This window comes from Micropterus salmoides, unplaced genomic scaffold (genome assembly GCF_014851395.1).
Source record: "Micropterus salmoides isolate LMB-PRFRI ecotype aquatic unplaced genomic scaffold, ASM1485139v1 Ms_hic_scaffold_19, whole genome shotgun sequence".
Taxonomy (NCBI): Eukaryota; Metazoa; Chordata; class Actinopteri; order Centrarchiformes; family Centrarchidae; genus Micropterus; species Micropterus salmoides.
The window spans coordinates 3,640,802-3,784,980 of record NW_024041039.1 but is presented as its reverse complement, the minus strand read 5'-3'; the positions used below and the strand labels follow the sequence as shown (position 1 = coordinate 3,784,980).

Below are 144,179 nucleotides of genomic sequence, written 5' to 3'. Positions count from 1 at the left end.
ACGCTGTAATGATGTGGATGCAGCTACATTTGTTTTACTTTATTACTGAATTCATCCTCATCCACACCATGTAAAATTGTTGTATTTCTGTATATCCTTTTATCATTTTTGGATATACCATTTGTGCTTTGCATGTAGCATAAAGGGAAGTACAAACTTCATCTCATTTGCATAACCCTGTGCTGTAAAATGACAAATAAATACCTTGTACCTTTGCTAGAATGGGGTCTGTAGAAGAAGATCTTAACTAAAGCAGCTTTTAAGTGCTGCAACCCCTGAAAACCCTGCAGTTTGTCTGCCATTTTATTGATTATTGATTTTTTATTGATTATTGATTTTACCTTATTAGGTAAAAAAACGCAGCTTTATCAGTCATCCCTTATAAGATAATGTTTTGGCAACTCTCAGAGCTCTTTTCCTGTTACAAAAAAATACACTGAAGAAAAAGAAATATATGCATGAAACTAATATTACCTTTATATTTTTAAATCTTGATCTGAATATTCTGATATTTAAATATTGACTCATATTTTTCTAACTTTGTTTATTCTGTTTTGCTGAAGTGTCTTTAATTAAACAAGGATATAAGATAATTAGTGTTTCTTTCCAAAGGACTTTTATATTCATTCTTCTCTGTTAGTATTGCGACCAAGTGTCACATTGCACAGATTGGTGAATTGATTACTGAAAAGTGGAGATTTTATAATCATATCTTTGGTGACGAGGGAACTAAATCTTTACTACTGCTGTGAACTAACTGTACACTGCTGTGTTTTAGATTTGCTTATTATTATGCTTACTGGGATTATATATACACAGGGTGACAAAATAATAAAAACAGCTGATACCTAAAACAATAAAGAATAAAGTGATTTACTTAAATGTATGCGTTTGTTTCTTTATGATGGAAATTCTTTGACTGTTGTTTCATGGTCATCCTCGTCATGAGGCAAGGCTGCATGTTTAGCACACAAGAGTAAGGTACTGAACTCATATATAGGCAATATTGTGCATAAAAAGTGTTGGGTGTGTTTGAAAGAATCAGATATTCCAAACAGAATATTTCATAATGTTTGAGACTTCAGAAAAATAGGACTACAGCAGCTTGAGTGCTGCAAGGAAAGAAAAGAAAATAGAATTCACCAAATATAATACAATGAAGGTGATGAAGTAAAGAAAATAAACTGAGAAAGGTGTAGTGTGGAAAAAACAGACAAGCATGTAAAATATCTTGTGTTGTTAAGTTTGGTTAATTGAGATATGTAGATTCCAAGATATTATTTATCTTGACTCTGTTTCATATTTTAGTATAATCTTAGTTGAAAAGCTCATTTGATTTGATCTTCCTCAATTTTAAATTCTTTGTTTCCCTTTGTAGATATAATCTGCAGTATGAACTGATAACATTTATATTGGGGATCGACCGATATGTTTTTTTCCCCCAGGCCGATAATGATTATTAGCAATAAGACAGATGACCGGTATGTGGAACCAACATACATATGCTGTGAAAAAAAATTATCTTGGTGTCAAAATTTAGAATAACACAAACTCAAACACAAAACTTTGTTAAAAATAACAAGATTAAAGTTATTTGTCACGTTTAATCTTTATAGTAAATTCAATGAATTAGAGATCCAGTCCGTGGCAGTCTTCCTCCTCCTCCTGGGAGCTGGTTTCTCTCAACAAGCAGCTGAGTTTGCAAGGAGTTGCTCAATTTTAAGGTACGTAGCATCTCAGCTATAAAGGCTACAGACATTAGCTGAGCTAGCAAATGTGCTTGTGTAAAACCAAAACACAGCTGCGGTGGATGAGACAGAGCAGACTAAATATCGCTTGGTGAACGTTCCTGCTTGTTGTACTGATGCAGTAACAGCCTTTTACTAGTACTGCTGGCTTTGTTGCACTTACTTACAGTAAGTTCTGTAGTTGTGTAATCTACACTGATACAAACTACCCTCAAACAAACAATGTTGACTGTCAACATTTCATGCATAGCGCAGGTGGGTGCTTGTTATATTATTCCTCTAACTCCCCTGGCCTGTCTGCTGGGTGAACCCCCTTCATCAACCAAAAAGGACAACATTACTGACCACCAGTACAGCAGAACAAATTAACCAACACTAAAGATTTTAGGCAAAATACAGATAACAGCTCCATAATGTTCACGTGGAACATACGTGTAAGTAGAGTTTATTTAAATGAGGTGTATGAGTTTCTTATCAATGTGAAGCTCGCAGTGTGTAATTAGAGAGCAATGTGTGGAATGTGGAATTGCCAGAAGCATGTGACACAAACCTGGAATACAACTGCTCTGTCCTGTTAGAAACACAAAGGGACATGTTGTGTGATTTAAGTTCAAAACAAAACTGAAAGCTTCTCATAACTGCAGGAGGACAGCTACCAGAGCGAACAGCAGACAGACGGGGAATACAGGAATACTCCAACTTCAACCAGCTGCTGACTACAGGAGATTTAGAACAAGACTGGATATGCTGAGACGTTTCTAGAGGAGGGAACTGAGCTGCTACATTTCCTCATCGCCAACAAGAACTTAGGCTGTGTCGGGAACTATTGTGCATCTGTAAGGCACGTTGAGACACTGTACGTGAAACTGGCTGTAAGCAGACATTTGACTTGAGAGTGGAAGAGTGACTGACTCAAGCTGTTTGAGCTGCCTGCTGCTGTTTAGTGTAACTTAAAGATCATGGCTTGTCGGTCAGAGAATCTCTCCTGTCCTGTCTGCCATGACATCTATAAACAGCCCGTCATCCTGCCACAGTTTCTGTAAAGCCTGTTGGCAGCGTTGGTGCAGAGAGAAAGGAACTCGTGAGTGCCCAGTCTGCAGGACAATATCTGTATTATATGATCCACCTCTAAACTTGGCACTGAAGAACATGTGTGAAGATTTTCTACTGGACAGAACTGAGAGACGTTCAACAGGGTCTGCAGATCTCTGCAGTCAACATGCAGAGAGACTCAAACTCTTCTGTGTGGATGATCTGCAGCCAATTTGTCTCATCTGTTTGCTTTCGCATTCACACACCAGCCACAGGTTCAGACCCATCGATGAAGCAGCTCTGGATTACAAAAAGGTTCTTCAGGAACTCCTGAAACATCTAGAGAAGAAACTGGAGCTCTTCAATGACATTATAGGAAACTTTGATCAAACAGCTAAAGACATGAACTCCAGGCTCAAGACACAGAGAGGCAGATTAATAACGTGTTCTTGATGCTCCAGAAGTTTCTCCAAGAGGAGAAGGAGGCCAGGATGGCTGCACTGAGGAAGGAGAAGGAGCAGAAGGTTCAGATGATGATGAAGAAGAAGAGTGAGGTTCTAAGTAAAGATATAGCACCTCTTTCAGACACAGTCAGAGCCACAGAGGAGGTGCTGAGAGCTGAAGATCTCTCATTCCTGCAGAGATACAAGACTGCAGCTGAAAGAGTCCAGATTCCCCTGCCGAAGGTACCAGAGCCGATCCCACAAGCTCTGATTGACATGAGCAAACACCTGAACAACCTGTCGCTCAAAATCTTGGACAGTGTGAAGGTGAAGGTGAAGACCTCCACAACAACAAAAATCTCTAAAGAAGTCCAGGGTATATGTTTCTTGATGTTGTTGTGTAGTGCTTTCTTTTCGTATTTGACGTTTCTCAGTCCTGAACTTGCTGTAGTGTTATTTGTGTTTGTTTTTATCGGTGTGAATGAACTTCACTAATTTACCCGCTCTGCCCTCGTGTCTGCAATGGGACCAAGATCCCTTCACAATCACAGACGGGAACAGAAGAAGAACAAAGGGATCAGAACCATCTATCTGCTTCAAAAGACCCCTTCAGTTGGACAGTAAACTGTCACGCAGCAACCAGCAGCTCTTGAAATTTCACGTCGGATTATGATAATATATGACAGAAATACACTTTTAAAAGGAAGAGCAGGGACGATCACTACTCAGGGAAAACGGACCAAACGTCACCCCAGGTGGAGTGATCGTAGACCCTGTGTTGTAAAATGACAAATATTATATCTACCATGTACCTTAGCATAGAGCATGGCGTCTGAAAAAGAAGATTTGGACTAAAGCAGTTTTCAAATACTGCAAAAAAGAAAACAGCACAGGCTAAAAAAAATTAAATGAATGAAACTTATATAACAAATATACTTGCCCGTCAGATCCACAGACCCTGGAATGCTGAGTTCACTTAACAACTGCCTTTGTGAAGTTAAAAAATGGATGTCAAATAATTTCCTCCAGCTGAACTCAGACAAAACAGAAATCCTGGTCATCGGGTCCCAGCAGATGGCAAATCAAATACTGCCATCTGCTGGTTCCCTAGTAAATCACATTAAGCCTGTGGCAAAGAACCTTGGTGTTTGGTTTGATAGTAATTTAAATTTCGAGCAGCACACCACAAAGCTTGTTCAATCATGTTTTTATCAACTTAGAAATATAGCTAAAATTCGATCTATGTTAACTTTTAAGGACACCGAGACCATTTTACACGCCTTCATCTCATCACGCCTGGATTATTGCAACAGCCTTTTCACCTGTTTAACCCAAAAATCTATTGATCGACTCCAGACTGTCCAGAACTCAGCTGCCAGGCTTTTAACCAGAACAAAGAAATATGACCACATTACTCCTATTTTAGCTTCATTACACTGGCTCCCAGTATGTTTTAGAATTGACTTTAAAATTCTATTGATCACTTTTAAAGCTCTTCATGGCCTCTCGCCTTGTTATATTTCTGACCTTTTAGTCCCATACGCACCAGCACGTACCTTGAGATCCTGTCTGTTCCAGAGTCTCGACTGAAAACTAAAGGGGACAGAGCGTTTGCTGTCAGGGCCCCGAGGCTCTGGAACAGCCTGCCCGAGGAAATCAGGTCGGCTGAGTCAGCGAACTCTTTTAAGTCCCTTCTTAAAACAGACTTTTATAGGAGAGCTTTTCCCGATCTTATTTGACTTTATTTTATCCCTTTTATTTTATTGTATTTTACTAATTTTATATTAAATTTTCATGCTCTTATCTTTTTTTTGTATTATTCTTTACACTTGTTAAAGCACTTTGTAACTTGTTTTTGAAAAGTGCTCTACAAATAAGGATTATTATTATTATTATTATAAACTGTATATGTTTTAAAAGATGTCCTGAATATAAGACATTTAAATATTGAGTCATATCAGTCTAACTTGGTTTATTCACTTCTGCTAAAGTGTATTGATCAGGGATTTAAGATAATTAGTGTTTCTTTCCAAAGGATTTTTTATAGTCAATGTGACCAGATGTCACATTCCACAGATTGGTGGATTCATTTTTTAAAAGTGGAGATTTTAGATTTCGACTTGATATTTTTTGTGATGAGGGAACTAAATCTTTACTACTGTTGTGAACTAACTGTACACCGCTGTGTTAGACATGTATTATTATTATTATGCTTACTGGGATTATATATATACACAGGGTGACAAGGTAGAAAAAAAATAATAAAAACACCTGATAATACAATCAATAAAGAATAAAGTGATTTACTTAAATTTATGTGCACGTTTCTTTATGATAGAAATTAACTGACTGTTTCATTGTCATCATCATCATGAGGCAAAGTGTGTAAGGTACTGAACTCATACCGTTTAGACAATATCAGTGTTTCCCGTCCATTATTCCACAATATCAACAGCACATATTGATTTTAGATTTTCAGTCCAACACAACGCTGTCAATGTCGGAGACCCACCTTAAAAAGAATTATTAGCAAGCATGTAAGGAGCCCAGCTGATAAGGAGAGCTATTTTATTGTTAGAATACAGCTGGGTAGTCGAGGTTAACACGCCGTACATAGCGCCCCCGCGCCCCTCCATGCGCCACAGTTACGCTGTCATTATGTGGGAAACACTGAACATTGTGCGCAAGAAGTGTTGGTTTTCATTGAAAGAATGATATTTTAATTAATTAGTGAGGAAAACTGTATTTCTGTTAAAAAAGAGAAACTCTGAGTAGCAGAATGGTTTTGTGTTTTAATGACCGATGTGTTTTTAAAAGTTTAGACAGTGGAGCTCTATGGCTTATATACACACATTATACTTGTTAGTAGATGTATTCATAGTTTGTTGGAGTCTTCACATGAGTTTCACGTCACATGATTTGTTGCCAAGAAGAAAAGTTTTGAATATCATTCTATATAATATCACATCAGGTCAAAATTTGTCCTGAACACTCCCTTCAGCCCCAGCTGCACTTTGACTTTGTGCTAATTAGCAAATGTTAGCATGCTTACACTAAATTAAGATGGTAAACATTATAATTGCTCAGCCCATTAGCATGCTGGCATGCGGACTGTAGGTCAAAGCACCGATGTGCCTAAGCTCAGCTGCTGGCATGACTCCAAGAATTCAGAAGGAAGTCACAAAGTCCTCAAAGAGGTTCTCACAAAATAAAAATGCTAAAACATAAAGAAACCCCTTAAGTCTCCATCTTCATTCAAAGACATAATATTCCCATACTTTAGAACCAGATGGAGTCATATAGGCTGTTGCATAGGTGGTAAATCAAACATGTGGTCGGATGACAACAATCGTTTATCTCCTCCACTCGTCCGTCTGTCTGCATGGAGACAAACCCTTTCCCTTCTTTTTTTGTCTAACCACTTTGTTTTCTCACACTTTCTCTCTCTCTCCACTGTTATTCTCTGTCTCTCTCTCTCAGACATGCAGGCTGTCACAGCATGGCACTGCGCACACACACTGTCGATGTGTCTCCTCCCCTTCATCTCAGCTGTAGCTTTAAATCCTATTAAGCACCACCAGACGCAGCGAACAGACAAAATGTTTTATTCATATCCTCTTTTCTCTGAAAACAATGTGCATCCAGCTCATCCAGTTCAGCCTGTCTGCAGGTTTCAGCATGAATTTCATACCAACATAAAGACATAACAGAGAGAGGGAGCACAAAATAATACTACAAAGAGAAATTTTGAATTAAAACAAATTAAATTAAAAAGGCTGCAGCTTCAAATCAGGAATAAACTAATGAATATAATGTGGCGCGAATACACAATAAAAAATAAGCACTTATAAATTCTTCAGTTACTATAATTTTGTTAAATAAAGTATAATGATTATTTACCAAACATATATAAATAATTAATACCTTTTAGTTAAACATTTTCCAAATAAATGGCCCCTGGTAAACTGGAACCAGGACACTTTTCTATTTACATATTAAAAGTTGGAGTTGTTCACTATAGTTACTCTAAAGTTAGAATATAAATCAAATTTCAAAAACCTGATTATAGTCAGTATGTGTTTGCAGTCTGGCCAGCAGAGCAAATCAAAGATCTAATATTTACTAAAAGAAAAGAACAAGTAAAGTATCGGTAGTCTCTGATTTAAAGGTGAAACTATCAATAACCTATAAAAGAGCTGTGTTAACGTCAAAGTTCAATGACAACACAAGAAAAGTGCTGGCTGTTTTCTTTCAGCAAAGTTTTAGCTGTATGAGATCTATCTCACACACACACACAGAGTGACCCTGTAACCAGCAGACTGTTGCAGTGCGGGGGGGTGACTCAGGCTCTGTATTGATCAGCATTAGCAGCAGAGGCAGCGGGCGAAGCAGAGAAACGATGTCAGTAGAGCAGCGGAACAAAAACCAGTCAGTGATAAACTCAACCTGCCTGAACAGGATTAATGACCTTAACCCAGTTCAGCCCGGTTCAGCTGAGGACGGGCGGTGAGGCTGTAACTATTGTGGTTTGATAGAGTGAAGCATGAACACGCTGTCGACGATCGAGACAATAAAGATCAAGAAGGCCATTCACATCCAGCGCCAGAGTTTCAATCCCCCAACATATGACTACCCACTATCATGTGACTTACAGTGGGTACGGAAAGTATTCAGACCCCTTTAAATTTTTCACTCTTTGTTTCATTGCAGCCATTTTCCAAAAATCAAAAAAGTTCATTTTATTTCTCAGTAATGTACACTCAACCCCCCCATCTTGACAGAAAAAAACAGAAATGTAGAAATTTTTGCAAATTTATTAAAAAAGAAAAACTGAAATATCACATGGTCATAAGTATTCAGACCCTTTGCCGTGACACTCATATTTAACTCAGGTGCTGTCTATTTCTTCTGATCATCCTTGAGATGGTTCTACACCTTCATTTGAGTCCAGCTGTGTTTGATTATACTGATTGGACTTGATTAGGAAAGCCACACACCTGTCTATATAAGACCTTACAGCTCACAGTGCATGTCAGAGCAAATGAGAATCATGAGGTCAAAGGAACTGCCTGAAGAGCTCAGAGACAGAATTGTGGCAAGGCACAGATCTGGCCAAGGTTACAAAAAAATTCTGCTGCACTTAAGGTTCCTAAGAGCGCAGTGGCCTCCATAATCCTCAAATGGAAGACGTTTGGGACGACCAGAACCCTTCCTAGAGCTGGCCGTCCGGCCAAACTGAGCTATCGGGGGAGAAGAGCCTTGGTGAGAGAGGTAAAGAAGAACCCAAAGGTCACTGTGGCTGAGCTCCAGAGATGCAGTCGGGAGATGGGAGAAAGTTGTAGTAAGTCAACCATCACTGCAGCAATCCACCAGTCGGGGCTTTATGGCAGAGTGGCCCGACGGAAGCCTCTCCTCAGTGCAAGACACATGAAAGCCCCATGGAGTTTGCTAAAAAACACCTGAAGGACTCCAAGATGGTGATAAATAAGATCCTCTGGTCTGATGAGACCAAGATAGAACAGAGTGCTCTGGACCTCAGACTGGGCCGAAGGTTTACCTTCCAACAAGACAATGACCCTAAGCACACCGCTAAAATAACGAAGGAGTGGCTTCACAACAACTCCGTGGCTGTTCTTGAATGGCCCAGCCAGAGCCCTGACTTAAACCCAATTGAGCATCTCTGGAGAGACCTGAAAATGGCTGTCCACCAACGTTTACCATCCAACCTGACAGAACTGGAGAGGATCTGCAAGGAGGAATGGCAGAGGATACCCAAATCCAGATGTGAAAAACTTGTTGCATCTTTCCCAAAACGACTCATGGCTGTATTAGATCAAAAGGGTGCTTCTACTAAATACTGAGCAAAGGGTCTGAATACTTATGACCATGTGATATTTCAGTTTTTCTTTTTTAATAAATTTGCAAAATTTCTACATTTCTGTTTTTTTTCTGTCAAGATGGGGTGCTGAGTGTACATTACTGAGAAATAAAATGAACTTTTTTGATTTTTGGAAAATGGCTGCAATGAAACAAAGAGTGACAAATTTAAAGGGGTCTGAATACTTTCCGTACCCACTGTAAGTTTCACACCTTGGTCACATGATGACACCTGAACCAACTATATTAACTCATTTTATTTAGGAACTTTTTTTAGCCCCCTATCCCGATCCTTTAAAGGGCTACACATAGTTTATTAATGAAATTCCCAATCCATTAATCGTTTGTGAACGGTCATTACGCTGCGAGCTGCATGTGAAGAAACTGGGTCGGATTTTCAGCATGCGCGTTCCCGAACCTCTTGACCCCAGATTCTGAACTGCACACACAGCGACAACCCCGCAGCTAACAACATGGAGTCTGATAACACCAAAAATTACCCGCTCCCAGCACAACACAATCCAGCACAGACTCCACGTAAGGATAAAAACCGAAAAAATAACTTTTATGTTCTGCAGCTGGTCAGGCCAAACGAGAATCTGATCAACGACGTGAGAAAACACGGTCAACATCTGAGTCACTGAGAGACCACTGCTTTGTTTTGGAACCGACAAAACTGACACGGAGGCGGCCGTACGGCTGTGATCAGCAGCGATCGATCTGCGGTCGCCAGTCGTTATGTGTGAACTACTCAACCTCGCATCAAACCGGCTCCCCGACACATTTCTGACACATCGCCAACGTCTCCCAGATATCTAGCATGAAATATCTGGAGGAGTCGGCCGACTCAACATCCACATCCGGCCAATGAGAGCAGGCAGCTGGCAGAGCAGGCAAAAAACTTTTCACTCACCTCCAGCTCTCAGTTATAATAACAAACAGCTGTTTCGTGTGTAGGTTCGCGTCATTTCCTGTTTCACATTTCACGTGTGTTTTCTTGACAAAACGTGGTTTGGAGACCAGCGTCGGGTGACACAGCCGCTGTCAGCTGTTGTAGCGTGTGACCCCCTGTCACCGATCAGTCACGTAGTGTGAACGCCACAACGACTTCAAGACTCCCATCACAAGACGGCAAGTTGTGTAGTGTGAACAGCACGGCGATCGTAGTCTGCACGAGCCTTAACCTAACTGTTTGCAAAGCATGTGAAATTGATTTGTGCTTTCGTTGGCTCAAGTTAGATAGCGTTAGCTCGCCGGCTAACGCAAAATACTACAGTTGTCTGGCTTTCCAAAGTACTTCACCTTTACTTCACCATTACTTGACCCATATTACTATCCTGTGTACCACCGGTATTATGTCAAAGTGTGAATTTTAGCCTGCAAGAAATGATGTTTGATGAAGAAGTGAACGGTAACCGATCCAAATCAAACATTGCCCCAACTTTGTGTCACTGCTTTCATGCTTTTAAAATGCTTTCTACTGTGCTTTGTTCATATATCTATTGTTTTGGGATGTTTGAGTATTTATTTGTGTATTTATTACTGTCTTTTTTTTATTCAGGCACAGTAACTTTTGTTGCACATAAACTTCTGCACATGACAATAATTCTATTTTGCAGAGACACTGGATTAAAATGTGCCCAGATCGGCTCCAGTACCGATTCGTAGTATTGGCTTGAGACATCGCTACTTTGACCTTTGAGTATTTATACAAGTCCCAAAGCACTTAATCTTAAAGCTGCGAGACCCTGAGCTATAACGAGACTCCTCGGCTGTTCAGACACCATCATTAATGATCATAAACTCTGGGCTGAGCTGCTCCTTGATGTTCAATGTCAGCAAACTGCTCAGGCTTAAAACATTTTTAATATCTTATTACCTAATGTTATTGATAATATCTCACTTGAATAGGCTAATCATTTTTTTCATTTTCTTATCAACCTTTTAAAACTACCCTTCTCTTTATAGAAATAAACTAAATGTGTCTATAAAGCTACAAACATCTCTCCTCTCTCCTTCCCTTAAAAAAAAAAAAAAAACACTTCCTGTCTGTGAGGCGTGTCCGGATGAGGTCATTGGGCAGAAACAGACATGACATCATCAGCCTTAGGGTGGCGGTGGTGAGGAGAGTGTAGAGGAGGAAGAAGAAAGAAGTGAGGAAGGACGAGAGATGAGGAGGCGATGATGACGCTGATTATAATCATGATAACTATGACAGCAGTTATGATCACGTGACTCAGATGATTAATTCTGGCGATGACGACTCACTGATGAATCATTACTGTAGTTTAACAGTAGTTTGAAGTCCCTGTGAGTCGGACATACTTTATCTTTTAAATCACCTTGTAGTTTTATCTTTCTGTATTTCTGTCTGATAAACACTGCTGCTGTTCTAGTGTTCTGAAAAAGGTGCTTTTTAAATATTTCCACATCACTTGAGAAGGATTTTGTCTGCAGAGCTGCAACCGGGTTGCATTTATTTCCTTGCTGTAACCAAGTCTGACTTTCTTGCATGTTTAGCTGATGTGCTGTGCACTGATTAGAAGACTTACTTGGAATGAATTAATAGGGAGTGTACCAACTGTTTCCATTTTACCTATAACTAGCACCAAAGTAAATAGTGCATCCCTGGAACAGTCCTATTTACAGTTACACTTCCTTTATAGGAAATTCTAGGAAAATAAGGGGCTTTTAAAATACAACGTTACCAAGATACTTTACTGTTGCTTAAAGTAAAAACTTAACTTATATAGAACCTTTCAAAACAAAGTTATACAGTTGCTGAAGAGCCTTAAACCTGCATTCTTTCTAACGGCCAGCAGGGGGCGACTCCACTGGCTGCAGAAAGAAGCGTGATTGTTTAGAAGTATGGCTGTGTCCGAAATCCCCACTCATTCACTACTTCGTACCCCTATGTAGGGAGTTGTATGTAGAAGACTATATAGTGAGCTCACTCGCATTATTAAAACAACACTTTCAGACACTAACCTGATTGTTGTTTCGGCGGCGTTAATTACGTCATTGCTGTTGGGCAATCAGTTTTTTCTATCAGCACAATGCATGATGGTATGTAGGGCTTGGTTAGTGTCCATCGGTTGTCCGATGCTGGGATACATTGAGATGACTATATAGGGTATAATAATTATCACTATACATTCGGACAGCCCTACAATATGGCGAGCTCACTATGAGTAGTGGTTGATTTCGGACACGGCTTATGCGAAAATGTTGCTGCTTCTCAGCTGATTTATTACCTCAGAGCTGCTCGAGGTGCCAACATTAATTACAAACAATGAACAGATTACAATATTGTAAAGACTTCAGCCATCTTAACAATCCTGTCTGAGGATATTTATCTTATTAATGTACTGCGATTCACTAAGTGTCCAAATTAGTTTTTGTTCACTCCTCTATCGATGTCAACAACCATCACGCTGTTATTCAAGCCACATGCAATATTTTCTGCACAGAGCCAGTCGGTCTGTATTGAAACAAAATAAAGATAATCTCGACCTTGGGTTACTTAGCAAATATATAACAGCGCATCATTATCAAGACAGCTGCATCAGTCAGTCGACCAATTTTATTAATTTTATTTTGCAGCACAGACGCAAATAAAAATATATAAAATATACCCTGTATGAATTATGCAGGAGGGGTAAGATACCCTCAAGGGCTTATAGTGAAACCTCCCCTCTGGATTTTCAATTGATATTATACAAAATTATTATAGAAAAAATTATGACAATAATAATAATAAACGGTTGAATAAAACATGTACAACACACATACTGAAATTTAGCCAAGTATTTTTTCATGCTTGACTTAAATACTGACAATGACAGAGTAGTTTTGAGGGGAATAGTACTCCAAAGTGATGGTCCTCTGTATTTTATGGAATATTGTCCAAGAGTTTGATAATAAGGGAGATGAATACTCTTTGCTTTGTTGGATATGAAAGGACATCACAGTTATGAAATACTTTTGGTAGGTTATGATTTTCAACCATACATTTATTGTTACATAAAGATGTTTAATAGATATTGATGTTGAAAATGGATAAAATATTTAATTTCTTGAACAGAGGAGCTGATGGTTCATACCGATTTGATGCAGTTGCCAATCTTAAAAACTTTTTTTTAATCAAATAAGCTATAATAAAAAGTTAAAAGACAGGATTGATTTACCAATCAACAAACTTTTCTGTAATGATTTTTCCGCACACAGTCAATGTGGTTTTTCCAAGATACCATACCTTACAATATGCAACACATACAATACCTTTTATTTTTTATTACTGAAAATGAGTTTTTTCTATATTTGATGAAAGTTTGTTCTTCTGGAAACACTTTGCAGTATATAGTAGAACATCATTAGCTTCTCTCATCAAGGAATTGAAGTTTGCATGTGTGAGAACATTAGTATCATCATGGCAATGACCAAGCAGACTGAGAGGAGAGACAGAGTCTGACCTATATTTTTGGAGAGTCTCTGGCTGTCGCCTTTGTCCAACTTCTCGGTTTGTGTTCATACATATAGTTAGGCACAATCTTCTGGTCTTAAAATTAGGGCTGCAATGATTAGTCGATGTTAATCGATGACGTCGACTATAAAAATTCGTCCATGTGAAATTTCATTGTCGTTACAGAGATGCTGTTTAAGGGAGAGATAGCAATCTTCTTATTAAGATCATTTCTGGTTGTTCATTTCTAACTACAATGCACTACAGGAAGTGCTAGGGGTGAAGAAGAAGCATTCATGCGAGAAGCGGAAAGCAAACGGAGAAAAACAGAACGTTTTTTTTTGTTTTTACAGGTTTTGTATGCTATTTAATCACTAAAAAAACACTTTTGAGCGGTTTTGAGGTGAGAAATCAACTGTGTAGAAGTGGAATATTGGCAGGTTGAGAAGCCCGACAAGTGCCCACGAGGTTAGTGGTGGCAGCTGGCCAACCAGTCGGGCCCACAGCGCGCCCTGGTCCCAGTTACTCAGACCACTGCAGCTGCAACAACAGAGCAGCAGAGGCAAGGCCACAACTGTAAGATGGTTTCAATCTGAGAAAGGGTTTAAAGTAAATCACCATCAATGTACCCTACAGAACATTCTCTGCTTATAAAACTTATAAGCACTTTGGAACTAAATAGACATTACATTGTTAGTGTACAGTTGTGGTTATAGTACTTTCTTTAAATTTGCTTTTATTTTATATAGTTCCAAAAGCAAAAAAATCTTTGTTAAACGTTTAAAAGTTTGTATAAATCAGTGAATTTTAGGAGTATTCAACGCTGTCTTGTCTTCTTCCCTGGTTTCCCCCTGGCGTTGATACTGGTGTTCATTCTGAATAGTTGACCTTGTTCACTTAATGGTAAAATTAGCTGGTTAGGTGTGTTGGAGATCAGTAATTCACTTGAAAGATATTTAATTAGTTAAATGGTTTAATTAGGGTTAGGGGGAGACAAAACTAATCGTGACTAGTTAACTAATCGAATACATAATCAACTGATTTGTCGACTACGAAAATAGTCATTAGTTGCAGCCCTAATAAATAGCACTTTAAACTGCCTAATTTAATAAATTGGACAGATTTACTCCAATGACTCGCTCATGCTCAGTATACCGAAGCTTAAGGACTGTCTTGGATATTGAGGTTTATTGTATTATTCTTTCTATTGTTTTCCTTTTGGTGTATTTGACCTCCCTGCCCAGGGACTACAGATGAAAAAAATGAGAAAAATCTGGCATTTTTAGATGGATGCAAAAGCTAAAGGGGTTCATTATGGTGCTTTGTCCCCTTTTAAATAAATTAATAAATAATGTAAAATAGTAGAAATGAGATAAAAATGAAAACTACAAAAAGGTACAGAATAAAAACCTACTGAACAATATTATTATTAATAATAATAATGTTAATAAAGTTAAAAGAGTACATATAATGTATAAAATCTAGTCAAATACAAAGTGCTAAACAAGTTTCTTGAAAGTCAAAGCTAGTTTAAAGCTAAAGAAAAAAAAGTGACCAAACTGCCACTAACTACATTGCATTTTGGAGGGAAATGCAAACATCTAAATACACAACACAACAAGCTGCTTCAGCTAAACTGAAACTGCTGCTGCTTCAGTCATTATTCACAGTTATTATTCTATCAGCTAGTTCCCGATTAAAATTTAAATTTTTTACTATTTTCATTCAGTAAAGTTGTTGTACCGCTGAGTTCAAACTAAACTTCCTCCTTAGTTAAGACTCTTACTATTTGATCTTTGTTGTTCCATGGTTTAGTAATCAGAAGCATACACACTCACTAACACAAACATATAGTCCTTAAATCTGTGAGCTCAGTTTCAGGACGTGCGCACGTAACAGAAAACATCTTGTTAAACATCCTCTCTGCCGTCTAATCCTCACTGATCTCATGATTCAAAGCTCGCCGGCTGTTTGTGAATCAGCAGTCTGGAGTCTGACAGGAGACTGTTTTCACGGGAGCTGATTCATCTGTCTTTCGTGAGATTAAAGCCGAGATTAAAGCCACACCGTGGAAAGATTTTTATGTAACGCAGCAGCTGTTTTATCAGAGTGAGGCTGACGCAGAGAAAAGGGTTTCTTCCACTTTAATAAGATGCTGCTAACTGAAGCTTCAGTCGGTGATGTTCCCACCAGAGACTGATTTAGCGGCAAATGTTTCATTTAATATTATTATTTTAACCTTTGTTTAACCAAGAAAAGACTCATTGAGATCAAAACTCTCCTTTATATGAGTATTTCAGCCAAGACAGGCTGCAGACATAGAAAACTATTTACAATGACAATAAATAAAAAACATAATCGGGTCATTAAAATGTCAAATTTATGATTAAAAGTATTAAAGTGTACCCTAATATTGTACAAATCAAATGTAGAAACATGTAGGCCTACTCATGCTGACTAACTTATGTCACCTGCCTGTTGCTGTAACATCACTAATGTGAATAGTGAAATCTAACCTCTAACGTCGCTGAACAAAAATGCCAAACTGCTTTTTAGAACTCTGTCTCCTAAAATCTGTGTTTATCTACCAGATATCATATCATATCTCAAGCATATGGCTCTTTTAAATAAGGCGGGGCACATTTAGGAGGTAACAGCTGTTATTTCAAAGTGTTAGATACATATTTAACCAACACGTAAATATAATATTCAGATCAGTCTCGGTATATCGATCAGGATTGGGTCAAAAATCATTAAGACATCTCTAACATTTACCAGTGATGAGACTTCTTGAGCTGAGGCTGGTCAGATTGATTATCGGCCCACAATGATCATAATCTTAAGGTTGGCGAACTGTTTTACTCTATGGACTAAAAACACAGGTTGGATGTTTGTATTTACACAAACAACAGATGAATTTCTGTGATACGTTTAGATTTTTCAAAAAGGTTAAACTGCACTTCCTCCATGACTGTATATCACATCCTCCTCTGTCCTCTCCACCGGCCGCACCCCCAGCACATGGTCCACACCCACAGACAGAGGATTCAGCTCTCAACCCCGGCTTACTGTTATAAATCATTTACAACAAAACCAAACGTTGTGTGTTGCTGTTTAAAGTCAGAAGGAGGGTGTGTCGCTGTGACTTAAAATAAACGGTGGAGAGATCGATATGGAGAAAGAAAATACAGCCACGAGAAACACTGCAGTCACAGAGGAACAACAGGGTGTGTGTGTGTGTGTGTGCGTGTGTGTGTGTTTGTGTGGTTTGTGTGTCCCGGGGGTCTTCCAGCCCAGCCCCAGTATGAATAATATATCACAGGGGAGGAAGATGTGTTGGAGGATCTTCTGTTCCTGGTTGTTAATCTTTCCTTTTCTCTCTCTCTCTCTCTCTCTGTATCATGTTTCTGAACAAGAAGCAGCAAAAGGTACAAAAATAAATAAATAAAATCAAACTCAGTCGCGTGTTGAGGTCGTAGCAGCAGCATGAATCCTGCGTGCACCGCCGAGAGTGATGCAAAAGATTTAATTCAATTATGCTGAAAAAATTAAGCACTTAGAACACAGAGAATTATCTACTAAGAATTAACCGTTAATATAAAATGAAATCAGAGCACTGCAGCCCGATTTAAAGGGTCAAGATCAAATATAGAAACTCTGCAGTCTAATTTGTTGTCAAAAGGCTTTTAAAAGAGATCGACTGAAAGCAATCAAGTATGTTTAAAGATAATTTCCACTGAAAAGATGATATATACCCACTTTATAAAATCTTATTTTTGTGTCCACGAGACTTTAATAAGACGCTGCAGATTCTACAAATGTTTCTTAATTGAAGCTTCAGTCGGTGATGTTCCCACCTGAGACTGATTTAGTGGCAAATGTTTCATTTAATATTATTATTTTAACCTTTGTTTAACCAGGAAAAGACTCATTGAGATCAAAACTCTCCTTTTATGAGTATTTCCGCCAAGACAGGCTGCAGACATAGAAAACTATTTACAATGACAATAAATAAAAATAATAACAGGGTCATAAAATGTCAAACTTATGATTAAAAGTGTTAAAGTGTAATATTGTACAAATCAAATGTAGAAACTTGTAGGCCTACTCATGCTGACTAACTTATGTCACCTGCCCTGTTGCTGTAACATCACTAATGTGAATAGTGAAACCTCTAACGGCGCTGAACAAAAATGCCAAACTGCTTTTTAGAACTCTGTCTCCTCTCCACAGTTTAAGTTTGATTTACACACTAAATCTCTTTAAACAGTGTGTCCTCTTCCTGTACAGCCATCAAAACCCATGTCAGAGAAGATATGAGTCAACAAAAGTATTGATATACTCATCTGATATACTCAGATTTATGAGCAATGCTACGGTAGAAAATTGATTTTGCCTATATGCATGGTGATAATTATACTTATATATATATATCTCTACTGTGTACTCCATTCAGCTAATTTGCTATTATATTGTTCACTCTATCACACCAGTGTTTATGTGGAATTGTTTTGCCTCGTCTCCGCTCATTCACGTGTGAATCTCAATTTCAAGGTTGAGAAATTCTGCTCTGTAGACAACACAAATATGCCGCTGTCTTAAATGTTTATGTATCCCTTCGCTCTGGGCCAGATGCTCTAAGCCGCCCAGTGTGGAAGACAGACCTGCAAGAGAGAAGCTGTTTTTCAGCAGAGCCCAATCATCGCTTTGATCCTGAGAAAAGAACTTGCATATTGAAATTAAACAGAGTGGAGGAGGTAGAGTCGACTATCTCGAGTACAGACTTCAGTGGACCTTTAGACGCTGTATGATACAGCAAGAAAACTAATGAGAGATTAAATGGGGAAGTGTCAGAGTAAAGCAAAGACTGAGTGGGAAACGGCTCCTAAAATCCTTTCGCCAGTCGTGAAATTCATGACTGAAAAAGATGAAGCATCAATGAGACAATTTGATAAGTGGGTTGAAATGGGGTTTCCGGCAAATGGAAGCTTTAGTCTGAGAACATTGGACCAGTTCAAGACCATGTTGGAGAGAAAGGAAAGGAGAGATGCAGAAGAGCACGCAGGCTTGTCCAAAAAACAGCAGAGGAATAACCTTCCATTCAAAGCAGACTGGAACGCATATAGTGCTTGGAGAGTGGAGGCCGAACTGAGGGAAAGGAAAAGACTCAGAGGAGAAAGACGCAATAGAGAAAAACTGGATAAGAAGGAGAGAAAAAAAGAAAGACATTAGATCACCAGAACAAACTAACACACTTTATCCTCCTTTGCCCGAGGCATGCAAATCACAGAGTCTGTTCTGGCTGGATCCCGACCTGGCCTCCGCTCCGCCTCCTCCTTATGCTCCAGATCCAGTCCGGGTACCAGTCCAGGATTTAATCCAAGCTCCAGAGCCAAAGAAGATAAAGTCCTTGCTGCTGCCGAGCCTGCTGCCTTAGGGCAGGAGCCGTCCCGTGAGAGCGCTGACCAGGGCCCAGACCCCGCTGTGAGACCCGCGTCTTCCATGAACTCGTACAGAAGAAGCCCTCCGCCGTCAGAACGAGATCAATACGAACTGAGACAAGGTAAAGCCGATATCCTAAAGAATGAAAGCGCAGAGACTGCAGGGACGGGAGGGCCGACGCTGGATTTCCGACCGTGGTCGGAAGAGGACATTGATGAAGCAATGGCTTACGTGACCAGCCCGACTGAAGACTTGGAGAGCTTCACAAAGCAGCTGGAGCAGTTTGCTAAAGAATACAGGCCCACAATGACTGAGCTGAGGCGACTGATGAGCAAAGTGCTCAAACACGACTTTCACAAAGTATCGGCATACTTCACTCCAGATATACAAGGCTGCAGACTGAAGCACGCCGAGTACAGCAATGGCGACAATGCCCAGTACAGACTGGCTATCACCGGCCTCGTTATTGCCTGCCAATCTGCTTTCCCAGTCCAAGTAAATCTATCCAACATCACCACTTTGGCGCAGGGCTCAACAGAAACCTGTAGGGCTTTCCTAGCACGCCTGACTGAAGTCTTTGATCTCTATAGCGGTCTAAAACGAGGACAGATGGGGGTAACTCCGATGCTCCCTTATGAAGTGTATCTGAAAGAATATTTTCTGGGCCGGATAAAGCTAGACATCGCTGCTGAAGTGAAGAGAAGTTGTATTTCATGGAAAACAGAGTCACTTCAAAGGATACTGGAACACGCTATACATGCAGAAGATCAATTAGAGGCTAGAGAACAAAGAAAGAAAATCCGTCAGCAGAAGAAACTGGAGAACGCACTACTGACAACGCATAGATCCCTCACAGGCCAAAGACACGAGCCTCAGCGGGGACGAGGTGGACAGCGAGGCCATTACGATCCATGTGTTTGCCACTGCTGTGGGAAAACTGGACATTGGCGGGTGGATTGTCCGAAGTGGAAAGGGAGCATATTCAAAGGCGGACTAAGAGCGGGGAGAGGAGGCGGGACGGACCAGCCTGTCACACACACACCAATGGGTGAGTCTCCAGCTACAATATGACAAAATAATGAATGCTATAACACACATTAAAGCTTAAAGTGACATTAGTAAACCTGATCATGTGATATTTGTAATGTACACAGACGAAAATTATGCATGTAGAAAGCTGCCAGAGGCCACTGTGTACTTATATTGAGCTTTTTTGCTATTATAGTGTTCACTGTACCAAGTCAGTGTTTATGTTGGAGTGAATAGCTGTGGAATTGTTCTGCCTCGTCTCTGCTCGTTCACGTGTAAATCTGAGTTTAAAGGCTGAGAAAGGCTGTAGACAACACAAATATGCCGCCGTCTTAAATGTTTATTCTCTTGTCTGGATCTAAAGCTCTAATCCTTTTTTTTTTTAACACTCCTTTGTTCATTTCTCATTTTAATCAATTCAAAGTCATAATATATTTCATCATACTGTGTCACAGTTAAACGTGACTTTGGTTGTTTCCCATGTGTTCCCCCCTTTCCTGCGATCTCTTTGTATGTGTTTCTGCAGGTGGCACCTGGCTCTCCTCCACACCTGATCCAAATCACCTCTGCTCTTGAAATACTCCCGGTCTCCTGTCACTCATCTGCAGATTGTTTTTGCCTCCTCGTGGTAACGTACTCTCAGCCCAGAAACCTAGCTTTGGTGTTGTAGTCAAGACCGCACAAACCAAGTCAAGGCCAATACCAGAGTTTATCGAGACCGAGACAAGACCAAAACTTTTAAGGGCTGAGACCGAGTCGAGACCAAGACCGAGGGAGGGCAAGACCGAGTCGAGACCAAGACCAGTTCCCCACGTTACATGACACAACATAAAGTGTGGAAATCAACTAAAGCATCTTTATTCAACACTCCTTTTCCATGATGACCATCACCTTCACACTAGAGCTGTGGTGGATCAACTATTATGCATGAGTTAAATTAAGTAAAATCTTTTTCTGTCCATTTTCCTCAGTAAAATAGATATCTTAATAGAAAAGTTAAGTGCTAATTAATTTGTGATTCAAATCAAACATTAATTAAACAGTTGGAGTGCGTGTGAAGGGGGGGGGGCAGTTGTTAACGGGAACACCACATTTTTAATCAGGGTTACTGGTTGCATTTGAAGCAATAAGTTTTACATCCAATCAAAGTTAGGATGTTAAAAATAAATCAGACAATGCAAAAGCAATTTATTGATATTCCAAAAGTTATAGTCTTGACTGGTCTTGAAATAAAGTCCCGAGTCCTCAATGTTCGACACCGAGACAAGACCGAGTACAAATGCGGTCGAGTCCGAAACGAGACCATAAAAAAGTGGTTTTAAGACCGGTCTCGAGTACTACAACACTGCTAGTTGTTGATGTTTTGTACTCTCTTTTGTTCTTTGTTGATTCGCTGTTTGCTTATATGAACTTTTGTTTTCTTTGCTTCAGAGCCTCGTCTCCAGTGCCTCCCTGTGCTGTACTCCTCAAACCACTACCAGCCCACTACGCCTCTTCAGCCTGCCTGCCATCGTCGGCCTCGATCCCTCCTCCACTACCCCGGCTTCTTTTTGTGTTGTTCATTAAAATACCGTTTTACTTTGCAACGAGTCTGTGTCAGCTCCCGGGTCCACTTCACTGACTAAAAATATATTCTATAACAGTTAATATTTTTTTAAAGTATGATTTTAGTAAAAGTTTTAATTGTAAGGAATTTGATACCAAAACAACACTTATTATTTAAATTTAACATTATTTTTAATGGATAAATAATTTCAATTATATAAAAATGTTTAGCCTCAAAAATCTATATCTTTTTCTTCTTTTACTTAAAGCGCTTTCCTGTTTATTTTGTTGTAATATTTTCTATTTTCGTTTGATATTTAGATGAATATGTTTACATTAAATAGGATGCAGGAAGTCTTAACAGACATGAGGATTCAAAATTTGATAGTTTTGAAAATTTGATTACTTTCTAATTGAATCTTTCCCTACAAGGCTTTTACATGTATTGATTAATTAAATAATATAATTTATTACGACATGTAAAACATGGTTGAGACACTTTATGAACACACCTTTAAATAATTACTAGCATTCTATCCATTCCTGTGCAGCAGTTTATCTCTACATTACATTAGATTACATTAGCACTCTTCACTTTCCAGCTTGGATTCCCATCGGAACCAAAACAAACCATTAGTGGGTGGAGGCCGTGTTTTTTTTCCCTGTGTAATTATGGGTAATATTACTGCACAGTATTTCCTCACAGACTACTGACGCTATCAGCTGCACATATTCTGCAGAACAATTTCAATCACCTGATGCGTTCAGTGATGATTAATGTTCCAAGTCGCTCTATCGGAGCTGATAAACGCTTCACTCTGTGTTTTCTCCAGAAACTGACTGAGATGATAAAAAGAACTAATACAGACAGAGAGAGAGAGAGAGAGACGAGGTGAAACCGAAGGACATTCTCTCATTAAGACTGATTATTTTGTGAGAGAAATGCGTAAAATCTAAACTCTCGTGGTGTTTTTTAGCGCTGTGTGAGTCATTTTTTTACATTTCATTTGAGGTAATATTTTTTCCACTGATATCTCAAAATTGCTTATTAAAGCAGTTTGACATAAATAGGATTTTACATAGATCTGAATTAATTTTGCCAACAAAAACTTAGATTAAAAATGTTTGAAGAGAGCTAAAGTCTCAAAATGTTTGTCACCGATTAAAAAATAAAAGATGAATGTGACAGATTAACTACTTAACTGTGTCACAGACTGGCTCAGGGAATGTGAAAGATTTTAATTTAATAAACTAAAGTTAACAAAAATTAAGACCGAGGTGTGCAAAGCAGCAATGGCAGCAATGCATGGATGTGTGGCATTTGTGCTGTGTAGGCATTCCTGTGCAAAAAAAGGTAAAGGAAGGGAGAGACTGGACTGAATACTGAATACCCAGGTGAGCTCAATCAGCTGACGACCGTCCAAGCCAAGGGGTAAAAACAGTTTCAGACTTTGAAAACCGCTGATCCAAAGTATTATTTTACAACCTGCAAGCATCTGAATAATCACCTATTGTGGCTAATTGCTCACAACTATCCTCTACAGAAGATGATTTAGCTGCTCGGTCTGTTGCACTAATAATCACCATTAATATGACAGTTTTGCCTTTAATATTAGTTAATGTTCACGCTTCAGATCACAGATTTGTGGGCTAAATTTATCTATAATCCTACTAAAAGTTAGACAATAAGCAGCAACAAGATAGCTGGAACAAACAACAAGCACGCTGGCAGGCCGACATTTACAAAAAGGTACGTTTAATGTAATTGTAATTATCAAGAACTTATGTAACATTAAAATTACTTCTAACTGACCTAAGTGCAGGATTTGTGTAGGCTGTCAGAGATCAAAAATGTTATCACGGTAAAAAGTTCTTATCTTTCAATATAGATAATTATCACGATAAATATCAAATTGTTATTTCTTTCGAGTTTAAAGGCAGATTTTTGCTTCTCAGTGAGTAAGTTGAAGAAACCTGATGGTTAATTGTGGTTTAAACTCTTCTTTATGGGCAACACTTGATGCCAAACAGTGGATCACTTCACAAATCTGAGGTAGAACATTCAAAACAATTATGATAAAATCTTTGTCAACAAATATGCATTAGTAAACATAAGTAAAAAAACATAAGTAGAAGCTTTTTTCAGTCCTTTTTCCTCAACAAAATAAACATCTTAACAAAAGAATTGTCCTAATTCGTGTATGTTTCAAGTGAATAAAATCCAACATTTATTGAATATTTATTGAACATTTGTTATATTGTTATTGAAAAAAATACATCGCGACAATTATTGTTTTATTGTCCAGCCCTATTGCCACTATGTGTGGACATAAGGGCTCAGATTAGGGGTGGGATGATACATTTGGGTCATGAGACGTGACAATGCATCAGAAAAAGACAAGAAGATTTCTAGCACTATTTAGATTAAATATGTGATGCAGAAATATATGTGAGGGGGTTCTGGGGGGCCTCCCCCAGAAGATTTTGATCATTAAACTGGTAATTTCCTACATGCTGGAGACATTTTCTGCTCCAATTTACGGTGGAAATGTCTGTTTTTACATGAGGGCAAACTATATTGCATTTCATGTTTTCTTATTGTGCAAATAAACTTTATCTCAAAGCATTTTCATTTCTTAGTTAACATTTCTTGGTGCAAGCCATTCCAAAATGTGGTGGGGACATGTCCCCAGCGTCCCCAGTGTAAATGACAGCTATGCATGTAACTTACATATCAGCTGCTCCTTTCAACCTAAATGCAGAGACTATATACTGTATGTCCACAGTATGTACACTGTGACTTACACAAAGAATCACATCAAATACTGCCTGAACTAGTGGACACTGGTTGTCTTTATCGCTGAGAGACACGGGTAACTTTGCCACTGTCATATTTCAGATGTCGGAGCGTCTTTGAACGCACCAACTGTAAGAGTTTTTAAATCGTTCAGTGCTTTAGGCTACTGCATGTCGACAAACGCAAACTGCCATGTAAGAGTGGTGAAATGTTAAGATGATATGTTACCGTGTATACGTCAAACACGGACCTGCTTATCCTCTTCGGAGAAAAATAGGAGGTAACCACAGACTGTATATAAAAAGGTGGTAACTTGAGGTGAATTTAGTTTAACTTGAAGAAACACGAGGAGAATCATGCAGAATCTGTGCATGAGTGTGTTGATGCAAACACACTCTGCTCTCACACACAGTTTCAGAGGACATGAAGGTTGTTTATTTAACCTGGACAACTCTCATATGATGGTGGAGGATTAGAACGGTTTTCTGTGGGAAACGCTGATAAATGCTAGTGGTGTGCCAAAATCAGCCCATCATATCGATACATAATCTTTTTTTAAAGCGCTTTGACGATTAGCTCAATGCTAACACATAATGGGAATCTCCATTAATGTGCTAACAGATATTAGCATTGCGATCGCGAAAATATAATCTTAACATAAACTACACATTACTGCTCACTTCACTGTCTTGGTCTGCTACTCTGCTGTTTCAGCACTCCACACTAACCAGTTATAGCAACCCCAAAGGGTCAAAATTTAAACCCAAAATTGTCAGTGGCCTAAAAATACAGCTTCCACTAGGTGGAGAAAGGGCAGCGCAATGCTGTGTAGCTGAATAGTTATCAGTAAAATGTGACGTACATATTGGACTTGTATCGTGATATTATCGTTATCGTGAGCCATGTATCGTGTAGGGAAAATCAAGGGAAAACCCTCAAACTCATTAACTGATTCAAATCCCTCCCTGTTCCTTTACATTACCGAAGGTCTCTGTTGTCCAACTATCCAACATCTTCACTCTGTTTGCATCACAACCGCACATTTTACCTTTTTAAATTCACTTTCTTCAATTTAAATGAGATCTGATTGTGTCTTAGTGGCTAAATTTAGTCAATAACTCACTGACTGATATGATTTTAGTTGATTCAACCCTTCTTGTAATTCAATTAACTTCATTAAAACATGGCAGACAGGACAGAACCACAGATAGATTACATATATTACAAAATGATACAAAGCAAAATAAGACAAACAAGAAGAGAGAGGTCAAAGTGAGATGTTAAACTGCAGATTGGGAAAAGTAGCTTCCAATAATTTTATGTATTTTCCTTCTGAGTCTGGAGCACTGCCAATATGATCTGTCTCAAGACTTAAAAACCTCGTTCTCCAGATAATCAGGAAATTATGTTTTGCAAGAAGAAGAAATTTCTGTGACTGAATGATAAAAAATAATTGCAGTTTCTGTAGTGCATATGTTGTCAAAGGTATGAAAAGAAATATATTTTATGGTACAGATGTTCTTGTTTTGGTCAATTTCTACAAAGACTTTACTTAACATTTAAACATCTTAGGCTGAACAGGTATTTATTCTTGAAACAAATGCACTTGTTCACCTCATCCCTACTTTGCCATGATGGCGGCCGAACGTCAGAGTATTGTTGTCAAACTACAAGTTATGTTCATCTAACAAAAACAACAACAACAGGGAGAGATCAGAGTACCGTACTGTGTCACACGGGTCACAAAAGTCTTAAGGAAGTCCGGAGGAAAACAGGGTGATTTATAGGTACAGAGTAAAGCCACAGCTGAACCCGCTGCCCTGGAATCAGCACTCAGGATCTTGATATGTGCTGCTGGCTGAGGAGCCTGCTGCATTTTGTCTGGTTGATTTGTGTGTGTGTGTGTGTGTGTGTGTGTGTGTGTGTGTTTTCAATAATTTATTTTCCAGATAATGGCCTCTCTGCCTCTCTGTGACAGAAACTGTCAGACTGAACCAACTTGAGTGTGTTGCTGGGAGTGAAAAATGTTTAAATTTTGACTTTGCAGATTTAATAAACCACTACACACAAAACTTCAATATTTAAGATCTCTCTCTATCCTAAAGTTCTCACAGTAGCATGTGCAATAGTGAAATTTCATTTGGTTTTAGATTAGGGAGCCGCATGGACAGTTTGACTCCCTGTTCACCACAACCACTGGCAGCGCTGGAGCTGGGTAATTTGAGCAAATATTGAGGAGCCTGACTAACTTTAATATTCACAGTGAGAGTCATAGTGAAACGTTTTCCAACCCCTGCCTCGTTTCTGGTGTCTTTAAATTAGTGTATTTTTTATTGCAATTCAAATTAATTAATAAAAAATAAATGGTTTAATTTAGTTTCTTACATTTATTCAGTCACCCCCACAGTTTATTTCTGTGTCGTTGACTAAATTGCTTGTCTGAGTACACAAGATGCTGTGGCTCTCCGCTTTGTGCAGAGCGACTGTCAGAAATCCAGGTCTGAGTGTTCACTGCCACACCCCGAGGTCTCAGCAGATGTTATCGATACAGCGAGAGACGAGGAGGAGGAGGAGGAGGAGGAGGAGGCGGCGGCGTTGAAACAAGGCTAGCTGCCAGGAGAGGAAAATAAATGAGAGAAAATGCAGAGGATAAGAGTAGAGATGGACGACAAGAAGAGGAAATGAGGGGGACACAAAGAGAAATGGGAGGAGAAAAGGAAGATGTGAGTTGAGAAGAGCGGATGTTAGGACACGAGAGGAAAGGAGACAGAGCAGAGGACAGTCACGACGGACTGGAGGAAAAGTGAAGGACAGAGATAACGGAAGAAAGGGGGAGTCTGAAAAAGAAAAGAACAACTCGATCTTTCCTCTCTGCAACAGTAATGGTAACAGGAAGTGGAGAAGAAAATAAAATATTTAATATTTCAAACATGCAGAGGAAAATTATCCTCCCAGATCATTAACACCAACACAACCTGAGAATCTACACTCATAATAAAGTACTACTTAATTTAATAAATTCTTGAATTAAATCCACATTTTGCGTTTTCCAACCAGGACATGTAATTTACCAGGTTGGCCTTAACACAGACAACAGGCTAACAACATGTGCTAACATCGAGCTAAGCTAACAAACAATAACAAGCTAGACTGGAAGAGCGAGACTGGATAACAGCTGAAACCTACAAAGACAAACATAAAGACTGTGTTTTTAGTCTCTGGCAGTCAGGAAAGAGCATAAACTTTATGACAAACTTAAATACACTAAACAAAACACTGAGCGACTGCCTGGTCAGTGACGCCACCCCAAATCCTGTGAGAACGCCAACCAGCAGCTTGCACTTTTATATGCAGCGATATTTAAAGCCAAAATAGGAGGAATAAAAGCACAGAGTTTGCTGAGATCCTGGATGGAGAGGCGGTTAAGACACGCCATTCAATCACATCCGCAATACAACTCTAAGGGGAAAGCCCGTAACGGCAAAGATGGCGGTCATCCCGCCTGTCCCACTGGAAAGCCAATCGTCTGCTTTTCACAGCCAAAGCGCGAAACATTTTTCTGCCAATCGTGTGGATTCACTGACGTAAGGGTCTGTTTTACTTTGACTGAGCTTGCGTGGAAGTGGTGACGCATGCGTAGTAGTATAAGTATAACCAGTCAGGAAAAAACACTTTTTAAACCTTATTTTGGGGCAAAGTCGTCAAACTCTCTCTCTTTTTATCTTACTGTTTTTATTAGACTTTACTAGTGATTCTAGTCGTGTAGTTTTTATGTCCCGGTGACCAGTGAAAGTGCAGTTCTGGCACTCTCCCCATTCATTCAGATAGGAGGATGGCTGCCGAGTGGCATGACGTCCACTAAGATTAAACACTAACAGCAAGCTAGGCTAACAAATAGGTCCTGTCCAGCCCCATATGTAACCTGAGCAAAGTGTGGAAGTGAAAGCCACTGAGGGTTGCACAGACCGCCATCTAAGTGACGTGCTCGCCACACCACCAAAGCCTATTAGTGTCTAATAAAATAACAAAGTGAAGATTTACTGTTCATTGTTAATAGTCTTCTGATCAATGCAATAATCCATAACATAGTGCAAAACAAATGTCTCTTCGTGGACAATAAACTCTCCAGAATCACATACACTGATTAAACTACGTATTCTAAATTTGTCTGCAAGCCGTTTGTTTGTAGTTTTAGTCGGCATGTCGTAAATGATAAAACTAGAGGGGACACGTAAATAAACGTGAGCTGAACAAGAATCTAATACGGCTTCCTGCCAGACAAAGTTGCAGGTCCTCGTTGTAAACAGTCATGTAGTAGCATGTTTGCATTGAACAGCAGGTCACTGTAGCAATGTTACTGTAGACGGCATGATTTAGACAGATGGTGGTTGAGAAATGGTTACTCGTAGCTTTGGTTAGAATAAAAAATGTGCTGGTTAAGGGATGAACAAGATGTGAATATGCTGCATTGAAATTACCGCAGATTATGTGTAAAGTGAAATCCACATGCTTATTCTCTCTCTGTTGACAGATTGCTGAATTAGTTGCACCGTCCAGCAGAAAATGTTTATTGATGTGCAACTCCTTACATGTTCACTTGAAACTGTAATCTATTTCATTAACATAATCCATTTAGGAAAAGGTATAATAGCCCACATACAGCTTTCAATATCGGCCTGTTCGAGGTGTAGTTTATACAGGAAAGAGCTCTACTATCCAAATCATTCTCAAAATCTAAATATCAACTCATAAAACGGCTCTTTTTCACTATAAACCCATATCGGTCGGGCTCTTAAAATATCGTTTTCGATCTGTGTTACCTGCTGCAGATTTGAGAGAAAGTGTGAGATGAATACAAATGCAGCAGACCACACCATCCCCCATATTCTGCGTATTATAGTGGTCTATTCTCCAGAGAGGAGCTGGATAACCCGGGACCTTGAACTTCATCATGTGCTTCCAACCTCACACACACACGGGGGGGGGGGGGGGGGGGGGGGGGGGATGGTCGGTGGTTACACACACAGCTGACTGAGTTCTCAGCACTATTGTGTCATGAAGCAGGATGGAGGGGCCCCTCAGGTCTCCTGTTGAATCGCGGGTCTCTCTCTGAGCGATCATACAGAAATCTTCAGTAACGTGTCACGCTGGGTTGTCACTATTACAAGGACAAATTGTTTTGCAGTTTAGCTCATCTCAGCTCGCATTCAAACAGTTATTAAATGTTCTATTGAGTGACTGGTGATTTTTACTTTGCAAAAGAGATATTTTCTAAATGTCTAATTTGATTTAAGGATGAATTTCATCTTTATTGCCCAATTTAATTTTAGGACCTGTGATCCACGATTAGCCAAAACTTTACGTGCATTAATGCTTATTCTCTAGCTTATGAACAGACAGCAGAATTATATTATACTGTATTTATATTATATTCCCAGCAACCCTACAACGAATGTTCCCATCTTTTTAAAAAGTGTTTGCTTATGTCAGGGTTAAACAGGGGTGACCACACGTTTCAGCAGTAGTAATAGTTGTGACACAGCTTTTCCATCCTGGCAGAGGAGGAGATACTTTAATTTGATTATTGCAATCACAAGCATTTTATATTGATTATTTCTGCCAGAGTAATTAGATTATGTAGTGTAATTTATTACAAAGGAACCTACACTTTGAATTGCAGCCCCTTTACAACATGTGTTAAATCAGTAAACTATGATAGAGTCTGTGCTGAATAAAGAGTGTGGCCAACAGATGTTAAAACAGGAGGGTGTGATGACGAGGTGAACCTCCTGCTGTGTCATCCTAAAGCAGCAGCAGCAGCAGATACCTCTCTACCTCACTGTCCCCGCTGGGGATGCAGGGCGTCAGCTCTGCAGGGAGAAAGTGTGGAGACAGAGGCCCGATCCCAGCCTCCACCTCCACCGTGAACCCTCACAGTCTTTAGCTGACGTCACCTGATAAGTGCTTGAGTGCGAGAGGCTGCAAGGACCCCAAAATGCACTCAGCGACATATCACGTTACCTTGATGACGCCAAAACAAGTTACCTACATTTGCAGTGTTCCCCACAGGATTTTGTGAGACTACGGTGGGGGGGGGGACACGAGGACACAGCCAAGATCTATGGAGAACATTGCACTCTTGTAAACAAGTTGATCATAAACACATTGAATAGATATTAATTGTGATGACAAAGCGAAAGAAGTCAACAAATTTATTATTTATTTATTATAAAATATATTTAATATATATTTTTATAGAAACCCCAAATCAAAGAAAGTCATTTCCCTAACATCTTATTGGGGTTTGATTTTACTTTAAATGGACGCATATACTTCCTGTGAATATAATCCATTTAATCTTATTTCCATATTTTTTATATTTATTTATTTATTAAGACTTCATAGCCTCTATTTAATTAAGACTTAAGACTGAAACACCTGTCTGTGAGAAAAGGACAGAATAAAGTCGGTAAACACAGTTAGATGTCTTTACTGTAGGGCTGGGCAATAATAATGATAATTATTGCAATATAATTTTCCTCAATATCAATATAATAAATGTTCAATATATTGTCAATAAATAATTGGTCTAATTGAATCATGAACAAATTTGCACTTAAATTTTCTATTAAAATATTTATTTTGTTGAGGAAAAGGGACTGAAAAAATATTTACTACTACAAGATCATATTCGTAAATTTTTTTTTATCATAATAGTTTTGAATGTTCTCCCTCAGATTTCTTAAGTGATCCACTGTTTGGAATCAAGTGTTTGTCCCATTCTGACCATAAAGAAATGTTGAACCACACAATTAATCATCTGGTTTCTTCAATTTTCAGTCTTTAAACTTGAAAGAAATAACGATTTGACATTTATCGTGATAATTATCGATATCGAATGATATGAAATGTTTTTATTGTGGTAACTTTTTAGACCATATTGCCCAGCCCTGCTTTACTGGTATTATGAGAAGTGTAGAAATATTTTCAGCTCACTTTGAAGCTATGGCGGAACAAATAAGACTGTGGCGGGCCACCACCTTGCTTCATGTTAAGAGGACCGACTGATTTGAACATATTTGGAACATATTTGGACGAGAGGTCATTTTCAAATAATCAACAAAACAGCATCTTACACCAACATGTAAACTTCCACTTTTTTAAACACCTGCAGGCTGACGATGTGACGTTAAACACAATGCTATGAATTCTGGGTTATTCCCTCAAGCAAAGTCTGCAGAGATGCGGACTTATGTAAAGTGTGCATAAAAGGGCTCAGAAAGTCTGCAAAAGAGCCCTCGTACACTTGACGATTTGAAAGTGGGACAGCCCCAAGTGGAGATTCAGATTCAGCCCAGTCTGTGAGTTCTGTCAGAAGGTGGCTGTAATGCACGCTGTATGCCAATCACACAAAAGAAAAGAAAACATGTTAAAAAGTTTGCTAAAGAAGAGCTGCTTGTATATTAAGCGAAATGATAGTCAGTATAATCTATAAGCTACTTAGTGGCTGCAAAAAATAAAGGCTAGTAACATGTTGAGATATAAACAGCTTCTGACAGAAAAAAAAAACGATTATCTTGCAGAAAACTTTTATTACGTAATTATGACGCATTTTTTGTCTTAAACACCTCCAGGTGTGTTGATAATGAACTTGACCTGAATTGACTTCAGTAAACACAAGCAGCTCCTGGCTAATTACAGATGATCCTGAGGGAGTCTGTCCATCTGCACTGGGAGATCCAGTCTCACTCATTAGCCATCTCAAATATATGACTGTGTTAGTGTTATAAACCTGCAGGCAGGAGAACAGGGAATAAACGCTGGAGGTTAAAGATTAAGGCCAGGGGCTAATGGCTGGAGGGTGGCTGAATCTAAGTCAGCAAGAAAGTCTTTCTACATAGTGATGTTCTGCAGTGGTAGAAGTAAGACCTGAGGGTTTATATCTACTTCTAACCAAGTGATGCACACAAGTTTAGAGTGAATATCCTGCATTAATGCCACTCACCCTTTCCTAACCAAAGCAGTGTGTGTCAACAAACAGCAGGAGACCTTTCACTCTGCTCAAAATAACAGCCATTCTCTGCGTTTGACCTCAGCCAAAACCTTCAAACTGTTCCATTAGCTGAAATAACACCTGGTCAGATGCATCCAGATTAGTTTCTAAATCAACATGGATAGCAGACAGACACCACAACATACCAGACAAACTGGTGCCACAAGGACACCATACTTATGCTACCAACACCAACGTGAAGATAGGTGGTGGTGAAGCTGGGTCAACAACCAACAAAAACAATAACACCAGAATGTCATCCCGTTTCATCCTAGGGGCAGCTAGAAAGCCATGATGCCACCCAGAGGATGATGCACAAAGCAACACTGATCGACATAAGATACCGAGGGGATCACATGAAGCCAAGAGAGCGCCACAAAAACAGAAGTAGGAGCAGAGATAGCAGCAGAAGCAGTCCAACAGCCAGTCCAGCACAAGTGAGGGAAGAGGAAGAGGTCTTTCATGATCACCTATTCAGAAAAAGTCTGGCCAGGTAATTAGCCCCAGCCGGGGCAGATACAAATACAGTCGGCGAAAATAAAGTCTTGTCCCCTGATTTACTGAGGCGCGTGCAAAGCAAAGCAGCACGATGCCGGCTAAACACTGTAATGTATGTCAGCCATCGAAGATGATGACGACATGGTCCATCGGCCCAACCCTACTAGAAACAGACCTGAACACCACGCTACACACACGATATCACACCAATATAAAAAAAATCACAGAAGTAATAAACAAATAAAATGTTAGTACTCTATATTTTAAAACCTCCCCGATAAAAGCAATATTTACCAATATTTAAGTGTAGCTGAAACCTACAGACTGTCAGCACACAACAACTTTTTCTATTCAATTCAATCAAGCGTGTATTACTCGATGTGTCAGCAATACACCAGTAGATTGGTAAAATATTTTGCTAGGAGAGCTAACATAGCATGGAGGGAGCTGAAAACAAGGGGTCAGCAGTTTGGACGTATTTCACACTTGATCAAGCCTGATGTTGCATAAAATGATTCCCAGCCACCCTTCCTCACAGTGAGGAATGCAGCTGGTTAATTTTACACTGGTTTCACATCGGTAGTCTGCATCAGCTGATACCCAAAGCCCAGGTATTTGTATTTGTGCACCCTTATCCTAAATAATCCTAATTTCAATAACGGAAGGAGACTAAATCAGAAGACAAACGCTTCCTTCGACACCACACACTGGATGATTTTTATCTCCTCAAGTGTCACAACCCAACAGGAACAAGTTGGAACTAGGGATGCAGCAATTACCAGATTTCACCGGATTAACCGCGCTTTAAAACGTAACGGTTCCACTACGCCGAGTGTTTCTGTTTCACAAAACGAAAACAAAGTTACAGGAGGAGTGCACCCGCTTATAGTTTAGCCAGTGTATATGTACACTGGCTAAACTATGGCAGAGGGACCAAACTGTGAAGCACCAAGTCTGACCAGGGCGTTACTGAAGATGACGGATCACCTGTTCAAAAACTTAAGTTAAAAGGTTCCTGCTAAAGGAGCGAATAATTACATTAAACTTGATGCAGCACCTGCGGGATCACCACCCAGCTTTGCACGCCCACGTAAAGGTAGGCTATACTATATTAAATAACAGTAGCAAGTTGGTCGGGACTTAAATGTGAACGTGTCACTTACAATCGATGCTGTAGCGATGAGAGTCGAGCTTTCAGTGCAACGTGAACAAACAAAGCAGGTGTAACCTTTCAGGCCCATTACTTTCAATAGCTTGCGCCGCGCCAGGGTGGTTTGTTGCTGCAACGTGCACCGCACGGCGAGCTCATGCGCACGCCGCGGTTAAAGCAGTTGAACTTTAGCGCTGAGCAGCTTCCACGCAGTGCAAATTGTTCTTTTCTGAAAGGGCCCTCATGGAAGACAGAACGTAGTCCTCTCAAGACCTTCAGTCACTGAACATTTAACGTTACATCCTGTTGTCTCCTCCTGTTTGTGTTGAGCAAATGTTGCCAGCTGTAAAAACACTAACAAACATCAGGAGCTTATAGACTTTCAGGACTACAGGCTACCAATTAACTGCGTTTCAGTTAACACTGCACTCAATTTCTTTCTATCATTTTCACTAAAACATACGTACGGATGAGAGTTGATGACAGTAACAGTTCAGTTTATTCCCCTCCTTCATGGCGGTTAAAAGTTAATATTCCTCTTATATTAATAATACTTATATTACTTACTTATTATATTACTTATATATTATAGAAATATAATGTTAATGTAATTAAATATTAAAAATCAACTTAAGCCATTACTAGTGTTGTGAAATTAATTAATGCATAATAATCGTAATAATCGTGAAACCGTGAGTATTTCTCAGATAATAATCGCACCAACAAAATCTGTAATCGTTGCATCCAACCATATCCAAACACATCCACCAAATTACAATCACACATCGTCTTCTGCGTCCTTACCTTGACACTAAAATGTGGATGACTCCATGTCCCCCGTACAACATTCACATCGCATCACTTGCATGTTATAACGACCTCGTGGAAGCTGTATTTGTACTGTATATATACACTGTAGATTAAAACATGAACAGATATGCTCAATATGACTGATTTAAGAAACCCTCTATAAGAAAAATACAGGGGTTAGCTTGACTGATGATCTATCAGCAGCATCATGTCCATTGAACCAGCTACACCTCACTGAATGTCCTGTATAGTCGGGAGCCGTGTGCTTCCTTCTTTGTTTCAGTGTGGATTTAATCCCATAAACCATCTGTAACAGGAGAAGCCTACACCCACTTTAACCTTCTACACCTTTCCTCTGACATCAACGCCTCTGTGCTTCTCTGCAGCCGCTCAGTTTAACAGCCCCGAGATAGCTGCATCATGTCCTGTGAGGTGGAAATGGCAGACAGTGAGCAGGGCTGCACTGACCACTCACAACTTCCTGCTCTTCATAATCTAAATGATCTCTCAACAAACCGCTGTCCTCTCCTCACCTGCATCCTTCTTTTGCTTCCCTGCGTTCTCTTCTTCTTTGTTAAGATGGAAGCTGTTTTTTTTTTTCCTTTAACAGTCTGTCAAAAACTGGAGGAAGCAATTTAGGAAACATCCTTTTATGCAGCTTTGTCTGCAGGCAGGATGTTTAATTGATGCCACGTCACAGAGACATTTATCAGGTCGACTGTGTTCGCAAAACCTGCCCCACCCAGTGTTTGATCAGCAACAACAGACACATGAACAGTAACTCACCAGCTTCCTCCACATGTCCCTCTTTATATTAAATATAATATAATAAATATTTCAACCTGGCGTTTATTTAAACTGTGGCATAAATGTGTCTATTCTGACATGCTAACTTTGCACTCGCCTCCTTTGCTGTAGAGATTTAGATAAATTAGGATTCATGCTGCGCGAGCCTCCTACAGCTTTCCAAATAAAGACGATTTTTACATGAATCATTTCAAACGATTATCTCTGAGTCTGGCCGAAAGTAAACACAGAAAGTAGCCGGCTATAAATGCCATTCACTTCTTTCCTCACTTCCTTTCCTTCCTTCCTGGAGAATGGGAAACGAGGAGGGGAGGAAAGACGAAACACGAAAAAATGGGAGGATATATGTAAGAAAATATAATTTAACTCCTCACACTTTCCTGAAGAATTTGGACAATTTGGAGAAACAACAAAACTCAAGTAAAGTCAGAAATATTCACGTGTAAACACTGAGCTGTACAACACAAGGCTTTACAACCTTGTAAGGAATACTTGAAGGATATAAGATAAACACTTTCAGAAGAGAAAAGCAGGCAGTATAGTGCGGTAAAGCTGTATTACTCAGCAGTGGCCACATATTTAATGAGTGAGGCAACTGTTCATGCCGTCATCCGATGACTAAATAGGTAACTTAATGGATCAAGAGATGAGATAATTATCAGAGCAGCATGTCACAAAACAAAAATGAAAACCAAACGGCTTTTACAAGTTCAGACGAGTCTTGACAAACGGCTCGGTCGGTCACAATCAGGTGGAGATTTGTGGGAAGAAAAGAGTCTTACACCTGCACGAACCAACATGTCAGGGGCGCTCACTTTCAGTTTTACTTCCAAATAAAATGATTTCATCTGGATAAAATGCTGATTTGTTTCCAACCTGTCTGATCGTCTGACTGCTCGTGTTTCTTCCTCTTTTTAGCGACATCACCGTGTTTCCAGAACTCGGCAATTATCAGGAATGAGTCCTAAGGCTGGACCATATGGCCAAAAATGTTATCACGATAAAAAGTTTCATATCTTTCGATATCGATAACTATCACGGTAAGTATTAAATTGTTACTTCTTTCAAGTTTAAAGGCTGATTTTTGCTCCTGAATGAAAGTTGAAGAAACCTGATGGTTAATTCACAAATCTGAGGCAGAACATTCAAAACAATTGTAAAATTAATTGTAAAATTAAGTAAAAGCTTTTCTTTTTTTTTTCAGCCCTTTTTCCTCAACAAAATAAACATCTTAATAAAACAATTAAGTCCTAATTTGTGTGTGATTCGAGTGAATAAAATCAAACATTTATTGAATATTTATTGAACATTTGTTATATTGTTATTGAAAATTATTTTCATTGTTTTATTGTCCAAATGAGTACAATGTTAAAAGGCATCACATTGCTTGAACTGCAATCCTTTTTCACATCATCTTACAGCATCTCTAACCGTCAACTTTCTGAAAACTGACAATCCAAACAATCACGCCCACTTTAAGCTGCAAAATACCTTTTTTAACACCAGATGATAACTCTGCTTTTCCTACCATGACAAGTCAAGGTTAAAAACTTGAACTTCTCTCTGCAGCTATCTTTGTTCACGCTAGGGATTTCACAAGAACCAATACTCCGGTACCAAGTAGAAAATTCTGAAAACATGTTGGTTCGACTCGGCAAATAGAAAAGAGTATGGAAACCAGAATTAAGTGAGTTTCGCGGCTGTTACCTTCAACACAGTTGGAGAGCTAATTTAGGCAGATGTTTCACATTTTGATCACCGGAAAATCACCCAAGATGACGATGCAGTTTGCAGCACTAAGAACTGAATGTCTGTCCGACTCGGTTGTTAGTGTAGACGGAGTTAGGAACCATCTCGAAAGAGCAATACGATCCATTTCAATCATCAATAACTGTTTTGTTTTTCTATATAAAAATGTCAGATAACTGCCAATACAGATAGTGACCACCCTTAAAACATTTTACACCTGTGCGATGGGGACGTGATGGAGCAGTGGATAAAACACATGCCTTTGGTGTGAGAGACCCGGGTTCGAATCCACTGTGAGACACCAATGTCTCTGAGCAAGACACCTAACCCCTCGTTGCTCCAGAGGCGTGCGACCTCTGACACATATTGTAAGTTGCTTTGGATAAAAGCGTCAGCTAAATGGGTAAAGGAGAAATTAGTTTAATGATTAAATTTGCACTGTGCAAGGTTATAATTTGAATACCTGAATTGCTCATTTATAAATATATTGACATCAAATCTTATCTGTGCTGGACATCCTCTCACCACTTTCACAGCTGTTGTATGTATGATGAAGTGCATGATGGGATTTATTGTTATTTACGAGAATCGTGGAGTTTTACTGTTATCAGTATCGACTACTAAATTTCTGGTATCGTGACGTGCTTCACACAACTACTTCCGTCACTTTGTTCGATGTGTTTGTGCTGCATCTATAACAGCGAAAATCTCGCCCCGCCTTCAAACGTGGCCAGTTTAAACACTTTTTCCTTTAAAAAGATTGTCGCACGACACGTCATATAAAAATACCAAAAAAGTCAAAACTTCACTCATCCATGTTTTCTCAAAATCTGAACTTTGGGATCGGATCAGAAACACTGATCAGAAACCAGCATGTTAGAAAGTAGGGTTTCCCTTACATGTAGGTTTTTAACCCAGTGCAAGAGACTTAAACCAGTATGATGCAGGGCAGCAGACTGGGAACAGAGAAGAGAGGTGTTGGCCTCTTTCTGTATGCAGCAGGCAGAGCGAGCTCTTCTGCAGAGCAGGCCTCCATAACAAAAGCTCAGAGAGAGAGAGAGAGACACTGGGAGTCACCTCCCTCTGCTTCTGTCTCTCTTTATCTTCTCCTCTTTTTCTTTCCTTGCATCATTCTGCTAGCATTAGCATCAGCTGGCTGATTAAATCAACATACCATGAAGGATTAGGCTTAACACACACACTAATTATTTCATAAGTACAAAACAAGGGCAGCAGAGAGCAGGTTCAGCAGTACGTACCACATCTCTTCTTCTTCTCCTTTAGTCCATCTCGTTCCCTTCTTCTTCTCTTCCTGAGTGTCGGATGTTGGAGGATGCAGAGAGAGAGGGAGAGAGAGGGAGGGAGGGAGGTGCCTTTGATGTTGTGGCAATCCCACTGCAGAGAGAGAAAGAGAGGGAGGGAGAGAGGTGATGCTAACAGAGAGGAAGCTAATGCTAAACTAGCCACCAGCTCAGTATGGGACGGTGGGACGGACGGATGGGAGGGATGAGGATGATGATGCGGCACCTTTTCAGTATGGAAACAAGAGGGAGAGAGCGGGGTGCCCTGTTACCTTGGAAACTGAGATGAGGTGATGGAGAAGGTGGAGCCGAGCTCTGATTGGCTGGCAGGGTGTGGCGCTCCCCTTTCCTGAGGGAGGAGGGAGGAGGAGGAGGGGGATGACAGAGCAAAGGCTGGTGATGTGAGAAGCAGCTGCTCTTTCTTTTTCTGTGCCGGAGGAGGAGAGGCTGCACATGGCGTACAGGAAGCCGTGGACGCCCCCAGCTGGTGACTCCTGGAAGTGCAGAGGAAGAACAATGTACTGCGTTCCTAATACATTTATCAATACACACTTCACCTTTACTTTTCCAATAATGTTCTAGTAAAGAATTTATACGCGATATTAAGTGAATCATTCCCCTAAATAATTTTTAAAAAATTAAAAATTTCTAAGCCAAACCTGACGCGATGACTTTTTGTTGTTTGTTTTCTGTGAATGTATTTTGTTTATATGGCTCCCCACGATGCTTTATAAGACTAAAACTACGTATTATTATTTATTATTTGCACCATTATATCATAGGATATCTTACAATTCACCAAATGTGTTTACCTCACTATCGAACCTGGATTTACTGCTGTTTTTGTATATAGCAATGTTGCACTATTTTTATATCATACAGAAAGTTTCTCTATGCTGTTTGGTTTTAAGTACTTTGTTTTTACGCCTTGGGTTGGTTAGTGAGGAACGCCATTTTCGATTCCTCTGTACGTCTGATACACAATTGACAATAAAGCTGACTTTGACTTTGATATCAGGCTCAGTGAAATATCAGTTTAATCCAAATGTTGAAGGTAACACATTTAATTGCATCACGAGCAAAATTCAAAACACTTCCAGAATAAAATTTAATTTTATGCGAAATTCAAATTAAAAACATGATAAGTAGATATTAAAGATAATATAATTCAATTAAACTAATAATCTACTGACGGCCACAGTTAATTCAGTAGTCCAGCAAGGAAACAAAAAAAATAAATATGTGGACATATGAATAAAGTAACTCATATACTTTGAGCTCAACCAAATATATTTTATAAGGGCTAATATAAAACATTATAAGACTCTCTAAGATGCTCTAAGAGTGCAAGTGCTTAACATTTATAACTATTAAATACTTATTTAGTAATCTAAATGACTAATTTGGTAGTAATTATAGGGAAAGTGGAGACAGTGTTCAATTTGTACATTTCCAATTAACTCCTCCATTGTTGAGTTTTAAATCATCTGTCAAATCATTCCCATTCTTTACATTACTAAACAAAACATCACGTTTTTCTCAATATAAATTAAATGATAATTGTGGTGGAAATGTATATTTCCTTATGGAGAAATTAGTGCTGGGCAATAAAACAATAATGATAATTATCTTGAACCAAGTCCAGTTGCCCTTGATTTTAACCTTCGTTGGATAATGATAATTATCGCAAAATAATTTTCCTCAATAACAATATAATGTTCAATATATCGTCAATAAATATTTGCTTTAATTAATTTAATCACAAATTAGCACCTAATTTTCCTATTAAAATATTTATTTTGTTGAAAAAGATAATAGTTTTAAATGTTCTAACTCAGATTTGTGAAGTGATCCACTGTTTGGTATCAAGTATTGTCACATTCTGACCATAAAGAAAAGTTTAACCACATAATGGTTTCTATAGTTTTCAGCCTTTAAACTTGAAAGAAATAATGATTTGACATTTATTGTGATAACTATCGATATCGAATGATATGAAATGTTTATATCTTCATAACATTTTTGGCCAAATGAACAAACAAAAGAGTTACAATTACACACTTGTTTTTGGTGTATAAAATGAGAAATGGTCGAAAGAGTACAAAACAATTTAGCTGGGTCAGAGTTCTGTCTCTTCCACACTGGGCAGCATAGATCATCTGGCCCCGAAGGAAAGGAGTGCTTAACCATTTGAAGGCAGTGGCACATATGCTTCATCTAGAGAGGAGCTTTCTCAACCTTGAAGGAGAACAATCTGTCTGCAAACTGCAGAGACTGAGAAAACAAGGCCACCTCTATCCCCTCTGACCGAAACACCAGCCTGCACAGTATCAAAATACCACAGGAGTATAAGTACGCAATTGTAGGTATATATATATATATATATATATACATAAACACTCAATTGACAGCATGCATATAAGCAATATCAATTAAAAAGGTTCTGCCATCAAATCTATATTGATTTAGTGTTTCCACAAGATAACACATTAGGCAGTTTTCCTTTTGTCAAAACTTAAAGCTCCTTAAATTCTGGTGTTTAATATTATGTGTATTCATGACTAAATAAGCAACAATAAAATGTATACGTTCCTGTGTGTACTATATATACACCTTATACCTGAACATGTTTTTTTTTTATATCAAACTAAACCACAGCGCCATCTGCTGGGAAATTACAGAAAACTTTATAAAACAGAGACGACATAAAGCAACTGTGAAATATTCTCTGTCCAGTTGACACTATATGGACAAAAGTACTGGGACACCTACACATTACTTTAACATCCTATTATAAATCTATAGCCATCCCCCCTTTGCAGCTATAACAGCTTCCACTCCTCTGGGAAGGCTTTCTACAGGCTGTTTAGAGTGTGTCTGTGAGAATTTCTGCCCATTCATCCAGAAGAGCATTTGTGAGGTCAGACACTGATGTTGGACATGACGGCCTGGCTCGCAGTCTCCGTTGTAGTTCATCCCAACGGTGCTGTATAGGGTCGAGGTCAGGGCTCTGTGCGGGCCAGTCAAGTTCTTCCACACCAAACTGGGTTAAAACATTTCTTTATGGAGCTGGTTTTGTGCACGGGGGGCATTGTCATGTCATAGGAGAACAAAAGGCCAACTGTTAGAAGAACTGTTGGCTAAAATATTGTAGCATCAAGATTTATCTTAAGACCACACCATGAAAAAACAACAGGGGTGTCCCGGTACCTTTGTCCATATAGTGTATTACATATCATTAGCAGCGCAGTGGCCGATGGATCTTTTCCCCCATGAGCACAGGTGATCACATGAATGATGGCCAGGTGTAAGCAGGGCCACTGAACAGACACACCTGAGTGGGATTCAGCCTAATGAGTTTCACCTGCCACTGACAACAAGCAAAAAATATACTCAGTGTGACAGGTTATGTTCCAGCTGTTTCAAGAATCATCACATATAAAACACACAATTAAATTCCTGACAGATAAATCGATTAGTGTGTTGAAAAATAGTAGAAACCGACTAGGGATAATTTAATTGAACACTAGTTGGTTGATTTGACTGTCTAGCTGAATCAGACTAGTAGTAGCACAGCTTTGGGAGTTCATTTAGCTCATTTTTACATTAAATGTAGTTATTCTACAAAACTCTTTTTTAAAAAAAATATTATATAGCTACTGGAACATGTGATTTTCAAAGAGAAAAGGTAAAAAGTCGAAAGCATCAAGAAAACCATTAGGCTAACCTTAGCTAACAATTAGCCATTAGCTAACGTTAGCCTGTGTGAATAATGCTGACATTAGTAAATTACTTATGTTAAAAGGTTATTAATAACCTTCTTAACGTTTGAGATATTTTTATAAGAGGAATATAATTTATTTCCTTTCTTTTTTCATCTTGGAAGACGAGAAAAGTCAAAACCAGAAAACAAGTTCATGCTAATGCTAATGTTAGCTACCGAAATTCGTTAGCTATCGAAAAACGTTTAAAATTGTTTAAATATACCTGTGGTCATTATTACTGGAGAAAAACGTAGCAATATAATTAAAACATTACCGATTTTCTCTTTTCATCTTGAAGTCAAGACAAGAAACAACAAACCACAAAATAATTTCTAAAAAACAATTAAGTTAGTTAAGGTTAACACATCATTAACGTTACCTTGTAGAAAGTCAGTAGAAAACTTTTTGGTTAGTCTAACATCTTATAAAGAAAATGGTTATTGCTTTATGTGAAGTTTGGGTATTTAAAAATTGCCTACCTGAGGTTTTTATGGGCCTTTTCAACCCTTCCGTCCTCAATTCCACAGCCCAGCAGGTTCATGTCCAACACCTGAAGCCAAACTACGGTCATAAAAGTGCCTTTTCCTGGTTTACCAAATATACTAACCACGAAGATTATGACATAAGGTTTTAAAAGTATTTACCAAAATCTAATAGTTCCCCTGATAAAATCGGCGTCCATAACCCCCTCCTATCATTAAAGTTTAATACCCGTTGACTGTTTCTCCCAGTAAGTGGACCAGGAGGACTCTTGAAGAGTGTGAAGAGAAGGAAGCTGTCCAGGAGCAAAGAACACACATGTAATATTTTAAGAGCTAACGTTACAGATACATTTGCAGAAACTCTAAACGTTCATAAATTATATACTTCGAATCATTTACCACCATTGATGAAGCCCACAAAGAATATTACAGCGTTTATAAGCATTATTTGGGATGCATGCAATTCTCGGTAGGCAGGCAAAACTCGGCATAACATCGGGCGACGCCAAAATGTGTGACCCATCAGATTCTGTGACCCAAATGGGAAGTTAAGCGCCAGAGGCTTTGTTGACGATGTGAAGCGGCTGCAGTTTGGTTGGGTTTAGGCACCGAAAGTACTTGGTTGGGTTTAGGCACCGAAAGTATTTCGTTGTGGTTAGGAAAACATCGTCGTTTTGGGTGTAGTCACAGAATCTGATAGGTCACAGATTTTGGTGTTACACCGGGAAAGGCAGGGGATATTTTTCTCACACTTTCTACCACACTGTTAGTTAGCTGTGACTGAATATCGCTGTCCAATCGGCGTCAAGTCGTGTTCCGGGGAGTCCCGCCTCTTTTGGTAAATCTTCTGCCACCTGAAAACGGCTGGGGAAAAAAAGCTATCCTCCAGCTTGTTGCGCCGAAGCCGAATTTTATGCTCACGTTAAATGCGATTGTTATTAAGCCATGTTTTATGTGTGTTGGTGGAGTCAATTTAAAGTTAGCTGCACTCAACCAGTAACAATTATTTGATGTGTTTTTTTTTCTTTTATTGCCAGAAACCAAAGAAGAAAGTTGAGGTCAGGTTAGCATGATGTGGTCACCACTTGCATCTCAGGAGGGTAAAAAGAAGAAGAAGAAGGAAAGCAACACAGAAAATAAACCAAAAACAATAAAATATACTTGTTATATTTCCCCTTACACGCCTTGAACAACACATAGCTCGTTGTTCCTGTGTGATTATAGAGTACAGGAGAACAGTCCTAATAATACTGTGTAACTACAGGATAACAAGTGGATCTTTTTTACCACTCTCTGCTTAACTTATTAGTCTTATGTAATCTGTGTACCTTAAAGAATGAAAAGAAATTCTGTGCTCCTCTGTACCCCATTAAACATTTAAAGATTAGCTATGTTTGATCCACCTGTGTGACATTATTTCATAACTGTAGCCTATAACTTGAGAGGGGTCCCTTAGCTGCAACGCAAGATTAACTGTAAATAATTTTATTCATTGCACATCATCAGCCCAGTGCCACTGCGCTTTATTCTGGATTTAATGTTCCTAAATAAAAGGTTTGTCACAGATGATTGTGTGAGTCATTCTTTTTATCATTATTGTTAAAGTAGTTTCCTTTACATCTAAAGGTCTAAAGATCTGTTGATGTTAACTGTGGACTGTTCATTCATTGTAGACATTGACAATGAACTTCAGGATGTAGCTGTTCACAAATACTGTACAGTATGTAGCCTAAGGAACAATCCTTGTCTTATAGCAGACTTAGACCATCGAACTGGTCACCTTAGACATCATCGCAACAATTGCCTCCCCTGAGAGATTTGGCAGGAGCCGCCACTGAGTTCTTTACAACTAGGCAACATGGATACGCGTGCCCACACGGAGTGGAAGTTGGAAATGCAAGACCCGATGGATGAGGTAATTGTAGGTTTTTTGCATTTTGATTTTTAGATTCCTGGACGAATAGGCTGTGATCAAAGATAGTGAGAGCAGCTGATGTTGGGGAGTACTGAAACATTGCTGAATTGCTAAATTACTATTGATGCAGTCAAAAATTCTCCAACCTCTTTGAAACCAGAAGCTTTGGCTTTTCAGCCAGTGGTTAACAAACTTGGGCCTATTCAGATCCTTTAAAAAATAATAAAAGTACTAATACCTATCTGTATAAATACTCCGCATTGGAAAAGTTAAATAAAAGTATGTAAGTAGCCTATAAGCAGGAAAATGTAGTAGTAGCCTATTAAAAATAAAAATAGCCTACTCAAAGCAGAAAGAAAAATATCCCCTATGACTGTTATACTATTATATTATATCATTCGATTATTATTCCTTGTGCTTAAATGAGGGTATTTTGTATCAAACTGCAATTAATAGTTATTTTAATTAAGAATTAATCAGCTTTAATAAATTGTGAAAATAGTGAGAAATGTTGTCACAGTTACCCAGAGCCCTAAGTGACACCTTCACAATGCTTATTTTGTCAGTTCAAACCTCAAAACTATTAAAAATACATTAAAACAATAAAAAATAAAAGCAGCAAATGTTCATGTTTGTGAAGTTGGAACCATGAATTGTTTTTACATGAAAAATGACTAATACCAAAACAGTTTCCAATTAAATTTATGTCAATTAGCCTATGTTCTACTAGCTGGACATGCATAAGTAATTTAATTTATATCACAATATCCTAATTTTTTTAACCCTTCATACGTTTTGTGTGTAAAAAGCTTATTTTTAAAGTAACTAGTAACTGAAGCTGTCAGATAAAGTAAAAAGTACAATATTTTCCCTAACACTCAAGTTTAGTACAAATGCCTTGTGTACTTAAGTACAGTACTACTTTGTTGCTGTCCACCACTGGGCTTGGCTTTGGCTACCTGAAAAAAGGACTAGAGATGTTTTTCCACATCTTGGCTCTGGACGGAAAGCTGTCATCCATCATGATGGTGAAAATGGCTGGCCTTGAGACCCCAACCCCTGTCATCATCCCCCGGCATTAAAATGTGCAACAAACAATTACAGCACAAAACACCGTTCATAAGCTGAAATGTCACACACACAGCTCGGGATACAAACGTAGGGCAAGTTCTGCAATCCTAGGCCTATGTGTACAATATACACTGAGCACTGCAGTTCAGTGGGCTCGTTTGGGGCCAAATTTCTTTTTATTTGTGATAAATTTGTATTTTTGAAATGTATGTAGTCTTTTATCTGATTTACCTATTGTTATAATTTCTATTTGTTCGGGTCAATTACCAACTATAGGTAAAAATGAACTGCTAGTAAAAACTTGAGGGAATTGTCTGGGGCCATGGGGCCGCTGCTGCAAATATTTGAGTGGCTCCTCCTCTAACACGTGTTATCTCACTCCAAATTTTTGATTTGAAAACTTGAGAGCACTGGTACATCTGAACCTTCACTTTTGAAGCGTTTGTGGTGTGCAGCGTAGCATTTGGTCACTAGATGGCACACTTAACCTTCTCAATAACTATTGTTTGAATCAGCAGAGGTCAGATATTCATACTACTATGTAATTCATCTTAAAAGGAGCCACACATAAACACCAAATACACCAAACTGTGAATTATCTCCTGTTACTACCACTAACGCTGGAAAGTAAGTACAAATACTCACTTACAACTTTGAGGCACTTACACTTGGAGTACTTAAATTTAATACTACTTTATACTTACACTCCACTAAATTTCATGAGTAAATATTGTACTTTTTGTTTTACAGATCAACAATATGCATTTAAAACATAAAAAAGTCTAAATTAAAAGCACTCGTTCTGCAGTAAAATGTCTCCTGCGTTTTTTTTAACAACTTTATATACAGTTAGCTAGTTTAGTCCAGTGGTTCCCAATCTAGGGGTCAGAGAAGAAGAAAAAATAATGTTCTGATACACAAATCTTATTGTTTTAGGAGAAAACTTTTCTTTTCTTTTTGTGTGAAAGATTGGACAGTTTAATTTACATGTAACCATCTGAGAAGTTTAGAAGGGAAATTTACTGCTAACAACATCTGAAATACAACAGAAGGCCCCTGCTTCATCATGAGGGGCCCAAACATAAAAAGGTTTGAAACCACTGGTTTAACCTTTAACTTGATGCACTTATAAAATAAAACATACACTGTATATGTTTTATTTATATAGCACATTTAAAAACAACACTAGTTGACCAAAGTGCTTTCCACAATGACAACAGTAGAAAAAGTAAAAAATAAAATAAATGTCACTACTCAACTCTGTTTGAATAAAGATAGGTCTTTAGCAAGGAGTTGAAAGTGTCAGGAGTTTGGGCATCATGTTTTTTATTTCTATCTGAAAGTAACCAGTAACTGTTGCTGTTGCATACATGTAGTGGAGTAAAAATGTAACTGGATATAAGTACAAGGTAAGTACTTGCAACACTTTTCCCCAAAGAACAGACCTTGAGTAAATGTAAGAAGTTTCCCGAGTACTTTTAGAATGCAAGGCTTTTACTTTTACGAGTATTTTTTTTATTATAGTGGGGTATTGCATTTTCTTTAAATACAATAGTTGTTATCACTTGTAAAGTATCCATTTTAAAAGATCAATATTTCACGCAATACTTTCACAACTGACTGCTAGTACTGCAACTTCTACTAACAGTACTACTGTGTACAGTACTGAGATAGCCCCTCACATTTTTGTAAACATTTGATTAAATCTTTTCATGTGACAACACTGAAGAAATGACACTTTGCTACAATGTAAAGTAGTGAGTGTACAGCTTGTGTAAATTTGCTGTCCCCTCAAAATAACACATCACACAAAGTGAAAATGTCCAAATCGGGCCCATTTAGCCATTTTCCCTTAAGCCCCAGATATACTTGCTTTTAATTACGTGTTTGTGTACGAAAGATGGCTGCCACGCGAATCCTGCGTTCCTTTGGAGCGAAGGTTCTGCACGTCCCTTGAAATTAATGATACGCGTCTGCGAGATACAATTCAAATAGGAAAGTTTTGCGTGTCTGTAAACAACTATGTCTCTTCATTCTGTCCAGTTAAATATGGTGTGCCTCAGGGGTCGGTCTTAGGACCCATTTTGTTTTCCTTGTATCTGCTTCCCCTTGGACATATTATCCATAAACATGGCATTTCTTTTCATATTTATGCTGATGACACACAAATATACTTGCCCGTCAGATCCACAGACCCTGGAATGCTGAGTTCACTTAACAACTGCCTTTGTGAAGTTAAAAAATGGATGTCAAATAATTTCCTCCAGCTGAACTCAGACAAAACAGAAATCCTGGTCATCGGGTCCCAGCAGATGGCAAATCAAATACTGCCATCTGCTGGTTCCCTAGTAAATCATATTAAGCCTGTGGCAAAGAACCTTGGTGTTTGGTTTGATAGTAATTTAAATTTCGAGCAGCACACCACAAAGCTTGTTCAATCATGTTTTTATCAACTTAGAAATATAGCTAAAATTCGATCTATGTTAACTTTTAAGGACACCGAGACCATTTTACACGCCTTCATCTCATCACGCCTGGATTATTGCAACAGCCTTTTCACCTGTTTAACCCAAAAATCTATTGATCGACTCCAGAATGTCCAGAACTCAGCTGCCAGGCTTTTAACCAGAACAAAGAAATATGACCACATTACTCCTATTTTAGCTTCATTACACTGGCTGAATTGACTTTAAAATTCTATTGATCACTTTTAAAGCTCTTCATGGCCTCTCGCCTTGTTATATTTCTGACCTTTTAGTCCCATACGCACCAGCACGTACCTTGAGATCCTCGGGCAGAGGTCTGTTGTCTGTTCCAGAGTCTCGACTGAAAACTAAAGGGGGACAGAGCGTTTGCTGTCAGGGCCCCGAGGCTCTGGAACAGCCTGCCCGAGGAAATCAGGTCGGCTGAGTCAGTGAACTCTTTTAAGTCCCTTCTTAAAACATACTTTTATAGGAGAGCTTTTCCCGATCTTATTTGACTTTATTTTATCCCTTTTATTTTATTGTATTTTACTAATTTTATATTAAATTTTCATGCTCTTATCTTTTTTTTTGTATTATTCTTTACACTCGTTAAAGCACTTTGTAACTTGTTTTTGAAAAGTGCTCTACAAATAAGGATTATTATTATTATTATAATTCAGCGCATGAACGTGGAGGCAGTATGTGGATCTGACCGGCAGCTCAGCAGCAATCTACTGTTCCACACACCAGCCAAGGTGGTGGCGGTGTGCAGTTGGTTTGCCAACCGCCATTAAACACAAAACTGCATTTACTGAGATCGTTATAATATATCATTAAAATCTTAACCTCTTCAAGTTTCGCCATGTTTGGTTTGTTTATGTTGTGCAAATTCGGAGGTTGTCAAGGAAGATAATCCGGTGTCGCTGAGGGATGATCTGCCCCCGAGTGAATTCACGTTTAATCCTCCAGGTACAGGCAAATTACACAGGCAAGTATGTGAACAACGCCGTTTGCGTTGCCTACGCATTGTTAAAAGCAAGCATGTCGGGGGCTTTAGGGGTGCAGTCACTTTTGTTGCCAAGGGTTTAAGACATTAATGGCTGTGTGATGTGTTATTTTGAGGGGACAGCAAATTTACACTGTTATACAAGCTGCACACTCACTACTTTACACTGGAGCAAAGTGTCATTTCTTAAGCGTTGTCACATGAAAAGATTTAATCAAGTCTTTACAAAAATGTGAGGGGTGTGCTCACCTTTGGTGAGATACTTTATATGTCCTTGAGAAAGTTCCTTCAGTTGAACGTCACAGCTTCATATGGAAAACTAATATATAAAGGTTTATTTCTAAACCCAATAAAGATACAGTAGAAAAAACTCGAGTCAAAGGCAGCTTTTGGAAAAAAAAGAAACTTTTATTTGGAAACATTATGGAGAGAAAACAGAAAAAAAACAACTTGTTTTAGAGCTTTTTCATTTCTGAAAATCATTTTTATTTACTATGATACACAGCGGATGGTGTTAAAAGTCAGTTGGTTTGTACACCGGTGTGACTGGATGAGAACAGATCTTAAAAGTAAAAAGTTGATTGATTGATGAAAAACTACAGACGAACAGCTTTTAATCTTTTAGTATCTAGCAGCTGTTGAAACCCCCCCCCCGGTTCTGTTCCACTCTCGCCATTCGCTCCCTTCAATGTGCCCTTCAATGTCCTCTTCAGTCCAACATCATAAAACCTTCAAATGAGCTTTTGGCTACTTCCACTCTGAATATTTATTTATGACGTTTGTCTGCAGCAGGTCTCCATTCCAGACACGTGTCCCCTTCAAAGTGCCCTTTAAAGTCAGCTAAATCAGATTCAGGACAGGCTTTTGGCTCCATTTCTTTCCCTTCAGGACGACCTTTTCCCTCAAATTAAAATCTATGCTGAGCTGTTGGCTTCGTTCCTTTCCTACCCTTTTAAAAGTTTGTATCCGCTCACGTTTTGTTTTCATTCTAAAATATCCGGTAGGAGTACCTTGTTTTGTCCGACGAACAATCTAAAACCCTCAAATATTGCATTGAAAAGCAGCAAATTTCTGGTATTTTCGCGTAATCACTTACTTAAAACGATCAAAATATAAATTAAAAAAAAGAGAGAGAGAAGCTCCAATCTCAACCAAGAAATGTCTTGTGACGCCGTGTAGGAAACAGTTGACCATCCGGCGAGGACACATGAGACGCACGTCTGAAATGGGACCCCCCCCCGTTCGACATTCTTGTATAATTGGATTCATCCCCCATCGCTCAACGAAACACTTAGAGAAAGCTGGAAACAATCTGGGTGAAAACTGAAAAATCCCAAAGTTAAATCGGAGTTATCTGGTTCAGTCGGGGGAACGTTAAGGAAAAGAAACTTAGCGGCTGCTGACACCATTTTTAAAGTGACAACAGCTGCTCTCAATTTCACTTTCACTCCCAATATTTTCTACTTAGTAGCACCAAACATAAACGCAAAACAGCCGCTGGCAAGAGCAATGCATTCTGGGTGTGATGGACAGCTGATAAGACGTTTAAAGTTAAGTTTAAGGGGTAATGAACTTGTCAGGACAGAGGGGAAGGTCATGAAAGAGTGCGTGTTTTCTTACTGCTGTATTTTCTAAAGACTCTTATCTTGTTTTTTGTGTGAAATTTGCACCAGAAAAGTCTTTAAATTAAAAAGTACTGAAGTTCAGAATAACAGTTGACCAAAAAAAAAGACTTTTGAAGTTTCCACAGTGGAAATCAGGACTCCATCTGACCCTTTCAAGTTATTTAAATATTTAATTCAGTACCTCCACAAAGTAAATGTGTGTATTTTCACTTTGTGTCTCTCGGGTCAGAGCCCAGTATCAGTTTTTTATGAAATACACAGTTGTTGTGTGAAGTTGTTTTCAGACTAAAAGAATCTCTTCTGTACATCTGGATTGAATAATACTCCCGTCAGATGATTTAAAATAAAAATCAAGAGACATTTAGCCTGACATCGAAACAAAAACTGCTGCCTGGAGTGACATACAGTACCTCCCTTTATAATAAAACACATTATTGAGTATAAATATACAAGTTAATAAAGATCACAGTAATATAAACTCTACAGCTGCTATTATAAGTTTTTAATTTTGGTTCACGTCATACAGTGCAGTAAAATAAGTCGATAACGCTTTCAAAATACTTTTCTTAGGACATTGTCTGGAAAGAACTGCGTCATGTGATACTATTAAATGAGAAACTAAATTTATTTAAAATAAAAACTCAAATAAACACTTCACCATCTGTATATGTTGAACTGTTTGCCTGTAGACACATGTTGAGCTGCTGTGTCCTGATTAAAGGTTCTCTGGGTGACGAAAGCAATTAACTGAAATTAATTGATTAGAAGTGTGCTAATTGAACAGAGTGTATTATTCCTATAATTAGTACCAAATTACCAGAGGTGGAAGTATTTAGATTTTTTAGTCAGGTAACAGTAGCAATACCACTACGTACCCAAAAACATCCTCTATTAGCAATAAAGATCTGGAAGATTTTTTAAAGAAGTACAGCTGTTAAAAGTAGTTAAATATACTTAAAATTACAATATTTCCCTCGGACATGTAGTGGAGTAGAAGTATAAAATGAAATACTCAAGTATAGTACCTCAAAGCTGTAAGCACAGCACTTGAGTAAATATTCTTTCCAGGAAACTTTACGGAAATTATTCAGACCTGCAAAATAAAGCGTTATCATTTCCGACTATCATCCTTGTTCCAACGTGGAAAACAGGTTAAAAATCTTTGTTATCATAAAGCAGATGGAATTTTTTTTCATTTTTATCCAGATGGACAGAAGAGTGTTTGTGAAGACTCCTGCAGAACATCGTCACGGGGGGAGGGGGATTTGTCTTTCAGGGAAAACGGCGCTCGGCACGTGTACAAATACACGAAAGAGACAAACCGGGGCAAAGGTGAGCCAAGGTTTAAGCGATGAGGGACGAAGAGGAGTTAAAACTCAACCATCTGTTATCAAACCCCCTCCCCTCTATACACACACACATACACACCATCAGAAAAATAAAGATGGGTTTCAGTCACGCCATCAGAACCACAAAGAAATATGATTATAGCTTGTGACAGATTATACAGTCCAGTACCCCGTGGTATTTCACTAAATCGGAACCTCTGCTGCTGATAAATTTATATATATATTTATATATATATATATACTTATATATACTTCTTTCCTCTATTTAGGGAAAACTATTCGACATATAACCAAAAATATGATATTAAGAGTTGATTTCTTGCTTGACAGAAAAGAAACAAATGCAAAAAGAAAATGAAACCCCCTCTGTGGAAATGTTCCCCTCAAACCAGAAAGATTCAGATAAAACGATCTGATCAAACGCTCCATTCGGAGTTTCAATGAGTTTCATTTCTTTTTTTTTTTTCTTTTTTTTTTTACTTTAAAGTTCTTCTTTTTTTCACTAAGTGGCAAAACAGAGACATGCAAATTTTTTAATTTTCCAACAAACCAACAGAAGAAAAAAATAAAATAAAATTGAAATGACAAAAAAGTGGGAGGCGTCCTCCTTGAAATCCAATCCAGAATGCATCCCGACGTAGTGGTTTCCTCGCTCATGTGCCATCATCGAGGGGTCGGGGTCGTCTCCTTCAGAACGAGAGACGTCAGTCGTTGCGTTAAGAGTTAGAGAAGAGACGAGACAGGCTGAAGGTTCGTAGTAAAGTCTGGATCTCACGTACGGAGCTACACGAGTCCGTCAGTCCGGAAGGATTTTGAATTTGTTTTCCCTTCCTGGATCCCCCCCCCCCTTCCCTCAGCAGAGAAGGTTTCTAACTGGCTGTGACACAGATACACACACACACACACACACACACACACACACCATCGTCATCACGCACACACACAGGGTTGAAATTAAGACGTTACCAAAAAAAATTATATAAAAATAAAAACAAGAGAAATAAAGATGATAAAAATGTAAACTACACAAACAAACGTGAAATTGGCATTTGGGACTTTTGACACGGATCGTGCATGTGCTGTCCTTTAAGGGGTCAAAGTTCATGTGGTGGGTAGGAGGGTCATTTCATTTTCTCTCCTAGTATTTAAAAACAGAGGCTTAAGATAATCCACGCTTTCTCATATTTCCACGAGGTTCATAAATCTGTGTGTGTGAGGCTGTTGGACGCCTGGTGCAGAAATGAAACGTTCCTCTTACTTACTGACCGGTTTCTGGGGTGAAAGGGGCAACAACAAAAGACAAAGAAGAAGAAGAAGAAGAAGAAGAAGAAGAAGAAGAAATGTTTTCCTGTGCTGAAGATCTCAGCGTGCAAACAGTCCGTCAAATATCTAATGACTCAGTCGGTATCAGGTGTTTTATATTTGCAGTCGTGGGGACTCTTTGAGTTTTAACTTCCCTTTTCTTTGTCTGGGAGCAGGGAAAAGGGGGGCGGGGTTTAAGGGGGGGTTTGGTACGGACCCCAGTGTGCTATTCCGTCAGGGTAAGGTAGGAGGAAGGTAATCTATAACGAGTCCAAGTCAGACCCTGCTAAACGGTTAGTGTTGTCACTATGTGCCGAATCAAATCAGTCCACACATCAGCTATTTTCAGTCTTCGTATCCTAAAAGGGGCAGTCAGATCCACAAATTAGTTCCAAAAGGTGACGTCCGATTGTAATTCTCTAATCCGGGATTTACCTCGCGGGATGAGCCGATCTCACAGATTAGGTTTAATCCAACAAACGGTTGATGTGTCTCTAAACCCCCGAAGCTCGTTCACCTCAAAGTCGATGACAAACAGCAGCTGCTGAATAACCCAAAAATTCACCAACCAGGTCTTTTTATGTTTTATTTCAACAGCCGACCGGCGTTTTGTTTGACCTCCCGGCAATTGTTGGCCAGAAGCTGCCTGGCGGCGCACACAGACAGCCCCGGACTTCATTTCCCAGCATGCTCCTCTGGCTCTCAGATCAGCGGGTCGGGGTGCAGGGTGTGCTGGATCTGCTGCGGCTGCAGGGGCGGCGGCAGCTGCAGCGGGAGCAGGGCCTCCACCATGTTGTGGCAGTGCGGCGGCGGCGTGCCCTCGCTGCTGGAGCTCTCGGCCACCTCGCCGCCGTGGAAGAAGTAGTCGCTCTGGACGATGAAGGACTCGATGACGGCCTGGTTCAGCTTGGTGGTGGACAGCGTCTCCTTGTTCTCGAAGTCGGGCCGCATCAGCGTGGGCCAGAAGCAGATGGACAGGTTGTCGGCCGTCATCAGGGTGGTCTTGCTGTGCTGGCTCACCCTGCGGGAGAAAAACGGATCAATCGTTTATAATTATTGATCACAGAGAAGCCACAAAGATGAAAAGACGGCGTTGGTTTCCAGGAAGATGCGAAGAAAAATATAATTTGTTTATTGTTGGTATTTACTGTTAATGACACGATATGAAAGGTGTATTTTTATAAGTTAATACTGTCATTACGTCGAACAGGGCATTATGGGTAAAATCATTTTGCATTATGATGTAAAGTTTAGAATATATACATTATTATTTTATATTTATATTTTACTTTATATTATATACATAAAGGATATTTTTCTTATTACTCAATCAATATTAATTAAAATGAATTTATCAAAAATAAATATCAAAAGCTTGTCTTAATAATAATTCAGTATTTTATTCAGTCAACATCCTGTAAGAGAGACACATAAAGCTCCTTAGAATAACGATCATAGTGGCATATTTTCAAATGAGTCTAATTTCCATTAACATTAATAACAGTGCTGGGCAATGATTTTCTGCGATTAATCACATAGTAATGCGTAAAATTGAATAATGAATTCTGATGTAGTGTGCAATTTTAATTTAAATGTACTGCTATATACACAAAAGGTGCAATAACGTGTTTTTTCACCAGCAGTATTCCCTTTACACAGCAGCAATAAAATATTTCTTGTAAATCTCAACTTAAACATTAATGTAATCAAATCAAATATGAAACCAAAGCTATTTGCCACTGCCAGGGAATTAACTTTTATCTAGCTGGTTAAAACAAGAGTCCAGAGCCGCGATCATAAAATCATAACAGGTTAACGTTTATAAATCTGTTTTCAGGTATCAGCAGAAACGGTCTGTGTTCAGTAGAAAGTGTCCCTGTTAGAGTGAGGTTGAAGTGGTCGCCTCACGCACGCGCCCGCCCGCCCTCTGCCGAAGTTGAATTGTCTTGAACTTTTTGTACACGACGCGCAGCACAAATCATTGGAAGAGAGACTGATCCTCGCTGTTTGTGAGTTTTACTAATCAGCATGCAGCGTGTAGCTATCCGCTTCTCTTTGGAGTTTGATCGCTTGTCTTGCTTTTGTTCGGCTGCTTCTCCCACACGCTGCGTCCAGCGTAGTCTGCAGAAGCCTCCCTCCGCTGCTTGTTTCAGAAAAATACTGGACCTTTAAACTCTAAAGGATCGTTGTGACACAGATTAATTTAAACACTTTATGTCGACCCTTTTCTGAACTGGAGAATCCAGAACTTACTGAAGTCCCTGACTTAAAACTTAAAATGGTTATGACACGGATATATTTAATCACTAATTAGACTGTAAGAACAGTCTTAAGTTTTAAGCCATTTTCTCAGTCATACGCGGCCTTTACAGAAACATGCTCTTCGTGTTGATAATTCTAATATATTGTACTTCTGTGGGGGGAAAGTAAACAGGATTTGCAAAGATGACTTCCTGCCGTCTTGCCGTGTTTGTGCGCAACAGTTGTACCGCTGTGATAAGCCGTTTCCAATTTGCAGACCTTACAGAGCACGTCGTTGTTGGGTCTCAAATCCTCCCAAACTAAAGATGGTCGAGGGAATTCGAGGGTAGTCACTTCACTGCAACACGAAACACCACCCGCCCCAGATTACTCCATCAGTTCAGCAGCAGAACTACAGCTGAGACGGACTCAATGGGCCTCACGTAGGAACCACTGGTGAGAACAAAGTTGTTCCTAAGTGGCCGGTACGAGGGATTTAAGAGAATTTGTGGCCTTCAGCCTTGTATGTAGAGCTCTCTCTTTGGTACAAATTAAATTTAGCGTAGTCCAAACCTGTCGTAGGAGTAGAGTACAGATTGTCTTGAGGGTGAAACACCCCATCACGCCTTAATCTGGAAGGATTCTGAGTTTAAATTTGCCATGAAAAGTTACTAAAATACATTAATTATATAACAGACTTGATGCAAAATGAATATCCTGTTCACCGTGTCAATTTACTTTCTTTTTGTTTTATTGGTGTAGTTATACACTTCAGTACTCGAGGTCTTTGTGCAGGTTCCTGTCCGGTCTCATCCTCTGCTGCACCGACAGTGTCACATCACGTACTGCGTGCAGGCTGTGATATCCTCTCGTCTACATATTACTCACGGATCCCTTCGCTTTCTAAAATTTCGTGTCAGACCGTTTCCTCTTTGTATCTGTCACAGCGCTGCTCTACTCTAACGACACGTCGTTGGCAGCTGTATCATTAATATTTTCTTCCTGTTTCAGATCCTCTAATATGACTACCGGCGCTGCTGAACCTGTTTTTCCTGACATCAGCAGACTTGAAGCTCTGCAGTGTGAAATTCCCCTTTTTTGCTGGTTGTGACTGTAATCTTGGCGCCACACGGAGTCGAACGGGCAGCCGTATGCGCCAATTTAAGCGGCGTAGATTAAGCTACAGATGAAATCCATGGCACGGGCACCTCCTCGCGCGCAGGTGGCGTTCATCCGGCTGAAACAAGCGTTTGTCCTGTTGAGAGAGTTTGGTGCATCTGGCTTGGCAAATTTTAAAGTTTCTAAAGTTTTAAGGCAAGAAAGTTGTTGCATGAGGCCCAGTGAGTCTCAAAGCTCGGAGAGACTCGATGCTAAATGAAGCTACCTGCTGCGATGCGTTCACTGTCACCGCATGTGTACGTGCATTTGAAGGTTGAGGCTGGAGGTTCACACACAGAGAGCATGTGGAGTGTGCGTCTTACCTGTTGAGGTGTGTGATGATGTATTTGAAGACCTGGTAGTTGACAGAGGGAAACTTCTTCACGATCTCCCGCAAGACCTGCAGACGCTCGATGTAGTCCACGATTTCTAAAACACAGGGGAGAGACAGGAGTAGGTGTTTTACATTTTACACACACACACTCTCTCACTGGGGAACGGATATTATACTCTCTGGAAAAACAAAATGCTGAGACGCTGCCAAGAGCAACTCCCACGCCGTGCACAAACACACACACTAGCACTAAGCCTCGTGGGCAGAAACAATACTAGCCTGCATCCCGTTTTTACTCTGCGCTGGTTAAAAACAAAACAAGTCAGTTTCTGCAGAAAATAAACACATTTGTTTTAATAAAGTCACAGCAGCATGACACAGCTGATTTAAGGTTCAGCTGTTATCAATAAGCTACAGACTGGAACTAAAACATGAGGAACTACAGGTTAATTTTAATATTTCTACTTTCATGTAACTGCCTTTTGGACTATCTGACATGTGTTATGTGTTATATAGCGAGCTTACAGTGAGTCCCTCTTCTTCGAGAGACAACTTATCTTTTCATCCTGTTAGAATGGAGCCCTGAATTACACACATGGGGTGTTTCTCAAAGCCAAGAATGCAAAGAACGGACTTGTGTTCTTGGGAGAACGGAGTTCTTGCTAGTCGTTCTTGGAAGAATGAACTGGCAATGTCACGAGCGCACAAAACGCTGCTGACGGATTGAGACGATGCGTTCTTGCTGGTATTGCGCAACACCCCCAGCACAGAGGCCGCCTGCATTGCTCTAATTATTATAACAGCCAGGCTTTATCCCCCAAAACTAAAAGCTCAGAATCGGATTTATTGTACGTTTTAACTTACCAAGATATATTTGCACATAAAAAATAACTAAAATAAAATAAAAGCAAATACTATGACCACAACTCTACTGTACACTAGCAATGTAATGTCTAATATAATAAGAATAATAATAAAGCAAAGACTTTCATACTATTTCTGATCATTTGTTTTGTACATCAAGATGTTTTTTTAAGTTAAAATCTCACCAAATTACTCAGAATGTAATGACAGAATAACAGCGGTACGAAGCTTCCCGCCACGCTGACTGTTGCGGAGCGTCACAACTACTAAAACGTTTGAGCACATTTTTGATTCGCCATCATTTTTAGTAAAACTGCCAGTATTCGACATCTACGCAGTTGATTTCTCGCCTCAAACCTTCTCAGAAGTGGATTTAGTGATGAAATAACGTACGAAAATAGTAGAAAACCTTTGTCGTCGGCCTCTCTCTCTGCATCTTTCAGCCCCTCGCCTGAATGCCGAAACGTTTGCTGGGATATCTCTGCCGTCAAGTTCGCACAAGTTACCAACGGATGCACACTTGGTAAAATGGGCGTGTCAACAACACTTCCGGGATTTTTTACCGTTCTTGCCAAAATGCAAACTTGTGTACTGGGACAGTACCTGGGCTACAAAATATGACGTTTCACAAGAACACAAGTACAGACAAGAACACAGATGGAGAAAGGTCCAATATGTTGGTCAATTTAAAACGTAATTTTGCAAGTCAAGAAAGTCGCAGTTTGTCGTAAATCAGTAAAGTTCCGTGTCGTTTTGTGTGAAACCCGTTCAATGAACTACATCTCTCGTCTCGCACAATATACGTCGGCGACATGTTAGCGCGGTAATGCTAAGCTAACGTTCATTGCTTTCTCGCTGCTAGCTAGATAACTCAGCTATGTTCCGTGCGGAAATATATCTCACTTGATAAGTTTAATCAAACGACTCCTGGTCCTTTTTATCACATCATCCTCTCATTTTAGTTTTTTGACGTTAGCTTCAGTCATTGACAGTTACGACGTCACATAACACGACTTTTGGGTTTGTGGTCTTTGTAATTAATGTATTTTCCCAGTCTGGTACCTCAACAGTTTTACATCAAACTGCGACTTTCTTGACTTTAAAACTTATCTTTTAAATTGACAAATTCAAATGGGATCAAAATATTTGTTGTCCCTTGCCACCGACTACCGTACAATATTTTTCCGAAATAAGGTCCCGTGGTGGTCCGCCGGAAGAGGAGGGACTGTAAAAATACATAATTACAAAGACCACGTCAAAACTGTTTCTCTCTCAGTGACTGAAGCTAACAAAGAGCTTCCATGTGTAGATGACATGATGAAAGGACCTGGATTAAACACATCAGGTGAGAAGGTGCGTGGAACATAGCTAAGTTACCTAGCCAGTAGCAAGCAGAGACGTGAAAGTTAGCTTAGCATTACAACACTAACATACTGTGCGAGATGAGAGAGATGTAATTTAATTTAATTTCTCTACAGCTTCACACAAAATGTTACTGACCTTCTCGGCCTTAATTATCTTTTAAACCGAGAAACATCATGTGTGTAATTCAGGGCGCAATTCAAACGGGATTAAAACATTTATTATCTGTTGCCGCAACACATTTTTTCCAATATAAGGTCCCATGGGGCGAAAAGGAGGAACACAGGCTCTCTTTTGTCTGTGTTCTCCTGTTTTCCGGATGCATGTGCTGCTAATTAAGGTGAATCACTGTGAGACGTTTGTCGCCCTGAGTGGGTTTGATGTTAACCACACCTGTCAACAAAGCAGCTATCAGCCCACTACTTATTATTAAATATTTTGACTTGACGAAGGTGTGGACTGAAATGTTGTCTATTTAAATCAGTTTGTAATTAGAGCTCCATCAGGTAAATGTCATCAAGTACTTTCCAGAACCTGCTCATTTAGGCTCCATGACTTTGGAAAAAACTGTGATTAGCTGACGCAGTTTTTGTTCTTCCTGCTCTGCTGAGCTGAAAAGTTCATGTGATTTTAAATGTTTCTAAACTGGAGATTAAATGCTCCACAGCGGTTGGCTTTATTTAGAATCTGTTGATTATCGTTTGATGAGTTGATTACTGTTTTAGTCTCCAAAGTGTCACAAAGCTGACAAATGAATTGCTCACACTCCTTATTTCCTCTGAAACGATATTTTAATTTGCAGCAATAATGAGAAAAGCAGCAGATCCTCATATCTCAGAAGATGCACGAAGAAACAAGTTAAATAATTCCCTATCAAACTTCTTTTGACTAACAGATTAGTTGTCAGTAACATCAAGGATCCTAAAGATAAAACGTTGTGTAAGAAAATAAAACCGCAAATTAAAATACACGACTAGTGATTAGAGTGTCATGTTTCATCAGCTGGAAGCAAGAAACGACGCTGCTGCCGAGACGGTGGAAAGCTGGTTGACGTGAATAAGCAGCGGCAGTAAAACAATAACAAACAAACAGAAGACACATCCTGCCGTGTTCCTGAAAAGTAAACCGTCTGTGAAGTTTCCTCGATATCCCTCATACTCCCGAAGGGATACATCACCTTCCCGCCGGCGAAAGCTCGCTGGAGCTGAAACGCTGCAGTCTGCTGTTAAATATTTAAAGTGGAATAAGAGCTTTTATCTTTGCATTGTCACAACAGAGCTACTCTAACACCGCCTGGAATATCCTGGAGAATATTCCAGACATTCCAGGACCAGCGGAAAGCCTTTCATATATTTTTAGACACACATTTAAAGCCGTACACAGATTTATTACCCCTGCACGCCATCAATCACCTTAACGAGGAGCCAGCGGGAGCCTTTCACCGTCTAATGGCTGTGAGAGGTCAAAGGTCATTAATCCTTGCTGCCATTTCTCAACATTAAGTACAATAAAGAGTTTATCATGTGACCAATATAACAATTTAATCCCCTTTTATTTTATACACACACATCAGTCTGATGGGAAAACCTACCGCCTGACCCACAATGCAATGGGTTTATGGAGCTTAGCGCCGAGAAAAGAGGATGCTGCTGTAGAAAAATTTAAATATAAATAAAAATACTGATTTCAACTACCAATAAAATCATGTTGCTTAGAGATGCACCGATTTTCTTGCTTTCTAAGAACTGTAACTGCCAGCAAACACATATTTTACTGGAAAATTCTTTCTTTCGCCATCATCAGCTGTATGTTGATAATAAAACATTGATTATAACTTAGATTACAGGACCTTCTCTCACTCAGACATCTCAACTAAATCTCACAACTAAAAAGTGCTCCAGGTTAGCATTTAGTGGCTTATATCTTATCTCAAAATTTTACTTCTACTTGTTTATGCACCTTTTTTTTTATTGTTTCCTCACAAACTACTAATCTGATCGCTTTGCTTTTCCCTTCAGACACACCTACACCTGTCTCTCTCCCTCTATCTGTCTGCTCCGTTGATTTTAATTGTAACTTACGAGCGTTGCGACATGTTTTAGCGTGTGTGTCTGTAACAGCGCTGCATGGGTGTAGCGTTAAATGTGACCAGCAGAAAATTGGATATTCGACGCCGCCGATAAAGCTAAAAAACTGCTTATTCCAGTTCCCAGCCGACTGATCAGTGCATCTGTGATTTATTAATGCAAGATTCAGGATTTGATTTCTACCATCAAAACTAAATTAGGAAAACAAAACGTCACTGAAAGTCTGTTCAACGAGTGTTAACCTGTTCGATGCCACAGACCCAAATACTGTCAGAGACACCAAAATATTTTAAACTGAATGAGTTGCTCCTTTATCAGATTGTTTTATTTCAATACTTTGTAAAAGCGTAAAAAAGATAAACTATTCAATATTTCAAAGAGAAAACTTTACAGATTACAGAAAATTCAAGAAAAGATTGGATAAAAAAAAAGATAAGAGGTCTCTCCGGGCCCAAATGGTTGCTTCCTATCAGAACTGGATTGTTTTCCCACATCCACAAGGTTATTTTTCATCTTTTTTTATCTGCTGTTTCATGGCAGCTTCAGCTACAGTGCAGAGTTTGGTTTCATCCTCTGCATCACAAACAGGAAAAGCAGCTCCACCCAGATAATATGCTCTTAACGCTCTCTGCAGGACGTCACCTACTCATAATCCCAAAGTTTAAAACCACCCTCCTTAAATTGTGCACAAACACGTTGCCGACTTTCTTTTCTCAATTAATTTTTCTTGCTGGCAGGAAAAAATAGAACCTCCCCCAATTCCTATATTATTCCTATATTTAGTACCAAACCATGTAATTCTTTGCAGGAAACATCCAAGCAAATTATTGAGACATTACGGATACTTAAAACAACGCCTTTCTGATATAAGTACTGGCTACAAAAGCGAGTCAATCCCACAAACACGCTTGCAACCACGCTTCTTTCAGCCCGTCTCAGCTCCACCTCTTTGCTCATTATTGGATTTAGCAGAGTGAGGCGCTGCCAAGATGGCGTCCAAGAAGCGCTTCTTTTTGCCACCCGCAGGCTCAGACTGTTTGTTACACCAGGACAACATCATGGGAAGGATCTTTGAGAGGCAGCTGAAGTCTGAAATCTAATGAGAGGCGAGCTGTTGCAGGAAGACGCCGGTGGAAATGAGGGAGGAGTTTGTTGTGTACGTACCGGAGCTGCTATCAAAACTTTATTTCCTAGTACGTTCCTCCAACACAACAAACTCCTCTCTCCAACTCCGACTCACGTTTCCACCGTCGTCTTCCTGAAACAACTCGCCTCTCATTAGATTTCACAGAGCGAGAACTGCCCCCGATTCTAAAAACTTTTGTACCTACTGGTCATTTTGACACCAAAATATGTGAAAACTGGGGCCAAAGTTTAAAAATACATAAATTTTTACTTTAACAGAAACTACGACACAAGGTTGTGAAGGAAAACTAGAATGACGGAAGTAAAGGCAGAACGTGAGACCATCACAGGTATAAACCAGCAAACAACCTAAATCTGGATATTAACATTCATCTGTGAACTAAAGCCTGAGTCCTCGTTTCCTATCAAAGAGGAACAGACAGCGAGGAGGTCAAAGGTCAAACAGTTGCAATCTAGTGATTAGAGAGAAATCACAGGAGAGAAAAAAAGTTTCTGCTATATTTGACTAATTTTCCAGAGAAGACCCGGCACCTCCTCCCTCCCTCTCTCTCTCCAATTCTTCTCTCAGAAACTCATTAAAGTGTGTGCGTGTGATGTCTTTTTACATTTCTCGCTGTGTGTGCAGGTGTGTATTTTTGGCTCATTAATCTGCTGTCGTCGGTGGTTTCAGCACTCAGCATCACTAATATACAACCAGAGAACACACACACAGAACACTGTAGATGTCTGACAGCATCCTGAGGCTGTAAAAAAAAATCCTCTTAAGAGTGTGTGATGTGACAGAAAGCTGCGTATGTGTGTGTGTGTGTGTGTGTGTGTGTGTGTGTGTACTCAACTACATTTCTGCAGCATTGAAGACAAGTTTCAACAAACAAGTTAAGTTAAAAGTGCGCCTGTGTGTGTGTCAGTAGTTACAGTAGAAACCTCTTATCGTGATCATGTCTGACAGGGTTAACTGATCACTACAAGCCGGTGATTATTAACAAACATAACAAATATTTTCTCTTTTTCTTACCATCTATTTGACCTTTGTATATTTACTGCATGGATATAAAGTAATGAAACAGACAGCTTCGCTATTTACCGACTGTTTCAAAACACAGAGCAGCTGTTTCGAACACTTACAAACGATTGATACGAATTACTGTGTGTAAATTAAATGCACTATAAAGTAAGTAAGTAAAGTATGTTTGCAAATCTAAACCGATTTAAAAAATGTTTAAGAACAAACAGGTTTAACTAAAGGATGTCAGAGCGGCGGTTCCGGAAAACTTGCGGTGATCATACATGACTTCAGACAGAAGCAAACACGGTGGACCTTCTGTGTTGTTGTTGTTGTTGTTGTTGTTGTGTTTTGCACAGAAAAATAAACAAAGAGAATCAAACTAGATCAACTCAAAGCTGAGAAGAAGGAATCAGCAGGTTTATACATTTTATAGCGCAAGCACATACACGCCACGCTGGGGACGCTTCACACAGGATTTTGTGAGACTATCGTGGGTCGACCCCCCGGAAGAAAGATTTGTGCATTTTAATTTAATTAATTTGGTGCACTTTAAAGCAAATTAAAGAGGCTAGGTCTATGGAGAACTTTGCACTCTTGTTAACAATTTTGGGCCCTAGTAAACAATTTGATCATAAACACAATATAAATGATGATGATGATGTTTTTCCAGCAACCATTAATCAAAGAATCCTTTGTAACCAATTTCCCTGATATTTTATTTTACTTTTAATGGACACATGCAATACGTTTTATACTTTCTGTGAATATAATCCAATTAATCTTATTTCCATGCTGTGTACATTGTTTTAACACCTTATTTTGAAAACCGGACTTTGTCACACGTGTATATCCTCCATTCACAAAGTCCGACACAATTTGATACATTATATTGCACGTTGTGCTCGTATTGTGTATAATTAAGATATAATGGCCTCTCATGCTGTAACACTTTGTAAAGAGAGAAAATGACCCTGCCTGTCAGCTCGCTCTGCTCCTTTTAACTGCATTTACCATAAAGGCTCTAATACCTGTGCACTCCAAATTTAGCATCTAGCTTCATCGCGTTCTCACTGGCAGTGGAAACACTCAACGCGGTTCAAACCCTTAGTAATTACCTCAAAAGAAAAGTGGTTGTGTCTAGTCGGATGCGTCAGCGTGTGAGCGCGCGAGTTTACAGCAGCGGCGGAAACACAACGTTAGAAGTTTTTAATGTTAATTTATATCCGGCTCATTTTGAAACTATGGCGAAAGAAATTAGACTCTCATTGGCTGTTGCGGGTTTCTGACCAGAGGCTCCCAGATTTCAAACATGTTCAATATGATCAAACTAGGGGAGCCTCTGATCTAGTCGGCAACCTTAAGATTACGTCTGTAACTTCTCACACAACTGGATCATTTGGGGTTCTGACAGGTCTCGGCTCAGGAACGTCCGCGCAGTTGTCAGCAGGGAGAATCGGACCCAAAAATTGGCCTAATTATGATCTAGTGTGCAGCCAGCTTTAGGCTACAGAGCCACAGCTCGGTCTGGTTTTACAGAACATAAACTGGAGGCAATAAATGCCCAAATGGTAACAGAAACATGCATATAAAATATTAATATTTGTCCAAAGTGAACCCTGTATGCTGACTATTCGATCCCTCAAAGCAAGTTATTTAAACAGCATTTGTATAGGAAGGATTCGTTCCCAAACTTTTTCATCCACATAGGCGGTTGATCATTGTTAAGGCCAATTTATACACATAATTTATATACATTTATTCACATTTCCCCACCCGCATTTCCAGCTCGTCTGTTTTCTGCCCCGACAGGTTCAAGGCTCGTACATACCGTCTCCTCCGACGCCTTCTCTCGTTTGTGCATTTTAGTAATTTAATTTTTTTTTACTGGGCCCTGAAGGTGTCTGAGGGAGAATGTTTGATAATATGTAATTCCTGGCTCATGTGTTTCCTCAGACCCGATGAAGACGGTGTATGCTTGTGAGTTTATTCTTACTTGCGGCCTCCACCAGCTCCGGGTGCAGGCTGTAGGGGATCAGCGGGTCGGGCAGGTCGGCAAAGAAAGCCTTCAGCGCCCCGGCAGCAGCGTTCACAGCCACGTCCATCGCCACAAAGTCGATGTTGTGATCTGAAGAAAAGAGAGACCTTGATTTCCCACCATCCGGAGCACATTCACAAGGTTATTATTATTATTTTTAAATCTTTTTTATCTGTTGTTTCACGGCAGCTTCCGCTACAGCGTACAGTTGGTTTCATCCTCAGCATCACAAACAGGAAAGCAGCTCCACCCGGGCAGAGCGCCTGGATAATGTGATCAAACTCTCGGTGCACTGAACTCATGTACTCTCAAAACTTTAAAACCACGCTCATCAAATTCCTTCTCAGTGTGTGCAAACACATTGCTGACTCTATTTACTGTATTTATTCCATTTTCATAGAGAACGTCTAAACCATTCTCTTTTTATAATATTTTCTTTTAGCCTATGTGTTCCTACATTATATCTATATTTAATACCAGATTACACAAACTTCCTATGACATTAAATACAACGCCTGCAGCTCTTCTTAAAATTCAACAACATGGACATAGCAGTGTTTCCCACATATACACACTTTACTTGGGCGGGCCTCCCAGGTGTGTAAATGGCTGCCCAGGTATATTTGGTGGCACATTTTAGCATTTTGCAGAGAATCACACAGACAGATGCAATCTATTACTCTACCATTACCAAGACGCGGATATTTTACAAGCACGGACCAGGTAAAGTGACAGTGAACACACCAGTGCAGATGTCAATTGGCTACGTCTTTATCAAGCCGCCTCCACATGCGGCGAACCTGCTGCTGTGAAAACAGAATCACGGGTGGAAAAATCCAAAAGAAGAGTTCTGTGTTTTTTTGGCGACTTTAAAAAAAAAAACGTACTGCTGATGAAGAAAGTCAGGGAGAGCAGAGGCACATACAGGGAGAGAGAGACAGGAAGAGGCGGGGCTAGCAGGTATGTCTGCGGTAAGAGACCGGAGGTGTGTGAGTGCAAGGAAAAGAGAACTGAAGGGGGAAAGCAAGGCGAGCAGATTCGAGTAGGGAGTAAACACTAAACTAAGGTGGAGAATGGAGTAGATTAAAATGGTGCAATAAGAAATTACCTACTAAAAATCTATTTATACTTATATCCCTATGATTTTCCAGCTAAATAACTTTCATCATTTCTTTCAGCCCAGTGAGCCGCCTCCGTCCCAAAACACAACTTCACAGCAGTTTGTAGAGAGCAGACAGAGCTGACTGATGGTACTGAGGAGCCCGACGTCAGATGATCAAAGGTTATAACACACAGAAAAAACAATGGAGGGAATTATAATTTTAAATTGGAGGTTAAAAGTGGATTAACACAGCAGGCTGATGGGGATTTTTATTAAAATTTTAAATACATTTTGTCCCATCGCCCAATAAATGAGTAAATCTAAAATAGGTAGAGCCATTACAGATGCTCTCTCTTTTATTGTTGATATGATCGTCAAACGGCCGAACTGCTTCACAGAAAATGTCTTGACTGCTGCAGATGTAGCGGACATGATCTCTACAGACTTTCTTTTTAACAATAAACTGTTTATTACTGGACACATTTCCATAAACGTTTAGTCATTTCATGCGATTATTCTTAACCACCTTTGCCATCAAGAACAGCAGGTGTACTGAAACACCGCTGACCAAAGATCCATCCAAAGACCAAAAAGCTTTGTCAACTCAAGGACAGCGAAGCCAAGCCCCTTCATGTTAAACACGAGCAGCTGACTCTCAGACCTGGATCCTATAATCCACGTTGATCCGTTCAGATATGAGTCAAACAGGATTTTCGTGGGGTCAATGCTTCAGTCTCGGAGGATATCAAAGAGCTTGTAAGAGCAGTTGTGTTGCAGCAGCGAGGCTCACAGCTGAGCTTTGTGTCTGAGCAGGAGGACAGAGCTCCTCTCTGATCACAGCTAACAGAGGTTATCATCAGTCTGTCTGCGGGCACAGAGGCCCGAGTGTTTCTCTGATGGAGCAGCAGGGCTGGAACAGAATACACGTCCAGTTCAAACAACCATTTTTCTGCTCTGTTATTCCTGTCGGGAGAGGAGGGAAGCTCCAGCTACAGCGCGTCGGTTTGAGTTCTGTTGCAGCAAAACAAAGTTGCAGCCCTTGTTTCACACAGCAGGTCAGGTGTCAGCTTTCTCAAAATACTGTGTAATGATGGCTTTTAAAATAAAGAGGAAATGATCACCCTGTTACCAGAGATACAGGATGAAAAATAAATACATATCACTTCCTGTTTTGACTCACTGCAACGGGCAAATGACGACGGGAAGGAGGAGAAAGAGGACGAAGCCCTGAGGTAATACGACAGCTGTCACGCTGAATCTGAAGGACAAACAAACCAGAGCTCAGTAGAAATACTCTGAAGGAAATAAAGAGATAAAGAGCGAGGAGAGAGATAAGCTGAATAAAAGGAGGACGGAAAAACAGGGAAGGAAACAAGGAAGGATGTTAAAGGAAACAGGGACAAACAAGAAAGAGAATAAAAGAGGAAAAAGGAGGAGAAGCAGCTGTTTAATGAAGCGTATAAACAACCAAAAAAATGCTGCTTCAGCCTAAAATGTTAATGAAGCTGAACCACAGTGACCTCTGAATCCCACAGCAAATTCATCTCAATCTTCAGCTACTTCCATAAAAATATATCCACATTAAACTGTGGAAGTAGCGAGCAGACCACCATCCTCTCTTACTGACGGAGGAGCTAATTGGCACTAATGGTGCTTTTCATACACAGGTTTGATCGAGCTGCAGCGAGGAGAACGGCCGGCAGGATGCATGTGCAGCGTCTAAACAGAAAATATACAACCTGAAAACGGCGCCTACGGCAAGTCATAAGGGGGAAACTCACAGGGAACAACTCTGATTTAACTGAAGATGTTTGAGAACGCTGGTTTTACATGATGAGTCAACCTGAAGAACAGCAACTCTGTAATTGTTTTCTGGGATGATTTATCAGATATTTTTTAAAAGATGCCATTTGGTGACATTTAGTTTAGTCTACATTTTAAGATCTGAAGGATCAAAGGGAACCAGAAATACAAATTATATTACTATATTTTTAAATATTAGTCTATTTAAGCCATGGAAGCTCACGACAGCGTAAGAAGTTCTGGTACAACTTCACCTACATCTATACTGGATGGAAGAAGGGATTGGTCTCGACTAAGGTTGGGTGTAGATCAATCGTCACCAAATTTCCAAGAACCATGGATTCGATAAAACTTCCTGCATCTTTCAGCTCTTGCCTGAACCGCAGTGAGCATTTTATAGTCCATAAAAGTGTCTCTTACCTGCCGGGACCTGCTACGCCGACCTAACGTCACCTCATTTGTTACGCAGTACATCAACAAAGCGTGAAGAAGAGCGTTAGAAAACGATAACATTCAAAACGATACCCAACCTCAAGTCTGGAGGGATGAGAAAAAACAGCGACACTTCATGCGCTTCATGATGAAAAGCCCCCCGAAAATATATTTAATATCCAATTGCCTAAAATGAGCATTTGTGCACGCTGCACAAATAAGCTGCTGAATAATGTGAAATATAGTTGTGTGCAATAAATGTGTGAGAACTTTAGCACTTTACTTATAACCTTGGTGCAACGTGCATTAACCACACTAGCACATGCACTTTAATCCATGGAACTATGTTGTCAACAATGTCCTTTTTCTTCTGTGTTTTCCTCTTGTGACGTGCAACATGTCGATGCTTGTCAGGTCTTTAATGAAGCATCAGTGCACTACGCCCAAGCAGAATTTCCCTTCGGGATAATAAAGTTAACCTTAGCTAACCAAACCTAATTTCATTACAGGGTTTTTCCTGGCTCAAAATGGGCCTTTGGCCGGTGACCTCGCACAACAGTAACCCTGGCCGGTATGCGTACATTAAAGGCAATGAGTTATCTTATGACTGAAATCTATGCTTTTTCTTGTTATTTCTGATCATTTGATAAAAATATATCCACAACCTGGAGGAGTAAAGGTATAAAAATAAAGTATAATGTTAGTATAATAACATATTTACAGGTGACACTTGATTTGGATAATTTAGTTAAGATTCAGCTGTTTCACTAATAAAACCATTCTCTGATATTACACCACTGTGGTTAAGGTTTGATTAGTGCTAATGTTTGTATATTCATTATAATTTCAGATAATAGTACAGGCTACTATAGCTTACCATTAGTAGCCTAATATTAATTCCAGTTGGACAAAACAGCAGTTTGTGTGGGTTGTTTACAGTCACTAAATTATTGTGCAAGAAAAATGCTCTACATGATGGTCAGTCTCTCATTTGTTTATGCAAATTAACTTGTCAGTAATAAAAACTGTGCATACAGAACGAGGAGCTAAACATTTCTAAAGTTTGCTGTAGCGCCTCAACCTTTTTTTAGTGTCCCGTCTCCTCCAGGCTGTGATTGGTCGGTTCACGAAAAGCGACTGACGAGCAGCTACGCACACGGCTGCACGAAAGGCTCCCGATCTCCCTGCGGAGATTAGCAGGCAGGCGAGAACGGGAACAGGTGAGCGTCACGTAGTGCCCAGAAAATCGGATTTTAGAGAGGGCAGAGAAGAGGACTGGGGCCGGCACACTAAAAGGTAAAATGTACCGGTGAATACCGGCACACTTCAAGAACAAACGGCTTTTATATTCTGAGAAATAACAGGAAGTCATCGCTCCCAGTAGTGCGAGCTCAGTAGGTCGGGTAGTGGAGCGTTCAGGCGCAGTCAAACCAACGCAGCAGCTGGTTTATAAATCCTGCGCCTGCTGCATGTGTAAAAAAAACAAAACAGCACTATAGATGAGAGGAGAGGTGACTTCTAGAAGTCAAGATGTCGTATTTAAGTTTATGTTCTGCTTGCTCAACAGTTGATTGATAATGGCTATTAATACACATTAGGAGAATATCCGCTCACTAAAACCTCTTTGGGGGGCGCCAAAAAATTCTCTATGCAGGAAAAACCCTGCATTAATGTAATGTCATGTCCCAGGGACTCCCAGCAAGACATGCGATATATTGTTATTTCCAGGAAGTTGGCCTACTCCATACCATCAACTTCAGTGATCCTATGGGATGCATTTATTGGAAACTTTGCATGCATGAGCACGTTTTTAACACATCCGAAATACATGTGTGTGAATAGCTAGACGAGCATACGAGACGAGCTGTTTTTGTCATATTATATTTATTCTTTTTGGGAAACAGATGTTTTGTCTTTTGCCTCCAACTTTTAAAGGAACTCTAATGGAATCAGTGAGTTTATCAATTTATTAACCTTTATTTCATTAGATTCTGTTGAATTTGCACCATGAAATGTCACGTAGCTCCTGTTTTCAACCCTGGATGTAAAAGTCCTAAAGAAGACCTCTAAACACTATTGATCAGAAGTTATAAGGAGATCATTTTAATATGATTTTTAAATAGATTGACACTGAAGGGAAACGGATTCCAGTGTGAGCACAGGACGTGTTCCACTCCGAATCATTTAGGACACTGCGAACAAAACTGTGGAAAAGGCATAAGAACGGTGCGTTTCTCCTCTGGGAAACCAACTATTATTTAACCTAACCCTATTCTCAGTTTGCAGGAAGACTCTTCATGTTCAGGTTAACTGAGATGCCTAGTTATCTGATCAGTGATGACACCAATTGATTAAAAGAGAAACTGGGAAATAATGCAATCAATAATGAGCGTGAGAGTGGAAAAACAAACCCGTCCTGTAAAGTGACAGACACTTCTGACCGTGTGCTGGTGATTTCATGCCTGTGGTGACTCTGTTTATTCTAACAGTCGGTTTGGCAGCTCACCAGCCCTCATGTGCAGGTTGGACTCCGCTCCACGGGGCATGTGTTTCCCTTTAAGCACTTATGTTGCGCGGTCAGATTTGGAATCAGTTTTTTCTTCTTCTCTGCGGCTGGAAATTTACTGCACACATCACACAAGCGCTACTCGATTGGTAACAGGTTTTCCGAGGAACTCCCGAGTTCTTAAACCTTCATGGGAAAGTAATTTAGAATCACGATCTGTGAAAATAATGAGAGCCACTGTCCCCTCTCTCTGAGCTTTGAAACTCCAGTTACTCGCGCTCCTTCTTCAGGTTTCGAAGGTAGATGAATATGTATTTATGAGCGTGTGTGTTTCAGTGTTTCACCTTGATCAAACAGTTTCTGGATGTTGTCCTGGTCCGTCTTGTTCCCGCTGACGCGATACAGGCCTTCTGTCGTCAGACCTGCAAAACACAAAGAACCTCCAGTTCAGTAACTTCATTCAGTTACACAGTGTTTTCAGTTAAAGTGATGAATTTAAACAGAAGGGCCAACAGGAGCCGTGTAATTGGTTTCAGCTAATGTGGTTTTCTGTAACCACATACTGAGATTATTTTTGGATTAGGGCTACATACTTTAATGCTATAAATTCCAGAACTTTCTCTTTTCTATGCTTCAACAGCCAAAAGAAGTATTAACTGTTTTATTAGTTTTTATCATGCCTGTGCAAACAGGGGTACATAAATAAACATACATGATACTAAACATGCTTCGTTTTCTAGGCCTTGGGTCGAGTTATTGATCAAAAGAAACTGCACCTTTGCAACTGATATTACAATCATTGAATTGTACAGAAAAGTAGAGAGTAAATCTCTTTACGCAGCTCGACATAATATGTTTATAATATCCACGAAAGGTAAAGAGAAAGTATTTAGTAGGTGAAGTCTTTCCATTCGTCTGCCACTGCGTTTTATTAAGTTACATTTGGAGTAATTCACATCTCTCACCGGACTGTAACAGCACTATCCTTTTCATTATTGCCTCGTGTTTCTTGTCTTATTTTTCCTTTTTATGGAATTTCAACTGGATTTGTCTGTAACCATTTATGAGCAATTTCCTTTTTGTTTGCTGCAGCCATAAATATTTATTTTTATTTCTTTATATGTGGTAACATGTCTGGACTCTGCAGCTTGTTAATACATCAGGTCGGCGGAATAAGCCCTCTAATTTTCGGCCTACGCCTTTTCGGTCTTTGCAATAATCCGTTTTTGACATTTTGGTTATTATTATTATTATTATTATTATTTTGTGTCTGTTTAAGCACTCAGGTGCATTACTGTTTTAATTTATTAAATTTCATTAAATCCTTTTTTGGCAGGTCTCCCGAATAGGATGACATACATCAGAATCAGAAATATTTAATTGATTCATGTATAACCAGGCCAGAAACTCACTGACTAAACAGATCAAAGCAGCTAAGAGGAGCTACGCTGAAAAGACAGAAAACAGCTTCTCAGCCAGCGACCCTGCGTCAGAGAGGCCTGCAGACACTTACTAACCACAGGAGACCGTCCCCCAACACTGCTGGTACTCAACGACTGGCTGACGAGCTCAATGGTTTTCATTGTAGGTTTAAGAAGCCCACAGTCACACCTCTCCCTCGCCCCAACACCATCTTCAAACCTTCCCCCACTGCCACGCTGCCCTCTCCAACCCCTCATGCACTCACGATCTGTGAAGAGGATTTGAGCCACCTCTTCCAGAGGCAGAAGATCAGGAAGGCTCCTGGCCCCGATGGTGTATCACCATCCAGCCTGAAAATCTGTGCGGACCAGCTGGCCCCCATCTTCACACAGATCTTCAACAGATCATTGGAGCTGTGTGAAGTTCCCTCCTGCTTCAAACGCTCCACAATCATCAAAAAACCCTCCATCTCTGGACTAAATGACTACAGGCCTGTTGCCCTGACATCTGTAGCCATGAAGTCCTTTGAAAGACTGGTGTTGGTCCACCTGAAGGACATTACAGGCCCCTTGCTGGACCCCCTGCAGTTTGAGTGAACAGGTGAGTGGATGATGCAGTCAACTTGGGACTGCATTACATCCTGCAACTCTCCACAGACATATGCAAGGATGCTGTTCGTGGACTTCAGCTCGGCGTTCAACACCATCATCCCGAACATCCTCAGTTCCAAACTCACCCAGCTCACTGTGCCAGCCTCCACCTGCCAGTGGATCACAGACTTCCTGACTGACAGGAGTCAGCAGGTGAGACTGGGGAACTCTCTGGTGCGGTCAGAACAACCTGGAGCTTAACACGCTCAAAACTGTGGAGATGACCGTGGACTTCAGGAGGAGCCCCCCCCACTCTGCCCCCCATCACCATACTCAACAGCCCTGTGTCTGCTGTGGAATCCTTCAGGTTTCTGGGATCCACTATATCCCAGGACCTGAAGTGGGAGCCCAACACGGACACCATCATCCAGAAGGCCCAGCAGAGGATGCAACCTGCCTAAGGAGCTGCTGATCCAGTTTTACACAGCCATCATCCAGTCTGTCCTCTGCACCTCCATCACTGTCTGGTTTGGATCTGCCACCAAAAAGGACAGGAGCAGACTACAACGGACAGTCAGGACTGCAGAAAAGATCATCGGTGCCAACCTGCCCTCCATTGAGGATTTCCAGAGTCAGGAAACGGGCAGGAAACATCACCTGCAGATCCACTTCACCCCGGACACAACCTGTTCCAGCTCCTCCCCTCTGGTAGGCGCTACAGAGCACTGTACGCCAAAACCAGCACACTCAGGAACAGTTTCTTCCCACAAGCCATCGCTCTGATGAACAGCTGATTTCTGCCTCACAGTGTCAGGAACAACTCCCGTGCAATAACTCTCTAATCAGCCACCCGTTTACTGGTTACCACTTATTATTTTTTCATCATTCTCTATTTCAGAGCTGTTCATACTGTTCATATTGTCATTTTGTATATATCCTGTGTACATGTGTACCTGTATATCTCATCCACCTCCGACATGTACATCAGAATGATAATTTTACTCCTGCATCCTTTCCACTCTGCTCATTGTACTATTGTCTCAATCTGTCTTGTTTTTGTTTATATTGTGTATATATGTTATCTCTATACGGTAGCCTGTGTGTGATTTTATGTACAGTAGACGTGTGATTATAAAAAGTAATAATAATAATAATGAGTACTGATAATGTTAAGGAGCTGGAAAGGATTCAAATCCTTAAAAATTGCATGATTGGTATCTGGTCCAAACCATAGCCGTGGGTTTGCTGTTTTTTAGCGTGTGTTGTTGCATTTAGTTATAATTCGACATCAAAAAGCTGTGAGACGACAGCAGCCATTAATTATTTACAAAAACTTCAGGAGGGGATTCATCCTTTAGAGGCCGTTAATATCCACAGAAAATCTTACATCAATCTGGCCGTAACAGTTGTCTAGAGAGCAACAACAAGGATAAAAGATAAACAGTAAATAAACAACAATTTAGTTAGTTGGTGTTTGAGCCTTCAGCTGGTCTGAGAGCAGCGTTTATCACAGCCAGCTGGCACCTGATCTCAGACCAGCACATACGGAGACAGTGTGTCTCAATTAGGGCTATAATGCGTGTTTCTGGCTGCATGGATAACCACAACACACACACAAACACATATAATCAATACAGGTTGTAGCTCTGCTCCTTTGCAGCTGCAAGGTCATTCACACTGCAGTCTACATGCCTGTGTGTGTGTGTGTGTGTGTGTGTGTGTGTGTGTGTGTGTGTGTGTGTGTGTGTCCCTGCAGAGGCAGTTAAGCAGAGACAGTATTATGTAAATTCAGCTTTAATGGATTGAAGTAAATTATGTCAAGTGTGAGCAACTCTGTGTGTGCATTGGTTTTGTGGGTGTTTATCTGAGCCTTGTTGTGTATTTGTGTGTGTGTGTGTGTGTGTGTGTGTGTGTGTGTGTGTGTGTGTGTGTGTGTGTTGACTCAGGTGTGTGACAGAACACTTCGTCTTAGCTCTTGAGTTAACAGAAAACTGAGAAAGGCAGCGTTTTTGCTAAATTACCTAATCAGTCTCATCAGCAACCCACTCGACCCAATTTGTGCATGTACATGTGTGTGCGCCTCACACAGTCAGCCGAATATGTAACCTAACAAAAAACAGAGTGTTGTGTGGTTAAAAACATTGTAGGCACGCGGTATAAAATATGTAAATATTACGGGAAGATGGGGATCCATATCCCATCTAGCACCTGTGGTAAAAAACCCTCACTTTCCTCCTTCGTGAATGAATAAGGGATCTAAGAGATAGCGGGAAGCAGGGATAGTTTATATAAAGGATCTATTTAACATACCGGGGATCAAATCCTTTGCTCAGTTGAGTACAGAGATTGGTCTGGAGCAAACACAGTTTTTTTTTTAGATATTTGCAATTGAGGAGTTACGTCCAGTCTACTCCTCACTATTGAGGGAATATTGAGATTTTCTTCCCGGAAAACCTGTTGGTTAAATCAGCCTCTGTACATAAATTTTTTTAAGTTACTTCTATGGAGAAATTCTTTAAACGGGAGAAGATTAATACAAATGCTAGTAGGTACTCCTGGGAATTAGACTTTGGGACTACTATAAGTGAACATGAATGGGATTTAAAAGGATAAGTTGCTAAACTAAATCTCATGAAACACAGTTTAAGATTATTCACAAAGTTATGACACTGAAAGTGATAAAATTTGTAAAAAAAAAATATTAATATTGGCAAAGAGACATATTTTCATGCTTTCTGGGAATGTCCAAAGATTGTGGAATTTTGGAATAATGTTAACAGGAAGAGTGATGGTATTCTTTCTTGTATATTAACATTAAGCCCAGGCACTTGTATTTTAGGATGAGATGATACAACAAGGCAGGCTGCCAGGTGAGAATTTGCAGGTACGCTGCAAGGTTAAGTATTCTTCACAGGTGGGTGGGTGATGAACCTCCAGATGTCTTACTGTGGTACATAAAATTCCTAAATCTTATTACCCTTGAAAGGCTATCATACATAACCAGAAATAGATTGGACTACTTCCTGCTGACCTGGCAACCTGTTTTTAACAGTATTGAGGATGGTTCCCAAATTACACTTCAGAAGTACATGAATATATCAATTCGGAATAGAAATCAGTCTTAATGAGTGACTAATACTGACTACTGATATTATAATATACTGTTTGTGTACCAAGCTGCTTTCCCTGAGTGAGTGTTTGTGTTTTTTATGTTTGTTTTGTCTGTTTTTTGTTTTTTTCTTTGCTTTTATGTTTGTGGTTAACGGTGTAGGGTGTGGGGAAGGAGGCACAGGATCATAATCAATTTGGAAGAACAATGGTGTATAGAAGCACTTTAATTTGTAAATCTGTACGTTTGATTATGAGTATGTTGTACGTCACTGTATATGAAATATGTTTAGATGATTATATCTGTGAGGACCGACTCGCAATTCCACATTTATAACCCAGAGCTTCGACCTTCAGCCTGATGACACACTGACAGCAGACAGATTACACGGTGGAGCGACGCCTTGCTCAAATATTCAAACTCACTCGAAGCCTCTGAGTCACAGTCACGTAACGTAAACTCCTGTTTCTGATCTTGTTCCTTCACACTCTGAAGCCTCGCTGCCAAGTCAGTGTGTGCAGAGTTTCACGTTTCACAGAAAGCTGGACAATGAGACGTCGACCGCAAACCACGAAAGCGGCCTGCGAGGAGCTGATCCCTGGAGTTTAAATGGCTGGGATCACAAAATGAGCTAAAAAAAACGGCTCTAACTCTGACCAACATTTCTGTATATACAAACATTACATACAATATATCTGCTGACAAACATTACACCTTCTCTGTCTTCTCCTTAGAATTGTTTTTAATCGACATAAAAAGCAGCGAGAACAATAAAAATGTCAGTTACCATCTGTTATTAGATATTTTGTAAGGCAATATGAACCTGTGTGTCTCAAATGTTGAACGCCGAATGAAATACACTGCAGCTATCCCCTGTTCTAGGAACCTGAGAATAAAGTGTTATTTAATCCAAGAACTATTATCAAGCTTCAGATACTAAACACTGTAAGGCCCCTTGCAATGGGCACTTCAACTTCTTCTCAAATTTCTACTTCCTGGAAAACCAACACATGCTCCCAACTCATCATATATGGACGCTTGGTCAAGACCCCTTGGCGACACTTTTTATAACCCTCGTTTTTGCACAAGTAACAAATAAGCAAAATCTGGTTGGACAAAATAATACTCGTCGTTAACGTTGTGAAATGTTGCAATTTGGTTAGGTTTAGGCACCAAAACTACTTCTACGTTAAGGGAAAGATCATGGTTTAGGGTAAAATAACTAAGTAAAGTTACTAACTTACTTATGTTACATAACTTTCCTAAAAAGAATCAATGTCGACTTTTTGTTTCACGTGGGAAACGAACCCCAGACTCCGGGTAAAAGTCAGATTTCTGACCCACCCACAGACCTCCCTACTCCCTACTACGCCTACTTTTTGCACTCAAAAATGACACTACAGGGCTTCCCACGGCGTAAAAAACTGACGCCAAGGGGGTCTTGACCATGTGACGACTTGGGAGTGAGAACGGGAGGGGAAAACAGCTCGTTTCCACTGGAGAAACGTACATTTCTACCTGTTCTATCAAATCAAATTAACTTTCTCTACATAACTAGCAGGACGAGTGAAAAAAAAAAAAACATTCTTAGATGCATTGCAATTCTCTCTTTATTAGAAAAGTAAATAATCGGAAATTTAAAATAAAAGCACGGTCAAAGCCCCGCTACAACGTGCCATACACAGTAACCATTAAATGTTTACATTTTTCAAAATAAAAAAACATTTTCTTCATTTACACACCCTAATGGAAGTTGTCGAACTAAACTAAATAAATAGCTTTTTGACTGTTACAAATCTGAATACAAATTTTAGATGCATCAACGGCCGTTTTATGATCGCATCGTAGCCGTTTATGGAATCTGAATGGTGAGGTCTTTAGGAGGTTCCCACCCCTAACTAGAACCCCGTTGATATAAGTTTAAAGGTGGAGTAAGCAATACTGGAAAAATCCCAACACCATGACAAATAATATCATATAGAGCGAACAACATCACAGCAATGTAAGTAATGTAACCAGTGTCAGCTAGGTTGTGGGTCAGACAACTGCTGCTACAGCTGCTCACAGCTCTCCTGCTGCCAGAGCTAACGTCACAATAACAGCATGTCTTGGTGAACTAGAAATTAAACTGAATATCCGTAGGCGAGTCATTTAACTTAACCTGGCACACAAATCATGGCTGGAATCGTGCCAACATTTACGTCACACAAGCAGTTCATTTTTACTATTATCCCATGTGTCCTGAATGCAGCATTAGGCCTCCTTCGCCTCAGACCTTAAAATGACCCCTCCAGGGTGTCCTGACTAAAATGTCACCACCCTGTACATCTCTCTGTCCATGTGAGGACATTTGAGTCTCAACAGGATGTTACACAAAGTACACACACACCCACACACTCCTGAGGGGAAGGAAGTTAGCAGTGGAGCTCATGTTTGCATGTTGGGATCTGATAAGATTCGTCCTGCTGAGATGTGATCTAATATCCTGATGCACACTCACACATATTTACTGTATCACAGCTCCACTCCCCACTCTGTCTCTGTCTTATCTCAAAGCCGTTTCACTGTCTCTCCCTCTACCCGTCTCTCTGCCCATTGGCCAGTTATTTTATTGCAGGGACAACCATCTGCTGTGGGAGGGGAAAGTCAATCATCTGCTATTTCTAACTCTTATTTTACCAGACAGGGACACACACACACACAAACACGAGCGCGTCTTTCATCCCACTTTTCAAAGTCAACGCTGACATCGATGACCGGTACAACTTGAAAGTTCGAGGTTAATATGTTTTACACAGATGATTGGGAATTCTACTTGCACATTAAAAGAAAAGATGGTAGCTGCTTAAATAGATTATTTGACGACACCAAAGTCTGGATGGCCTTAAATTAAATAAAATTTTAACAAGAGCAAAACTTAGGTCGTGATATTTTGTGATGCTTCTGATGCCTCTCAAATCGAATGTTTTCAGCGGTGTATAAAACCCTTACATAATGAACCGTTACGTTTTTATTACCTTAGAAGGAGCCATTTCTATCTACATACACTGCAGGTCCTCTTATGTGGAAGTCACCATGTTTGCCGTCATGTTTCTGCAGTAGCCCAAACAGCGCTACAGTGGGACCGTCCGAGGAGCACTTGAATGCACCTTGAGCCCCTGGTTGCAATTCACAACCCTCACCACTAGATGCCACTAAAACTTACACACTGAACCTGTAAGTCTGATGTAACAAACCTTGGCGTTAAAATAAACAATGATTTTAAACTGGAATAAACCGAATAACGTTGTTGTAAAAGCTGATTTCTTTCAACTTAGGTTTCTTTCAAAGCTAAAGCCCTTTTTACCCTTGACTGATTTTGACAGGCTTACACATGCATTCATCACAACACGCCTTGATTATCGTAATGCATTACATGTAGGTGTTAGCCAGGACTCCCTCTCTTGACTACAACTGGTTTAAAATGCTGCCGCTCGTCTTCTTACTTGAACTCGTAAGCAAGACCCCCCCCCCCCCGTTCTTGCCTCCCTTCACTGGCTCCCGGTTGATTTTAGGATTGATTTTAAGATTCTGTTTGTTTTCAAAAGCCCTTCAATGGCTTGCTCCAGCTTATATCACTGATCTATTGAAACCGTGTGCTCCTTTAAGGTCATTAGGGTCCGCTGACACCTTGTTGTCCATAAAACACAGCGCAAGAACAGGGGGGATCGAGCTTTCTCAGTCGCAGCACAGAGACTATGGAATTAAGTGCCTCTTCATGTCAGGCTCCAGTTTTTAAATCACGACTGAAAACTCACCTTTACTCCTTGGCTTTTAACCCAGTTTGAGAGTTGTGTGTTGCAATTTTATGGTCGCATCTGGTTGACTTTATAAATACAGTTGGATTGGATGGGATGAATTTCTGCCACCAAAGTGAGTCATGATTCATACTATTTTAGCCAACATAGTGATCGGGTGTTTTTCATCATTATCAAGTTTGTTTTTTGGCGTGGTAAACAGCCTGCAGTGGAAAAAAAACAAACAAACAACAGATTAAACGTTCCAACACAAAGTTGATGTGTTAAATAATGGAACAAAGATGCACAGAATAAAAAGTCTGACTGCTTTCTGTAAAGAATAAATAATTCCCACATTGTTCAACACATACAGAGACTGACTGTTGTGAAAACTTACAAACACTCTTCTGGCCCCCGAGGAAAAGATCCAAACACACGCTCTAAAAAAAAGCCCCTGCTGTTGTTCGAGAGATTTGAAAAGTGAAAGCACAACTGTGCTGCTTCTGTCTGCGTCACTGTGCAATGCGACCTTTGACCTGAGCGGTTCGATAATGACTCCTCAGACTGAGGCGTGTACTCATCCTTATAAACAGAAACTGGGTACAAATGTCCAAACATGTCGACACCTTAAAGTTATTAAGATAATGACTTCAGAGAGTGTTGACAGGACAGGCTCGACAGAACTGAGATCATCAGATTAAAGATAAAGTAGATGAACATGTAAACACAGTCTGTGTGTTGTAAACAGTACAACAATGTTCCAATCAGCACATCACATGTTAAGTACGTCCACACTGTTTTTTTTTTTTTTTAAATGTACTTTATTGATCCGGAGGGGACATTCATTCTCTGCATTTAACCCATCCATTTAACAGCACCCGGGGAGAAAGTAGGGGTTCAGGGCCTCGATCAAGGGGACCTTCAGCAGTGGTCCGGTTCCAAAGTCACGTCCCCACTGACTGCCACCCTGGTTTGGTGTGCTGTGATGTACTGTGTATTATATCTTTTAGGGTTGGGTATCAAAAACCTTTGAGTACGGAGAGAAGTGTGGTTGCAACAAATCTCCCAAGTATCAATAAATGGCATCAATTTCTTAATGTTTTTATTTACTGATCAGGTTTTCTTATTCATCAGTCATAAAAGGAGCAAAACAACGATTTTGCTGATAAAAAGCCTGATTTTTCTTCCTCCTGTGAGCCACAGAGCTCCATTGTTCCCCCAAAACTATTAAAAACCCATCAGTGAGCCTCACTGCTGCACTGGATGACATGTTCCTTCATCACCACAAACACACACCTTGTAGTTTATTCTGACTCAGCCCCACATGCACCGTCCTGCTGCCCCAAATACTCACTACAGCACCACATGTGAATTAATAAATGCACTAGTTCCACCTTTTTGTTGGATAAAAACTACAGTGAGCGGCTGTTTTAGTAAACGACTGAGCCTTTTTTAAAACATTAATCTATATATTTGTTATTTTTAAAGATGTCTTCAGTGTGAAGCAGTGAAGGATTGGAGCTGACAGGGTGGGGAAGCCAGTTAGCATTGCGAGGCGGAAAAACATTATTTGTTTTGGCCTCTTTTTTTTTTTTAAATCAAGAAACGGGTTAAAAGAAATTAACAGTAACCACATTTGCACAAGGAAAAAGCTCTTACCAATCACACTGGCACAGATATTTAAGTGTTAAGGCCCGACCTTGCTGTCATTATACACCTATGAGCCATAACATTATGAACACTGACAGGTGAAGTGAACAACACGGATTATCTCTTTACCGTGGCACCTGTCAGTGGGTGGGATATATTAGGCAGCAGGTGAACATTGTGTCCTCATAGTTAATATGTCAGAAGCAGGAATAATGAGCAAGCGTGAGGGTTTGAGCGCCTTTGACAAGGGCCAAATTGTGAGAGCCCCTCCAGAACGATCTGCACAGGTCAGTAACAATCAAAAAGGGGTCCAAGGAAGGAAAAGCGCTGAACCAACGACATCCAACAGACAAGCAGAAAGTTATCAGAACACACAGAGTACATGCCTCGACGGGTCAGGGCTGTTTTGGCAGCAAAAGGGAGACCTACATTATGACCAGCAGGTGGTCATAATTTTTTGGCTGATCGGTGGATACAGTCTATAAATTGTGATGGTAATTAGGCCAGGACTTGAAAATTAGATCGTGTGATCTAATTTCTGTTCCTTTCAGATATCAGCCTTATTTTACGGTTTCCTGATCGCTTTCAGCCTTGTCAGAGCCGTGTTAAGTTACTGCTGATGAAAACATTTCCTGCTGCTTCATTTTAAAAGCTTTCCACTGACAAACTAACAGAAGGCTTTAATTGTTGACACAACAAGACTTACTTTTTCAGTGGATCAGACAGAAAAACTGCAGAGAGGAACAGTTAATGTGCGAGATGTTTGATGAAGAGCTGAACAGGGACCCCAAACAACTGATTTTATCTAATTTATTGTTTATTTATAATTGTTTATTTTACCTTACACAACAACATGTTCTGAATAAAAAGACTCAGAAACTACATTTTTGTTATTACAGAGAGAGTAAAGTACAGGTACCAGTATCGGTTCAAATGTGAACGGTACCATAAACCCAGTGATGTTGCGGTCTACATAAAAATACAGATGTTTTTCAGGGTCACTGGTGAAAGAAGTGTGTTTACTGACTTTAGAGTAACTGTCCCTTTAATATTCTGAACATAGGCTTCAAGCTGGAGAAGATTTTACATTTATTCATACATTTATTCATTTAGCTGACGTTTTTATCCATTGCTATTTAGGTCGCACGCCTCTGGAGCAACGAGGGGTTAACCACATGGTACCGGACCACCCCGATACCGGGGAGGTAATCGATGTTCGCTTTTCTAGCAGTTTTCCGTCCAAAAACAGCGGTCCTTTGTGTCAACAGAGACAGTCTGGCGGGCCGTCGGCTTAGCCGGTTTTTCTGTCGTTGGACTGAAGTAGAGAAGAAGAGTTTGCTTTGACGGAGGCGGTCTTTATCGGCCTCTGCTGGCGACCCGTAGGAGCTACACAGACATGCAAGATATTAATCGATTCGTCTCTTCAATACCAAGAGAAAGAGCCCTGTAGGATGTTCTGTTCTCAAGCTGTCGCCTGTTAAGCATGGGAGTGCTTTTGGTCACAGGAATATTGACTGTTTTTATCATTATTTCAATGTTTTGGAAGCTTTATGTTATTTGGAACATGGTTGTATGGAGAGAAATAACGTGTTGAAGATAACTCCCAATAAAACTGAACATATAAACAGTAAACATGGCCACAACATGGACATTCGCCTGGTATATATTTGATTATTGATTTTGAAGATTGTGTAATAACTGTTGTATGTCAGTTTGTTTTCATTAAATTGACAGTTACAGTTGTGTTCCAGGTGTATTAGAAGATATCCAGGTGCATTATAATCTACCTTATGATGGTTTTGATGGTTTATTGCATTAAAATATAGCTTATTATAGCTAATATTTTTCCCCAGACGAGGATGAAAATATCATATTTTCTGTATTTCATCTCGATGTAGTCTGTAATGGTAAAATAAATATGTTAATGTACAATGGATTTATATTCCTTAGCTTCTGACCTTTCAAAAGAGACCAGAATTATGAGATTTTACTGATTAATTTTGGGTTTGTTATTTTAGGCGTTTTTCCTGGAAATAGGTGCCAGGGTCCACGTGGTGTCTTGCTCAGGGACACGTTGGTGGACACAGTTTCACAGATGGGAACTGAACCCGGGTCTCTCGCACCTAAGGCGTGCGTCTTACCCACTGTACCATCACCACCCCTGGATCTGGATTTAAATAAACCAAACAGTAAACATATGGGCTGCAATCTGGTGGTCTGTGTTTGTTCATCCTGAACCCACAGACCTTTTCACACAAACCACTGATCTGCTGCTTTCACTTCACATCAGCAGATCACGGCCCGCATGCTCCAGTTTCTCATATCCAGGACATTAAGGTCTCATCCCACTCATTATAAATAGGATAAGACATGCGAACATGCACCGACTCCTATAAGGAAGATGAATGTGCAGGTAAAAGAGCTCGTTTTCCCCGGAGGAGACCCAACACAGCCTTTCCCACAAGCCTCAAGGTTGAGAAACGAGCTGAGCTTTCTGGTCTGGAAGTCATTCTGCTGCTGATACTCTCCTCCAGAGAAAGAGAGAGACTGTGTGTGTGTGTGTGTGTGAGGCTTTATGTGTGTGGAAGTAATGACCTAAGGTGAGCACTTTCTTTGTCCTTTTTATTTTCCTCAGCACACACACACACAGTTGTGGTCTGGTGGAGTCATCAGTTTCTCCGTTGGTGTGTTAATTTAATGACCGGCCCACCACACAACCGAGGGTCAATATAAATCAATACAAAGGCTGCAAGGGGAATGTGTGTGTGTGTGTGTGTGTGCGCGCACAAGTATGATTTAATATCTGGGCACCTTGGGTAACGAGATCCATACCCACACACAGTCTCAGCAGACAACAGGCCCACAGCTGCAGTCTGAGATCTTTACTTTAGGCCAGGGATTTTCAAAGTCTCAGACTCCCCTCAGACAGAGCTTGAAAAACGGCGCACCCTCAAACCCCCCCTTAGTTTGCTCGCTTTGATTCGCTCGGTTCCTGGATGCCTGTGGGATCATGATTATGTTATGATAACTACGTATCTTCAGACTACACCAAATACATGAAAAGGTCAGTCCTGCGGCGTTTATTAGTTTCTGACTGGGAAAGTGGGAACAATGGTAAAAAAACACTACAGTATCTCTGAACTCTCTTTAATCAAATCACATATTTAGATGATGAGATAATTAAAAATAATTTATTAAATGAGGAAAAAACGGTGTCTGATAGTGGTTTCTCTGCAGCCGTGTCGTCTCGCAAAAAATTAAAAACATGACCAGTAGAAAGAAGCAGCAGTCTCATTATACTGAACATGTAATTTCAGAGCAAATCAGCTCAAACACTCTATTAGGCTGTTTACACCTGGCATTAAAAGGTGTTTTGGGTGATCAGAGTGCCATCAAATGGTGCTTGACCTCATTAAAGTACGGGTCTAAATGCACGCAAGACACATCGAGCACGGATTGTGATCCGATCGGCGAAAACCACCTCCGCACGTGATCAGGGACACATCATGACGACACTGAAAGCAAGTCTACACACAACAATTACATGGGCGGAAATACGTACCGGTTAATAAAAAAACCACGCTTCAGGATGCCCCTGGTGCATCAAGTATGAGACTTTAGACTGCAATGCTAAATCACTAGAATGCCCCATTGTGTTATCTGGTAAGCACCTGGCTTTAGACTCGTTAAAAACTACTTTTGTTAAATGAGACCAACGCAGTCGGTTAGCAGATTTAGAATTAGTAAATAAGCGAGCACTGGTATCAGTAGGGATGGGGCTCGATACCCAGTTCTAAAAGGACCCGGTACCAATATTAAAACCCGAAAATTAATAAGGTATCAAGACTGGCGGGTCCTATGATGTAAGGTTATGTCTCAAGAGTCAAATCTGATTTATCTTCAAACGCGATGGTTAAGAAAACTAATTTTCTTTATTGATGGCACCAAAACTCGGTATTAAACGGGCCCAGGACCATTTATCATCAGGCTGCAGTTGAGATCTGGGTTGAGATCTGGTGACTGTGGGGGCCATTTTAGTACAGTGAACTCATTGTCATGTTCAAGAAACCAATTTGAAATGATTGGAGCTTTGTGACATGGTGCATTATCCTGCTGGAAGTAGCCATCAGAGGATGGGTACATGGTGGCCATAAAGGGATGGACACGGTCAGAAACAATGCTCAGGTAGGCCGCGGCATTTAAACAATGCCCAATTGGCACTAAGGGGCCTAAAGTGTGCCAAGAAAACATCCCCCACACCATTACACCACCACCAGCAGCCTGCACAGTGGTAACAAGGCACGATGGATCCATGTTCTCATTCTGTTTACGCCAAATTCTGACTCTACCATCTGAATGTCTCAACAGAAATCGAGACTCATCAGACCAGGCGACATTTTTCCAGTCTTCAACTGTCCAATTTTGGTGAGCTCTTGCAAATTGTAGCCTCTTTTTCCTATTTGTAGTGGAGATGAGTGGTACCCGGTGGGGTCTTCTGCTGTTGTAGCCCATCCGCCTCAAGGTTGTGTGTTGTGGCTTCACAAATGCTTTGCCGCATACCTCGGTTGTAACGAGTGGTTATTTCAGTCAAAGTTGCTCTTCTATCGACTTGAATCGGTCGGCCCATTCTCCTCTGACCTCTAGCATCAACGAGGCATTTTCGCCCACAGGACTGCCGCATACTGGATGTTTTTCCCTTTTCACACCATTCTTTGTAAACCCTAGAAATGGTTGCGCGGGAAAATCCCAGTAACTGAGCAGATTGTGAAATACTCAGACCGGCCCGTCTGGCACCAACAACCATGCCACGCTCAAAATTGCTTAAATCACCTTTCTTTCCCATTCTGACATTCAGTTTGGAGTTCAGGAGATTGTCTTGACCAGGACCACACCCCTAAATGCATTGAAGCAACTGCCATGTGATTGGTTGATTAGATAATTGCATTAATGAGAAATTGAACAGGTGTTCCTAATAATCCTTTGGGTGAGTGTATATACACACACAAACACAGCGGCCAGCAGAGAGAGACGCCGGTCCGTGGCGGTGGAGATGGTAAAGGGAAATAGCTCCATACTACTCAAGTTGACTACAGCTACACTCGTTACTGTGAGTATCTGCAATAAAAACTTTGCGAGTTTAGTCATCTCTGTCCTCAGTCATCCTTATGTTTAAAACAAGCTAAATAGAAAGCTGTCTGTATGGAGTATAGACTGGTCTGTAGTCTTAAAATTTGGCACAAACCAGCCGCTCCTCCTTCCACCAGGTAACGTTACCTGTGGCAGTGATTAATAGTGGTGTGACAATTACTCAATAAGGCATTATATCGTTTTTCCATGATACTGTATCGATATTCCAGCCGATCATATCCATACATAATATTAATAAAAAATAGCGCTTTGACGGTTAGCTCAATGCTAACATATAATGGGAATCTCCATTAACGCGCCAACGGACATTAGCATCGCGATCGCGAAAACACAATCTTAACATAAACTACACATTTTGCTTCACATGCTGAACATCCTGTGTGCATATGTTTCCTGAGCTCTTTGTGAAATAAAAAAGAGCTGCTAACTTCACCGTCTGTCTGAGTGGCTCCGTAAAAAGCATTTCAAGTTCCTGGACCTCGACCCCATAGACAATTTGTGGAGGGAGTTGAAAGTCCGTGTTGCTCATCGACAGCCCCAAAACATCACTGCTCTAGAGGAGATCTGCAAGGAGGAATGGGCCAAAATACCAGCTACAGTGTGTGCAAACCTGCTGAAGACTTACAGGAAACGTTTGACCTCTGTCACAAAGTATTGAGTTGCACTTTTGTTATTGACCAAATACTTATTTTCCACCATAATTTACAAATAAATTATTTAAAAATCCTACAATGTGATTTCCTGGATTTTTTTTGTTTCTCATTTTGTCTCTCATAGTTGAAGTGTACCTATGATGAAAATTACAGACCTCTCTCATCTTTCTAAGTAGGAGAACTTGCACAATCAGTGGCTGACTAAATACTTTTTGGCCCCACTGCAGTTGAAAAAATTCTTAAAATGGCACAAAAAGAGGATTTCAAATAGCTATTTAAATAAATGTTTAAGGCCAACGAACAAAACATACATAGAGCATTTTCTTATCGGACCCGTTTTGCGTTAATAAAAAAAAAAAATAACGGCTCAACATTGGGGAAATTTTATCAGCATTTATGTCAGGCAGCATAAATGTGACAGCTGGAAGAAGACAAGAGGAGATGAAGGCGGACGGCTGTGTGGCTGATATGGGGAAAGATGTTTGTAAGATCTGTCTTGTGTAAATGTCTCATTTACATCTTGTCACCTGAATCTCAGCAGCATTTATTCCCCATGTCTGAGAGGAGAGGAGAGAGGTCTGTTATCAGACTCCTGCAGCAGGGAGCAAGAGGTGAGCAGCTCAACCTGGTATTAACATAAATACACGTAAACAAAACCAAAAGCTGATGGCGGCAACAAATAGAAGAACAGAATAACAATCATCTTGTCTCCTATCTCATCAACACACGCTCTGTGTTTGTTGCACAATAAAGACTCCTTTCAGATTAAAATTCATGTTTCATTTATGAAACAAGTGCAAGATGTGCTGTTAGTATAAACAGTTTAGTTTAACCACCCGCTGCAGAGCTCTCCAGTCGTGGGCCGCCCTCCTCTGTAAATGTTAATAAGAACTTGGCTCGGGAGCTTCGACTTCTTAAGGTTCCTCGAGAAATACCGCCGGCTCTGAGCTTTCTTCACCAGCGTGGAGATATAAGATGACCATGTCAGATTCTCTGTGATGCCGTTTCCCAGGAAAACTAAAACTGTTCACCTGCTCGGCCTCACTGTAAACATACCAACAATATCACGTGTTTCGTAAAACAAGAATAAAACTGAAATTAGTAAAAAAAAAAAAAAAAAAAAAAAAAAAAAGAGCTGCTTCGGTTTGTGGAGAATAATCATTTTGCAATGATGCTCTCGTTTTGTCTTGTGTTATAAATCCAGCGCTCCCTTTCTATTTTACAGCGGACTTTTTTGTACTTTTCTTACTCATCCTCCCCGCCCAAAGCAATCAACCTGCCGTGCTGTCATCATCTAGCACTCGAAGATGACGTGTAAAGTTAATAATGTTGATTTCATGGGCTGTGTGGGATTTTTGGGGTAATGCATATACAATAATAATTAAAAATGAAGCATTCCAATTAAGACCCTAAGTTCCTCCCTTCTCCTTCAGCCCCATGGCACCTTATTTTGCATTCTTAAACGGCGAGAGACAACAAATGTTTTGTTTCAAGAAAGTCGCAGTTTGTCATAAAAGAGTAAAGTAACAGTTAGCGACTTTCTTTTCTTGAAAATATTTTTTTTAGTTGATAAACATCATGTGTGTAATTGAGGGCACAATTCAAACACAACCAAAACATTTATTGTCTCTCCACGTTGACTAACGTGTATATTTTTTCAGAAATAAGGTCCCATGGCGGTCCACCGGAAGGGGAGGGACTTATACTCTCTAAAGAGTGAGACTTTTTAATTCATTAAATGCGTGATATTTCCTAAGTCAATTGGTAATCGTTTTAAAATTGATCTCAATATTGACCAATATAATCGTGATTATTCTCTTTTCTATTACAAAGACACTTAAACATCTCAACCACGCAGTGTAAACACACGAACATGAAACACACGTGTGGACAGTCTGACAGCCTCCTCATGCTTAAAAAAATATACTGTCGTTTTTCTGGTGAGGACAATCTCCCGACCAGTGCCCATGGCAGTCTAGCTTGGCCTACACTGGAGAAATAATGACCACAGTAACACTGACCTTTACACCACACAGATGGATATTTAGGATCTCAATGAGTCATGGGTTGACCCGCAGCTCACACAGCTAGTTTCAATCTGGTTCTGTTGTGCATCTGTACATTATCCACCTGTAAAGGGTCGGTTCACCCCCACTGTAAAGAATAAACAGGGACTATTACATCAGCTGTAAGCAAGTAGCTCCAACAAAAACACAGTGTGTTCTGTGGATAATCCACAAGAAACCAGGACACAGATTCTGCAATGAGACGTTGTCATAACAAACCAAAAGCTAAATTCAATTCAAATGTTTTGGGGTGGAGATAGAAATCTTGGGCAAATAAAATTATCTGCAAGAGAAGATACAACCAGAGCCAAGCGAGACAATAAATTCTCATTTAAGTGATCTCTTCCCACAGCCAAGATTATCAGTTTTTATTTTTTTGCCAATGATGCAATCCAAGGTGTCCCAATTAAAAAAGAAATAAACGCGTTGGCAAGGAAAAGGAAGGACACCGATTTGTCTCGAGCTCCACTTAAAAAATAATCTTCTTATTGCTCGTATCAAAGTCGTTGGTCACTTTCTTTCTCCGTCGCTTGCTTGATATTCGCTCGGCCTGCTGCTTTGTTTTCAGCACACTCACATGTTCGCTGGCGGCATCGTGGCCCACAACGAGAGAGAGAGAGAGAGAGAGAGAGAGAGAGAGAGAGAGAGAGAGAGAGAGAGAGAGAGAGAGAGAGAGAGAGAGAGAGGCAACATAAGGGCTTTTCAAGGCAAACTAATTGAAGACCAGACTGCTCAAATACAGCCACAGGACACACTCTCCCCGTCGCACACACATGTACACACAAGCCCCATCACACCAGATGACTGCCTGGGAGCTAGGTAGCATAGCACTAGCTTCTCGCTCACCCTCTCTCTCTGCACAGGCCGCCCCCAAGACACACACATTTGTGGCATGCTAGTTCATCTTCACACACACACCTTCCATCCTGGGCCTGATGTGGCCCACGGCCCGGCTCAAACTGGCCTCGTCTGCTTCCCCTAATACACACACACATGCTAGGGGCCATAACCAATTGCCTTAATCTAATCCTTGCACTGGCCCTCTCACTTTAAGCAACATACAGAGTGCAGGAAATAGAGAGAGGGAGAGCCACAATACACCTGCTACATTTCAAAACGTCTGAAACGTCTAAACAACAGGAACACGGCTGAATCTCTTCTTCTTTCTCTTTCATTTGGCAAACAAAGAAAGTGTTCATCACAGCCAACATGTTGGGGAGTGGACCGACTGGCAGACTGGTCTCAGCTGTTTAAACCCCCTCCTGCCCTCTTTATTTAAATACAGCCAGGGCCGCAGTGTCATCCTTCTCCGTGAAGCAATTGACTATTGACCCAAAAAAAGTACATTTACTATCCTATCGTACAAAGAACAGCAGCAAACTTTCCGCCATTTTTAAATAAAAATGAACTGATTATCAAAACATTTGCCAATTAATTTTCTGCAGACAGACAACTCAATTAATTGCTTCAACTTAAATACAGCTGAATTTACGATTTGCATATTTTTTCATTTCTGTTGTCAGCAGGGCTGCAAATAAAGATTATTTTCATTATTGACTAATCTGCTGACTATTTTCACTATTGTTGACTATGTCAAGAAATTGTGAAAAATGCTCATCACAATTCGCCAGAGCCCAAAGTGATATCTTTAAATTGCTTCTTTTATCTAACTAACAGTCCACAACCCAAAAACTCTTCATTTACTATCATAAATGACAAAGAATAGCAGCAAGCCCTCACATTTTAGAAGATTAAACAAGTAATTTTCCACATTTTTGCTTAAAAAATGATTGAAACGATTAATCAATTATCACAATAGTTCATTTTTCTTGCGATCGACTATTCGCTGCAGCTCTAGTTGTCAGACAACTATCACCTGAACGACTTAATCGTGTCTTACAGATGATACCCATCTACCAGGTAAACTCTTTCTGCTGCACAGAAGATATCGATCACAAAACTAGTTTGACAAAATGAACACAATTACGGGTCATCCTCATACGACAAAATAGGTCAATTGACCCCCCTTAGTTACTGTTGCCAAGTCCAACAAACCGTCGGCGCTGCCACTGTCTATTACTGCACTCCCTGGAGAAATACTGGAAAAAGCAGTCTTAGAAAGAAGCAGACAGTTTTGCAGTTGCATTATACATTTGAAGGTAGGCCTGGACAATAAAACAATAACAATTATCGCAATATAATTTTTTTTCAATAACAATATAACAAATGTTCAATAAATATTCAGTAAATGTTTGATTTTATTCACTTGAATCATCCACGAATAAGGACTTAATTTTTTATTAAGATGGTTATTTTGTTGAGGAAAAAGGACTGAAAAAAAGCTTTTACTTAGTTTTACTCATGTATATGTGTTGAAAAAGATTTTATCATAATGTTTTTGAATGTTCTACCTCAGATTTGTAAAGTGATGCACTGTTTGGCATCAAGTGTTGACCATGAAGACGAGTTTAAACCACAATTAACCATCAGGTTTCTTCAACTTTCACTCAGGAGCAAAAATCAGCCTTTAAACTCAAAACAAATAACGATTTGATACTTATCGTGATAATTATTGATATCGAAAGATATGAAACTTTATCATTTTTGCCCATTTCGTCCAGCCCTATTTGAAGGTTGTATTCAGGCCGTCAAACGGACGAAAAAAAAAAAAAGAAATATAGAAGCTAAAGCCCACCGATCACACAGTACGAGTGAACCACCGCATCCCCCAATGAGACAAAAGACAACGATATGAACGATGTTTCTGTACAGCTGGTAGGTCTATTACAGTCATTAACAAGCAGAACATCAGGCTTTATAACGTTACATTCAGTAGGAAGTTAGCTAGCGTTAGCTCACCAACATCACAGTAGGAACAACCCAGAGCCGACATTTATCTGGATTTATTTTAGGTTTTGGAAAGAGAATAAATCGTACGTCTCCTTTAAACCTCTCTGGGTAGCGATTGTAACTATTACAAGTGATCTCGGAACAGCGTTTGACCAGATTTTAGAAAAATACAGCCAAAAAAAAAAAAGCTAGAAAACGACTCTTTTTGCATTAGAGTCAATGGGGCGCAGCCATGAAAGTGTCGGAGCTCAGTTAGAGCGAATCCTATACTGCGCGGTGATTGGCCAGCTGTGTATTTGGGGCGCGGCTTAGCAAAGGGTCAATGATAAAGTGTCCCAAAATAACAAATGACATATGACCGGCTCTTCAGCATGTTACGTACGTCACATGACATTTAACACATCAAAAACGTTGCAAAAACTGGTAGTAGTTTGGTTGGGTTTAGGAAAATAATGTGGTTTGGGTTAAAGTAAGTAAAGTTAAGTAAGTCACATGACAGAAGTCCGTAATGCTGACCAAGAGACCAGCATTATCCCATTAATCCAGTCTGGACGCCGCTTAGTGTGAAGTGTTTTTTAGCTGACTTGTTGTGGACGTAGTCACAGACAGAACAGAAGGTCGTGGTTGGGATATTGCTGAAGCCAAAAACAGGCAATCACATTCAGTTAACTAAACAACAAAGGCGGCACTATGGCCACTTTACGCTCACTCTCTCTCTCTCTGTTCTCTCTGCGGGCTGATCATCCCCACACAAACACACCAAAAGAAAAACAGAGGGCAAGCGAGGAAGGCAGAAAGAGCCAAGTTTGCCCAGAGGGAGGGGAAGGCGCCTGGATAAAAGAGGTTAGAGTCCCTGCTTCACTTATTCACCAGGATGACAGAGAGAGAGGCAGGGAGATGGGCGGTGGGGTGGGGGGTTAATGGAGAAGTGCGTTGCTCAAATATTCAGCCACAGGCACACACACACAAACACACACATGCTTTTTTTTCCTATCGCTTAGTGTCTCTGAGTCGGTGACCAGGAAATCCACAGGGAAGAGATTAAGACTGCGGGCTAGGGAGCGGGATGTAATGTCGAATATGTGTGTGTGATATGAAATGTGAATTAAAAACTGTGAGTGTGTTTAAATTTTGAACTGAATCACGGTGAGACACTCAAGGAACTAAAATTAGGTTGTCATTCACACACACACATCCTACATCTTCTTTAACCACCAGCAACACCCCAGACGTAGGTTCACCTCTGTGAGACCACACGTACCACAACTACATCCTGCAGCACACACACACACAAATTATCTGCTCAGAAACCACAGCAACACAAATAGCTCCCAACACCTCTGTGCCGCTCAGCTGGTGGTTTATTACATGTGGTTAAAACTCAACCCAACATCCGCCTCCAGGTCGTCACTCTAAGTGGGAATCAAAGAGCAGCCAGTGACTCATTTACTTGGACATATTTAGGATGCATGGCTAAAGCTGTGAAACCAGTTAGCCTCAGTTATAGGGCTGAAACGATTCATCGATTCATAAAATGCTTTGACACAAATTCTTTGCTTCGACTGTCCCGAACATACCAGAAAATATTAGTCTTGCGTGTAAACGTGCAGCGTTCACATTAACAAAGGAAAACCGAAAACATGCTGCGTGACAGCATCTAAAAGGAGACGTGGGCTGTGACCAATGACGTAGACGGATGAGGCAGCTGCACGGCGTTGCATCTGATGTGTGGAAATTAAAAAACGCCTGTTGTCTTGGTTCAATATGGCTGCAGGTTATTTAAACATTATTCGTTGAGTTATCATCGCTAATGTGTTGAATACGGCTGCTCTTCCCAAGAGGGTCCAACTGCAGCATCTCAGACCTTCCTCGTCAGGCCTCCGCTGGTCGGAGGATGGAATGTAAATTAAATGATTCATTCATTTTACGTTCCTCTGTGCTGCTGTGTCAACCTGAATTTCACATACGGGGGATTAATAAAGGCATATCTTAATATCTGAATATGATATAGCAAACTTGACCCGTCATCGCCGTTTTTCGCCAAAACGTTGTCATGCGTCAGCAAACGTGTGATACCAACGTCTCACATTTGCCTATAAAAATAACAGCAAGGGACCGTGAAGAACAGGATCCAGATTGTGTGCGGCAGAAACGCACGGAGGAGGTCAGATGAGACAAACCACTGTGACACTGTGGCTGCTGCATCCCGGTCAGCCGCAAGTGCTGAAAGAATCAAGCTAAGCTGGTTTAAATATGCAGAGTTAGGGTTAGGCTCGAGAAATCCTAGAGGGACTTTTTAACACGGCACGGTGAACCAGTGGAAAGCACTGTGGCCTCACAGCAAGAAGGTTGCGGGTTCAAACCCCAGTCGCCCCGGCCTTTCTGTGTGGAGTTTGCATGTACTCCCCATGTGCTCCGGTTTCCCCCACCATCAGGTTCTTCAGTCAGTGCCATTGACCATTGTGCATTCGATCTGGAGTTGGTCCCCGGGCGCCGCACAGTAGCTGCTCACTGCTCCCTTCAGGGACGGGTTAAATGCAGAGGACGAATTTCGCTCTATGTATGTGACAAATAAAGTACCTTTACCTTTAATGATTCAACTATAATTCTAAGATTAAATAAATCTACCTTTGCAGTTTTCACTTACTCCCTCAATTTCATCACGAAAAAACACCCAAGAACATCAAAATATTACAGAAAAGATGCTGCAAAATCGAGTATTTTAGGCCGCAACAATAACAAAAAAGGCTGCAAAATCCTGCAGTGTCTTCAACTGTGCAGTCTGCAGTTTTTTTTCTCCTGTCGGTATCTCATGCGCAGCTGTGGATTATTCGTTTTACAAAAGCCTTGGACAGAAAGAGTTATTAATGTGTTTTTATTCCCAGACAGGACGGCCGCACCAGAAGGCCACAGGTCAAACAGTTAGACCAGTCCCATCGGGCTGCTGGGAGCACTGGCCGCTCAGACCATTGAACAGGAAGCCCAGTCAGGGTGTTTCCATTGGACATGACGTGACGCCAGCTGCCAGCAGGAAAACAACACACAAACACATGATCGCATCACAACACCAGCACGCGTTCAAAGAAATGTAGAGAATGGGAGGCACGCCAACAGCCAATCAATTTTCAACTTGAACTCTCACTTCGGCTGATTTCTACTCTCTTCCGCTGAAACGCAGAGAGCTGGAGGCAGAGATATAATAAAGAGAAGTGGGGAGAATGATTGACAGGGGAGGGTGGAAGAACACAGTATATTAAGATTATTTTTCATCTCCTGTCAGTTGTGTTTTTGTGGCCTCTTATATCATTCTGAAAGCTCTCTGTCCAAACTCTGGGTCAACCGAATGACTACATTCTTCAAAGATGTGCTCAGAAATATAAAAATTTTTTTATAAAAACCTATTTCACTGCAGTGAAAATCCCTCTATTCCGCTACAAACTCAGGAGCGGTGATCTGACTGCAAAGCAGGCTGAAAATAGCCAATAATCAGCTTTGTATGAAGCTCGGTTGACATGGCTGCTGAATAATTCTCCAGCTCAGAGTGAAAGTTAAAAGTCTGCTGAGGTTTCCGTTCCTTTTTACGGGGCCTTACGAACTGAGCATCGTTACAACTGACTGGAGGGAAGTTACGTGCGCAAACCGGCGTTACTGACGTGAGAAATTAGACATCCAGGCGGCTGTCTATTATAAATACTGATGATTCAAACTAAAAAGTATTCTTAAAAAAGGTATAACATATTCCCTAAATTAAATACTAAATCACTGAGTGTCATTATTTTCTACATTAATTAACAAATCTAAAATTCATTGGACTATTTCACTAACTGTGTCTCAATCTCTTGTTCTTTGTTTAAGTAAAATGTTCTTTGGTATTTCAATGGCAGTAAAACATTTCTCAAATAGAGTAAAACTTGTTTATTACAAGACAAAAATGTTGAGATTGCAAACACCTTTGCCATTAGCTAACATAACGTCCATTGAGGCTGCTGAGCCCGGTTACGCTGCCCTCTCGCCCGGCTCCGGCTCGACACCAGCGCCACTCTCCCCAGCAGCAGCAGCAGCAGCAGCAGCATAACCACGCTTGAAACTTGGGTGGCAAACTAGCCAACAAAGCTAAACAGCAACTGACGCAGGAGTTGGCAAGTAAGTTTGCTAACATCCCGTCGACATTTATAGCTAGCGGCTAAACATCCATCTGTGAAACTTGTGGCTGATTTTGCTCAAGTCAACAACTTTGCTAAAATCCAGTCCGATTATTATTATAATAATAATTCATTATTTATTTATATAGCGCTTTATTATAGAAACTCAAAGAGCTTAAGAGTGAAGTTGGGGTGGACTCTCAACCACCACCAATGTGTGGCACCCTGCGTGATGCACGGCAGGCATTTTTTGCACCAGAAGGCTCACCACACATCAGCTTGAGGCGCAGAGGGAGTGAAATGTTGAGCCAATTGCTCTGGGGGATGATTAGATGGCCAGATGGAGAAAGCCAGGTTGGGAATTTTGCCAGGACACCGGGAACCTCCTACTCATTGCGACATGTGCCTTGGGATCCCTAATGACCACAATGAGTCAGGACCTCGGTTTAACGTCTCAGACGAAAGACGGACGAATATTTACTTTGTCTAGGGTGCAAAGTTTACTTTTTTGGCCACCAGCCGATGGATAGTGAATGCTCAGTGTAACCACTGAATAGATTACCATTGTTTTTTGGTAAGTAAGTAAGTAAATCTACCAGCCATTTGCAAATTTTACCAGCATTTGGTGCTAATTTTGTACGCTGCATATATATATTTTGTTTATTTGATAGGGACGGATGAGAATTTCCAATGCCCTAGATCCCTAGATAGGCTTTTAAAAATACAAATGTAAAACAAACATACTCACATTCAAATATTTGAGCATATACATGTATACCGACGACCCCCTTCTACCACCATCACCACCCCACCCTTCCACATGGGTACATGACTGATTATCTGTTCTTCAGTTTAATTTAAAAATGCTGATGAATTTTTTCTATTTTTAGCTCAATATGCAGCTCGTTCCAGGTCTTGGCTGCCTTGACTGAAAAGGAAGTCTGGCCAAAGGACTTTTTCCGGTATGATATTTTACACTTCCCTGCAGCAGTATTTCTAGTTGACAATCCAACGGCCTTTTACGGCTGCGACATGTCACGGAGAGCCTGAGGAGTCTGTCCATGCAAACACTTCCAAATGAGGTTTGCGTTGGCAAATTCAATGCAGTGCAAAACTTGAGCATGTTCAAGTCTCTCAGTCACTCTCTTTTTCTCTTCCTCACTTCATCATACATCGGTCCCATGATATCCATACTGAGAACATGAATTCCAATGTTCTCAAATGGATTATTTCATATTTTAAATGTGTCTCAATCTGTTGTTGCTTTGTCTTGTCAAATAGATTCAAACTTACAAACATTCCCAATAAAAACATGCTGGGATTGCAAGCAGTGACATGAATCTCTACACTGATTGTGCATCTCTAAAGCAAAACTACACTTGCGGTTATAATTACCAAATGTTTAATATATTCCAGTTCCCAGGGGTTTTGATTAGGAATGATTACACAAACAGAAGATTTTAAACTAAAATGATAAATTACATAAAACTGCATTCAAATTCTTGCACAAGCAAACTTTCTTTAAGACTTGTTTTGTTCAGTCAAATAGCCGATGGAGGTTCATTTGAAAAGCAGAAAACTCTCCTCCCTCTATCCATCCATCCCTCCTCACATTATCCTAAGTGCCAGGGAAGATAACAACCAATGGGACTTCCAAATGCATCAACATCAAAAAGCCATTTAATCATTGCTCTGCCTCTCTCTCTCTCTCTCTCCTTTCTCCAACCTTCGTGCCAAATACCATTTCATGTCTCTGGGGAACAGGAAACATTTAATAAAACTTCTCTAATCGCGTTCGGCAGCAGAGAGCCGTGTGGCCTCGCTCACGCAGTCGCAGCCGTCTGCTCGTCATCTGAAAGACTCCCACTTCTTCTCCGAGACCCAGTTCATCAAAAGGTTTTATTCTTAAAAGCCAAACTGATGTTCTGATGTTTTATGTAAGCAGACCTGACAAAAAGCCACCCTATTGTGCCTTTTAAGTTTTGGCTTCAGACCCAGAAGTTGCCCAAAAATTAAGTTTCAGGGACTGTTAGTGGAATCACAGAGGGCTGTATAGTTAAATTTGAGTGATATTTAATTCACTGGACGTTATAACAAATGTGCAATAGAACCAGAGGCTCACATATTCTAGATTAAAATATATGCAGCCTGAACTGGTGCAGACTGGAGCCAGGGGCGTGTGTGCTTTAGCCATTTTTAAATACTAAGATGTCAGCAATTTTTGAGTGAACAAAGAGCATTTTGAAAGAATAAAATAAGTGAGCCAGCGCCTCGCTTACACTGCTTTCCATACCCCTTTCAGTATTTTATCATGAAGACAAATTAATCAAGAGAATAACTGTTTTCCATCTGATTAGACGTTGTTTATTTGTGTTTTTTTTTTAAGTATGCGTTTATAAAAAAAAAAAAAAAAAAAAGCTGGCTTGTGCAGTGATGCGGTGCTACCATGCAGCTAAAAGGGCAACATGGTAGGCATATAAAATATGAAGAATTTGCATCCGTACCCAGCATCGGTGAGCACTCATGGTTAATTATTCACTCTTGTGCTGCATGTTAATAAAATGGTTTTAGGGTGAAAGGTTTAAATGGTGGAACTATCTTTATACTTTATCATTTTAATGCCAAAGATAATGAGTGTTTTCTTACCCTCATCAGCCTCTGAAACATCAGCAGACACTAAAACTCTGCAGACTACTGAAATTATTTTATGGTTAACAGCTCAGAGAGCATTTGAGCAGCAACAGCAAGCAGGACGTCATCATGTCTCCCCTCTAGGACAGTCGGACAGAGTGACTTTTTGTTATCGGGGACGTGTCGTGCAACCACTGAGCCGCTCGGTCACCTGAGACTAAACACGCTGCGTTGGTTTCTCCTCACTAAAGCAGACATTTTTCCTCAACTACTACTGCTATCTGAATATCTGTGAGTTCACTTGTCATACAGAGGGAGGTTGCGGAGTGCGTGGGCAGGAAACCTTCGAGAAGCACTTCATGTCACCGTCTCTCCCCTTACTGTTTCTTTTTCTCATCTCGCTTTTTAAAAAATAAATCCTTTCACCTTCTTCTTAGCTTTCATTTCTTCCTCACATAACTTCTCTCTCCGGAGTATTATCAGGTCTCCGCGGTTCTGACCCTTCGGCTCTTTAATGTTGGATTCTAGTAGAAAAATTGAAGTCTTTGCCGCCGTTGCCCTCTCTGTAAGTCATTCCGGATAACAGCGAGAGCTTAACGCTGAAAATACAGAGTTGAGATTTGCGCTCGACCTTGTACAGTTGGGTAAAACCGTGGCCGTCTAAAAGCCTGACCCCCTTACTGCTGCATTTTGGAGAAATGTAAGTGTAGGACCTGTGACTATGACAGATAACCAGGGCAGAACCACGCTTAGTCCTGCAGAGACTAACAAACAAACTCTCCTTTAGATACAATCCTTTTGACTCCTTTATATAAAACACCCACTCATTTATGCTGACACTAAGGATGTCACAAAAACAGATACTTCAGCACAGAGTCAATACCGAGATTCTGAATGCATGTCGTACTCATTTTTCTAGGCAACAAGTACAGCTCTGCTCGACCCGTCCAAAAGAAAAACAGTAAGTAGTCATGTATGATAGTACTTTGCATTCCCATAATTTTTGTTTAAGACAGCTGACATTGCTGTGTCGCCTGACCAACTATGTAACATACGACGTTACGCCTTTAGTGGCTAAACGCTAAAGGCTAGGAAGTTTATTCTAACGTAATGAAAACATATCTTGTAGTAGTAGGTTGCCGTCCTCACCACTTACCAGCAGTGTTTCCTGTTAATTAACGATTGACGACGATTTATGGTAAATCCAGTGCAACGGCCCAGAGCGAGCAGGTTAGCGACTTTGGCCCCATCCACACTACTCCGTTTTAGTTTATAAGCGGATAATTAAAACGAATATGATCCCCGTCCACAGCAGCGTTTTAGCTGCGTATGAGAGTTGATCTCCGTCTACATTAAAACAAAATGAAAACGCACATCTAGTGGCCGTTCAGGTACACTGGGCATGCGCGTGCCGGTGTAAACATGAAGCAGATCGTCTATTCCTTAGTTACAGAAGATTTGGACGAAAGAATGAAGAAAATCAGACGGAGAATCAGACTAGATTTTTTTTGCATGCACCAATAACGAGCTGGGACTGTTACTGAATGTAACACGGGACTGCGGCGGCGGAAAAAACAGACTGGGAGTCGTTGCAAAGTAAACGGCGACATGCACAGTAGCCTACAAGTGTAGGCAGATAGACTTAAGTCAGTAGCATCTTGTTTCTGCTTTCCATGACTTATAAGATCCAATCAGAGAGCAGAGCGTGAGTGTCTGCTTCATCGCATCTAAATTCCTCCGTTTTTGCCCGTCTTCACTAAAACGCCCTCCGGAGTTTCGAAATGCAAAACGCGGTCCGCAGCGTTTCCAAACTTCTCCGTTTTAGGTCTTCGTTTTCGCCGTTTTTAGTCTGGATGGGAGGTGCAAATGTTTTTAAAACCAAAATCCAGTAGTGTAGGTGGGGCCTGTCAGATTGTCTCTTTACAAAGACAAGTGCTGCAGTATGAGAGTCCTACCTGAAGAGAGGCTGTGAAGTCTTCATGTTACGCCGGACGAGAACCACATACAACATTAGGTTATCAAACCGGGTCGGACTGGATGAATTTAGCAAGAGGAGGAAACACATGTGACAACGTCCGATTTCCAAAATAACGCGTCTACACAGAATGGAAATAAGATTAACTGGATTGTATTCACAGAAAGTATAAAAACATATTACATGTGTCCATTAAAAGTAAAAAACAACAATAAAATTGGAAATTATTTTCTATTCTGTGATTTAGGGTTGATGGAAAAACATTAAATAAATTTGTTGCTGTTTCATCACCATTTATCCAATGGGCTTATGATCAAATGAAGCGTACAAAGTTCTTCATGCCTCTTCATTTTGCACCAAATTAATGCATTTAACTTTAAATGCATTAACCCCAAGGGGGTCTGAGGCCCGCCCACCATCGTCTCTTAAAATCGTGTGGGAAACACTGTACCAGTCTGTGTCGTAATGTCATTTAAATAACTATTTTCGGATTAACGGTCAGTCACCGTGTCAGTAAATTTAAACTACTGTTTGCACTCTGAGTAGAGAGGGTGTGTGTGTGTGGATATGTGTTATTGAACTATACCAGATAATTTATTAAAGAAGTACACAGGATTTATTATTTTGTTTTATCGAAATTAGGTATCCAGAATCGTGGAATTTCACTGGTATTAATATCGAGTTTTGTAATTTCTGGTATCGTGTCATCCCTGGCTGACACTCATTCAGGCATGTATATTCACAGTTTTACCAGAGGCAATAAATTATCATGTATGTGTGCATGTGAGGCTGACAACATGCTGATAATAATAATAATAAGTCAGCTGAAGAAGAATCAGATTATAAACCGGGCTTCACTTAAAAATTGGGAGCAGGGTTTTAATCTACAGTGCAGAGAAACAGCTAGAAATACTTAACAATCCACAGCGTGATGTGATTCACATGACCACTCTCTAATGTAATGAGGAGTCTTGATTTCATCAGACAACTGCGGAAGAGTTTTCTCCATGTTGGAATCACCTTGGAAGAAAAACTTCAAGGACAATGTCTTTCTAAATAAAAATCAGAGTAGACGTATTTTTAATCATTTTCTGACATAAGACAATAAAGACATTATGGATGTTTTTGATTAAATGCGTTGTGTCAAGCCAATAAAAAACATCCCAAGGTTTTAATGCAGATTTCAAGTGCGCACTCAGACACACAGCTGAGGCATGCTGATAAATTCGGATGCTCGGTTCTAATTTAAAAAGGTGTTTTCAAGGCCTCATATTGTTTTCCCAGAATCCTTGAAGGCTTTGGTTCATTTGTCCTAATATCTACAAACCTTTAAGGGTTTGCAAGGCCCTTGGGAAGCCTGTTATTTCAATTATAATTAGGATGTGGTGACTGGAACACACTGTTTGCCGTTAGAAGAGATCTGCTTGTTATCATCTTCAGAGAGGCAGCGAGCGGAGAACAAACACCATCCTTATTTAATGGCGGCATTTTATTTCAGAGTGTCTTCAATAGCTCGTTGTCGCTGCACACTTTTGACACAGACGTACACTTAATTAGCCGATTCCTGGAAAATGTCATGTGGAGTTTTCACCTGAAAAATACCCCGAAAAAAGTATAAGATCTGCGTTAATCTATTGGAGCGAGCTGACGTCCAAACCACATGACACAGTCTTATCACTTACACAAACCCACCCAAATAAAGGTCACACACAGAACCACAGCTTCACACTTTCTGTCACATTTACAGCCACGCTCCGTCTCACACACACGTTAAGTCACAGTTTTCCCTCTCACACTTTCAGGTCTGACACCAAAGGCACCACAAACAGCTATCGTCACCTCTCTGCCTCTCGACCGGCAGCTCATTACATGTGGTTAAACTAAACCAACCAGCAGTCTGGCCTCCGGAGATTACCGCTCTACGCTACAGCCACAAAAAAACATTACACAGACTGAGTCGGGCTGCGACTAAAGGTACATATTTTAATTCTAGATTCATAATTTGAATATTTTTTTTGCAGAGGTTTAACAATTCATTGATTAATCCATTAGTCTTAACAACAAAAGATTAATCTGAAACACTTTTAATTACAGATTAAATTGTCGTTTATGCAAAAATGCCAAAAAAATTATACTGAAGAATAGTGAACGTTTGTTTTCATCACTTCCCGGGAAACTAAACAAACATTCACTTTTGGCCGCAGGTGACGATGCAAATGATGGTCGTTCAGACTTTGCCTCGTGTGGCTCTACCGACCAAGGACTGTCGTTACAGCCAGGAGCACTAACGAACCATCGATGATCTAAGCAAAAGACTCCACAGAGGTTAAATAGCTGAGTTTCTCTACTCAGGATGAGTCCTTTGGATGAGGGACAAAACATCTTCTAGTATCTTCAAAAGTCCAGTTGCCCTTGATTATAACTTTCCTTGTATAACTATGACCTGGATGAACCTGGATGAAAAAGAAAGATTTCCTCAAGACAGCGAGATGGCCAAAAAGATTACAGAGAGGGTAACTGAATTTGTCGCGTTGGACGACCAGCCCATCTCTGTAGTAAAGATTACAGGTTTTCGCCTTCTTTTGGAGCCGCTCAACCATCTCGACGCCACATTTCAGACACTGCCCTACAAGGTCTTTCTTAGATGTGATGCTGGTATCGGATCGGTATTTGGTACCTGCAGATACTCAATATTAAATAACTTGGATCAGGATTTGGTGGCAAAAGACATGTTCGGGCCATCCCTACTATAAAATAAACTGGAAAAGAACTGGGCAAATAATGACCATCCCAAGCGCCAAGACCGCGAGGTGACAAATTGCTAGCTTTGTCCAACCATTAGTTTTGAAGCCATTCTGACGAGACATTCAACACCAGCTTAGGGTATTTGACAGTTTCTGATCCTCTGTGCTACAGACATATTTCCGTCAGAACTGAAAGTCTTGGGGTTAGATAGCCAGCCCAGTTTTCAGCTAGACCATACTTTGAGAAATGTCTGGTATTATCTTTTTCCTTAAACGGATTAAGTTTGAGTTTCTGTAGGTGGCAGAAACCAGAAACATAAAAACAAATCAATAAGCCAACATAAAGCAGGAGAGGAGCGCTTCAACATTTTGACTTTCACCTCCAATTAATGTGACAAGTGTCTGCTGTCTGGTGGAAAAACAACAATATATAAACACAATATAATAGTGAATGTTTTAATGATCCCAACAGGGACAGTCTCTTTCCTCCCACCCGGCTCAGAGGTCAGAGGTCAGAGGTCAGATACAGCAGCAGCTCTGCAGTTGGCAGAGATTGAGTATCTTATTTTAGCAAACATTAGTAGGGTGGATCTCTGCAGACAGAGACAGTTTTTTTCAGTCTTTCTAACCACTGAGCTATGACAGCAACTCACTCACAACTCTCAGAGTTCACAGAACGAACCCACCCTCTGAGCTAGAACACAGTAAGATTAAACCTACCCTACCAAGGCAACCTGGATGTATATGAAGTCTACGTCAACCCCTACCGAGGCTCCCTGAGACAGTGTAAAAGCTATTATACTGTCTCGGTGTGAAACGCCTAATACAACAGCAGGCTTAAAAAAAGAAAAAAAAAGCACAAAGATGTTCTCACTGCATCTGCTGAGAAATTATATTCCAGAAAAAGAGGGGAGGCGAAAAGCTGTTAAATCCACCCAACAGACCGTCTGGACTAAGAGGGTTTCACTGCACTAGCCATGAAATCTCCAATACACTGCAGTCAGCTGGCAGGCGTCCGCGCACACACACAGTGCTGGGATTAATCCTAAATTTGGTTGGCAGCCACCAGCGAGCTCATGTAGATCCAGCTGAATATCAAAACATATTCGGAAGGGATTCTCAGGACAGGAATTAACAACCGCAGAACGAAAAGAGCTCAGGCGCAAACCTTCAAAACAGAACCGAACACTTACTCACCGTGTGAACACTGGTAGGAACACAGGAAATACCTCAGTTTAATGTGCATACTATACATTTGCTGCACATATGGCTTAAGTTGGAGGAGGGAGTAGGAGAGAAGGGAATAAAAAAGTGGTAAGACAGCTGAGAGGGTTCCTACATTCATTTAGCAACAGTGATTACAAAACAAGATGTAATTATATATATATATATATATATAGAGCCATTCTCTAACTTTCACAAACACTAGAACTGATCCTAAAATCCCAAACTACCCGCTCCCCTTGAACACACAAACGCGCTCCAGCAAAGACTCGACAGGAAACATTACGTCACCAGATATTTAATAGAATTTGACGTGGGGAAAAGTTACTTTGAGTTCTTTTCTACAAGAGACACTTTTGCTTCTTAGAGCTTATTGAAAGGCACTAAACATGGAAAAGAGTGCAGGAAAGTGAGTAAATACATTATGCAACAAGCTCGTAAAATATTAAATATGTTTAAAATATTCATTTTGGTGGTCAGAAGGAAAAAATTTACAGTTTGGGTAGCTGCATGTGGCTAAATGTGTGGAGCAAGGCACTCAAAAGTGTCTGAGTTGTGGGTTTGAATCTCACTACAGTCATCCGTAAAGAAAATAAATCCTCTTAAAACACTCAGAGGCACTTTGGATAACGTGTCCCCCACATGGTGTATAAATATCTATCAGACTGAGCCATGACTTCATTGAGGAATCTCTCAAACTTTGGGGGAAGGCCCACTTTACAACAGCTGGGATAGAGGCCAGACACATACCCAGCATGCACTGGGTGCCTGCATGATGCAGCGGGAGCTAGACATGTCCAAACAGGCCACATGTCTTATTTTAAACCTTTCCAGAGAAAGTCCTCTGAGCGTGTGTCTGCTCTTCTGATGCAACCACTGACTTCTGCAGTTGTAACTGAGTTGATGGGTTTGCTCAAGGGCATCACAGGAGTAGTTTCGACGCACACGAGTAGAAAAGGTTTTCTCATTCACATTTCCAAACCCATTATTAACATAACTTTCAAGCAACCTCAAGAGCGCTTGATGCTCGTGTTGAACACCTTTTCCCCAGGTGGTCTGGGGATTTGAACCAACAACATTTGACCTTGAGGCTGGCTGATCGGAGAGAGTGATAGTATTACTGACAGCTCATAATGTTACATTCAGCCATGGTGGCTCTTAACGAGTCTTATTATTGATATATGGGCCAAACACCAATCAAAATTTCGCGGAGCCCGAAGTGACACGTTCAAATTGTGTGTTTTGTTTTATTAACAGTCCAAAACCCAAGAGATATTTAGTTCACAATGACACATTTCAGAAGCTGGAAAAAGGGTTTGGTCATAATTATTTCAGCTGTACTTTCCGCTTCAACAAAGGTCCAATAACCTCACTCATACATTTTTCTTACATGTTTTTACATGTACCATCTCATTTTCTTATCTCATTTCTTGTGTACAGTTGATTAATGGATGTACCAGTTTAAATCTCTCTACTGCCATCAGATTTTGGATCTCTAATCTTTTACCATCTTAGTTGGTAATCATTTCGGTAGTGCTTTGGCAACACATCAAATGCCGGGTACAATAAAGCTCACTGAATTGAAATGGACTTGGACTGAATGGCAGCCAGGCTGACAGACTAGACAAAACATGTTTGATGGGTGACATCAGAGCCGAGAAGTGAATCTTCTTTAGAATTTAAATTCATGTCCTCCTCCTTCTCTCATTCAGTTACTCATTTGGAAAGACATGAGAGGCACTTTCACAGCAAATAACCACAAAGCTTTTGCATGTAACAACAAAACCGGCTGTACCTTGCAAGAGTTTCAAAATACCAGAGAGAGCTTGGTTGTACCTCAACACACAGCCAGAAGACAGATAGAAAGATGAAAGGAACAAAAATAAAGGAAGCGAGTGGGAAATAAAAGACGAAAACACACGACTCACCTGTGTGCTCGATGTAGTCGACGCATTTCTCAATGAAGAGCGGGATGGGTCGATCCAGGGTCACCAGGTTCTGCAGGGGAACGCCAAAGTAGTTGCTCTCCCAGGTTCTTCGGGTAGGTGGGTACAGAGGCTTCGGGGGCTTGGAAGATTTTTGCTATAAAGGCGGGATGAGAGAATAGGAAGAGGGGTGAGATGAGGTGTAGAGGGGAGGGGAGAGAGGTTGAAAGAGCAGGAAGGATGGAGGGAATTAGATTGGTAAAGGAAATAATAAAGGAAGGTAGGAGGGAAGAGACAAGAGGGTGACAAAGGAGGGAGGACAGGAGGAGAAAGGGGGACGGAAAGGAGAAGAGATTAGAAAGGAGATGAGAAGATCAGACAGGGAGGAGTATACAAAGAAAAGGAAAGGGGAAAAATAGGAAGTTCAAAGAGGAAATTGAGGGATAGGAAAAGAGGAAATAAGCCAAATGGGATGATGAAGGAGAGACAAGTAGATTGGGGTGATAAAAAAGTATGAAAGGGAAAAGAAAAAATTAAGTTTTAAAAAGAAAAGGATGAACAAGAAGGGGAAAGGAATGAAAGAAGAGGGAATTAAGAAGAAGACACGAGGGAGAGCAGAAATGGAGGAGAGAGGGTAATGAGAAGGCAGAACATATCAGACACGAAGAGGAGGAGGAGGAGGAGGAGGGCAATGGGGAAATAGATCAGAAAAGAAGTTAGTAGGATGAAGGGAGAAAGCAGAGGGAGGTCCATGTGGAGGAAGACGAGAAGAAAGAAGACAACAGACAAAACCGTTATTCAAGACCGAAGCTGGGACGAGTAACGAGGTACCGAGGTGGCTTTGATTTCCCACACTCCTCTGCTCTTCAAAGTGTTGTCATGCCAACAGCGGTTCGGGCTCCTCTCTAATTGGCCAGGACGGCAACTAAACACCTTCCACTTTGTACCTTGTGGTTCTCCTTTCGCTCTCTTCTCTGATTATCAAAGACAGTTTGAATGTTCCAACAATGCCCTGCATTCATGCAGCCACGTACCGCCGGCGGCTGTTTCTATACCGATTTGCACACTATTATCTGATTCGCAGCAGCATGCTCACTCGCTTGCATGCCTGCGTGTGACTGTGCACAATTGCTAAATAGTTTTTCAAGACGACAAACATTTTGAGTCAGCATCTGAGTCCAAGGTAAATTTCCCTACGGGGACAATAAAGTGTATAATATCATAAAATCAGATATTTGTTTTTGTTAATCAATTTAATTTATCGAAACTGGCTGAGGATCCAATAGCACCTAGCACTGCCTTCAATAAGGGAGGCGGTTCATATTGCCAATTTAGAGGTCAGTCTTTTATCTCTTATTGCGAATGTACCTGTAATATGTTGAAATATATTGAGCATGCTCATGTGTGGGGGGGTATATGCACTGTGTGCCGATGTGTGCTTTTAACTGAATTTTAAATACAGCTTTTCTTGCTAACGTCTTTTTTTCTTTCATTTGTACATGTGCGCTTGTCTACAGAAGAGTGCTAGTTTAATTGCTCCATGTGTTGTACAGTATTTGTCTTGGCATTTTAGATGATGGTGGCTGGATCATATGGACCTGCTCATGTATTTGTGCTCAGCAGTCTCAGACACGCCTTCAGAGAGCAGTTGTAAAGGATAAACAGGCATCTTATCACAGGTGCAGCCTCTGCTTTGAGATTATGCAGACAGAGCCCTACTGTCTTTAACAGTGCGCCTTTTATCAAGCTTTTTATTGATCGTCTGGGGGCCTGTAAGGTGGGGGGGCTCATAAACCACTTCAGCAGCGGGGCAGATCAATCAATTATCAAATTAGTTTATTCTCACCATGAGTCCCGGGGCTATTAAAAACAGAAATCTGCTCATATCTCACACCCACACACTTCTGCTCAGTCATTGCTATACACAATCTCTTCTGCTCTTATTCACATGCACACTCGTTCTCTCAGTTTTGAGGACTACAATATCTTTGCCGTCTTGCTTCTTTCTGTCTTTTGTTGCACTATAAAGCACTTTCAAACACAGCTGATATAACTGACAAGCCATTAAAACTCTGCAAAAGTCAGATTCATGACAGGCAAGACCCACCTTTTTTGATTCCTTTGGAGTCTTGGGCGTCTTCTTCTTCTTCATCTTCTTGTCCTCCTGCTCAGGGTCAGAGGTGATGGCGGGGTTGTCTATCCCACCCTTCCAGGGGTCGGCAGGGGACAGCAGTGGGTCCTCCTCGCTGCCCCGGTGGGCTCTTCCCTTTTTCTTTTTCTGAGTGGCAGGGCCAGACTCCTCCCCGTCGCTGTCAGAGTGGAATCGTCTTTGGTAGGCCTTTGTCTTGCTGAACAAGATTTTAGAACGATGTTTGTATTTTGACGGCCGCCGTCCAGCCTGACACTTCCTGTCAAATCCATTCTCTTCCTCTCCTACTTGAAGGCCATGTAACACACCAAAGGAGTTTCTTATTTTGACCAGGCGGCTGTGTGTGTCATCAGGCACAGCATATATGTCGTCGTTGTGAAAGCCCCTGGACCTTTGCAAGGTGTCCACGGGGTCTGCATAGTTGTCTGACGCCTCCAGATCATCGGTGTGTACCATTGGGCCACGTGGCATCCTACGGTTGCTCCGCATGCCAGCCTCTATGGTTTTGAGCAGGTTGGGGTCCAGCTTTTTGACATTAGGTTTGGGCAGCACTGGTTTGGGCCGGACAGGTGGTGGCACTTTGTGGTTGCGTTCATGTTCTCCAACAGGAGTGCTGTGGACTGGGTACTCATTGCCTTCTAGGTCAATCCGGTACTTGGCCCGCTCACTCGGTGTGGGGAGAAGCTGAACGTCATCACCTATTGGACTATAAGGTGGGGGGGCCTCATTATCATCATCAGATTCTGGGTAATAGGTGTTGTAGGCCGGGGAATGGCTATGGGGCGAGGTGGGGAAGACGTCTTCGCTAGCACCAGTGGTGCACTCTCGTGATGAGGAGTCAAACAGGAAGGAGCTCTCGATGCTCAGCTTTTTCTCCAACACTTCATTGAAGAAGGGTGTAAAAACCTCTGTCTGCCGGTGATACTGTGACAGTGAGTAAAGTGCTGTAAACTTGGCAGCTATCTCTGTGGCAATGTGCTCCCCCTCCGTCATCAACTCCTTAATGGCATCATTCTCAAAGAAGTCTGCCTGGCTGTCTGTGATCGCCACCATCTGGACGGGGATCACGTCCTGGACTTCGGCCAAGAACGCCCGCAGGGTCGCCATGGAAGCCTTCCGTTTGGCAGAGTAGACCAATATGTAGCCGTGCACCAGTTCATCTTTGCGGACACCGATAGCAGTGTGATAGGAGAGAACAGTGACCTGGATCCTCCTCCTGCTGTCCCCGATGATCTTGTTCAGTATCAGTGTGTTGCTCTGGCCTGGCTGCCCCGCGCTACAGCAATGTGAGTCTAAGAAAGGCGAGAGGATGAGGTCAACGCTGAAAGGATCCCAGCACATGGCGCACATGACTATCCTAAGGTCCGTCTCTGACATGTCTTTGATGGAGGGCAGCGGGGCCAAGACATCAAAGTTATGCTTCAGGCCATCAAGCACCGCTCGGAGACCCTGCTTAATTTGGAACTCGGTGAATTTACGTGGAAAGGCCCCAGAAGGGATGTCAACAAAGGTGCACTGCAATTTGTTTGCCAGTTGTTGGCCCTGGTGCCTCAGGATAGGTATGTTTTTGCAAACACTATCCCTCTGATTTGCCAGGATGAGAATAAATGGTAGTGGCTTAGCAAACCTATCTCTCCTACTCTGTGCTATCTCCGCTCTGATCCTGCCTATGCAATCTCCAATACAGTTGAGGGACTCTATGGAGTTGAACACACAAAAGCAGCCATGTGGCTTGAATGTGTTAACCCACGCATGGCTGAAGAGCAGTGTGGAGTTGACATCAACAGCAAGGAGCTCCAGTTCATAAATTTTACCGTCAAGGGTGTACTCATCATCTGTGGACTGAGCTCGGATCTCATTGGCTAGTTCCTGTGAGAGACCCTCCCTTCCTAGGAGGCAGAGGTTGATCTTATCGATGTTGGCACTGTTATAGTAGAGATTAGAGGGTCCGTGGTCGAGCTGCACAAGCCTGTTCGCTAAAACCTGCTCCACTTTCAGATCCACACAGTTCTGCCCGCTCAGGCATGTCTCCTTAGTGGGATGGTAAACAAACCCAATGTGTTTGAGGAGGAGTGACTCTCTATCTGGGGCAAGTTTCTGCAGCGCTCTGTATCTGGGCTCCTCATTTAGCACACTGTGAATTTCGCTCATCTTGTCGCAGCTGGGGGTGGCATTCAGATCTAAGTCATAGAATAGCTCAGCATGCTCAAAAAGCATTTCCTGAAAATCCTCTTTGGCCCTTTCAACTATTTCCTGCTGGTGTCTACAGTAAACATCCCTCCTATCTGATTCTGTGATGTACTTGTAGGCCTCGTCCTCCATGACAAAGCACATGACCTCCTCCCAAGGCTGCCCTGCGCTGATAAAATGAACCCTCTCCAGTGTCTTCTTGAACCTATCTTTCATCTCCACCCTTCTCTTCTCAGACATCAGGTGCTGGACGTGGTTATGGTAAATTCTCTCACCATCGGGAGTATTGAGGAGGTCAAAGGGTATCCTGCGGTCACTCACGTCAATGTGATCCGTCTCATCCCATGGCGTATGTTCCAGAACCACAAACCAGTACTGGAAATCAGGTCGGTTCCGGATCACACTCTGCGCCTCAGGCCATGGGAGGTGTTCCACCTCCTCCAGGTTATTGAGGAGGTTGTTAAGGGTTTTCGGTAGTGTTGTCAGGTACTCTTCCCTCCTCCTCTTGATGTGCTCGTGCTTCAGTTGTGCAATGTGCTTTGTGAACATGTTGCGTGCTTTCTTGGTGCCCTCCAAGGTGATGAACTCGTCATAGTCATGTTGGCCCTTGAGATTATTAACCACTGTTTTCCATGTGGTGTGATAATCTCTCACCGTGTGCACCATCAGTTTCTCATATCTATCTGTCACTGAGGCAACAAGCTGCCGTTGGACTTTATAGGCCTCCAGGTATGGCACAGTTTTTGGCTTTCCCCTTGTTTTATCCAGCTGCTGGATGAGGGCGTTGAAGCAGAGCTCTATATTGACGTTACAGCGTCCTGACGTCTCAATTAGCAGCAGGTTCTTCTTGTTGGCAACAAAAGCCTGCAGGTCCCTCAGGTGCTGGTCCACACACTCATCACATTTTGTGGCAGCGACGACAATAGGCTTCTTTGACTTGACAATCTGGGCGTAGAGGCTGTTGACAAACTTCATTTGGTCATCGAACCTCCTATTGCAACCCTTGCTAACATCGATGCAGAGCACAAAGCCATCGATGTTCAGCTTCCCATCAGGCATCTGCTTCTGGTCAAAGTCCTGCTCTAAGCCCAGCTGGTCCGTGCAGATGTACATAAGCTTCTCCGCCGACTGGAGCTTGGTTTGTGCTGCGCGTTTGGTGTACGGCTGCAGGTTTGTACTCCGATGCGGAAGAAACGTCTGGTCATCAATGAACTCTGTTTGCTCGATGACTTGGATTTTGCAGTCCAACCCATCATCCCCTCGATGGGACACCTCCCCCCAGTACAGGAAGTGGTCATTGTTAACCACACGCCCCCCAAAGTCTATTGTGCTCAGCACTGAGGTGTGCTCTGAGTAGTAACTGTCCGCATCAGGATGCACATACCGGTTGCATAGGCAGGACTTGCCCACACCACAATTTCCCTTCTCCTTCTCCGTCCCCGAGAGGCCAACCACGCTGACGGCGAATGTCGGGGGGCGCGCATCCTTGTTCTTGGCCATTATATCCCCCCGCTCATCGCTAACTTGGTCACTTCCAGGAAAAAAGGTCAAGATATCATTCCAGTTCAGCTTGTCAATGGTACAGAGACACATTCATCCTGATTTCCCTTGGTAGTGGTGAATCCCCCTCCAACTCTATGTATCTCTCCCAGTTTCTATCCTGGGTCTTCTCTAAGCTGGGATAGAACAGCCGGCTCCTCCTTTTATCACCTGCCTGCAAAACATAGAATTTACAATTAGGAAAAGATCAAGAAAAAACAAAAACATATTTGCAGTCTGAGTTGTCCTCAGAGCACTCGAGTCTCCTTATCACAAATAATATAATTAGCTTTTTGTTTCTGTGGCTCTCCCTCTGGGACACAAATGTTGATGGTGCACGGTGTGGTGATTCAAAACAAATCAGACATGTTAATGTGGCATTACACAGTTATCAGTAAATTAGACAAAAGGTACACATTATCACACTTGTACAGGACAAAATAATCCCTCCTAAGTGGAAAAAGCTTAATAAAAAGGTGACTGAAAGGCCTTTCGTGTTAGTTATAAAACGCGCTGGTCTGAAAACACAACAATAATAGGTTTATAATATAAAATTGTATAGAAAAAGCCTCATGGATTTCTCTAAAAAAAACAAGAGAAAATGTGTTTTAAAAACTGCAATATCAAAATGGACTTTTAAGAAGACAAAAACTAAAGTGTGACAGTGCAACTTGAATAAGAGAAAAGACTAGTAATTCAATCATGGACCATGCTCGACAATGTCACTTCTCCCCTCACAGTGAAAAAATAAGTGCTTTCAACCAATTTTGTGCCAAGGCAGGATAAAAATGGCATGCAACTCCAGCCCTTTGACAGCCACTGACCTAGAAATGATTTGCTTCGCTGTGAAAATGAAACAGAAAATAAATCAGTTCACAGATTCGCTATCACCATCAGCACGCCCTAAGGCTACATGATTAAGGCTAAACGTATAATCCTGATTATTTTGCCTGACATGATTATTAATCCTAATTGGTAGTCTTTTTTTTTAATATATACTTTATTCATATATATATATATATATATATATATATATATATATATATCTCATTTAGCCCAATACTCTTCTTTCTGTAATCTTAAACTGAATGTCATACATTCCATACTGTATGCTGTTTACAATATCTATATACTGGTTCAGGGTGGGAGGCTCTTTAAAAAGCCAGCGTCTTGTAATTGCCATCTTGCTTGCTACCATGGGGATTTTTAATGACTATTTGTCTCTGATATCCAGCTCCTTAGACATGTTTCCTAAGTAGAGAGAGACAAAACTCAACATCAAATCCTAACATACTCTCAGTGGCAGCCTGAACATCAGCCCAGAAGGACTGTAAGATGAAGCAGGACCAAACGATGTGAACGTGATCTACCACTGAATGCCCACATTGTGTCCAGTCTTGATTCTGAAGTCCAGTTTGTTTTGGTTTTATTTTTGGGGCTATAAAAAAACCTCACTCAGTTTTCCCAGCCTAATTAGCAATCTCAGTTATTTGTGAGACGAAAGGTGCTTGCACGCGGTCTATTCAACATTAATAACCAGGTCAAAGGAAATGTTTTACTACTCACAAAACCAATAATGATCAATTACAGATTGTAGAAAGTAAAAATGTGACAAACGAATCAGACCGCCACCTTTCTGTCAGTATTATCTGGAATTTCCACAGTCAAATAAGCTTAAAGTCTTCCATGACCTAACTAGCGGCTGATAACTGACAACTGCTGAGAGAAGTCAGTCATTGTTGTGTTTTACAGAACGATGGCAATCAGCCAGTGAATTTGCCTGCATGAGTTGGAACTGCTCGCTGCAGCACGACGGCATGCTGAGCCTGAGAAACTGCAGCAGAGTAGGAATTTGGTCCACTGAGACGAAGCAATGAGGTTTCCCCTGACTGTTTATAGATACCAAGGTGATGATGTCACCTGTGCAGGGGCTTTGTTCAAGGAAACTGACTTTTCTGAGTTCAGCAGATCTACAGCAACCTTAAGAAACAACACATGGAAATGTATTCAGAACTCCGAAACAAGAAGGATAAATGGATGTTACACACTGAATTCAATTATCTAACATATATATATAAAAAAGAGATCACAGAAACCATTTTCTTATTTGTAAGACCACAGATAAACTTGTGCATAATCTAAGAGTAAACTAGGGGAAGGTTGCTCAATTACCTACAGGTAAGGTGCCTTAAAGGTTTAGTCACCTCCTTTATAATTTAGGTTCCTCCAACAAGGAGCTCCTCTTCCCTCCAACACACCCAGGACATGAAATGATGTCAGACAGCAAACCGACCAGCAGGTCTGTCAGGTTTGCAATTCTAACCTGTGGCCCCTACAATAACCTATTTGCTGCTACATGTGCCACACCTGACTGTAGGAAGCAGCAAGTGTATCTGAGCTTTTGAACAGGTGAAGCACTGCACCAGTGCACTGTGGACCTAATGCTTGCAAGCAGTATTCAACTAGGGCAAAAACTACATTTCCATTTGTAGTTCCAACGTCTATTACTGACTGATGACTGACAATATGATAATCATGTTATTATTGATTTATTAATTCATTGTTGACTTTAAAATGGCAAAAATGCCCATCACAGATTAGTAAAGTCCAAGTGATGTTTTTTAAATTGTTATTTAGTCCACCCACCAGCTAAAACAGACACTAAACATGAGCTCTTCTCGCTGGTGACACTGCAACTACTAAAAAAGTGGAATCTTTACTTGGAAATAGAGTAAAAACCATAAATCGCAACAACTGAAATCTATTAATTATTGATGATTATTACAGACCCGGGCCTACATACCTCCTGCGATTCCCATCCAAACCACAGTGTTTCAGAAGATCAGTCACCCAAATCCAAACATCTGTTTTGCATCTTCATCAGCCAAGTCTACATTCACTCTGCTGTCAACACAGAGGCTCGATACACAAGACTCGAGAATAAATGTTAACATGCATTTATGACAAGAGGAATGGTAGCAGTGCTAGCCAGTTAGCTGTTTACTGTAAACACCTGGATGGAGCCAAACGGCCAAACGCTACAGCACAAACTGTATGTGTGCCGCACTAACAGCTAAAAGTAGCCTTGTGCATCACGATTAGTCTATTCACTGTGAGGCTGCAGGGGGGATTAAGGTATCACTTGGCAAGCTGGTTTTAGAGATGACTAAATGTTGTTAAGCCCTGAAACAGAGCAGAACACACTGCCAAGGATGGTAGACCTTTTGAAGCTGCATCCGGCTGGATTTTTAGGTTAAAATCTGCCTAAAAATGCCTAAATCACAAAGCAGGGGTCCAACAGAGAGGAGCGGCCCATCTATTTTAAATGAGGCGCCACTGACTCGTTATGATTCCCCAGAAGAAAATCTGATCTCGGGTACAGACAACACTCCTCCCACAGGAAGAGATGAATCAAAACTTCAGAGAAAAAATCAAAACTGCCTCCTTTTTAACCAAAAAGAAAGCTCTCACTAAACAACTTTCCCTCTCTCCTTTTCATTTAAATCATGACAGACACAGCCTCGCAGGTTCCTGGGTACTGACATTCAAATTTTTAAACCATTACCTGTTAACAGAATTTTTCAGCTGCTGGCGCACAAAGTTGCGTAACGCGGTTTTAAATTTCAGCCAACTCATCATGATTCAAGGAACTACAGCTGTAATACAGAACATAACACAGAAATGACTTTCTGAAATGTTAGTCTCAATATGTATAAAATAGTCCAGGTTAAGACAAGAGGTGAAGCCATCTTTTTAAGTGGGCTGTGGATAATTTGATAGATCACTGCCATTGCTCAATAATAATAAAAAACATCTTTGCCTGTTAAAATAATAGCTTTGATTTAATCAAAAGCTATGTGAAAGGCAACGCTCTGGTGCTTCTAGGAGAAGAATTTCACATGTATTCAAGCACAAAGCTCATTCAAAAACAATCAATACTGTCACCATCCTCTACAGTCAAGTCCAGACCTGAAGCCAAGCCTCACTCATCTGACTTTCCCTTCCCGAAGGTGTCGATGATGTAACAACAGCAGTTTATAGGCCAACTGATACGATCAACTGTGTCATTACTCAAAACAGGACTTGTCGGGACCAATGCCCTTATGTTGTTGAAACTGATAGGAATATCGAACACATCCCACTATATTAGCATATGCCAATACCAATATGCATTAAAGTAATGGTCTTAAAGCTTTGCAGACGTGCCTATCCTTTTCTGTCAATTCTGATAGTGCTAAAACCGGCAAGGCTATCTGTGCTTGTCAAATGGACCACAAAATACACGTGAAACATTTCTTTTAACACACTACCCCGATAGGAAATCAGAAGATTGCCAGCAGGACGGCTGTTAATGCTCAGTATTATTAAGCAGATCAATAGCTTTGCTTCCCGTTCAAGAGAAAAGGCTGGGGAGACTCGCCAGAAACTGACTGTGATGATAATGATGAACAGAGTCTTAGTATGGATGTAGAGGTTTCAAAAAAAGGATGACAACAAAGCAGCGAGCTGGTATTTTGAAACACAATTGATGCTTCATGCAATCTGAATGAGAGGACTGCAAAGGGGCTGTAGATAAAAGATAAAAAAGACACGGACTATCCCTTTAATAAAGAGAGTTGGGTAAAGGGCAAAAGAAGCTGCAGCAGTCCGCAAATGGCATGCAGCGCTGCAGCAGGACAAACCCACGGAGCTGACTGACTGCAGAATAATAATGTTAAAAAAGTTAATCAGAACTTCTCATCACAGCTGAGACGTTTTGGGGTAAAAACAGCCTGATTAATGTCGGAAAATTCAAGGTGTTCCTGGATCTGACCCTCCAGCCATCCATCCACCCCCCCTGTGCTAATGTTACTAGCAGATTAGCAGGACGTTAAGGTTGAAAACTGGCAACCCAGCAACTTAAAATAGGTTAAACTAAGAAATAATAACAAGAGATAAAAGCCAACACAGTGTGAAGGCTCTCAACTTGGATTTGGTGCATTTTCTTTTTTATTCCCAAAGTCATTGTGGAAGATTTCCCGTGTGTTACGGTGTAATAACCACTAACTGGAAAAGGTGGATATCACGAAAAACTAACTCCACGATTTGGGGGGGGGGGGGGTCCAGACCCGGGTAAAGAGAGCTACGGGAGTTAACGTTAATCACTTTATAAAAGCTTTAATTAAAACCAACACACGTTAATGCGTCAAAAAGCACCGTAGCTAACATTCACAAGCACGGGGGGGGGGGGTTTGGCACGGCGGCTATCAAGCCTCTTGGAGGGGTTGGGAAAGAATAAGGTGAAGCCCGGCTCGGCCTGGTTTGGCCCTGATTACTTCAGGAGAGAGAGAGAGAGAAAACCTACCTTTCCAATTCCGATTAGCTAACATTAGCTGTTAGCCGAGAGAGAGGGGAGAGTCGGCTGGCTAGCTAGCTTAGCATCACCAACCCCTGAGCTTCACGTTTGGGAAGGAAGCGGTTTTTAAAAAATAAAATAAAATCACAACCTGTGGTTAACTTTAAAAACACAGTGTCATATTCTCACCCGGGTCTCCTTAGACCCGAGACAGCGCAAGCCCGGGGTCAAGAAAAAGAGTCCCAGCTAAGCTAATGAAGTCCCCAATCCCGGTCCAAACACATTCCCCTACCCACCTAATAACATGGTCGCTCCCAGATCCACATACCACGGAAAAGAGGAGAAAGCATTTCCCACATTACAAAAAGAAACTCCTTTCTTTGCAACCCACAGTCCGCGGTCCTTGGTGTCCTCCGACTGAAACCCCAAGTCGTGATCGGGTGAAGGTGTAGTCTCCTGTTGCTTTGCCTGTATTTTAGCGTATTTTGGTGTTGTTCGTGTGGTATGCGCTGTAAGCCGAAACCTGGTCCTCTCTGCTCCCTCCCCTCTCACTGCCAGGCAGTAATGGCGACTCTCTCTCTCTCTCCTCCCCACACTCTGACTCTATGTCGCTCTACCTTTCCATTCAGGGTCTCTCTCTCCTCTCTCTCTCTCTCTGTCTCTCTCTTGATCCACACCTGTCTCTCTCTCTCTCTCTCTCTCTCTCTCTCTCTCTCTCTCTCTCTCTCCAGTTCAATTCAATCAATAAGCTTTATTTGCTTTATTGGCATTATTGTTTAGAATCAGCGGTGTTGCCAAAGCAGAAAGTCATATATTAACAATAAAAATATATAAAGCAATAATAAATAATACAATGATATAAAACAACAATTATTACAAACAATAATAATTATTATTATTGTGAAAACATCTCTCAATTAAATTTCGATTCCATTTTGCTTTATTGGCATGAATGTCAAAGAATAATATTGTCAAAGCTTAAAAGATAATACAAAAGAACAATTCATTTCATGCAGTTCATTAAATAAATAAAACAAAAGAACTAAAACCCTAAAAGTCTCTCTCTTTCTCTCTCAATTCAAATTCAAGCCAATGTGCCATATTGGCATGAATGTTCAGGTAAAACAATGTTGCCAAAACTAAAAGTCCTTATATATGTACAAAAAAATTGTACATTGTACAATTTTTTTCCAAGGAACAATTATTAAAACAACTAACTAATAATAATAACATAAACAACATTTATTTATTTTCTAAATCAATGTTTCTAAAACTTTTTCATGTCTAAGACCCCTAAACTTACACAAATTAGACCAGGAGCCCCCCTCTGACAGGATTTTGTCTTTTAAATGTTTTATTCTAGAAAGTGGATGAAATCCATGACCCAAATGGTTATAGATTCTGTCAACGTGTCACTTATGTATGGAATTATAGTTAAAATAAATGATTCCCCCTTTTGCTGGGGACCCGTTGGAGACCTGTGGGGGTCCCCGGACCCCACTTTGAGAACCACTCTTCTATATCAGTCTGAGTTTCCGCTGGTTGTTCTCACTTCATGGCATGAGGAGTTAAATTTTGCTGCAATTATTTGGCATTTGGGGTTTTCTGCACCCCTAACTTAAATATTTTGTCCCTGAACGATAATTTAAAAACATGAAATTCAGCATAAAATACATACATTATAAAAAACCCTAAAAAATAATGAGTGCATGTTGTGTAAAACTACATAATGTGCTTAAATTACCATCCACCTATCACCATGGCTCTAAATCATGTCTAATAATAGTGATTAATGGTGATAATTGATTGGAAAATGTCATAAAATAATGGTAAAAGTTCAGAGACAATGAACCACTAGGGGAGCTTGTTATGCCCCTACTCTCTGTGCAATGAGTGTGTATTAGTAACTGGTGTGGTAATTTGATAAAGCACTAATGTAAGTGGTAAGATGCACCATAAGCACAAGACAAACTGAACTAATAAGGTGCAAGGTGGGGCCTCAAGATTTGGGGGTCTTTGGTGTACAGATCAGCCATAACATTATGACCACCTGCCTAATATTGTTTAGGCCACCCTTTTGACGCCAAAACAGCCCTGACGCATCGAGGCATGGACTCCGCTGGACCTCTGAAGGTGTGCTTTGGTACCTGGCACAAAGACGTTAGCAGCAGATCCTTGAAGTCCTGTAAGTTGCGATGTGGGGCATCCATGGATCGGACTTGTTTGTCCCCACAGATGCTCGATTGGATTGAGATCTCTGGAATTTGGACATCGAGTCAACACCTTGAAATCGTTGTTGTGTTCCTCAAACCGTTCCTGAACCATTTTTGCTTTGTGACATCATCCTGCTGAAAGAGGCCACTGCGATCAGGGGAAACGGTGTACGTGGTCTGCAGCAGTCCTTAGGTAGAAGGAACATCCACATGAATGGCAGGACCCAAGGTTTCCCAGCAGAACATTGCCCAAAGCATCACACTGCCTCCACCAGCTTGCCTTTTTCCCATGGTGCATTCTGGTGCCATGTGTTCCCCAGGTAAGCAACGCACTCGCACCCAGCCAACCACGTGATGCAAAAGAAAACGTAATTCATCAGACAAGGCCACCTTCTTCTTCCATTATTCCGTAGTCCAGTTCTGGTTCTCAAATCCTTATGCTTCTCCATTTTTCCTGCTTCTAACACATGAACTTTGAGGACAAAATGTTAACTTGCTGCTTAATATACATCCACCCACTGACAAGTGCAATGGTAATGAGATCATCAGTGTTATTCACCTGTAAATCGTAATGTTATGGCTGATCAATATGTGCGTTTTATTTAGTGCCTACCAAATGAAACTGGAAAGATTACATCTCTGCACTCCTGAGTACGTAACAGATGTGTTGACAGAAATCTGCACACTGTCTCGCTCAGGTATAGAATCTAGTCTATACATGTAAAATACCGGATGAAGGTGGAGCAGACCAAAACACATATGTAAGAGACACAGTGTGCATGTATTTTCATTTTTATTTATGCATGCAGAATTCACAAACACATTTGCAGTTAATTGAATGACCACAAACGAATTGCCTCATGGTGAACATGGAGCCTCCAGGCCCCATGGGGGTCTGAGGGCCTGCTTGCATACTTTGTCATGCAATTGGCTTAAACATATTGTGTTTTTGGGGGGGGTTAGTTTTAAGCTTTTTTGATCAAGTATGTTTAAACACACAAACAATTTGACTACAGATGGGCCTTTTTCACAGCAGACATTTTTGACTTTGACTGCGTTTCTGTTGATACACATAAGGGTATGTATACAGTCTGCATGGATTTATGATCAACAATACATGGAGTACATGCCGTTACTTAATATAATATGTAAGATGATTTAGTATTTCACAGTTGATATGCAGGAGTTGATCTGAGACACCACATGGCTGGAACTGTTCCCTTATGTGATGACAGTTAAAAATAACCTGTTGTTGTGTCCTATTTAAAGCAACAGAGAAAAATCTTCATGTATGAGAAGCTGTGATCAGCATTAGTTTTTACCTTCCACACAGTGTCACATTAGCTTTGACTATTCAATGTTGTTTTTTCTGCTTTTTTGTGATTTTACTTTCCCTCCTCCATCCAAACATTTTCTGGCGTCCCTCTCCCAGCAACATTTTCCAGCTCCTTCTCGGGCGATCCTGAGTCACTCCTCAGCCAGATGAGATATATGATCTCTCCAGCATGTTCAGAGTTTCCTTCCAGTTGGAAGGATCCTGTGTAGATGCGCGAACCACCTCACCTGCTTCCTTTTGACCTTACATCTTAGCTATTTACCGCTTCTCTAAGGGTGAGCCCAGCTCAAAGAGCACATTGAGGAACTCCTGAGCCAAAGCAGCGTGTCCTCTGTGGAGGAGGTGGAGTGTGAAGACTCGGGGGAAGTGTTAGCCATAGCCCTGGAAGAGGACTCTGAGGTAGTTAAGATGCTCCTCAGGGACAAGGCACCAGGTGTGGATGATGAGATTCACCCTGCTGAAGGCTCTGGACATTGTAGAGGGTAGCTGACACGCCTCTTCAATGTCACACGGAGGTCGGAGGCTGCTCAGCCTCTCTGGGAAAGCTTCTGGTTGCTGGATAGGAGGATCATACTGATTGTCAAACCTCATATTCAGGAGAAGCAGTGTGGATTCTGTCCTGGTCGGGAACAGAGGACCAGCTCTTTAACCTTGCAGGGTCACCAGAGGGGTCGTGGGACTTTGCCCATCCAGTCTACATGTGTTTTGTGGACTCGGAGAAGGCTTATGTTCCCCTGGGAGTCTTGTGGGGGGTTATACTGCATGAGCATTGACTACAAGGGCCGTTGAGCCATCCGGTCCTTATTATATAACCGGAGTGAGAGCTGTGTCCGTATTCTCAGCAGGGAGTCAAACACATTTTCGGTGTTGGGCTCTGCCAGGGTTGTCCCTTGTCACGACGTATAATTGTTTCAGCACCACTGGCAGATAAAAATATCTGTGCTGCCAAAAAACAAGATAGAGTAAAAAGCTAGACAGTGTAGTAAAATCTCTTTGCAAAACAAACCTGCAGTGTTTCTATGACCTATTTGCACGTATCACTGAATTAATATTCATGCAAGTAGCCCAAATCTTGTAATATATATATATGAAATCACACATACATGTTACTCTAAGGCAGATAAATGAGAGCAATGTGATGCTCATTTCTGTGTCTTTCTCCTTCTCTCTCAGCAAATAACTCTCCCTTATACATGTTTCCTTCTCTCTTTCTGTCTTTGTGTCTCTTCATTTCACTAATCTTCTTTATTGGCATGAATGTTAGATGAACCAAAGCATCTAAATACAAATTAAAATCTCTCTCGCTCTCACTCAATCACTCTCTCTGTGATGTAATTATGTTTGGGGCTTCTTTTTTCCCCCATGAAAATTGTTTAATTATGTATAATGTTCCTGTAAACGAGAAAAAAAAAAGCACATTTGCTCAACAGGGAACGGAGTTTCAGATGGTGGATGAATGTATTATGTCTGTGTAATCCTCATCATCATCATCCTTTGCTGCTGTGTTTTTTCCCACTTTTGAAGTATAGAGAGCTAAAACAATTACTCGGTTAATCAATCACTTGATCAGACAATGCATCTTTTTCACTTTCATCTCGCAGCGCTTGTTAAATTCTCCTTAATAAGTAAGTTAAAACTACATTTCTGTTGTATTTACAATGTTGACAGTGATGAAAAGAAACACTGCAGCCACTGTTAGATAATGGTGGGCCGTGGGCGCACAAAGGAGTCCTCAGTGAAAATCCCTCATTTATATTTTAGTTGTTCTGGGCTGGGATCAATATGTGCTGCTGGTTTCAGTAGATTCCCTCGAGTGCAATGCTGCGTTAATGAGCCTCGGAGCTCAGAAAGACTACACTCACCCAGATAAGAGTGAATGGAGTCAGCGGGGATGGGTAAGAAAATCTAAAATTAACCCCCCCTGTACAAACTGGAATTAAAAGCATGAAATACCTGCTAAACACAAAATTGTGATAATAGTTTAATTCGTCCTGAGAATTATCTCAAAGTCTGTTGAACAAAGTTATTGGAGAAGATCTGTGTCTGTCCTTCTTCCCGAAATGTAAACGAAGAGACTTCAGTTTTAAATGTGTCAGTGAATCTAAGATAAGGATTATTAAACGTCTGTGTTCGGGTTCAGTGTGTCAGATAGAAAGAGTAAGGGCCTCTTTCTATAGAGCCGCCATTTTGCACCAATGATGTAACAATCCCACAGGGACAGATCCATCAGGAAAGAGGAAACACACAGACCAATTTGAAATACCCTCAGGAGGCAATGTAGCCCAGGGACAGCTATCTCAAATACCACTTTAATGTGTCCTGCCGTCTAGATGGCTATTTTTATGTGCATATACTGCATGTCTTTCATTTAAAAACCATTCTGCATTGTAGAGCCAAAAGGGTTAGCCATTCAATTAATATTCCTTTTGACTTTTGAGTATAGTATGACATTTTTGGATATGCATACGCTTTCTGGCAGAGAGTTAGCCAGCAGCCAGTTAGCCTAGCTTAGCTAAACCGTATGAAAGAGAGTTCGAAATCACCCACTACTCACTATATAGAGAACTTCACAGTGAGCTCAGCCGCATAATGAAAACAACCCTGTCGGACACTCCTCTGATCATTATTTCAGAGCCGTTAATTACGTCATTGCCGTCGGACAATCAGATAGCGGACTGTTTTTTCTATCAGAGCAATGCATGATGGTATATAGAGCTTGGTGACCATCGGTTGTACACTACTTTTCAAAATGCATTCTGGGATATATTTAGCGGACTTTAAAGGGTATAATAAATCTCACAATAAATTCAAACAGCACTACAAAATGGCGAGCTCACTTTACAGGGGATAGTGGGTGATTTGACTGCTACCGTCTGTCCACAACTAATTAAATCTGCCTGCCCCGTCTAAAGCTCACTAATCAATGTGTAATATCTCTGTTTAATCCATTAAAATAAGCGTAAAGACCAATAACCCACCGCAAAACCATGAGAGTGGGATTGATCTTCTCATCTAAATTAACTTCCCGAAATGTCAAACTACTGCTTTTAAGTTACGTGAGGATGATATGAGGATTAACTGCTTTTTTTTAGTTTTATACAATTGTAAATTGCAGATCTTCAGGTCGTGGACTGCTGCTTGAACAAAGGGTTAACCCAGCTCACACTGGGAGAGAGGAGGGGCACACCTGTCTTTGGACTGCAGGAGGAAGCCCAGAGGATATTCACACAGGGAGGACATAAGAGATTTTGAATGTACATTTTATAACAAAAACAACCCTTATTTTAGCATAAACTCAAAACAGCACACTGGGAAAAAAGCTTTCTTTTCACAAACCCTGAATTGTTGAAGGGCATTTTGGGAAATGTAGTAACACAACACATTCGTAGAAGTTGCTGAGAAGGTTGACTGTGTGTGTGTGTGTGTGTGTGTGTGTGTGTGTGTGTGTGTTTGGGTTGTTACAGAGTGTGTGTACTGCAGTCATTGGCTGCCATCGGCGACCCCCGCTGCAGGGGTTGCACCATCAGCACCTCCATATGGAATCTGCAGATTTTTCACTTTCTGTGAGCCTTTCATGTTTCACACCTTTCTGGTTTGTAAAATCCTGACAGGGTGTTTTTTCTTCTTCTTCTTCTTTCTTTTCTCAGCATGCATCCAGCTCCGTCAGTTCTCTCAAGAGTCTCAAAGTTTTTGGAGCTGTAACACAGCACTGTCAAACTGGGACAACTGCAGCAGCAGAGGCCGGTGATTGGCTGGGAGGGGAAAAAAATAGACGAAGGAGTGCGGCTCTCGCTTCTGCTACAACCAGCAGCTGGAAGTTTAATTTTAGGTTAAAGTAGCTTCATGCGCCCTTCATTCATTACTGCACATTGATTTGAAATTTGTACAGACTTGATCAAAGTGAACAGACTTGATTTTGACATCTATGTTAAGGACTGCTCTTTGCTATAGCACTAGTGTTACTGCTGACTTCTTTATAACACATTGTATTTGTATTTTATGTGAAACATGCATAAAAGTTCAGTTGCAGGTGTCAATCTAGAAAGAGTATATGAAATGAAATTCCTTGGATTTGCTGAAAATCTCACATAAAACTAGAAGTATTTCAGTCCTGGCTAAAGCTAAGCACATTCTAGATCATAAATCACTCCACATTTTGTATTGTTTACCGGTGTTACTGTATTTAAATTACAGTGTGGAGGTTTGTGAAAACACATATCAAAATTCATTGCAATCGTTATTTATACTTCAAAAAAGAGCAATGAGAATAATTCATAACACTGGATATTTGGAACTCACCAACTCATTATTATTACAGTCTAAAGCATTAAAACTACTTGATCTAGTTGAATTTCAAAAAGCAGTAATTATGTTCAAGGCTAGAAACAATTTATTGCCTGGCAATGTACAGAAAAGGTTTTCTGAAAGAAGGGGGGGGGCTACAACTTAAAGTCAAATTTTAAGGCAGTTTTTCAAGGAAAAGTTTATGTTTATCTTTCAGTGGCGTTAAATTGTGGACGAAGTAAATAATGAATTAAAGCAATGTCCAAACATATTCCATTGTAAAAAGATGCTCAAAGAAAGTATATTCCAGAGGTACAGAGAAACACAGAGGTAATAATAACCTGGGCTTATATTGAATAATTTGTAGTATGTGTATAAATATTGTTGTGTATGGGTAAATATATGCATGTGAATTTAACTTTTGAATATACATTTTCATTGATTATAGATTTATTATCGCTGTAGACTTATTATTTTGTAGCTATTTCATTAAATATGGTAGTAAGGGTATAAAGAGGTGGGAGTACATAAGTTTTACTTCTTCTTAATCCTTTTTGCACGTGTAAATAGAGGTTTTTAAGTACTGGAAAGCATGGAGTTTTGTTTTTATTTTATTTACATGTTCAAAATAAAAAGATATCAATCAGTCAATCTTTGGCCTATCTTGACCAGGTCGCCTTTGTAAATGAGAATTTGTTCTCAATTGGCTTAAAAAAAGGTTAAATAAAAAAATAAAAATTTACTGCAAGTATAAGAGGAATGAAACGTTGTTCCTGTGGAAACACAAGCCGACATACATTAAGTAATTAAGAGTATTAAATCCAAAACAGCAGGCACAAAAAGCACAGTATAAATTATTATAAGTAATTCTTCTTGAGAAACAGACATGAAGAAAAAGTAAAAAAGAATGTGTGCTCTTTTTAAAGGAATATTACAGAGAGTTAGCTTAGCTTTACCACACAACAGAAAGCGGCAATAAAACAGTTAGTCTTGCTCCATCGGAAGTCCCTTCCTACAACTCCAAAGCTGTTTAATTTACACACATCTTCTGTATTTTACATATAATAACATCAATTCGGAGGGAGGGTGTATTTTTACTCTTCTAAGGAAGTTAAAAGATTCCAGTTTGGGCTAAACTAACACATCCAGTCAGAGGTTTGTAGGTTGTAGGTGCGATTAACAATGACGAAGACGCAATCTGCCTTCCTCCATCTTACTTCCTTCTCCTGGCGGCCGTGACCACAGCTTCTGACAGCCGAACACGCGAATATGATGTCTGAATATTAATCCGCCGGGGGTCCAGCTACTTCTTCACAGCAATCAGAGAACTTGTAATGAGTTATTCTTTCCACCCCTGGTGACAAGAATGTAAAGCATCCAGTGTAAAACACAAACAATATGAGGGCTGTCTAACACATTAGCAGTCATTAGCATTGCAGATGTAACACTCTGCTGAGGTGTAAAGAAAAATACACAGAATGATTCTTGGAAAGTGACAGGTGCAATAGATGGAGAAGAGACATTTCCTGTTGTGAGCAATTTGGAAACTAGATGTTAATGTTTGGAATTGAAAATGATTGCACATAATAATGAGTTTGAGTCAGACATGGATGACGGTAAAAGCTTTCTAGGTAAGCATTAGTATAATATGAATGAATTATTAATTATTCATTGACATTTTATTGATGTTTTCTCATGTAAGTGTCTGAGGGACCAAAAGGATGATTTAAGTATAAATGAATAAATAAATAAATGCAGTAGTGTTGTAGTACTCGAGGCCGGTCTTAAGACCACTTTTTGATGGTCTTGGTCTCGTCTGGGACTACCGCCGTCATTGAGGACTCTGGATTTTATTTGAAGACCAGTCAAGACTATAACTTTGGGAATATCAATAAATTGCTTTTGCATTGTCTGATTTATTTGTTAACATCCTAACTTTGATTGGATCAATAATACTTATAAATAAAACTTATTGCTTCAAATGCAACCAATAACCCTAATAAAAAATACGTTGTTCCCGTTAACGACTGTCAGCCCTCCTGGCGATTGCAATGCTTACGTTGATTTCAGCTCTTAGTGTTTGTATGTGGGTGTTTTAATGGGAATGTGGATCTTTCAGATCAATCTGAGAAGTACCTCTGATCTCGTTGCACATTTTATCTTGTGTCATGTACTGTGGGGAACTGGTCTTGGTCTCAACTTGTTCTCAGCCCCTAAAAGTCTTGGTCTTGTCGTCTCGGTCTCGATAAACTCTGGTCTTGGTCTTGACTTGGTCTCGGTGTGGGCGGTCTCGACTACAACACTAAAATGCAGAAAAATAAATGATTAAATGCATAAATAAATTAAATTTAAATATATTTATGTAATGAAAAAGGATATTTCTGCTCTTTTGTCATTTTTGGTCCCTCACGTAAATTAGGGTGCTAATATTTCTCAGATCTTTCAAGTGGCCTCCCTGTTTGCTCCTTCCTCTCACATCCAGCATAGCGTAACATGTTCTGTGACTATTTCTTCTTTAGGTTACAACATTAAATGCAGTTAAAATTACTTTCTTATTATTATTACATGTGGTGGAAAACCAGCAACTTTTCAATTAAAGGCCAGACGTTAAATAATTCACATTCGGGTCCATGTGGATTTTTATATGATGTGATATTCAGATATTTCACATGGAGAAATGTAAGAAATCATCAAAATTGTCAGTTTAATGTCACATGTGAACCATATTTCCTATGTGATAGATTCACATGGGAAATATTATTATTTCCTCACTGTAATTAAATAATAAACAACATAATCTAAAGGGAAAAGTTGCAAATAACATAGAATGCTTTTAAAAAAAACGCCCACCTAGAAAAAGAAAGTAGACAAGACAAAAACAAATGGGTTTAATCAGGGAATCCATTATTGTTACCACAGAATACACTTAGTGACCACATATACAGCGTGTAGCCTCCATCTCAGAGACTTTTTTTATAATTTGTGCTTGCATTAAATTAATCTGACCCATAGGCGTTTAAAATGCAAACAGTACTTCTTTAAATAGACATGGATGCAACAGGTCAGGATGTTCTGTGTCAGCTGGTCAGGATTGGCGATCACAGTCGATCTCTCATCAGTCTCCAGGAAACAGAGGCGTCGGTTGACGTGTTTTGTTTTTTTACTGTGCACTTCCATCAATGGTTGTCTCACTGAGGAAAATGCGACCGAGCACTGGCTCCGTTAATGTGAAGAGGTCCTTCTAATGTCGAGAAGCATTCTCCTCTGTCTCGTTGACTTTGAGAGAGAGAGAGATTGTTGTCCTTGCACCAGATCTCTGTGGGCTGACTCATCCTTGTTAGTGACTATCTGCTCTGGTCTCATCAGCGGATTTAATGACATGATCGCTCTGATGTGTGGCGATGCACGGCCTGGGTTAGCAGCCCAGTCTGTCGCTGGGAGCTGCACAGTGTCTTTAGCGTTCAGCTACCAGCCTCTGTGGACTGAGTGTGTTGATGCTGAGTTGGAATGAAAAAACAGTATTCTGATGAAAGCATTTATCAGATATCAGAGACGTTTTCTAGAGCCTATAAGGACTTTGACGAACTTCGTGTTAACTGGAGAAACGATTCTGTAAAAGTAGCCTAACAATAGGCTTGAACACGCGCTCAGGAGAACCTTAGCCTTTGCACGCTAAATGGCGCTGTCATTGAAAGGGTATCTTACTACAAATATCTCGGTATTTGGCTGGACGATAAATTAGCTTTTAATATTCACATAGATAAGCTTTTGAAGAAACTCACGCCCAAACATTTTTTTAAACTTTCGAAACAAAGGTTGTTTCCCCTATGAAGCGAGGAAGAAACTTGTCCAGTCTACCTTTTTATCAGTACTTGACTACCTGCTGTTTATGCATGCGGCCTCATCGTTGTTAAAGAAACTTGATTCTGCATACCATGCAACGTTGCGTTTTATTACACGCTAAATGGCGCACACATCACTGCAGATTATATGTTATGGTGGGATGGCCATCGTTAGCTATGGGGAGACAGCCACACTTATGTATTTTTATTTATAAGGCACTCGTTTGCAAATTACCACATTACATTAATAGCCTCCTCAGCTTTGTGGTCAGTAGTCGTCACACCCGGTCCAGCAGGCTGCTGCTTTTACAATTTCCCAGGGTGACTTGAGTGCTGGGAAAGACTGCCTTCTCATGCTGTGCACCATTAACCTGGAGCTCCTTGCAAAGGACTCTCCGGTTGGAGGTACTGGTACCTTTTGGGAAATTCAAATCCTTGATTAAAGAGGTTTTTAAAGATGAATGTAACTGTTTTAGAATAAGCAGGCATTAAATTGATGTATTTTAACTACTGATTTCATTTTTAATGTACCGGTTAGACAGTGGATTGCGTCTGTTGCTGTTGTAGCTAAAAGGGTAAATGTGTTAATTGAATTTTGTACTGTTATTTTATGTTTGTACTGTTAGATTTGCTGTCCTGCTCCCTTTCTTGGCCAGGGCGCCCTTGAAAAAGAGATTTTATCTAAAAAGAAATAAAAAAATAATGATAGACAAAAAGTCTTGGGCTATACCGTTTTCCAAAACAACATGTATGTCAGTTTGAAAGTACAATGACAAATATGACCGTTCCCCAAAAGCAACACATTCACATACTGACGCTTGGTCAAGGCCCTGTGGCGTCGCCTTTCAACTCCAGCGTTTCGAAACATCGCCATTTCGAAACGGCGGGTTACTAAAGTCGTGAAACGTTGCAGTTTGATTAGGTTTAGGCAACAAAACTACTTGGTTAAGGTCAGGAAAAGATGATGGTTTGGGTTATAGTAACTACATACGTAAGTTAACTAACGTCACTTGAGTCAATTTACGTAACTTGCCTAACTTAAATAAAAAATATTTAATGGTAACTTTTTATTTCACGCAGGACACGAACACCGGTCTCCTGGTTCAAAGTCTGGGTTCTGGCCCTCCATCCACCCCAATCTTTACCGTCAAAAACTGACGCTACAGGGCTTCCCCCACTGCTTTGAACTATGACGCTATAGGGATCCCCACTGCATTACAAACGATGGCTCTTGACTACACGTCCATATGTGACAAGTCAGAGCCAAAACGGCATGTACAAGAGTTGACAAGCACCAGTCCAGCGGCAGACGTACGGGACCTTCAGTACGTTATGTAAATCACATGACCTAAGTCTCATGACGTTTAACAAATGTTTAACAAATGTTAAACGGCGGTAGTTTAGTAAGGTTTCGGCAACAAAACTACTTGGTTAAGTTTAGGAAAAGATTGTGATCTGGGTTAAAATAAGTACATTTCACACAGGACATGAACCTCTGCCTCCTGAGTGAAAGTCCTGAGTTTACTTCACTCATCCAACCGCCTCCTTACTCTGAAAGTCCACTGACTCCGGCTGCGTCACGTTACGGCAGTGGAGCCAATGGCGGCCATGCTAGTAAATGTCCACCAGAAGCGTCCCAGACGCGTCTCTCTGCTCGAGAATACGCAGCGAGTCTATTTTTGAGCGAAGCCACGTGGAGCAGCACAGAAAAGATCGAAACCGGGCAGGAAGTCAGACACAGAACGCATGGAGAATCCGGTCAAATTTCAAAATAAAATACCCTCAGCAGACTACTCAACGCGGTTAAAACAGACCAAAAAAAACAACATTTGAGCACATAGCCTACTTAATCATAGTAGAAGCACAAAACTAGACTATTTGTGTCAGCTACATCAGGGAAAATGCTGTGATTTTGAAATGCTCCCTGTGGGATGTGCAGCCGTGCAGATGACTGAACAAAACAAGGTCACAGAGAGTCGTGAAGAAGGTAGTAAAACACAAAGACGACAAATTAATAAGTCAATAACATGAGGCAGGCTACACGCTCCGCTGCCGAGATGCTTCCACGCAGCCGGAGCCAGTTACATGGACTTTGTCGCTCTTTGTACTTTGTCACCTGACTTCTTCTGCCACTAGCCGTCATTGCCGAACAATGAGGCAGAGAGACTTGACCAAGAATAGCTCGCCGTCTTTCAAACCTGTGCATTGTCATCGGGAATCAGGTGCTCGGGACCCTGTGTGTGATATTTAGTGTCCTGTGTTTGGAAAAAATGAAAGAAGAATCAACTTTTCTCCATCTCGCATCAACAACAACAACAACGCACCTCATTCTCTTCGCCGTGTTTACAGTTGAAGAGCGCTGATTACTCCTGTTGGTCAGTGTCATGTAACACGCCATGGAAGTCGCACAAATTCATTCAAAGCCTCAACTTTTCTTTCTGACAGGAAGTCATGACGGCATGACCCATTTGTCAGTGGTCTCTCGGGTCGGGCTATATTGGGCTGATATCGTGTGGCATGAATCGGCACTGATGATGTTTAACATATTCGCCATGCTAACAATGTCACCCTCATGGTGGCGCTAGAGGAAAAGAGAGGCAGAGTCATCAGGATTCATCCTCTGGGAACCATGAACAACATTTCATGGCAATTTATTAGTTACTGAGATATTTCGGTCCAACAATTTCCAATTTACACAGAAGCAGTGTTTTTAGATTTGATGTTGTTGAATGTTGAATAAGGCTTCTTACCATCATTTGGATTTATGCTGTGATAAAAAAATGAAACTCTCCTCGCTGGTAAAATAGTGAGAGTGCTTCGTGTTGGATTTAAAGATTCATCAGCTGATTTCCTGCCCTGCTCTTCACCCTGTGTCTGTTTCTGGAGCACGTTGCAATATAAAGATTTAAAAGACAGCAGCGTGGAGAGGAAAGAGTCTCTTCCAGCCGTCTCTCACACGTCTTTCAAAAGTAACACCCGAGGGCTTATGAAACGTCTTTTTTTTTTTTCTTGGGAAAATCTCCTTAAAACCCACTCTGAAAGTAAAGCCTCGAGGGTGTGGGAGCTTTGAAAAAGACATTAGATGTGCTGAGAGGACGTCCTGTCCTCCCCTGCAGCTCCGTAGAGGCTGCAGCAGCTCTGAAGCTAACAGGGTCAGCTGGTGTTTCATAAACTGCAGGCGTGTTTTTGGCCAGCTGCTCGTCCGCAGGCAGGATTTCCCCTTGTGTCATGATGTCACGTCCACTGTACAGATATTTACTTTACACGTGCTTTTGATTCAAATTATGTCAAACGGTTATCTGTGTTAGAGGGCTCAGTCATCTCTGCTCGGTTCTTCGCTTTTTTTGCTGCTTTCTTTTAGAATTTGTTTTCTTATTCTGTGGCGTTTTTCACTTTATGACACAAATGTGTTCCCACTCAGCTTCTTATGAAAAGCCTTTTTATATTTAGGGCAGATGCAAATGCAAGGAATTTTTTTTCTTTAACTTTATTTATATTTTATTTTTCCTAAATGCGCAGAAGCCCCCCACCTTTCTATAAAATGCAAGAAATTTTTATGGCCGATATGTCATTTTCAGACGTACAAAAAGGCCTCTGGGAGCAATGCCCTAAACTGTGTGCTTGGTGTGTGTTTTTGTCTTGCGTCTGTCTCTGTGTTCTGTTTCCTCCCTTGTGCTCTGAGGCTGCTGGTGGGCGTGGTCGCCGGTGCTCCTGTCTACTCACCTGAGCTCAGCTATTCAATCCAGCATACCTGTTCCACATCCTGCAATTTACCATTCAGTACGCGCACACGCTGGCCAAATGTCATCTTGAGCTTTTTGAAGCTTGTCTGTTTTTTTGAGTCTGAGAGTTAACTCAGTTTTTCCCTGTCTCGACCTCAGAATACCAGCCTGGACCCCGGACCCCAAATCCTCTGACCAACCAGAGCATCGACCGCCCAGCCCACACCCCTGTTTGCACTTGTTTTCAACAAATAATCCTTTTTTGAACAAATTCTCTGGTCTGCGTTTGAGTTCTGGCCCCGGTCCTGACATTTAAAGGCTCCGTACTTAAATTTACATACAAATATTTAGTGAAAGTCATGGCGCCAGCTTTTTCCATTTTATGCTACTTCATACTTATTATACTTTATACTACAGTCCAAAAAGAAAATACTGTACTTTTTACTCCACTACATTGACTCGACATCTTTAGCAACAATTTACTTTACGGAATATGATTTTACAAAAACAAAACTTATGTTTTTAAGGATAATACCCCACAGGAAAAAAACTTTGACTTTCACTTTGACCTGCTACAAGATTAACATACTGCTCACACATTAATTCATCAGTAATAATGACCTGATATTAAATAAATAACATGTAATGTCATAAAGGGACCTGCTGTTTATTGCTTCTTTTATTTAAGAAAAAGACCCGAGCACATCTTCCACCATATATATATATATATATATATATATATATATATATATATATATATATATATATATTATCAGTAAATTAATCAGTGACTGGGGCGCCTGTCAGCCATTCCTCCATGGCAAAAGTAGTATTGTAGTAGCGCTTGAACTAGTCTCACTGCACCAGGCACTACTTACAGTAGTACTGTAGTGTATTAGCAATACTTAAAACATTAAAGACGTTGTTAGTAATAGTCATAACAGTAGCAGCAGGCTAGCAGTATTAGTGGTAGGCAGTGTTGCTGTTGTTGTGGATGTGTTGGTAGTAACAGCAGTAGGAGGACTAAGCGGGAAAACTTGATACGAACTCCATTCAGAAAAACAACCATTTCAAAAGTTGTCGTCTTGCTCTTTTGTTGACAGACTCAACAAAGCATGAATTTGTTTACCAAATCGGCATCATGTTATAGTCACTTCGGCGTTATTTTATCTGTTTATTGCAATTAAATCACAGTGAAATGTTTATTTTGGGTACAAACCAACACATTACTGCATTGTATGCTCGCTCGGCGAGAATAAAACTCATGCGACGCGTTTGGTCTGAATGCACCATAAAGCACCAGTAGAAAGTTTTAGTTCCAAGTTTAAAATTAATTCCAACCCTGTTTCATCTTTCAGGGAAGATTTGTAGAAATAACTCGCAGATTATCCTGCACGTGACTTCATTTTAAAACATAACCGACTGCAAATATTTCTAAGTCTGTGCGCCCGTCCTCCTGTCACGCTCTGAATAAAACTATGAAGGAGTCTTGTGTGGGATAATCCTCCATGAAGGCCTCCGCCGGGCTTCATGAAGCGGTCCAGGCCGGTTTATTGTGTCTGGGTGTGTGCTCAGCTGGGACGGCTGCAACGCTGAACCCCAGCAGGGAGAAGCAGGAAGCAGTCAGAGTATTTATATCTCCCTCCTCTCCAACAATACGGAGCTGTGACCGAGCCAAGTCCAGCAGGGTCTCACACTGACTCACCCCAAACCATCACACCCTCAGCTCTGTTTGGGTTTCAGATTAGTCTTGTGTCAGCGTTTTACCCTTTATTATTTCTTTCTTCTGACATTCAGGGTACAAGTTATTTGAAGGTAAACTGAGGTATTGCTTGAAACTCATTATTGTTCCTTTGGTTTTGTGTTACTGGAAGATGCATGGATGGACCAAATGTTTGGCATAAATAAAACAGAGAGCTTTAATAATATCACCATATATTGAATTTTTACTTCATTTTAACTTTGATTCTATTTATTTTAATTGTTTTGCCATTGAATATATATTTCTGCTGTTTTCTCTACACACACTTGTGTAATGTATATTTATTTGTTCTTAAAGCACTGATTCAATTTTATTTATATTGATTTAATTGCCACCGTGGAAGTTCATGTCCACTTTTTCATATGTATCATATGTTACATGATTGTTTCAGTGTGAAAGCTGATTGTTGACCTTGTAAATAGTAGATTGACAAAAAAAACCCAACTAACCCTGAAGCTTAACTTCAGGTCCACCTGACAAGTGAGTGAACCTCCATTGCCTCCAGTGGTTGAACGCTCCACTTTGTTTTAAAATGCAGGTGTAACTTAAAATTACTATATATTTTCAACATTGAGGAACTCTAATTTATTTCACTACGGCCACTGAGTCCACAGCGGCGGTAATGCTGGGAGCTTACATACACAGTTTGGGGTGTACATGGCTTGCTCCAAAAACCTGGAGCCAGAAATCATAATTCTTTCCTCCTAGCTTGGAGCTCTAAAAAGCCTTTGGCCAGCTGCCGTACCAGGTGCTGTGTACACTTGGCATCAGTCCTTTGTCCTCGCAGAAACCAACAGACTGGCCTCCTAGGAAGTCAGTGTAAACTCATTAGAGGCAAAAAGATAATAATAATAATAATAATAATAATAATAATAATAATAATAATAATGAGCTAAGGTGATAGATAAAGCCAGAAAGTAACTTAAATCTAAAAAGTAAGGCTTGAGACGAAACAGTGTTACAGCAATGATTCGGCAGCTTGTCCCGTGAGGTCATGGGTCACTACCGAGGCCAGCCAATCTGAAAACAGTCCTCTGTTATTGTCGGACACGAAGAGAGACAGAGAGGTCAAAGTCACAATATTGAAATGTGTAATGAAAGTCTCTGTGGTCGTCTCCTCAGGAGGGCTGACAAACTGTGTTCAGACAGACATTATAGAGCTCACACCACATGCAAAGGGATAAAAACAGCAACGACAATATGCAGGAATTGGAACCATGCTTAATTTTTGCCACAAAACAATTTTATTTGTTTTTTTTTTATTATCCATATTTAACCATGTAAGACCTGTTTAGATCAGTTCTAATTTACAAGGGTGACCCGACCAAGACAGCAGCATAAAAAGGTTCACTGCAAAAACTTAAATCTTGGTAAGATTAATCATCTTAATTAAAGGCAAAATATACTTGTTTTTTGTCTGACAAGATATTTCTTCTTACCAGGCGGCTTTTATGTTAGAGAATTTCACTTGTTTCAAGTTTTTTGGGCCTGAAGTAGCAAGTGAAATATTCTTGTTCTGTTGGCAGATAATTTTGCTTATTTTAAGCAATATTTCCCCCATTTTAATGCTTTTCCCCCTTGTTTTTGCCAGCTCAGTTTTTGCAGTGTTACAGGTGATAGCGATACCACAAGATAGATAGATAGAGAATCTTTAAAATAAGTACACACAGTGGCACATGCTGAATCAGAAGAGCTTTAAAATCCGACATTGAGACAATTCCCTTAATTTATGTCTTGGAAGCCTCTGCAACCTGTTCTCATCCCATGTCACACATAGATGCTTGGTCAAGACCCCTTGGCGTCGCTTTTTAACAACCTGGGTAGACTTTAGGGTCGTTTTTTTATGCATAGCGCTCCACGGTCAAATTAGCAAGAAAAAAAATGCAAAGTCTGGTTAGACTTTCAAAATGAAACTGGTGGTTAACCTGAAACGTCGCAGTTTGGTTAGATTTAAGAAAAAGATCAGGGTTTGGCTTAAAACAACTACGTAACTTACGTGGCTTACATTACGTACGTTAAGTAACATCACTAAAAGGAATCTTTTGACTTTTTGTTTCACGCGGGAATCAAACACTCGTCTCCTTGGTGAAAGTCCAGTTTTTGTCCCAGCTGTCCACCACAACTCCCTTCTTACTCAGACTACTCTGTTGTTTATAATAGTACTTTTAGTGTTGAACAATGGCACCAAAGGGCTTCCACCAGTGCGTTAAACCTGATGACGTGAAAGGGTGCAATGTTTGTTGGTCCCAGACGCTGAAAGACGTGACAAAGCGCTCCGTTTGATGGTCTGGGAAAGGGAACGGGCCGGTTCCACGTGAGGGGAGCAGAGCACATATGAAAGCTTTCTTTCCCAGGTCCTTCCGTAGACCAGGAACAGACAAGGCCAGACCTTGTGATCTCAAGCGATAGCTAAAGTTAGATTTCTGCACAATCAATGTGGAAATATAGGAAGGGAGTTTACCCAGAATAGCTGTGATTGGGACGGGGAGGCACACTGCTGCTGCTGAGAAAATGTTGAAACAGTGGATAAAACTGAGTGCTGAAAGGACCTTTTTCATTTTAGTTCATTAATAAGAAATCTATTGGATGCATTTAATGAAGTATTTTATCAGTCTCAACACACAGACTGATAAAGTATAGCTCCAGTTTATTTAGCAACATTTTAAAGTGAGAGGATTTGTTATATTGCAGCTTTGAGTAGTCTTTCCTGAAGCTGGAAGGTCACCAGCGTGAGCCCATCAGCTCCTTTTCGACTGTCAACAAGTCCTTGAGCGATACAGCGTCGCCCCCCCCCCACCTGTGTTTTACCAGCGAGTCACCCTTAAACATCGCGTCAGCCAAACGGCTCCTAAAGTGTAAATGCAAAGCGTGCAGACTGTACAGTAAAACCTCTCCCAGGCCTCCTGACAGCAGCAGCGACAGTTTCATCAGACCGTGCCTGCCGCTGCCTGCCTCATAACTTCCTCTCTTTGATCCCGAGCCCTGCAGTCATATGCAAAGCAGGCTGGGATGATGCCGCCATGCTGGGAGCGATCGCGCTTACAGAGCACAGAGAGGAGTAGACTGTGTTTCATTTTCAGAGCTTCACAGTGACACACCGGAGCTGTAAATTACACAGTGAGACAATAACACCACCACCACTCCCTTTCTTAGAAGACAGTCTCATTCTCCGATGTCAAGTGTGTACAACTGTGACACACTTGATTTATACCATGAATGTAGTAATAATTACCTCCTTATTTTATGTAGAGAGCATCACATTTTAATGTTTTGAAGCTATCCAGGAAATGTTTAATCTGGTTGTTTTCATCTTTTGCTTGTGTGCCACTTATTTTTAATGCTCCACCGTGTTCACCAGCTAGTCTGTCTGCTGCTGAGCAGGTAGTGCACACTGGGATGAAAACAGCTTACTGCTGTTGCTGCTGGAAAAAACGAGACTAAACCGGACAGGAAATGTGCCGTATGACCAAAACTATGGGCTAAAAGAGGCTGTAAAGCTACTCGGAGCAGCAGACATGGTGATAAATCTGTGGTTTTGTCACCATGAGCAACTCATTTCACATTACATTATAATCTGTTCTTTGCAAAATCCCTTATATTAGCTTCACAGTTATTTACACGGATGAAGAAGAGACACGTGTTTCTTTAAATCTTAATTTTTCTACAAATAATCTGGATGGGACAGAAACCAGACTTTGACCCAAGAGGCAGGTTTTTGTTTTTCCACGTGGAACAAAAAGTCAACACTGATTGTTTTAAGTTATGCCACGTGACAGCATAACTAACGTAACTTGACTCATGTAACCAACGTACTTATTTTAACCCAAACTGTGATCTTTTCGTGAATCTAAGTAGTTTTGATGCCTAAACCTTGCCAAATGGCGACATTACACAACGTTAACATGTGACGTTTCATTATAGTTGTGTTTCCATCGGTGTATTTTAGTGCACATTTTGAGGTATCGCATTAGAAAAGATTGACGCAAACGGCAAAATTACGTTTTTACGCTCGCTTGAGGTGGTCTTTACCTTTTTTTAAAAAGGTTTAAAGCGCTAAATGGGAGACGGAAAGCTGAATAAATTCTGACGAAGTGAATATTTAACTCACATGACTGACTGACAGCATGAAAAATGGCCAATGCTAGCTGACATGAAAGAACAGTTACAACTTGCCCAATTGAAACTCACTCCTGAGGACCTCTCTCCATTTTTCTCAGATCCATGCGACCGGTTTTGTTTCCGGTTTGCAACCTCTGCTTCTTGCTTTTTTACATGCATGCGTAACGTCAACTTCTGACGAAACTACGGTTTGCGTAACCTGGTTTATTTGCTCCGAACCAGTTGATGGAAAGATGGAAACACAGCTAATGTTAACCGCTGTTTTTTGGTTTTTTTGAAAGTCTAACCGGATGTTGCATATTTATTTTTGCTAACCTATCCTGCATGTGCAAAAACGACTCTAAGAAGCTACCCAGGGCGATGATGAAGCGACGCCAAGATGTCTTAAGCGTCCAAATGTGCTGAGTTGGGAGTGAGAGTGTGTTGATGGAATAAATTATTTCTAAAGCAAACGCAGGACTAGCCAGCAAAGATCTCCTTCAGTGCTCAGAGCTCACACTGATCCCCAGACTCAGATTGAACTCACGTCACATTCTCATGCATACGACCCACAGATGACAGAGTCTGATGATGATCATGTTAATGCTGAGAGGAAGCAGCAGCTCTGCTTATTCCTGCTAAATGGAAACTTCAAAGTTCACTCTGATGGATCCTCACAGCCTCAGTCTGCCACGGATGTTTACAGTTTTTCTCCACTGTTTAAACACATTTCTTGAAATTATGCCTCTTTTTCTCATAACTTTAAAGACAAACAACTTCTCACCCAGTCCCACAAACATCCTACTTTCAGGTCAAAATGAAGCTCTCCACTCAAAACCATTCAATCTTGCTGAAAAACCTGCAACACAGTCTCACACACTGGTGAGATAAATTCAAAACAACACAACAAAAACTGGTTATTAGTAATGTTGCTTGTGGTTTTCCCCCTCAGAAACATTTTCACATGATGAACACATCAAAAGAAATAACAAACATATGTTTGCACATGTTTTAGTCCTTAGTGTGCTGTCCAGTATAACCAAACAAGAAATGATTCTGCCCCAGCATGGTGTCTTTGGACAGGCCAGAGATTCCTGTTCTCCACCTCCTGATCTTTCTCCTATCCCATCTCCTCCTCCTCCTCCTCCTCCTCCTCCATCACATCTCTCTGGATCCATTGTTCCAAAACTGAACTTACTCTGGCCCTTTTATCGATCTGTTGACGCTTCTGATCGGTGTGTTATCAATCATGACTCCTTGTGTTTCCACCTGGGTAGCTGTGTGCTAATTGAGCTCATCCTGTGTGATTGAGTGAATAATATTGACTGTCAGTGCTTCCTCAATGACCACATGGTGTGGGCAATGAGAAATGAAAGGATTTGTGTGTGTGTGTGTTTAGGGAACTGGGTGTGCTTTTTTAAAAATGGAGTTATGGTTTTGAAATTTTAGTTCAAAAGACTGCTTATAGTGTTCAAGCAATGGACAAAAACTGTAATGTCTTTGGTCTGGGACAGGCCAGAGATTCTCATCCTCCACCTCCCGACTCTTCCTTGATCCTCCTCTGCCCTACTCTCCTAATCTCCTTTTTCCTCCAGCCTTGAGGGTGAGAGGTGAACAAACACGCAGGAGGCAGGGAAAGGGAGATGCGTGTGGGCACATGAGACCCTCAGAAAGGAAAGACACTGCTGGTTGGACCACCAGCTGGTCCAGCAGCTTCGTCTTATTGATGGTCGGTTCAAGACTTATTTCAGGATGAGTTGGGGACAGAGCGCTCTGTCGAAGACGCAAGGCGCAGCAGGCGCCCAACATGCAAGGTGCCCAGGGCGCTAAAACAGCGCACAGAAGGCTCACTGCCAGTAGAATACAATTTAAAATAGGCGCCTCGCACTGCAAAAAAGTGTTCTGTCTGATCTGAGCCTTATCAATCATGACTCCTTGTGTTTCCACCTGGGTAGCTGTGTGCTAATTGAGCTCACCCTGTGCTGATTGAGTGAACAATATTGAATATTAGGGCTTTCTCAATGACCACATGGTGTGGGCAATGAGAAATGAAGGGATTTGTGAGTAGAGTTTAGGGAACTGGGTGTGCTTTTTGAAAAAAATGGAGTTATGGTTTTGAAATTTTAGTTCAAAAGCCTATTTAAGCAATGGAGAAAACCACAATAAAGAAACATCTTTAGTGCGGTGGGCTTCAGCTTTCTCTCATTAGAAATCATTATTTTCCGTTGCAATAAAACACACACACGTAAAGCTGTATGAACACATCGAGGAGACATGTTTGGTGACCTATTTGGGTATTTTCATGAGGATATGATGACTTTATCTGCTTAGCAACAACACACACACACACATACTCACAGAGGTTTAACAGGCCTCCATGGGGGGTCTTTGCTGCAGCAGAGAGCAACTGGCTGGCCCTGATGCTATTAACAGAAGTGTGTGTGTGTGTGTGTGTGTGTGTGTGTGTGTGTGTGCGTGCGTGTTTTGGCAAATGTTGAATTTGTTATTATGGGCGTGTGCCGCAAAGAATCAGAGTTGTGATTTATTTTTATGATGTGAAGTTCTTGAAGAACATAACAGAGAAGTGAGGGAGGGGAACAGGGAAGGAGCACATGTAGGAGGACAAAAGTATGTGGACAGCCAAACCTTATGCACCCATGTGTGTTTGTTGAACATGATTCCAACACCAGAGCATCAGAGAGGACAAACATGGATGTTGGGTGATCCGGTCTGGCTCAGACCAGTTCCAGTTCATCCCAAAGGTGCTAGATGGGGTTAAGGCCAGGGCTCTGCAGGCCAGTTAAGTTCTACCACATCAAACTCCATCCATCCAACGTCAACCACTATTGATTTTTGGATGCTTTTCAACACTCATAAAACAGCTGGTGGTGGTGCACTTTTTAATTGGCTGGTTGCGTTCACTGGTTTAGTGTGAGTTTCTGGCTGGGAATAGCTGGACAAACGTCGATGATTTCATGCTTATCTAAACATTTCCAGCAGCTCCTGTTAAGTCTGGTAAACATATTTTCAGGGATCCAAAACATCAACAGGTTTTAGTGTCGGTTGCTCTGCATCAAATGTCCTTTTCAAATCCAGATCCATTTAAACTAATCTACATACATGAGTCTCCATTAAAAATATGAGAAATCTAATTTCAGCCAGATTGGTTTTCATGTTCTAGATGTAAATGTGGACTAACACACTCCTGCCCCAACAAGTCCTCCAAATTAAATGACAAAGTACGTATGTTGACCTCGTCCTCTAGAACGATTCACATTGTTGATCTGAAGCCCCCAGGGATTGGCATTATTTAGGACACGTGTATTTAATATATTTATTTTATAGGGTCGATGAAAATGACTTCATATTTTGTGTCAAAATACTTTAAGGTTTTTTGTATTTTGTAGTTCAAAAATACTGTAAAAATTCTTAATCACATCAAAGAAACGCTTCGTCTTATTGGTGCCAACTCAGTAATTTGCCCAGACTTGTTGAGATCAGAACAAAAAATGGGTCCAGAGCCAAAATAGAAGGTCAAGGTGAGAAACTAGTGTTTTTACCACAATCTATTGTCACTCGTAGATCTCTTACTGTACTGATGATTTATTGATGCTGTTGTTCCTCAAATGTAAGTCGCTTTGGACAAAAGCATCTGCCAAATGAGTAAATATAAATGTAATGTTAACTTCTAGGTTGCCGGCTTTCCATCGATTTTTTTTTGTTGCATAAATTGCTTCAATGCTAATGTTCTAGCTAATTTAACGTTAGCTTGCTACTTTCAGCCTTTTCGTTGGTTGTTTCCCGGTAAAAAATAAAGGTTTTAATAGTCATTATTTTATAATGCCATGAGACGTATGCCTAATTATCATTAACATTGTGCTGCAGCACCATTAAACAGCAGGTTGTTCACCCGTCCACCACTCGTGTTTATTGGCGCTCAGATGATGAAAAGTAGAGTCATTAGCAAACTGTTAGTTAAACATTAAACTTTTTAAACTAACCTTCA

General features: G+C 40.6%; 3 protein-coding genes across 5 annotated transcripts; 1 reads left to right on the top strand and 2 right to left on the bottom strand.

Annotated features, from left to right (window-relative positions):
- Positions 1-18,839: 18,839 nt before the first annotated feature.
- LOC119910791 lies at positions 18,840-20,655 on the top strand. The gene is made up of 2 exons (XM_038729599.1): positions 18,840-20,052; positions 20,560-20,655. The coding sequence occupies exons 1-2, from the start codon at positions 18,840-18,842 to the stop codon at positions 20,607-20,609; spliced, it is 1,263 nt and encodes a 420-aa protein (XP_038585527.1). The 3' UTR covers positions 20,610-20,655.
- An 18,067-nt stretch (positions 20,656-38,722) lies between these two features.
- LOC119910790 (soluble scavenger receptor cysteine-rich domain-containing protein SSC5D-like) lies at positions 38,723-43,544 on the bottom strand. The gene is made up of 4 exons (XM_038729598.1): positions 43,152-43,544; positions 42,987-43,057; positions 39,016-39,237; positions 38,723-38,837 (listed from the first exon to the last, which is right to left on the bottom strand). The coding sequence occupies exons 2-4, from the start codon at positions 43,046-43,048 to the stop codon at positions 38,723-38,725; spliced, it is 399 nt and encodes a 132-aa protein (XP_038585526.1). The 5' UTR covers positions 43,049-43,057; positions 43,152-43,544.
- A 6,295-nt stretch (positions 43,545-49,839) lies between these two features.
- arhgap5 (Rho GTPase activating protein 5) lies at positions 49,840-119,478 on the bottom strand. Of its 3 annotated transcripts, none has more exons than XM_038729940.1 (7): positions 119,213-119,477; positions 109,811-113,756; positions 107,707-107,860; positions 72,143-72,220; positions 65,914-66,045; positions 57,445-57,550; positions 49,840-54,743 (listed from the first exon to the last, which is right to left on the bottom strand). In XM_038729940.1, the coding sequence occupies exons 2-7, from the start codon at positions 113,633-113,635 to the stop codon at positions 54,425-54,427; spliced, it is 4,614 nt and encodes a 1,537-aa protein (XP_038585868.1). In that variant the 5' UTR covers positions 113,636-113,756; positions 119,213-119,477; the 3' UTR covers positions 49,840-54,424. The 3 variants fall into 3 exon arrangements, 2 of the variants coding, with proteins under 2 accessions (XP_038585868.1, XP_038585869.1); XM_038729941.1 differs by having other exon boundaries at positions 119,245-119,477; XR_005445740.1 differs by lacking the exons at positions 49,840-54,743; positions 57,445-57,550 and having other exon boundaries at positions 65,990-66,045; positions 107,707-107,862; positions 109,812-113,756; positions 119,213-119,478.
- Between the last annotated feature and the right edge of the window lie 24,701 nt (positions 119,479-144,179).

What these genes read in the sequence shown, in the direction of transcription:
- LOC119910791 (XM_038729599.1), top strand. Translation starts at nt 18,840, where the DNA reads ATGCAAATCACAGAGTCTGTTCTGGCTGGATCCCGACCTGGCCTCCGC. An exon ending in TGTCACACACACACCAATGG is followed by an intron (nt 20,053 to 20,559) that starts GTGAGTCTCCAG and finishes GTGTTTCTGCAG; the next exon opens with GTGGCACCTGGCTCTCCTCC.
- LOC119910790 (XM_038729598.1), bottom strand. Translation starts at nt 43,048, where the DNA reads ATGAACCTGCTGGGCTGTGGAATTGAGGACGGAAGGGTTGAAAAGGCC. An exon ending in AAGGCCCATAAAAACCTCAG is followed by an intron (nt 39,238 to 42,986) that starts GTAGGCAATTTT and finishes CTGCACTTCCAG; the next exon opens with GAGTCACCAGCTGGGGGCGT. An exon ending in ACCTCATCTCAGTTTCCAAG is followed by an intron (nt 38,838 to 39,015) that starts GTAACAGGGCAC and finishes CTCTCTCTGCAG; the next exon opens with TGGGATTGCCACAACATCAA.
- arhgap5 (XM_038729940.1), bottom strand. Translation starts at nt 113,635, where the DNA reads ATGTGTCTCTGTACCATTGACAAGCTGAACTGGAATGATATCTTGACC. An exon ending in CTCCAAAGGAATCAAAAAAG is followed by an intron (nt 107,861 to 109,810) that starts GTGGGTCTTGCC and finishes CCGCCTTTATAG; the next exon opens with CAAAAATCTTCCAAGCCCCC. An exon ending in ATCATCACACACCTCAACAG is followed by an intron (nt 54,744 to 57,444) that starts GTAAGACGCACA and finishes TTTCTCCCGCAG; the next exon opens with GGTGAGCCAGCACAGCAAGA.